The sequence below is a fragment of the Ranitomeya imitator genome, chromosome 3 (genome assembly GCF_032444005.1).
Source record: "Ranitomeya imitator isolate aRanImi1 chromosome 3, aRanImi1.pri, whole genome shotgun sequence".
NCBI classification, from domain to species: domain Eukaryota; kingdom Metazoa; phylum Chordata; class Amphibia; order Anura; family Dendrobatidae; genus Ranitomeya; species Ranitomeya imitator.
This window is the reverse complement of record NC_091284.1, coordinates 705513928-705623315: the sequence shown is the minus strand read 5'-3', so window position 1 is coordinate 705623315 and position 109388 is coordinate 705513928. Positions and strand designations below refer to the sequence as shown.

At 44.5% G+C, this 109388-nt stretch overlaps 1 protein-coding gene across 4 annotated transcripts; it reads left to right on the top strand.

Annotated features, from left to right (window-relative positions):
• The first annotated feature begins 4092 nt into the window (after positions 1 to 4092).
• Positions 4093 to 107010, top strand: SMAGP (small cell adhesion glycoprotein). 4 transcript variants are annotated; one of them, XM_069758628.1, is made up of 4 exons: positions 4093 to 4135; positions 102308 to 102373; positions 102966 to 103043; positions 106485 to 107010. In XM_069758628.1, the coding sequence occupies exons 2-4, from the start codon at positions 102343 to 102345 to the stop codon at positions 106658 to 106660; spliced, it is 285 nt and encodes a 94-aa protein (XP_069614729.1). In that variant the 5' UTR covers positions 4093 to 4135; positions 102308 to 102342; the 3' UTR covers positions 106661 to 107010. The 4 variants fall into 4 exon arrangements, with proteins under 4 accessions (XP_069614729.1, XP_069614728.1, XP_069614730.1 ...); XM_069758627.1 differs by lacking the exon at positions 4093 to 4135 and adding an exon at positions 64784 to 64872; XM_069758629.1 differs by lacking the exon at positions 4093 to 4135 and adding an exon at positions 64968 to 64989.
• Positions 107011 to 109388: the final 2378 nt, after the last annotated feature.

Sequence of the window (109388 nt, the reverse complement as noted above, 5' to 3'; positions counted from 1 at the left end):
CGTATGCAAAAAAAAGGTTCATTTTGATCAATATTTTTGATCAGATTTCTATCAGTGCTTGGTCAGAGTGTCAGATTTTACCATCAGTGTTTCAACAAAACACTGATGGAGGTTTCCCAAACTTCTATCAGTCAGTAACAAATGGACAGAACACAGATGGCATCAGTGTACCGTCTGAGTTTTTACAGACTCATAAACTTGAAAGGGTGAGTTTGATATGTGACTAGCATAAAAAATGCTAAAATAGTTTTTTGGGGCGGGCCACAAAAAAAAATCACAGACATGTGAACAGCCAAATAAACTATCATGGGTTCTAGCCATGAAAATTACCACGAGAACTCGTACCTGAAAAACAGACGTCTGAATGAAGCCTTAACCTCTTAACGATGATATGCCTTTTAACGGTGGCAGTTAAGGGGCCTTTTTCCTCAGCACCCCTTTTTCATGGCGCTGAGATATATGGGTATAGCACCCCTTAGTGGCGGAAAGTCTCTGGGGACTCAGCTGCCCGGGGTAGCTGAGACCCCGGACAACATGATTCAGGTCGGTTTTACCCTCCCCAGTCACGTGATCGCCATTATTCACAGAATAAAATAAAAAAACATGTAAACGTCTGATTTCTCATTCATTTCTCTCTCCTCTAATATGATCTAGCATAACAGAGGAGAAAGATATTGGGTATTCTGAGTCCCCCTCCGGTACCTCTGTCATCCCCAGACCCTCCGGGTCGGTACCCCGGCCCTCTGCATCTTCTTCCTGGAATTAAATGGCTGGCGCATGTACAGTGCGCCCACCGAGATCTGCCGATCGGTACCCGGCAACAATAGGAGATTTTTCCTATTGGTTCATTTTGATCACTGTGATAGACTCTATCACAGTGACAAAATAAAAAAAATAGTAAATCAACCCCCCTTTATCACCCCATTAGGTAAAAATAATAAAATAAAATTACTTTTTCCATTCTTTGCAGTTAGGGCTGGGGCTAGGGGTAGGGTTGGGCTAGAGCTAGGGTTAGGGTTGGGGCTAGGGTTGTGTTGGTGATACAGTTGAGGTTAGGTTGGGGTTAAGGTGTTGGTTAGGGTTATGGTTGTGGTTATGGTTGTGGTTAGGGTTGAGATTATGGTTAGTGGTGTGTTGGTGTTAGGGTGGGGTAAGAGCTGTGTTAAGGTTAGGGTGTTTCCACTGTTTAGGTACATCAGGGGGTCTCCAAACGCGACAGGGCGCTCCCTCCCTTCTGAGCCCTGCCATGTGCCCAAACAGTGGCTTTCCCCCACATACGGGGTATCGGCGTACTCAGGAGAAATTGCACAACAAATTTTGTGGTCTATTTTCTCCTGATACCCTTGTGAAAATAAAAAAGTTTGGATCTGAAGTAATTTTTTGTGAAAAAAGTAAAATTTCATTTTTTTCCTTCCACATTGCTTTAGTTCTCGTGAAGCACCTGGAGGATTAATAAACTTCTTGAATGTTATTTTGAGCACCTTGAGGGGTGCAGTTTTTAGAATGATGTCACTTTGGTGCATTTTCTGTCATATAGGCCCCTCAAAGTCACTTAAAATGTGAAGCGGTACCTAAAAAAAGATTTTGTAAATTGTAAAATTCTAGATTTTGTAAATGAGAAATTGCTGGCCAACTTTTAACCCTTAAGACGTCCTAACAAAAAAAAATTATGCTTCCAAAATTGTGCTGATGTAAAGTTGACATGTAGGAAATTTTATTTATTAACTATCCTGTGTGATATGACTCTCTGATTTAAAGGCACAAAATGAAACGTTTGAAAATTAAATTAATATGTCACGAAAAAACATTGGGACAGTGGTATTCTTTGAAGAGTTCCAGAGCTATAACCTCATAAAGTGAAAGTGGTCAGAATTGCAAAAATTGGCTTGGTCATTAAGGTCAAAATTGGTTCGGTCACTAAGGGGTTAAAGCCAAAAAAATTTATTTTGGCAATTCAGCACCTACAGTAGCAGGCAATTAACTCTGCACTTGAATGTTTGTGATCAGTTGCCTGAAGTTTGGTAGGTACAAGTCTGGTGCTTTAGGTGTAAATTTCTGTACAAATTCTTAGTTAATGAACTTGTTTTGTGAGCTGAGCGAGAATAAACTACAGCACATCCAACAAAGGAAGCAAATAACAGGAAAGCAGATGTGCCATTATTTTCAGCCTTTTCACCATAAATCCACCTTCAGAATTTATTGGTGCGGACATAAACCTTTTAAATGTACAGGGGCGGCACAAATAATTCACAGACCATCAAGTCTGGACAAAAATGTTGGCATGTAGAATAAATAGAGGACCGGTTGGTTGGGGTATATGTTTCCTTTCTCCTGATACTGCTATCCCTTCAGTGCCCCTTATAATGTACAATATATCACCTGAATAATGTAGACTTCCCAAGGGACAGATGCATTTACACTTTCACCTAATACGTACATGTATTTGGTGCCTTTTTTGTTCAGTATACAGCTGCTACAGAGCAGAGTTTGTCATATGGCACAGCTACTACCATAGGACTGCAGGTAAAACTAAAGGCATGAAACTGCTTCACTTTAACCCCTTACCGACATACGACATACAGTCATGTCATATGCTGGCTTAATTACATTGATGTGGGCACAGGGACTGAGCTTGTATCTTTGCTGGCAAATGATGACTGTATTACTCAGCAATCATCTGCCTCTAATAGAAATGCATGGAGCAGAGCTCCACCTGCGGCTGTTATCTTGTTAAATGCCACTGACAATCTGTGGCAAGAGCATTTACAGCACACCTCATGGGAGAGGGCTTTTCTAACCACCCATCGGCACACCTCCGATGTGGCTGCGAGGCGCCGATGGATTGCCACGATACGCAGAGGTCTGCTGAAGACCCTTGTGCTTTTTAAAGGAATTAGATACGATCAAAACATCGTATCTATCCCAAAATGGTATCAATAAAACATCAGCTCAGAGAACAAAACAAACATCCCTCACACAGCCCAATCAACCGAAAACTGAAAATATTATGGCTCTCGGAATATTGTGACATGGGCAAAAAATAAAATTTCTAATTTTTTTACACAACTTAAACAAAAAATAAACAACTGTATGTTTGGTGTCACCGTAATCATACTGACCTGTAGAATCACATGGCGCTCACAGTCAGTGCGGGAAGCTGAAGGCGAGGGACGTGACCAGACACCGGAATGTGAGTATGTAGTGTTTGTTTTTTTTACATTTACAATGGTAACCAGGGTAAACATCGGGTTACTAAGCGCGGCCCTGCGCTTAGTAACCCGATATTCACCCTGGTTACCAGTGAAGACATCGCTGAGTCGGCGTCACACACGCCGATTCAGCGATGTCAGCGGGTGATCCAGCGTCGAAATAAAGTACTGGACTTTCCCCAGCGACCAACGATCTCCCAGCAGGGGCCTGATCGTTGGTCGCTGTCACACATAACGATTTCGTTAACGATATCGCTGCTACGTCACAAAAAGCAACGATATCGTTAACGATATCGTTATGTGTGACGGTACCTTAAGAATAGGGCAAGATGTGCAGCACCCGGCAGTGACCACTACATGGCTGATGGAGCTGTGCTTTTCATTTCGACATCTGCTAGTATCTGGCCACCACTGACACTGAGAATTGTTGATTGGTGGGACTGCCGGGCGTGAAATCCTCATCGATCTGATATTGCTTACCTATTTAAAGGATAGGTTATCAATATAACAGTAATGCAACCATTTAAATTTAGCAGAGTATCATCTACTTTACAGCAGTTAGTATTCTATAAATGGGATGTATACTTTGTTCAATGGTAATCCAAAAATGCACAAACCTTTTTCACATTCATTGCAAAGCAGGTGGACCTGTGTGCTCTCAAATGTCAGGGCTGATTTTCAGTTCCGGCCCAGCTCTGTTAAGTACATATGACTAATTTTTATTGCATTTTATGGATTATTATTCTAATGAATGAAATGACTAACCTCAGTCATGGAGTGCTCCAAATTGCACATGTAGTTAAACTGGAAAGTCAAGAGTAAGGAAACGCCTTAAGCTATGTAAGCGTTAACCTCGCTATTGAAAATTCTCAGAAATCCCGGAACAATTAAGGCAAGACTTATCCTGCTCTTGAACAGCTCCTAAGGTACGTATTACAGTAAGATTGCGTTCTGATTACACGATACTGCTCTTTGATGTGAACAGCAAAAAGAAATTATTGTAATTTTAGAAACAGTTATAAAAAGTTACAACAGGCAAAATAAGCAATCTAGAATTCTTACACTGAGAGGAAATAGTGAACAGATATTAAACTTGTGATGGATCAGTGACTTCACCACATAGGATTGAGAGAAGGACCCTTCCATGGAGATCCCCAGCCATACCAGATCTAAGTATCACTATCAATTGAAGTCTTCAAACAGGCTGGACAGACATCTGTCTGAGATGGTTTAGTGAATCCTGCATTGAGCAGGGGGTTGGACATGATGACCTTCGAGGTCCCTTCCAACTCTAACATTCTATGATTCTATGAACTAGTTCTTGATTACTTCAAGACTGCTGGCTCAGGATTTGTATGACACAGACTGCAATAAGACTGCCAGTACAGACAGTACATTGCTATTCTTCTTCATCAAAACTAGCCATATCAGGAGTCCATTGGGTAAAGGAGCCCATTCCAACCTCCAAAGTAGGTGGAATTGTACATGATGAACTATTGGACTCCAAAGAGCCCATATTTCGTTCCTCTCCTGTCTGTGTCCACCAGTGAGCCATATAATATAAAGCAGATGGACAGAGGGAAGTTGGACTGTGTGGCATCATCTAGCAAACTCTGCCTCCTGCCAACATTGCCAAAACAGAAAGTAAGTGGCTCCTCTGCGGCACTCCTCTCAATAGATAGTGAGTGGTATCACTGCTTTGCTCCATTTACCTGAAAAGAGCTGAAACACAGAATGGAGAGAATAAAACATTATTCTCATTTAATTAGGTCATATATTGCATCGCTTGTAAGTGGGATTTCTTAGAGGCTGTCCAGTTATGTCAATCAAATGTAACAATATGATGCCACATTATTTAACTTTTAATGCACTTTGTTTCAGTAACTTAAAACTTGTGTTTGAGGCTACAGTCCCGCGTATCGTTCAAGCAAAGTGAATGTGATTTTATGAAAACTGATACCTACTGTGCACTTATAGTAACTGCAATACGGAGCATGTTTTACCTACAGGCTTCAATGTGGAGTCTGTAACAAAACACAAGTAAAAAACATAATTGCACTTTTAAGTGTGGAATCCCTGCATTTCTTCACAAAAAAAGCCACACCAAAAACGCTTTTACAAAAAAGGGAAAAATGCAGCAAAAAAGCATTAAGTGAAGTCAGATCTGAGTTGGAAGGTAGGTGATATGAGTCTGTTTTTTTAAATTCTATCCCGTTCCTCCATATTTTATAACATCTCTCTTTACTGACTTGGGTGGAGGCTATGAGTTCCTCCATTCTACTAGGAGGGGACATTTTGGAAAAGCATCCTTCATGGGTGGGAGAATTACTACGTTTCCAGTGATGGGGAATGATGTTTTTTGCTGCCTGAATCAAGTAACTTTCAAGTGATTTTTTATATTTGGGAATGTTTAACTGAATGAAAAAGCAGTAAGGCATATTGTTGACTGCTATATAGTTATACATATTCCTGGCCAAGGCCCGTCTAGTGGGAGTGGTCTTAGTCTATACACTTGTACAAGTGTATGGAAGCGAGGCTGCGCCCACTGGCCGGGAGAATGTATAACACACAAATATCCTCCAGTCCCGAGTCAGAAACCGGCGAATCCCCCGCAGCACACAATGCATGCGCTGGGAGGATTCATAAGTCTGCAGTCACACAGAGTGACTTTAGACTTATTGATTTGGACTGGACAACCCCTTTAAGCCCTTACACTTAACCAAAGGATGACATAGATACCAATCAACAATATGCCAGAAGCCTCACTGCTATTTTTTATTGATTTGGACCGGACAACCCCTTTAAAGGGACACTGTCACCTGAATTTGGAGGGAACAATCTTCAGCCATGGAGGCGGGGTTTTTGGGTGTTTGATTCACCCTTTCCTTACCTGCTGGCTGCATGCTGGCTGCAATATTGGATTGAAGTTCATTCTCTGTCCTCCATAGTACACGCCTGCGCAAGGCAAGATTGCAGGCATGTACTACGGAGGACAGAGAATGAACTTCAATCCAATATTGCAGCCAGCATGCAGCCAGCGGGTAAGGAAAGGGTGAATCAAACACCCAAAACCCCCGCCTCCATGGCTGAAGATTGTTCCCTCCAAATTCAGGTGACAGTGTCCCTTTAAGCCCAAAATTGCTGTGCTGGTGGGCAGCACCACCGTATTTGAGTCATTTGCCCCTCTGTCCTCCTACGCTTCCAACATTGGGATACCAACGATGTAATAAAGACGTCTCTTGGGCTTTGTTCGCAATTGAGGCTTTATAGAGAAGCGTAAATCGCTTATACCATTGTGATTCGTCAAGTGATTTGTCAAGTTTTTTTCCCAGGTGAAGGGGGAGGATATCCTGTTGATGCTTGGTTGATGAGATATCCAAAAAGCAAGAGTATGGAGTGTGTGGGAGGGGAGGACAACACACATTGGCTTTCAAAATCTGAAAGGTCTCCATGTAAATGTATGTCTTTCTTAACATAGAAAAAAAAAGTGTTAAAAGTGCATATGATCAAACTAGATGGTGACCCGATTCTAACGCATCGGGTATTCTAGAATATGTGTGTAGTTTATTTATGAAGATTTTAGAATAATACATTGAATACACAGGATTCGGCGGCCGCGACCAATTAGCGAAGCGTGGTTCAAATCCCGCGCCAATTCGCGGCCGGACTGCCCCTGACGCTGATTGTTCGCGGCCGGCCACATAGTATATAGCACAGCCACGTAGTATATAACAACCCACGTAGTAAATAGCACAGCCACGTAGTATACTGCACAGCCATGTTGTTATGCCGGAGGCAACGGGTACAAGGAGTGGACCCACTGGACCGTGGAACCGAACCTCCCCTGAGCGAGCACTCCAGAGTGGGACCAACCCCTATACAGGGACTGTTAGGAGGCAAGCACAGGGACCTCAAGAACCACGGAGGCCAGGATCAGGGATCGGCTCAAAGAAAAGGCAAAAGGGAGAACTGAGGAGAAGTACAAAGAGGAAAGGAACGGAGGGAAAACCTGGGAGAGAAGGAATGGGAGCTGAGGACTAGGAGAGCCAGAAACCTGAGGGAAGATACAGAAGAGGAGATGAGAACCGGACTGAGGAATGGAGGATATATTAAGAAAAAAGGAGCGCACTCAGCTATCTTAGGTTGGTGCTGGCTGTACTTGGGAAAAACCCAACCACAAGTCCAATATAGAAAAATCAGCCGCACTCTTATGGTATATCTTTGCAAAAATGTGATGTATTTATTCACATGTGTTGAGACAAAATTTTCATATATATACACACACACAGCAGGGAGTATAAACGAAGTAGTAACGTTTCGACCCTGCCTCGGGTCTTTCTCAAACTGCGTTTTCTAGATAGTGTGAAAAATAAGAAGTGTGGTCCCTTTAAGGGCTCCTATTGTTGTGGTGTCAGGTCTTCCTGCTTCTGTGGACGCCCACAGAAGCAGGAAGACCTGACACCACAACAATAGGAGCCCTTAAAGGGACCACACTTCTTATTTTTCACACTATCTAGAAAACGCAGTTTGAGAAAGACCCGAGGCAGGGTCGAAACGTTACTACTTCGTTTATACTCCCTGCTGGGTGTGTATATATATGAAAATTTTGTCTCAACACTTGAGGAATGGAGGACACTGGAACGGAGGAACACAGGAGCAGGAACTGAAATAGAGAAAAGAAGAACAGGGGTTAAACAGCACATGTCTGGAGAAGCACAGGAAAACCATGCGACCTAACTATGGCAAAGAAACACGATAATCAGGCGCCTCCACTAAGGAAGGAGGGCCTGAAATACCTGATGCCAGACACCAATAGGCCAGGAAGTACTGCCAGGTCAGGTCACGCAGGAAGAGAAGAGAGGGGGAGATCCTACTGCGCCTGCACAACCCACAGGAGCGCGCAACTGAGTGAAGAGAGGACGAGCGCCGGGATGTCAGCACCGAGCCCCGGAGTGAAGAGGACGCAGCGGGGAGAGCAAGCGACCCGGACCCGGTGGCAGCAGGCGGAGCGTCAGGAACCGAGGTAACAGTACCCCTTCTCTTACACCCCCTCCCTCTGTTCTTAGATAAGAACTTCTTAAGAATGTGAGAAACATTAATGTTCTCCCTGGGTTCCCAAGACCTCTCCTCAGGACCGAAGCCCTTCCAATCAACCAAAAAGAATGTCTTGCCCCTGACTCTTTTGGATGCTAAGATATCCTCCACCTCAAAAACGTTATCTGCAGAGACTGGAGGAGGAGAAGAACAAGGAACGGAATGAAAACGATTAAGAATGACCAGCTTTAGGAGAGAGACGTGGAAGACATTAGGAATACGGAGCGAGACAGGCAACCTGAGCTTGTAGGCAACATTGTTGATGCGCCGGAGGACTTCAAAAGGACCAATATAACGAGGTCCAAGTTTGTAAGAAGGAATCTTCAATCTAATGTATTTTGAAGACAGCCAAACCTTTTCGCCTGGAAGAAAAGATGGAGCATCCAAGCGCTTCTTGTCAGCATGTCTCTTCATGCATTCACACGTCCTCTCCAAGGCTTCCTTAGTCTCCAGCCAGATCTTGGAGAATTCCATAGTCATGGAGTCTGCTGCAGGAACACCGGTGGTAGCTGAGATGGGCAAAGGAACCCTGAGATGCATGCCAAAGACCACAAAAAATGGAGACTTGCCTGAAGACTTGCTAGGGTGGTTATTATAGGCGAACTCAGCCCAAGGAAGAAGACTTGACCAATTATCGTGATGTGCATTAGAGAAATGGCGAAGATAGGACGCCAACACCTGATTGACACGTTCCACTTGACCGTTGGTTTGAGGGTGCTATGCGGAGGAAAAATCCAACTTGACCTCCAGAAGTCTGCACAGAGCCCTCCAGAATCGAGAAGTAAACTGCACACCTCGATCTGACACCATGTGTGAGGGGAATCCATGAAGTCGGAAAACATGCTGGACAAAGACTTTAGCCAATTCTTGAGCAGAAGGTAGTTGCGGTAACGGAACAAAGTGTGCCATCTTGGAGAAGCGGTCTACTACTACCAGGATGGTAGTGAAACCGGAAGAACAAGGCAAATCCGTGATGAAATCCAAGGCAATGTGTTGCCAAGGAGTAGAGGGAACAGGTAAAGGAGGCAAGAGTCCAGAAGGTAATCGTCTGGGAACTTTGACATTGGTGCAAGAGGGGCAGGAAGCAGAGAAGTCAACCACATCTTGGCGGAGAGAGGGCCACCAATAAAACCGAGAGATGAGTTCCAAAGTCTTTTTTACCCCTACATGACCAGAGATTTTGGAGGAGTGACCCCACCGCAACACTTGAGTCCTTTTGGTCTCAGGAACAAAGGTCTTGCCAGGCGGTGGAGTAATCAACCTCATGGGAGCCACAGAGATGACCTTGACCAGATCAATGATGTGAGAGAGATCCTCCTCAAAGTCTTGAGGTTGAAGGTTGAAGGGACCGAGATAAGGCGTCTGCTTTGACGTTCATCAGACCAGGACGAAAATGTAATTCAAAATCAAAGCGAGCAAAGAATAGAGACAACCTGACCTGTCGGGGATTGAGCCTCCGGGCTGACTGGATGTAGGCCAGATTCTTATGGTCAGTGAAAATGATAAATGGATGAACAGCTCCCTCCAGCAAATGGCGCCACTCCTCAAGGGCCATCTTGATGGCTAGCAACTCTCTATCCCCAAAAGAATAGTTGCACTCCACAGGAGAGAAGACCTTAGAAAAGAACCCGCAGGAAACCAAACGACCGGAAGAGGACATTTGAGATAACACTGCGCCAGCTCCGGTGGAAGAAGCATCCACTTCCAGGATGAACGACTTCACCAGCAAAACTGAAGGAAGGGGTATTTGTTAGTCCTCAGATCAGAGAACTTATGAGAGATGATGTGTTTGAAGGAACTCTAAATGATAAGGAATTGAGATCTTGGAAAACCTTCAAGTGGATCTGTGAAAACTTCTAAGAAAAAAAAAAATCTCCAGAATATGTTGAAGGTGTTGAGGAACTGTTAGGCCGGCGTCACACTCGGCGTAAGACAATACGGTCCGTATATTACGGCCGTAATACGCAGAAAAGTCCCCAAAATAGTGGTCCGTAGCTCCTCTGTAGGCAGGGTGTGTGTTGTGAATTCTGTTGTCGAACTCCCTCCTGTGGTCGTGAATGGTACTTCGGCGAGTTCTGTCCATGGACTCCCTCTGGTGGCTGTGAGTGAAGCTGCTGCTTCTGAGGTTCCTTACACAGGTGACGTGGTTTATCCTTTGGTTGGCTGCTCTATTTAACTCCACTCAGATCGTTACTCCATGCCAGCTGTCAATGTCCCTGCATTGGTTCAGTTCGCTCTTGGATCTTTCTGGTGACCTGTCTTCTCCAGCAGAAGCTAAGTTCCTGATAGTTATTATTTGTTCATTGTTTCCTTGTCCAGCTGGTTATCATGATTTTGTCTTGCTAGCTGGAAGCTCTGGGATGCAGAGTGGCATCTCCGCACCGTTAGTCGGTGCGGAGGTCTTTTTGCACACTCTGCGTGGTCTTTTGTAGTTTTTTGTGCTGACCGCACAGATACCTTTCCTATCCTCTGTCTGTTTAGTAAGTCTGGCCTCCCTTTGCTGAAACCTGTTTCATTTCTGCGTTTGTGACTTTCATCTTTACTGACAGTCAATATATGTGGGGGGCTGCCTTTTCCTTTGGGGAATTTCTCTGAGACAAGGTAGGCTTTATTTTCTATCTCTAGGGCTAGCTAGCTCTTAGGCTGTGAAGAGGCGTCTAGGGAGAGTCAGGTACGCTCCACGGCTATTTCTAGTTGTTGTGATAGGATTAGGGCCTGCGGTCAGCAGAGCTCCCACATCCCAGAGCTTGTCCTGTGTGAGTTTAACTATCAGGTCGTGCCGGGTGCTCCTAACCACCAGGTCATAACAGGTGTGTCAGCGTATTTTGCGCATGGCATCCTCCGTATGTAATCCGTATGGCATCCGTACTGCGTGTTTTTCTCGCAGGCTTGCAAAACCGACATACGGATATACAAGGGATCCATGTGTAAAAAAAAACATATATACTGTCTATATAAATATATATGTCAGTAGACACATATATGTATATATATTAATATTTCATACAGCGCGAGATAGCTTTAAAGCCGGTAATTCAATTGCCGGCTTTTGCTATCTCCTTCCTAAACCCGACATGATATGAGATATGGTTTACATACAGTAAACCATCTCATATCCCCATTTTTTTTTGCATATTCCACACTACTAATGTTAGTAGTGTGTATATGCAAAATTTGGCCGTTCTACCTATTAAATTAAAGGGTTAAATGGCGGAAAAAATTGGCGTGGGCTCCAGAGTAGTAAAGCCAGTGACTGAGGGCAGATATTAATAGCCTGGAGAGGGTCCATGGTTATTGCCCCCCCCCCACCTGGCTAAAAACATCTGCCCCCAGCCACCCCAGAAAAGGTACATCTGGAAGATGCGCCTATTCTGGCACTTGGCCACTCTCTTCCCATTCCCGTGTAGCGGAGGAATATGGGGTAATGAAGGGTTAATGCCACCTTGCTATTGTAAGCAATGTATCCATTATTAATCCAATAGTAGTAAAGGGTTAAAAAAACACAAACACATTATTAAAAAGTATTTTAATGAAATAAACACAAAGGTTGTTGTAATATTTTATTCTACGCTCAATCCATCTGAAGACCCTCGCTCTGTAACAAAGAAAAAATAATATACCAACAATATACATACCTTCCGTAGATCTGTAATGTCCCACGATGTAAATCCATCTGAAGGGGTTAAAATATTTTACAGCCAGGAGCTCTGCTAATGCAGCGGTGCTCATGGCTGCAAAACCCCGGGGAATGAAGGTAACGTAGGTCAATGACTTTTATTTACCTTCATTTGCGGTGAGGCGCCCTCTGCTGGTTGTCCCTCGAGGGTGGGAACTTTCCTAGAAAGCTCCCAGGCTCGAGTTCATATGAGGACACTACTAACATTAGTAGTGTGGAATATGCAAAAAAAATGGGGATATGAGATGGTTTACTGTATGTAAACCATGTCTCATATCATGTCGGGTTTAGGAAGAAGATAGCAAAAGCCGGCAATTGAATTACCGGCTTTAAAGCTATCTAGCGCTGTATGATATAATAATATATATACATATATGTGTCTCACTGACATATATATATATATATATATATATATATATATATACCTATTCTATGTGTACACATTTATTCTACCTATTCTACTGTAAGCTGTCAGTGTGATTTTAATGTACACCGCACTGAATTACTGGTTTTTCTCTCTAACACCGCTGCGTATTTCTCGCAAGTCACACTGCTGGTCCGTGTGTAATCCGTATTTTTCTGGCTTCCATAGACTTTCATTGGCGATTTTTTTTGCGCAATACGGTGACAAACGCAGCATGCTTCAATTTTCTACGGCCGTAGAAAGCCATATAACACAGATCAGTAAAATACAGCAGATAGGAGCAGGGGCATAGAGAATAATTGGGCCGTGTGTAATGCGTGTTTTACGGACGTATTTTATGCGCTCATACGTCTGTAAAACTCGCTAGTGTGACGCCGGCCTTAAACGCATACCAGTGTCTTGGATGTCGCATGTCTCTGAAAATGCACTTTTTGCATTAACATTTAGATTTTTTCCCTCAAAATCTTATGGATGTAAGCGATGAACAAGGCGAGCGGTTTCACCAGGACATTAAAGTAATAGAACACCGCTACCAGGGTTTTTGGAATGACTCAATGATAGCAGATTACTGTTGGATGTTATATAGGGACAACCATAACAACGGCAGTCTAATGTCAAGCACTTTTAATTTCTGCTCTTATTTTGATTTCTATTTTGCATGTGAAATTAATTTAGTTCAATAAAAACTGTATTGTAAGGTGAAGCATTTTTTTCTGATATGTAAAGTACTGCTTTCTTAAAGTCGCCATTTCCTATACCTTATAATAATGATGCGGCTCCATGGAAACTATACATGCTACAGAAAAACTATATACATTTTTAAAATCAAGACAAAAAGATGATTCAGAAAAGTATAAAGTCACCTGAAATCACTACAAAAAATATTATTTGTAGACCTGTGCTATTTAATGAAAGAAAGTCAGATATACTGTCACGATAGGACTGGCGACCAGGGGCACCTGTGCTGGCCCTAGGGATACTTCAGATGGCAAGGATGCCGGCGCCTCCGCCCTTGCCCTGTCTCCTAGCTGCAGCCCTGCGTCTGTCCCCTTCCCCCACCCAGGGAAGAGAGGCGCTATCGTGAACCACAGTACACCAACCCGACAGACAAGGGAACAAAGACCAGGGTGTGAAGGATGGGGGAAGAAAATAAGGCAGGTAAGGATGAGGAATTTCCAAGCATACAAACCAAGCAACTGTCGCACAATAAACTCCTCCAGCTCTCCAAACACCAATTCCTCACTCTCTAGATCTAGCAATCAGCAAGTGCTAACTCTGACAAGGACCTGGCCAGAAGGCCTAGGAGAGATAAGAGAGAGAAGTGGCTAACCGAGCATGGCTGAATGCAGGTATTTTCACATGGCCGATTAACCCCTGTCCTGCTGAAAGAAAACAAACACATTTAATTAACCAGAGAAGTGCTTCTTCTCAGCCGCAAAGCAGGAGCCATCAGACACTGCAGTCTTCTGGCACTGCTCTGTCGTGGAAACCCTGTGACAGTACCCCCTTTTACGAGGGACCTCCGGAACCTCAGGGCCTGGTTTATCTGGGTGTGCTGTTGTGAATTCTGTGGCCAAGCTCCCTCCTGTGGTCGTGAGTGGTACTGCGGCTGGTTCTGTCTATAAGCTTCCTTTGGTGGATGAGAGTGGTACTGCGGCTTTTGAGTTTCCTTCCTCAGGTGATGAGGTTAAGTCGTTAGGTGCTGCTCTATTTAACTCCACCTGGTGCTTTGATCCTGGCCTCCAGTCAATGTTCTAGTATTGGTCTTGCTTTCTCCTGGATCGTTCCTGTGGCCTCTCTATCCTGCATATGCTAAGTTCTGCTTGTGTTATTTTTGTTTGCTATTTTTTCTGTCCAGCTTGCTATATTGGTTTTTCTTGCTTGCTGGAAGCTCTGAGACGCAGAGGGAGCACCTCCGTACCGTTAGTTGGTGCGGAGGGTCTTTTTGCCCCTCTGCGTGGTTGTTTGTAGGTTTTTGTGTTGACCGCAAAGCTATCTTTCCTATCCTCGGTCTATTCAGTAAGTCGGGCCTCACTTTGCTAAATCTATTTCATCTCTGTGTTTGTATTTCATCTTAACTCACAGTCATTATATGTGGGGGGCTGCCTTTTCCTTTGGGGAATTTCTCTGAGGCAAGGTAGGCTTATTTTTCTATCTTCAGGGCTAGTTAGTTTCTCAGGCTGTGCCGAGTTGCATAGGGAGCGTTAGGCACAATCCACGGCTACCTCTAGTGTGGTGTGTTAGGATTAGGGATTGCGGTCAGCAGAGTTTCCACGTCTCAGAGCTTGTCCAATGTTTTTGGTAAATGTCAGGTCACCTTGTGTGCTCTGAACTTCAAGGTCCATTGTGGTTCTGAATTACCTGATCATAACAGTACTGGAGGCCCAAAGTACTAATGCTTCTCAATAGAGGGAAAAGAGAAGTTCTGAGACCATTTTTTTTTCTTTGCATTGTGTTCTGTCTTTCTTTTCCCCTATACATCAGGGTGGTTCAGAACACAGGTGTGGACATGGACATTCAGGGTCTGTCCTCTTTGATGGATAATCTCACTATAAGAGTACAGAACATTCAAGATTTAGTGGTTCAGAATCCTATGTTAGAACCTAAAATTCCTATTCCTGAGTTATTTTCTGGAGATAGAGCTAAATGTTTGAATTTTAAAAATAATTGTAAACTGTTTCTGGCTTTGAAACCCCGCTCCTCTGGTGACCCAGTTCAACAAGTTAAAATCATTATTTCTTTATTACGTGGCGACCCTCAAGACTGGGCATTTTCCCTTGTGCCAGGAGATCCTGCATTATGTAATATTGATGCGTTTTTTCTGGCGCTCGGATTGCTGTACGACGAACCTAATTCAGTGGATCAGGCAGAGAAAAATTTGCTGGCTCTGTGTCAGGGTCAGGATGAGATAGAGATTTATTGTCAGAAGTTTAGAAAGTGGTCCGTGCTCACTCAATGGAATGAATGTGCGCTGGCAGCTATTTTCAGAAAGGGTCTCTCTGAAGCCCTTAAGGATGTCATGGTGGGATTTCATATGCCTGCTGGTCTGAATGAGTGTATGTCTTTGGCCATTCAGATCGGTCGACGCTTGCGCGAGCGTAAATCTGTGCACCATTTGGCGGTATTATCTGAGCATAAACCTGAGCCTATGCAGTGCGATAGGACTTTGACCAGAGCTGAAAGGCAAGAACACAGACGTCAGAATGGGCTGTGTTTCTACTGTGGTGATTCCACTCATGCTATCTCTGATTGTCCTAAGCGCACTAAGCGGTTCGCTAGGTCTGCCGCCATTGGTACGGTACAGTCGAAATTTCTTTTGTCCGTTACTTTGATCTGCTCTTTGTCTTCCTATTCTGTCATGGCATTTGTGGATTCAGGTGCTGCCCTGAATTTGATGGACTTGGAGTATGCTAGGCGCTGTGGGTTTGTCTTGGAGCCCTTGCAGTGTCCTATTCCATTGAGAGGAATTGATGCTACGCCTTTGGCCAAGAATAAGCCTCAGTATTGGACCCAGCTGACCATGTGCATGGCTCCTGCGCACCAGGAGGATATTCGCTTTCTGGTGTTGCATAATCTGCATGATGTGGTCGTGTTGGGGTTGCCATGGCTACAAGTCCATAACCCAGTATTAGATTGGAAATCAATGTCTGTATCCAGCTGGGGTTGTCAGGGGGTACATGGTGATGTTCCATTTCTGTCTATCTCATCATCCACACCTTCTGAGGTCCCAGAGTTCTTGTCTGATTACCGGGATGTATTCGATGAGCCCAAGTCCGATGCCCTACCTCCGCATAAGGATTGTGATTGTGCTATCGATTTGATTCCTGGTAGTAAATTTCCTAAGGGTCGACTGTTTAATTTATCTGTACCTGAGCACGCCACTATGCGGAGTTACGTGAAGGAGTCTTTGGAGAAGGGTCATATTCGCCCGTCATCGTCGCCATTGGGAGCGGGTTTCTTTTTTGTGGCCAAGAAGGATGGTTCGCTGAGACCTTGTATTGATTACCGCCTTCTAAATAAAATTACGGTCAAATTTCAGTACCCCTTGCCGCTGCTGTCTGATTTGTTTGCTCGGATTAAGGGGGCTAGTTGGTTCACCAAGATAGATCTTCGTGGTGCGTATAATCTTGTGCGTATCAAACGGGGCGATGAATGGAAAACAGCATTTAATACGCCCGAAGGCCATTTTGAGTACCTGGTTATGCCATTTGGACTTTCTAATGCCCCATCAGTGTTTCAGTACTCTATGCATCACATCTTCCGAGAGTACCTGGATAAATTCCTGATTGTATACTTGGATGATATTTTGGTCTTCTCGGATGATTGGGAGTCTCATGTGAAGCAGGTCAGAATGGTGTTCCAGGTCCTGCGTGCTAATTCCTTGTTTGTGAAGGGGTCAAAGTGTCTCTTTGGTGTTCAGAAGATTTCATTTTTGGGGTTCATTTTTTCTCCTTCTACTATCGAGATGGACCCTGTTAAAGTTCAGGCCATTTATGATTGGACTCAGCCAACATCTCTGAAGAGTCTGCAGAAGTTCCTGGGCTTTGCTAATTTTTATCGTCGCTTCATCGCTAATTTTTCTAGCATTGCTAAACCGTTGACTGATTTAACCAAGAAGGGTGCTGATGTGGTCAATTGGTCTTCTGCTGCTGTGGAAGCTTTTCAGGAGTTGAAGCGTCGTTTTTCTTCTGCCCCTGTGTTGTGCCAACCAGATGTTTCGCTTCCGTTCCAGGTCGAGGTTGATGCTTCCGAAATTGGAGCAGGGGCTGTTTTGTCGCAGAGAAGTTCTGATTGCTCGGTGATGAAACCATGCGCCTTCTTTTCCAGGATATTTTCGCCTGCTGAGCGAAATTATGATGTTGGCAATCGAGAGTTGCTAGCCATGAAGTGGGCATTCGAGGAGTGGCGTCATTGGCTTGAAGGAGCTAAGCATCGCGTGGTGGTCTTGACTGATCAAAAAAACTTGACTTATCTCGAGTCTGCCAAACGGTTGAATCCTAGACAGGCTCGTTGGTCGCTGTTTTTCTCCCGTTTTGACTTTGTGGTTTCGTACCTTCCGGGCTCTAAAAATGTGAAGGCGGATGCCCTGTCTAGGAGTTTTGTGCCCGATTCTCCGGGTTTGTCTGAGCCGGCGGGTATTCTCAAAGAGGGGGTAATTTTGTCTGCCATCTCCCCTGATTTGCGGCGGGTGCTGCAAAAATTTCAGGCTAATAAACCTGACCGTTGCCCAGCGGAGAAACTGTTTGTCCCTGATAGGTGGACGAATAAAGTTATCTCTGAGGTTCATTGTTCGGTGTTGGCTGGTCATCCTGGAATCTTTGGTACCAGAGATTTGGTGGCTAGATCCTTTTGGTGGCCGTCTCTGTCGCGGGATGTGCGTTCTTTTGTGCAGTCCTGTGGGATTTGTGCTCGGGCTAAGTCCTGCTGTTCTCGTGCTAGTGGGTTGCTTTTGCCCTTGCCGGTCCCGAAGAGGCCTTGGACGCATATCTCTATGGATTTTATTTCGGATCTCCCCGTCTCTCAAAGAATGTCGGTCATTTGGGTGGTTTGTGATCGCTTCTCTAAGATGGTCCATTTGGTGCCCTTGTCTAAATTGCCTTCCTCCTCTGATTTGGTGCCATTGTTTTTTCAGCATGTGGTTCGTTTACATGGCATTCCAGAGAACATCGTTTCTGACAGAGGTTCCCAGTTTGTTTCGAGGTTTTGGCGAGCCTTTTGTGCTAGGATGGACATTGATTTGTCTTTTTCCTCGGCTTTCCATCCTTAGACTAATGGCCAGACTGAACGAACCAATCAGACCTTGAAAACATATCTGAGATGTTTTGTTTCTGCTGATCAGGATGATTGGGTGTCCTTTTTGCCTTTGGCTGAGTTCGCCCTTAATAATCGGGCCAGCTCGGCTACTTTGGTTTCGCCGTTTTTCTGCAATTCTGGGTTCCACCCTCGTTTCTCTTCAGGGCAGGTTGAGTCTTCGGACTGTCCTGGTGTGGATACTGTGGTGGATAGGTTGCAGCAGATTTGGACTCATGTAGTGGACAATCTGACTTTGTCCCAGGAGAAGGCTCAACGTTTTGCTAACCGCAGGCGCTGTGTGGGTCCCCGACTTCGTGTTGGGGATTTGGTTTGGTTGTCATCTCGTTATATTCCTATGAAGGTTTCCTCTCCTAAATTTAAGCCTCGTTTCATTGGTCCATATAGGATTTCTGAGGTTCTTAATCCTGTTTCTTTTCGTTTGACTCTTCCGGCTTCTTTTTCCATCCATAACGTGTTCCATAGGTCATTGTTGCGGAGATACGTGGCACCTGTGGTTCCATCTATTGATCCTCCTGCTCCGGTTTTGGTTGAAGGGGAATTGAAGTATATTGTGGAGAAGATTTTGGATTCTCGTGTTTCAAGACGGAAACTCCAGTATCTGGTTAAGTGGAAAGTTTATGGTCAGGAAGATAATTCCTGGGTCTTTGCCTCTGATGTCCATGCTGCCGATCTGGTTCGTGCCTTTCATGTGGCTCATCCTGGTCGGCCTGGGGGCTCTGGTGAGGGTTCGGTGACCCCTCCTCAAGGGGGGGTACTGTTGTGAATTCTGTGGCCAAGCTCCCTCCTGTGGTCGTGAGTGGTACTGCGGCTGGTTCTGTCTATGAGCTTCCTTTGGTGGATGAGAGTGGTACTGCGGCTTCTGAGTTTCCTTCCTCAGGTGATGAGGTTAAGTCGTTAGGTGCTGCTCTATTTAACTCCACCTGGTGCTTTGATCCTGGCCTCCAGTCAATGTTCTAGTATTGGTCTTGCTTCCTCCTGGATCGTTCCTGTGGCCTCTCTATCCTGCATAAGCTAAGTTCTGCTTGTGCTATTTTTGTTTGCTATTTTTTCTGTCCAGCTTGCTATATTGGTTTTTCTTGCTTGCTGGAAGCTCTGAGACGCAGAGGGAGCACCTCCGTACCGTTAGTCGGTGCGGAGGGTCTTTTTGCCCCTCTGCGTGGTTGTTTGTAGGTTTTTGTGTTGACCGCAAAGCTATCTTTCCTATCCTCGGTCTATTCAGTAAGTCGGGCCTCACTTTGCTAAATCTATTTCATCTCTGTGTTTGTATTTCATCTTAACTCACAGTCATTATATGTGGGGGGCTGACTTTTCCTTTGGGGAATTTCTCTGAGGCAAGGTAGGCTTATTTTTCTATCTTCAGGGCTAGTTAGTTTCTCAGGCTGTGCCGAGTTGCATAGGGAGCGTTAGGCGCAATCCACGGCTACCTCTAGTGTGGTGTGTTAGGATTAGGGATTGCGGTCAGCAGAGTTTCCACGTCTCAGAGCTCGTCCTATGTTTTTGGTAAATGCCAGGTCACCTTGTGTGCTCTGAACTTCAAGGTCCATTGTGGTTCTGAATTACCTGTTCATAACAGTGTGCCACATGAAAGGCCCTAACCAGTCTGGCCACATGGACGTCAGGAGCAGGAACCCACATCATCTCCTCAGGACCGTTCCCCTTCCAATGTACGATGTATTGAATTGACTGACGAACAAGACGAGAGTCTAAGACCTTTGCTATCTGAAACTCCAGATTACCATCTATAACGACAGGAGAAGGTGGCAGATGTGAAGGTCCTGCAGATGCCACGTACTTCTTGAGAAGTGAATGATGAAAAACATTATGGATTTTAAAATTAGGTGGCAGGGCAAGGCGGAATGCTACCGGATTGACGATGGCTAAGATCTTATAAGGACCAGCAAACCTGGGACCCAATTTCCAAGACGGAACCTTCATCTTAATGTTCCTTGAGGACAGCCATACCAAGTCACCAACACACAGGTCCGGACCCACCAAACGTCTCCGATCAGCCACACTCTTAAGTTTGGAACCCATCTTTCGCAAATTATTAATCACCCCCTGCCATATAGGAGAAACAGAAGAAGAAAACCGTTCCGTAAACCAGAAGGGCGATCAGCATTGAACAAACTAAACTGCAGGTGGAACCCATATGCCCCGAAAAATGGGGACTTACCGCTTGATTCCTGACTGCAATTATTAACTGCAAATTCAGCCAACGGTAAGTAGGTCACTCAGTCCTCCTGATTCTCAGACACAAAACATCTAAGATATGTTTCTAAATTCTGATTAACCCGTTCAGTCTGCCCGTTAGATTGTGGGTGAAAAGCTGAAGAAAAAGACAAATGGATCCCCAGACAGGTGCAAAACGCCCTCCAGAATTTGGAGATAAACTGCACCCCCGATCCGAAACATTATCGGTAGGAATCCCATGCAGTCTGATTATTTCCCTGATGAAGATTTGCGCCAGAGTTTTGGCATTAGGCAAAGCTGGCAAAGCAATAAAATAAGACATTTTACTGAACCTGTCCACCACCAGCAGGATTACAGTGTTCCCTGCAGACACAGGTAGATCCGTAATAAAATTGATCTACAAATGAGTCCAAGATCTGCTGGGATTCTCCAATGGTTGGAGAGCCCCTGATGGATGAGTATGTGAGGTCTTAGATTGCGCACAGATATTGCAGGAGGCCACATACTCCCGAACATCCTTATAAGGAACTGGCCACCAAAAACACAGAGTAAGTAGATCCGCAGTGGCCTTATTCCCCGGATGTCCAACCAGCACCGTATCATGATGTTCACTGAGGATTCTAAGATGGAGATTGACCGGTACAAACAGTTTACCAAGTGGACAGGTAGTAGGGGCGTCCCCCTGAGAGTCAGCAACCTCTCTTTCAAGATTGGAGCATATAGACGCCCGCCATCACTACCTCTTTTTGTAAAATAGGTAACAGGCAACAGTGGCACAATAAACTTCTCCAGCTCTCCAAACACCAGCTCCTCACTCTCCAGATCTATGTAGCAAGTGCTAACTCAGACAAGGACCTGGCCAGAAGGCCTAGCTTTTATAGGAGAGAGGAGTAGCTAACCAAGCACAGCTGAATGCAGGGATTTCCACATGGCCGATTAACCCCTCTCCTCCTTAAAGAAAACAAACACATTTAAAACCCCGGAGAAGTGCTTCTTCTCAGTGGTGAAGCAGGAGCCATCAGACGCTGCGGTCTTCTGGCATTGTTCTGTCGCGGAAACTCAGTGACATATACAGTACATAATGTACATCCCACTCAATATATAATGTCATGTCCATAGAAAGTTACAGAAATACAGACCGTACATATGTTGATAATATCACAGCGAAATGGGGAGATTATTAATCCCAAAAGCGTAAATAGGAAAAATTCTTCTAAAACACCATACAATCTGGCATGATCTCTAGGATCACTCTTTTTTTTGCCATTGTGACATACAGTGAGGGAAATAAGTATTTGATACCTTGCTCCGAGTTGCCAAGCGACAGCCTCAAAATTTTAATGATTTAGAGATGATCTGCAAAGAGGAGTGAACCAAAATTCCTCCTGACGTGCGCAAACCTCATCATCAAGTACAAAAAAAGTCTCACTGCTGTGCTTGCCAACAAGGGTTTTGCCACCAAGTATTAACTCTTGTTTGCCCGAGGGATCAAATAGTTATTTCTCACTGAAAAATGCAAATAAATGTATAGAATTTATACAATGTGATTTTCTGGATTTTATTTTTGATGTTCTATCTCTCAATGTTAAAATTAACCTGCCCTTAAAATTATAGACTGTTTATGTCTTTGTCAGTGGGCGAACTTACAAAATCAGCAAGGGGTCAAATACTTATTACCCCCACTGTAGGTTAACATGTGTTGGTATGTCCCGTTTATTTGCACACTGTGTGACATTACTATTTTTACCTGCATATTTGCAGATTAGTTACTATAGTAGTTTACACATTATTATTTGTCATTTCATACTGTTGTCTGAACATTATTTGCTTAGTATTGGTATTACCACTGTGTATTGTCCTGTTATTCACATATTGTTTAGCCCTATTATTTGTGTACATTTGTGGTACTAGTCTCTGTCAGTAATTTTTGGAGTCTGGGAAGAATTATTATTTATTCTGATATTTACTATCAGAATACTGTAAGAAAAGTGATGCAAAAATGTAACAAAGATGGAAATGCAACCATCTCACAGCGAAATCCAGGCCGTCCACCAAAGTTAACATCGGGGTGGAGCATACTGGATATTTCCTGATCCTAACCCAATCAAACTCATATAGGGAATTCAGAAGGGAAAAGTTGAGCATCGCACTTCATCCAGCCTCAAAAAGAATTCATAAAGAATGGAAAAGATAGATTTTGCAATATGTCGCAACTTGCTCATTACATGCCTAGAAGACTTGATGCTGTAATTAAAACCCATGGGGTGAATAATACAAAATATTAGATTAAGTAGTTTTTAATGTGGTTTGTATTCATTTTTGTTTTCATTTGAGTAAAACAGAAGATTTTTAATGAAAGTTTTATCATTAACCATACTTTTATGATATTGGTGGAAAAATTTATAAGAAACTCTTGCCTTCTCAAAATTTTGGAAATTGTTCTTGTGTTCAGTGAGATATTGATTTAAATCTTACTTTTCAAAGGTGGTGTGCTCATTTATGCTGAAAACTGTAATAAAGTAATTTAAAAGGTGTGGCCAGTGTTGGACTGGGGTCCCGAGGGCCCACCGGTAACATTAACTTCAGCTACATGCAAATATGATAGTATCCTTATTCACAAACTTCTATAGCAATAAACTAGGTTGATTGTTACATTAATAAGATTCTTCCTTTGGTCTGTATATAGTGAATTAAGTTTATTTTGGCAAGTACTGCTCATATAAGTGGGTGGTGGTCCACTCCTGCACTGGTGCCCACCAGGGGATTTTCCTGTTCTCCTGCGGGCCAGTCCGAGTCTGGGTGTGGCCATATATAGGATTGTTGCTATGTTGTCTTGCCTCATTCCCTTCATATACTTTTCTGGATGCGGCACTAAATGCTGACATATGTTATCATGGCTTGATGATTTGTTGTATTTATAGCCTGGGTTATTAGCATGCATATTTAACAATGACTATCCAAATAATGTTATTAATAATGTTAATAAATCTAAGCTTTTCTAACCCCTTAGTGACAGCGCTATTTTTGACTTTAACCCCTTTATGACTTATGATGTATAGGTACGTCATAGGTCGCCTCCCACTGTTTGTTGTGGGCTCCAGCGATAAAGGGGATAATGATCAGGCCAATTCAAATCAGACCACTGTCAGGTTATGTGGTAATAACTCTGGAACACTTCAACAGATCCCATTGATTCCAGTTGTTTTTTCGTGACATACCGTACTTCATGTTAGTGGTAAATTTTGGTAGATATGATTTGGGTATATTTATGAAAATATCGAAAATGATGCAAAAAAAAGTTAACATTTCGCAATTTTCTTTACATTTTTATGCCTTTAAATCAGACTGTCTACATCTGCATCACTTTTGAAACATAATTGTGTTTTCTAGAAAGTTAGAAGGGTTTTAAGTTGAAAAACATTTTTTTAGGGACCACATCCCTTTTGAAGTGATTTTGGGGAGCCTATATGACAGAAAATACCTATGGAGACACAGGGGGTCAGCGGGCACCCCGGTCCACTAACTGAAACCACATGGACAAGGGATCATCCTGCCGAACGCCCGCTCTCTTTTTAACGTGTGTGTAACTCAACTCAGACAACACAGGGTAAATCAATGTAACAATACTTTATTGAACCACAAAACAGGCAGATAACACGTAGAACAGTCCCAGTAAAATACCTAAGATAGTGCACATTACAGAATCTCATCCTTCCGCTGACTTGTCGGGATAAGAGCAGCTGTTACTTCAGAGTTTCCAAGGACGACTACCCGACCTGGAAACAGATCGGAGGTAACAACAAGCTTAGAAAGATGACAGTCCACTCAGTTTCAAATACAGTTGACCAGAGGGTCAGAACCTGGCTTCTCCAAACATCTCCATGGAGTCAGGCGATCGGCGGTCGCAAACCTGGCTTTCTCCAAATGTACCCATGGATTTGCGATGGTCAATAGAGCATATCTGTATTCTTCCAGCAGGGGCTGTGGTCCACTAAACTGGCATCCAGAAGAATGACAAATATGTGTCCCACGTGATGGAGCCATGATGTCTTGACTGCTGTCCTGTAGAAAGTCTCTGAATTTTTGTATGTCTGGAAGTCTTGGCTGAATCTCTGGCGCTGTCTTACAGAGGGATATAACCACTTTTTATAGTTATCAAGTGTCCTTAATCCAGCATTCTCAGATAAAGGGGGTGAATGGTGACAAGATAAAGTCGCATTATTTGATTATGTAATCTATTTGCATAGTTTTTCCTCTATTTTAAAAGTCAACAAACTGGCTGTCCTGGAGAATGTGTAATCAACACGTCAACAAACATCATGGTTCCATGAGCCTGAATCACTAGTCATACAGGATAAGAGCAGAATATGTTACAATAAATTGTCAATGAAGACAAAAAGAGAAATGATCCAGCTGGAGGTGGAGGCAGTTCAGACTTTGTGAGACTTTATTAGACAACTAAAGCGATAAAAAGTTCTTCAACAAGAAAAATCTTTACATAGCAAACACCTGGCACACCAGTGAGGAGGATCAACGCGTTTCAACTATAAAGTCTTACTCATGATCTCAATGAGTAAGACTTCATAGTTGAAACGCATTGATCCTCCTCACTGGTGTGCCAGGTGTTTGCTATGTAAAGATTTTTCTTGTTGAAGAACTTTTTATCGCTTTAGTTGTCTAATAAAGTCTCACAAAGTCTGAACTGCCTCCACCTCCAGCTGGATCATTTCTCTTTTTGTCTTCATTTGCTGTGGGCGCTCACCCCGAACCGTGCTGGGCGTTGGTAGGTCTGGGGATTTCGTCTAAGACCGGTAAGCTGACTACATTCCTTTTTTCTTTAATAAATTGTCAAGGTACAAGTCAATATTACAGGCTTACAACATTGGAGGTCAAGATAAGGTCTGGAAAACCAAGCAAAATTTCAGTGAAAGCTGCTCGCAGGATTGCTAGAGACGCAAATCAGAACCCCACTTGACTGCAAAAGACCTTTTTAAGGATTTAGCAAACTCTGGAGTTCTGGTGCATTGTTCTACTGTTCAGAGACACCTGCAAAGTATGGCCTTCATGGAAAAGTCATCAGAAGAAAACCTCTCCTGCATCCTGACCATAAAATTCAGCATCAGAAGTATTCAGTAGACCATCTAAACAAGCCTGATGCATTTTGCAAACAAGTCCTGTGGACTGATGAGGTTAAAATAGAACTCTTTGGCCACAAGAGTCAAAGGTATGCGTGGAGAAGAAAAGGGCACAGAATATCAGGAAAAGAACATCTCTCCAACCATTAAACATGGGGGTTCGGTGAATCATGCTTTGGGGCTATATTACAGCCAATGGCACAAAGAACATTTTATGCGTAGAGGGAAGAAAGGATTCAATAAAATTTCAACAAATTCTTAATGCAAAACATAATACCATCTGTAAAAAAAAAACTGAAGTTGAAAAGAGGATGGCTTGTACAAATGGATAATGATCCTAAACACGCCAAAATCCACAATAGACTACCTCAAAAGGCACAAGCTGAAAGTTTTACAATAGCCCTCATAGTCCTCAGGTCTGAACATCATTGAAAATCTGTGGCTAGAACCTCAAAATAGCAGTGCATGCAAGATGACTTGGGAATCTCACAGAATTGGAAGAATTTTCCTATGAAGAATGAATGAAAATCCCTCAGACAAGAATTGAAAGAAACATGTCTAACTACAAAAAGTGTTTACAAGCTGTAATATTTTCCATTGGGGGGCTACTAGGTACTAATCATGAAGGGTGCACAATTGCATTGGGCCATTTTATTTTTTGTAATATTGAAAATGTGAAAGATAACAATATACAGTGCCTTGCGAAAGTATTCGGCCCCCTGGAACTTTTCAACCTTTTCCCACATATCATGATTCAAACATAAAGATACCAAATGTAAATTTTTGGTGAAGAATCAACAACAATTCGGCCCCTTTATTTTCAGTGCAGCAAACTCACTCCAGAAGTTCATTGTGGGTCTCTGAATGATCCAATGTTGTTCTAAATGCCTAATAATGATAAATAAAATCCACCTGTGTGTAATCAAGTCTAAAGAATGTAAGTCCGCAAAGACAGGGTCCTCTCCCCTCTGTACCAGTCTGTCACTGTAAACTTGTTTACTGTAAACGATATCTATAACTCTGTATGTAACCCCTTTCTCATGTACAGCACCATGGAATTAATGGTGCTATATAAATAAATAATAATAAATGCACCTCTGGTGACCTCCGAGTATTTGTTAGTGTTCGGAGATTTAGTTTTCATCACGGCAGCTGAATGATTTAAAGCTATCAGCCAGGCTGAGTACATGTGGGGGTTGCCTGGTTGCTAGGTAATCCCCACATGTAATCAAGCTGGCTAATAGCTGTAAATCATGCTGCTGAGGCGATGAAAACTTAATCTCCGAGCAGTCATAAATACTTGGAGACCACCCGAGCGTGCTCTGGAAAACCCGAGCAACGAGTACACTCGCTCATCACTAGTTACAACAGAATTTCTGCAGTACTCAAGGTTCCTAAGAGCACAGTGGCCTCCATAATCCTTAAATGGAAGGTGTGGGACCACCAGAAGTCCTCCTAGACTTGGCCGTCCAGCCAAATTGAGGAATCATGGGAGAAGCTGAGCTCCAGAGATGAAGAAGGGAGATGGGAGAATGTTCCACAAAGTCATCTATCACTGCAGCCCTCCACCAGTTGGGCCTTTATGGCAGAGTGGCCCAACGGAAGCCTTTCCTCAGTGCAAGACATATGAAAGCCCGCATAGAGTTGGCTAAAAACACATAAATGACTCCCAGACTATGATAAATAAGATTCTCTGGTCTGATGAGATGAAGATAGACCTTTTTGGTGATAATTCTAAGCGGTATGTGTGGAGAAAAGCAGGCACTGCTCATCATATGCCCAATACAATGCCAATAGTGAAACATGGTGGTGGCAGCATCATGCCATGGGAGTGTTTTTCAGCTGCAGGGACAGGACGACTGGTTGTCATTGAAGGAAACATGAATGCGGCCAAGTACAGAAATATCCTGGATGAAAACCTCTTCCAGAGTGCTCTGGACCTCAGACATGGCCAAAGGTTCACCTTCCAAAAAGACAATGACCCTAAAGGCCCCTTCACATTAAGCGATGCTGCAGCGATACCGACAACGATCCGGATCGCTGCAGCGTCGCTGTTTGGTCCCTGGAGAGCTGTTACACAGACAGCTCTCCAGCGACCAACGATCCCGAAGTCCCCGGGTAACCAGGGTAAACATCAGGTTACTAAGCGCAGGGCCGCACTTAGTAACCCGATGTTTACCCTGGTTACCAGCGTAAAAGTAAAAAAAAAAAACACTACATACTTACCTATCACTGTCTGTCCCCGGCGCTCTGCTTCTCTGCACTCCTCCTGTACTGGCTGTGAGCACAGCGGCCGGAAAGCAGAGCGGTGACGTCACCGCTCTGCTGTCCGGCTGACCGACGCTCACAGCCAGTGCAGGAGGAGTGCAGAGCACAGCGCCGGGGACAGACAGCGGTAGGTAAGTATGTAGTGTTTGTTTTTTTTACTTTTACGCTGGTAACCAGGGTAAACATCGGGTTACTAAGCGCGGCCCTGCGCTTAGTTACCCGATGTTTACCCTGGTTACCAGTGAAGACATCGCTGGATCGGTGTCACACACGCCGATCCAGCGATGTCCACGGGAGATCCAGCGACGAAATAAAGTTCTGGACTTTGTTCAGCGACCAACGATCTCCCAGCAGGGGCCTGATCGTTGGTCGCTGTCACACATAACGATTTCCTTAACGATATCGTTGCTACGTCACAAAAAGCAACGATATCGTTAACGATATCGTTATGTGTGAAGGTACCTTAAGCACACAGCTAAAATAACAAAGGAGTGGCTTCAGAACAAGTCTGTGACCATTCTTGACTGGACCAGCCACAGCCCTGACCTAAACCCAATTGAGCATCTCTGGAGAAACCTGAAAATGGCTGTCCGCCAACGTTCACCATCCAACCTGACGGAACTGGAGAGGATCTGCAAGGAAGAATGGCAGAGGATCCCCAAATCCAGGTGTGAAAAACTTGTTGCATCATTCCCAAGAAGACTCATTGCTGTACTAGTTCAAAAGGGTGCTTCTACTCAATACTGAGCAAAGGGTCTGAATACTTATGACCAACTGATATTTCAGTTTTTCTTTTATATTAAATTTTCAAAAATTACTACATTTCTGGTTTTTTTCAGTCAAGATGGGGTAGAGAGTGTACATTAATGAGAAAAAAATGAACTTTTTTGAATTTACCGCATTTTTCCGACCATAAGACGCACTTTTTTTCCTCCAAATTTGGGAGGAAAGTGTGGGTGCGTCTTATGGTACGGATGTAGCATGTGGGGAGGGGGGCAGCAGTGAGTGGGATCGCACTGTTATCCCACTTCAGGATGTCCCCGCTGCCCAGAATCAGCGCTGGAGAAACCATGTGCTCCCGACGATTAAGTGCAGTGAATATTCATTAGCGGCTCCCCGCCCACCTATCAGCTGAGCGGTGAGCTGGGAGCAGCAAATGCTTAAGCAGGGACACACATGGCTTCTCCAGCGCTGATTCCTGCAGCAGCTGGGCAGGTCTGTGTGTCCGGGGGAGAGGAGGCAGCAGCAGGGGCCAAGGGAGAGAGGAGATGGCTGCATACCTGCCTGCCATGCCTGGGCTGGACGCTGAGTTCTGTGCAGGAGACGTGCAGGAGGACCTGTGATGATGTCAGGAGTGGGCGGGCTGGAGCATCACATGGCAGCTCAGAGCCCTCTCTCTTCTTGACATCATCACAGGTCCTTCAGGCTTTCCAGTCTCCACTGCAGCTTCCTCATAACCTGTGCTATGGAAATGAAAGAGGGACTGCTCTGTGTACAGTAATGGGATGCTCCAGCTTTAACCTCACCAAAGTGTGGCTGGCTGCCACATTTAAGAGGTTAGTCTTTACAAAACACAATAAAGCACTCTGCCACTCCTTTGGTGAACTATAACTCCCAGCATGTCATAGGATCTGCAGGACATGCTGGGAGTTATAGTTCTCCCATGGGATTTTAAAGCAGCACTCCAATGTTATTTTGCAGTGCTGGAGTGGTGCTTTAAATATAAGCCCTGTGCCCCCATTCTTATACTCACCCTCCAGCATCTTCATATAGTACTGTACAGACACCACACTTGTCCCGCAGCTTCCAACATAATAACATACTATTATATATAATAACACCACATATAATAGTATGTCATTTATGTTATTAAATATTTTACCACATTTTTTAGCTTCAAATATTTTTTTTTCCCTATTTTCCACCTCTAAAACCTGGGTGCGCCTTATAGCCCGGTGCGTCTTATAGTCCGAAAAATACGGTACCAAATGGCTGCAATGAAAGAAAGAGTGAAAAATGTAAAGGGGTCTGAATACTTTCCGCACCCACTGTATGTCTTTCGAAGTGTTTATGTGTCAAAAACAGTGTAATAAACTACAGCATAAAGTGGTTGTAAAACAATAAGCATCGTGTCCCATATGAAACTAAAACCTAAAACACAAGAAACCAAAATATACTGTAAAATGCAGTCACACTACATAGTTTGATAATCCAACCCATCATGCATGGGCCCTTGCATTTTATTTTATGCGTTTTTCATATTTATATTGTGATAAGATGCTCAAGTGATCTCTAAAATGTATGTTACATTAACAACTGTAATGTTTACAGTCACTAATTTTCTATTAAATCAAATGTGGTATTACAGACCTACAAGAAATAAAACATTTTGCTGCCTGGAAACTTTGGTGTTATAGATGCCTATAGCCAGACTAAGGCCCAGCTCAGATGAGCGTTTGAAAAATCGTTGGCTTTTCATCCGTATTGTCATCAGTAAATTAGGTTAAGAATTGCAATTATCAGTAAAAAGCAAAAGCTATGCTGATGATCAGTATAGGATCCAATTTTATTTGTGCACCCATAGACTGGAATGGGCAAGTCTCATCCAAAATACAGAACAGAATATTGTATGCTGTGATTTTTTTCACAAGAAGAAAAATGTCCAGCTCCACCGAATCCGTGAAGATAACATTTCTTTCTTCACAAACTTGTAACATAGAGGGAACAAACTTCATCACAAACCATGAGGGTGTGAATCTCAACGCATTTCTGGAGACTAAGCTCCCTTAATCTTTTTTCTTCTTTTGGACTTTACACATTTGGACACAGCGGGTCCGTGCTCCCAAAGCTCAACTGTTATGATTAGGCAATTCAGTACCACAGTGAACATAGAGGTCAGAGCACATACAGTGATCTGACAATAATCCAAAAACATAGAACGAGCTCTGAGACGTGGGAACTCTGTTGACCGCAATCCCTAATCCTATCCAACAACACTAGAGGCAGCCGTGGATTGCGCCTAACGCTACCTATGCAACTCGGCACAGCCTGAGAAACTAGCTAGCCTGAAGATAGAAAATAAGCCTACCTTGCCTCAGAGAAATACCCCAAAGGAAAAGGCAGCCCCCCACATATAATGACTGTGAGTAAGATGAAAAGACAAACGTAGAGATGAAATAGATTTAGCAAAGTGAGGCCCGACTTTCTGAACAGAGCGAGGATAGGAAAGGTAACTTTGCGGTCAACACAAAACCCTAAAAACCACGCAAAGGGGGCAAAAAGACCCTCCGTACCGAACTAACGGCACGGAGGTACACCCTCTGCGTCCCAGAGCTTCCAGCAAACAAATAGATAAGCTGGACAGAAGAAAAGCAAACAAAATAGCAAAGGAAAACTTAGCTATGCAGAGCAGCAGGCCACAGGAACGATCCAGGAGGAAAACAAGTCCAAAACTGGAACATTGACAGGAAGCCAGGATCAAAGCACTAGGTGGAGTTAAGTAGAGCAGCACCTTACGACCTCACCACATCACCTGAGGGAGGAAACTCAGAAGCCGCAGTACCACTTCCCTCCACCAACGGAAGCTTACAGAGAGAATCAGCCGAAGTACCACTTGTGACCACAGGAGGGAGCTCTGCCACAGAATTCACAACAGTACCCCCCCCTTGAGGAGGGGTCACCGAACCCTCACCAGAGCCCCCAGGCCGACCAGGATGAGCCACATGAAAGGCACGAATAAGATCGGGAGCATGGACATCAGAGGCAAAGACCCAGGAATTATCTTCCTGACCATAACCCTTCCACTTAACCAGATACTGGAGTTTCCGTCTTGAAACACGAGAATCCAAAATCTTCTCCACAATATTCTCCAACTCCCCCTCCACCAAAACCGGGGCAGGAGGGTCAACAGAAGGAACCATAGGTACCACGTATCTCCGCAACAATGACCTATGGAATACGTTATGTATGGAAAAAGAATCTGGAAGGGTCAGACGAAAAGACACAGGATTAAGGACCTCAGAAATCCTATACGGACCAATGAAACGAGGTTTAAACTTAGGAGAGGAAACCTTCATAGGAATATGACGAGAAGATAACCAAACCAGATCCCCAACACGAAGTCGGGGACCCACACAGCGTCTGCGATTAGCAAAACGTTGAGCCTTCTCCTGGGACAAGGTCAAATTGTCCACTACCTGAGTCCAAATCTGCTGCAACCTGTCCACCACCGTATCCACACCAGGACAGTCCGAAGACTCAACCTGTCCTGACGAGAAACGAGGATGGAACCCAGAGTTGCAGAAAAATGGCGAAACCAAGGTAGCCGAGCTGGCCCGATTATTAAGGGCGAACTCAGCCAAAGGCAAAAAGGACACCCAGTCATCCTGATCAGCAGAAACAAAACATCTCAGATATGTTTCCAAGGTCTGATTGGTTCGTTCGGTCTGGCCATTAGTCTGAGGATGGAAAGCCGAGGAAAAAGACAAGTCAATGCCCATCCTACCACAAAAGGCTCGCCAAAACCTCGAAACAAACTGGGAACCTCTGTCAGAAACGATATTCTCTGGAATGCCATGTAAACGAACCACATGCTGGAAGAACAATGGCACCAAATCAGAGGAGGAAGGCAATTTAGACAAGGGTACCAAATGGACCATCTTAGAAAAGCGATCACAGACCACCCAAATGACTGACATCTTTTGAGAAACGGGAAGATCTGAAATAAAATCCATAGAGATATGTGTCCAAGGCCTCTTCGGGACTGGCAAGGGCAAAAGCAACCCACTGGCACGAGAACAGCAGGGTTTAGCCTGAGCACAAATCCCACAGGACTGCACAAAAGTACGCACATCCCGCGACAGAGATGGCCACCAAAAGGATCTAGCCACTAACTCTCTGGTACCAAAGATTCCAGGATGACCAGCCAAGACCGAACAATGAACCTCAGAGATAACTTTATTCGTCCACCTATCAGGGACAAACAGTTTCTCCGCTGGACAACGATCAGGTTTATTAGCCTGAAATTTTTGCAGCACTCGCCGCAAATCAGGGGAGATGGGAGACACAATTACTCCCTCTTTGAGGATACCCGCCGGCTCAGATACAACCGGAGAGTCGGGCACAAAACTCCTAGACAGAGCATCCGCCTTCACATTTTTAGAGCCCGGAAGGTATGAAATCACAAAGTCAAAACGGGCAAAAAACAACGACCAACGAGCTTGTCTAGGATTCAACCGCTTGGCGGACACGAGATAAGTCAAGTTCTTATGATCATTCAAGACCACCACGCGATGCTTAGCTCCTTCAAGCCAATGACACCACTCCTCGAATGCCCACTTCATGGCCAGCAACTCTCGGTTGCCCACATCATAATTTCGCTCAGCAGGCGAAAACTTCCTGGAAAAGAAGGCGCACGGTTTCATCACTGAGCAATCAGAACCTCTCTGCGACAAAACAGCCCCTGCTCCAATCTCAGAAGCATCAACCTCGACCTGGAACGGAAGCGAAACATCTGGTTGACACAACACAGGGGCAGAAGAAAAACGACGCTTCAACTCTTGAAAAGCTTCCACAGCAGCAGAAGACCAATTGACCATATCAGCACCCTTCTTGGTCAAATCGGTCAATGGTTTAGCAATACTAGAAAAATTGCAGATGAAGCGACGATAAAAATTAGCAAAGCCCAGGAATTTTTGCAGACTTTTCAGAGATGTCGGCTGAGTCCAATCATGGATGGCTTGGACCTTAACAGGATCCATCTCGATAGTAGAAGGGGAAAAGATGAACCCCAAAACTGAAACCTTCTGCACACCAAAGAGACACTTTGGTCCCTTCACAAACAAAGAATTAGCACGCAGGACCTGAAAAACCGTTCTGACCTGCTTCACATGAGACTCCCAATCATCCGAGAAGATCAAAATGTCATCCAAGTACACAATCAGGAATTTATCCAGGTACTCTCGGAAGATGTCATGCATAAAGGAATGAAACACTGATGGAGCATTGGCAAGTCCGAATGGCATTACTAGATACTCAAAATGACCCTCGGGCGTATTAAATGCAGTTTTCCATTCATCGCCTTGCTTAATTCGCACAAGATTATACGCACCACGAAGATCTATCTTGGTGAACCAACTAGCCCCCTTAAACCAAGCAAACAAATCAGATAACAACGGCAAGGGGTACTGAAATTTAACCATGATCTTATTTAGAAGACAGTAATCTATACAAGGTCTCAGCGAACCATCCTTCTTGGCTACAAAAAAGAACTCTGCTCCTAATGGCGACGATGAGGGGCGAATATGCCCCTTCTCCAGGGACTCCTTCACATAGCTGTGCATAGCGGCGTGCTCAGGCACAGATAAATTAAACAATCGGCCTTTTGGGAACTTACTACCAGGAATCAAATTGATAGCACAATCACAATCCCTATGCGGAGGTAGGGCATCGGACTTGGGCTCATCAAATACATCCCGGTAATCAGACAAGAACTCTGGAACCTCAGAAGGGATGGATGACGAAATTGACAGAAATGGAACATCACCATGTACCCCCTGACAACCCCAGCTGGACACCGACATGGATTTCCAATCTAATACTGGATTGCGGTCAACACAAAACCCTAAAAACCACGCAAAGGGGGCAAAAAGACCCTCCGTACCGAACTAACGGCACGGAGGTACACCCTCTGCGTCCCAGAGCTTCCAGCAAACAAATAGATAAGCTGGACAGAAGAAAAGCAAACAAAATAGCAAAGGAAAACTTAGCTATGCAGAGCAGCAGGCCACAGGAACGATCCAGGAGGAAAACAAGTCCAAAACTGGAACATTGACAGGAAGCCAGGATCAAAGTACTAGGTGGAGTTAAGTAGAGCAGCACCTAAAGACCTCACCACATCACCTGAGGGAGGAAACTCAGAAGCCGCAGTACCACTTCCCTCCACCAACGGAAGCTTACAGAGAGAATCAGCCGAAGTACCACTTGTGACCACAGGAGGGAGCTCTGCCACAGAATTCACAACACTCAACTAAGGCTACTTTCACACTAACGTCGGGCACTGCACGTCGCAATGCGTCGTTGTGGAGAAAAAACGCATCCTGCAAAGTTGCCCGCAGGATGCGTTTTTTCTCCATAGACTTTTATTAGCGACTCATTGCGATGCAGTGCCACACGTCGCAACTGTCGTGCGACGGTTGCGTCGTGTATTGGCGCACCGCCGGCACAAAAAAAGTTACATGTAACGATTTTTTGTGCGTCGAGTCCGCCATTTTCGACCACGCATGCGCGGCCGAAACTCCGCCCCCTCCTAACCGGACCTTGCAATGGGGCAGCGGAAGCGTCGTAAGACTGCTTCTGCTGCCTACGTCGGGCATTTTTGTCCAGTATGCGTCGGTACGTCGGGCCGACGCAGCGCGACAGCCCCGTACCGACGCTAATGTGAAAGCAGCCTAATGCATCACGGGTGAGCTGGTTTATTTGCCTTTTCTTTAAAGATTTTTTTTCACACAAACACTCGGTGCTTGTGAACAGCTGTCACTTGAACAACCCTATTAAATAACGTTGGTCCGTGTGCTATGTGATTTAACACAGAACTCACACATACGTATAATACGCTCGTTGAAATGAGCCCTATAGATCCACCACAATCTACAGTATAAACGTTATGCATTTGAATTGCACTCTATGTATTATTCTTTAACCCCTGCAAACAAACCACTTTAGTTGTTGTTTCATCTACTGACAACTGAAACTTATTTCAAAACATGAACTTTAACGAGTTTGAACCAAATCGTTAAAGTATTACCAATCCATAGATGTAGTGATAAATTACTAGGAGTTCACCTTCTGGGATCTCCACAATCCTGAGAATGGGTGGGGTTTTACAGAGCTTTATCTAGGAAGAGAATAGGTTGAGCATGTGCATCACTACTCTATTCATTGTCTGAGCCAATGGGACTTCTGCAGATAGTAGAAACTCATCATGTTTTAAGACCAGAGGAATTGAAAAGTTTCTTTATTATCTGCCATTGCGCTATTCCCCTTGTTCCCAGTCTCATACCGCAGCTGTATATTTAGCCTTTATTGGCTATTAAAATAGGGGGACCCCCCAAAAAAAATGACGTGGGGTCCCCCTAATAGCCAGAAAGGCTGATATTCATAGCCTAGAAAGGGGCCATGGATATTGCCCCCCCCCCCCTTGGGCTAAAAATACCAGCCAATTCTGGCACTTAGCCTCAGCGTATATGTGCACAGAGATTGAAGCTTCAGAGACTGGGTGTTCTGTGGAAGCTGTTTGGGTAAGAATACAAGGAGAGAACAATGGAAAGGACACAATTGTAGGCATTTACTACAGGCCGCCTGTGCAAGCTGAAGATATGAATTAACTCTTTATGCATCAAATAGCCGAGTTCTCTAAAAATATGACATAGGTGTATTGGGAGATTTCAACTATCCAGACATTTGTTGGGTATCTCTCTCAGGCAAAACTAACAGGTCAAACAAATTCTCATCCTCTCTTGCTGATAATTTTATCTTCCAAAGGGTAGGAGAGAAAACAAGGGGATCTACTACCTCGGATCTAATCCTTATAAACAGGGAGGAAATGGTTGAGGAGGTAAGAGTGGCTGAGACCCTAGGAGGTAGCGACCATGCTATTTTAGAATTTTGGAAAACTAGAGGAGGAAGACCTGTGAAGACTCAGACATCAAGGTTAGACTTAAGAAAGGCAGATTTTAAGGGATTCCGAAAGAGAATCGGAGGGATCAAATGGCTGGATATTGTTAAGGACAAAAACGTCCAGAAAGGATGGGAAATCTTGAAAAATGAGATTCTCAAAGCACAATTGTTAACAATTCTGAAAAGAGGGAAGAATAGGAAGCATTTAAGGAAACCAGGATGGATGAACACAGAACTTAAACACATGCTAAAAAGGAAGAAAGAAATGATTATCAAAAGGAAAGAGGGAGGCATATCTAAAGAAGAACATAATGCTGTTTGCAGAACCAGCAGGGCACGAATCAGATTATATAAAGCTGATAATGAATCAAGGCTTGCAAGAGACGTCAAACACAATAAAAAAGGATTTTGGGGATATGTCAAAAGCAAAAGAAAAGTCAAAGATGTTTTTGGATTTTTACAGGATGGAAATGATGAAATAGTAAAAAAAGAATGTTGAGAAGGCCGAACTTTTAAATTCCTATTTTGCATCTGTTTTCTCTCAGAAAGGAAATGTAACATCAACTGATTTTTACTGTCCTATTAAGGGAATAGAAGTATCCAGGATATCTATAAACAGAAAGATAGTGAGGAAACACTTAGCTAAGATACAGTACAGACTGTTATGACCTGGTGGTCAGGACAATAATGGACCTGGTGGTTGAGAGCACACGGAATGACCTGATAGTTACTGATAATAAAGGACGAGCTCTGGGACGTGGGAACTCTGCTGACCGCAATCCCTAAACCTATCAACCACACTAGAAATAGCTGTGGATTGCGCCTAACGCTCCATATGCAACTCGGCACAGCCTAAGAAACTAGCTAGCCCTGAAGATAGAAAAATAAAGCCTACCTTGCCTCAGAGAAATTCCCCAAAGGAAAAGGCAGCCCCCCACATATAATGACTGTGAGTAAAGATGAAAATACAAACACAGAGAATAGATTTAGCAAAGTGAGGCCCGACTTACTGAACAGACCGAGGATAGGAAAGGTAACTTTGCGGTCAGCACAAAAACCTACAAAAAGACCACGCAGAGGGCGCAAAAAGACCCTCAACACCGACTCACGGTGCGGAGGCGCTCCCTCTGCGTCCCAGAGCTTCCAGCAAGCAAGACAACAAATTAAATAGCAAGCTGGACAGAAAAATAGCAAACCAAAGAAATACAAGCTGGAACTTAGCTTCTGATGGGAAGACAGGTCACAAGAACGATCCAGGAGTGAACTAGACCAATACTGGAACATTGACAGGTGGCATGGAGCAAAGATCTAAGTGGAGTTAAATAGAGCAGCAGCTAACGAATTAACCTCGTCACCTGTGAAAGGAAACTCAGAAACACCCACCAGAGGAAGTCCATGGACAGAACCAGCCGAAGTACCATTCATGACCACAGGAGGGAGCCCGACAACAGAATTCACAACAGTACCCCCCCTTGAGGAGGGGGTCACCGAACCCTCACCAGAGCCCCCAGGCCGACCAGGATGAGCCAAATGAAAGGCACGAACCAGATCGGCAGCATGAACATCAGAGGCAAAAACCCAGGAATTATCTTCCTGACCATAACCCTTCCACTTGACCAGGTACTGGAGTTTCCGTCTCGAAACACGAGAATCCAAAATCTTCTACACCACATACTCCAACTCCCCCTCAACTACCACCGGGGCAGGAGGATCAACGGATGGAACCACAGGCGCCACGTATCACCGCAACAACGACCCATGGAACACATTATGGATGGCAAAAGAAGCAGGAAGGGCCAAACGAAATGACACAGGATTGATAACCTCAGAAATCTTATACGGACCAATGAAACGAGGCTTAAACTTAGGAGAGGAAACCTTCATAGGAACATAACGAGACAACAACCAAACCAAATCCCCAACACGAAGTCAGGGACCCACACAGCGCCGGCGGTTAGCGAAACGTTGAGCCTTCACCTGGGACAATGTCAAATTGTCCACCACATGTGTCCAAATCTGCTGCAACCTATCCACCACAGTATCTACACCAGGACAGTCTGAAGACTCAACCTGCCCTGAAGAGAAACGAGGATGGAAACCAGAATTGCAGAAAAACGGCGAAACCAAAGTAGCCGAACTGGCCCGATTATTAAGGGCGAACTCAGCCAACGGCAAAAAGGACACCCAATCATCCTGATCAGCAGAAACAAAGCATCTCAGATATGTTTCCAAAGTTTGATTAGTTCGTTCGGTTTGGCCATTTGTCTGAGGATGGAAAGCCGAGGAAAAAGACAAATCAATGCCCATCCTAGCACAAAAGGATCGCCAAAACCTTGAAACAAACTGGGAACCTCTGTCAGAAACGATGTTCTCCGGGATACCATGTAAACGAACCACATGCTGGAAAAATAATGGCACCAAATCAGAGAAGGAAGGCAATTTAGACAAAGGTACCAAATGGACCATCTTAGAAAAGCGATCACAAACCACCCAAATGACCGACATCTATTGAGAGACGGGGAGATCCGAAATAAAATCCATAGAAATATGTGTCCAGGGCCTCTTCGGGACCGGCAAGGGCAAAAGCAACCCACTGGCACGAGAACAGCAGGGCTTAGCCCGAGCACAAGTCCCACAGGACTACACAAAAGAACGCACATCCCGCGACAAAGACGGCCACCAGAAGGATCTAGCCACCAAATCTCTGGTACCAAAGATTCCAGGATGCCCAGCCAACACTGAACAATGAATCTCAGAGATAACTCTACTAGTCCATCTATCAGGGACAAACAGTTTCTCCGCTGGGCAACGGTCAGGTCTATCAGCCTGAAATTTTTGCAGCACCCACCGCAAATCAGGGGAGATGGCAGACAAAATTACCCCCTCTTTGAGAATACCCGCCGGCTCAGGAACACCCGGAGAGTCAGGCACAAAACTCCTTGACAGGGCATCAGCCTTCACATTCTTAGAGCCCGGAAGGTACGAAACCACAAAATCAAAACGGGAGAAAAATAACGACCATCGAGCCTGTCTCGGATTCAACCGTTTGGCAGACTCAAGATAAGTCAAATTCTTGTGATCTGTCAAGACCACCACGCGATGCTTGGCTCCTTCCAGCCAATGATGCCACTCCTCGAATGCCCACTTCATGGCCAACAATTCACGATTACCAACATCATAGTTACACTCATCAGGCGAAAACTTTCTAGAAAAGAAAGCACATGGCTTCATCACCGAGCCATCAGAACTTCTTTGCGACAAAACAGCCCCTGCTCCAATCTCAGAAGCATCAACCTCAACCTGAAACGGAAGCGAAACATCTCGCTAGCACAACACAGGGGCAGAAGAAAAACGACGCTTCAACTCCTGAAAAGCCTCTACAGCCGCAGAAGACCAATTGACCACATCAGCACCCTTCTTGGTCAAATCAGTCAACGGTTTAGCAACACTAGAAAAATTAGCGATGAAGCGCCGATAAAAATTAGCAAAGCCCAGGAACTTCTGCAGGCTCTTCACAGATGTCGGTTGAGTCCAATCGTAAATGGCCTGGACTTTAACAGGGTCCATCTCGATAGTAGAAGGGGAAAAAATGAACCCCAAAAATGAAACCTTCTGAACTCCAAAGAGACACTTTGACCCCTTCACAAACAAGGAATTCGCACGAAGGACCTGGAACACCATTCTGACCTGCTTCACATGAGACTCCTAATCAGCCGAAAAGACCAAAATATCATCCAAATACACAATCAGGAATTTATCCAGGTACTCTCGGAAGATGTCATGCATAAAGGACTGAAATACTGATGGAGCATTGGAAAGCCCGAATGGCATAACCAGGTACTCAAAATGGCCCTCGGGCGTATTAAATGCTGTTTTCCATTCATCGCCTTGTTTAATACGCACAAGATTATACGCCCATCGAAGATCTATCTTGGTGAACCAACTAGCCCCTTTAATACGAGCAAACAAATCAGACAGCAACGGCAAAGGATACTGAAATTTGACTGTAATTTTATTAAGAAGGCGGTAATCAATACAAGGTCTCAAAGAACCATCCTTCTTGGCCACAAAAAAGAACCCTGCTCCTAACGGTGATGACGACGGGCGAATATGGCCTTTCTCCAAGGATTCCTTTATATAACTCCGCATAGCGGCGTGTTCTGGCACAGATAAATTGAACAATCGGCCCTTAGGAAACTTACTACCAAGAATCAAATTAATTGCACAATCGCAATCCCTATGAGGAGGTAGGGCACTGGTTTTTTTGGGCTCATCAAATACATCCCGATAATCCGACAAAAACTCTGGAACTTCAGAAGGAGTGGAAGACGAAATAGACAAAAATGGAACATCACCATGTACCCCCTGGCAACCCCAGCTGGACACAGACATAGATTTCCAGTCCAATACTGGATTATGAACCTGTAGCCATGGCAACCCCAAAACGACCACATCATGCAGATTATGCAACACCAGAAAGCGGATATCCTCCTGATGTGCAGGAGCCATGCACATGGTCAATTTGGTCCAATACTGAGGCTTATTCTTGGCCAAAGGCGTAGCATCAATTCCTCTCAATGGAATAGGATACTGCAAGGGCTCCAAGAAAAAACCACAGCGCCTAGCATACTCCAAGTCCATCAAATTCAGGGCAGCGCCTGAATCCACAAATGCCGTAACAGAATAGGATGACAAAGAGCAAATCAGAGTAACAGACAATAGAAATTTAGACTGTACCGTACCAATGGTGGCAGACCTAGCGAACCGCTTAGTGCGCTTATGACAATCGGAGATAGCATGAGTGGAATCACCACAGTAAAAACATAGCCCATTCCGACGTCTGTGTTCTTTCCGTTCAGCTCTGGTCAAAGTCCTATCACATTGCATAGGCTCAGGCCCATGCTCAGATAGTACCGCCAAATGGTGCGCAGCTTTACGCTCACGCAAGCGTCGATCGATCTGAATGGCCAAGGACATAGACTCATTCAGACCAGCAGGCATGGGAAACCCCACCATGACATCCTTAAGGGCTTCAGAGAGACCCTTTCTGAAGATTGCTGCCAGGGCACATTCATTCCACTGAGTGAGCACAGACCACTTTCTAAACTTCTGACAATATATCTCCGCTTCATCCTGACCCTGACACAGAGCCAGCAAGATTTTCTCTGCCTGATCCACTGAATTAGGTTCGTCATAAAGCAATCCAAGCGCCAGGAAAAACGCATCAACATCACGCAATGCCGGATCTCCTGGCGCAAGGGAAAATGTCCAGTCTTGAGGGTCACCACGTAACAAAGAAATAATGATCTTTACTTGTTGAACAGGGTCACCTGAGGAGCGAGGTTTCAAGGCAAGAAACAATTTACAATTAGTTTTGAAATTCAAGAACTTAGATCTATCACCAAAAAACAAATCAGGAATAGGAATCCTAGGCTCTGACATCGGATTCTGAACCACAAAATCTTGAATGTTTTGTATCCTTGTAGTGAAATTATCCATCCAAGAGGACAGACCTTGAATGTCCATGTTTACACCAGTGTCCTGAACCACCCAGAGGTAAAGGGGAAAATTGAGACAAAACATACTGCAAAGAAAAAAAAATGGTCTCAGAACTTCTCTTATCCCTCTATTGAGATGCATTAGTACTTTGGGCCACCTGTACTGTTATGACCTGGTGGTTAAGAGCACACGGAATGACCTGATAGTTACTGATAATAAAGGACGAGCTCTGGGACGTGGGAACTCTGCTGACCGCAATCCCTAAACCTATCAACCACACTAGAAATAGCCGTGGATTGCGCCTAACGCTCCCTATGCAACTCGGCACAGCCTAAGAAACTAGCTAGCCCTGAAGATAGAAAAATAAAGCCTACCTTGCCTCAGAGAAATTCCCCAAAGGAAAAGGCAGCCCCCCACATATAATGACTGTGAGTAAAGATGAAAATACAAACACAGAGATGAAATAGATTTAGCAAAGTGAGGCCCGACTTACTGAACAGACCGAGGATAGGAAAGGTAACTTTGCGGTCAGCACAAAAACCTACAAAAAGACCACGCAGAGGGCGCAAAAAGACCCTCCGCACCGACTCACGGTGCGGAGGCGCTCCCTCTGCGTCCCAGAGCTTCCAGCAAGCAAGACAACAAATTAAATAGCAAGCTGGACAGAAAAATAGCAAACCAAAGAAATACAAGCTGGAACTTAGCTTCTGATGGGAAGACAGGTCACAAGAACGATCCAGGAGTGAACTAGACCAATACTGGAACATTGACAGGTGGCATGGAGCAAAGATCTAAGTGGAGTTAAATAGAGCAGCAGCTAACGAATTAACCTCGTCACCTGTGAAAGGAAACTCAGAAACACCCACCAGAGGAAGTCCAGTGACAGAACCAGCCGAAGTACCATTCATGACCACAGGACGGAGCCCGACAACAGAATTCACAACAACAGACCAAACGTTTGAACACACTTTCTCATTTAAAGATTTTTCTGTATTTTCATGACTATGAAAATTGTACATTCACACTGCAGGCATCAAAACTATGAATTAACACATGTGGAATTATATACTTATCAAAAAAGTGTGAAACAACTGAAAATATGTATTATATTCTTGGTTCTTCAAAGTAGCCACCTTTTGCTTTGATGACTTCTTTGCACACTCTTGGCATTCTCTTGATGAGCTTCAAGAGGTAGTCACTGGGAATGGTTTTCACTTCACAGGTGTGCCCTGTCAGGTTTAATAAGTGGGATTTCTTGCCTTATAAATGGGGTTGGGACCACCAGTTGTGTTGTGCAGAAGTCTGGTGGATACACAGCTGATAGTCCTACTGAATAGACTGTTCGAATTTGTATTATGGCAAGAATAAAGCAGCTAAGTGAAGAAAAATGAGTAACCATCATTACTTTAAGAAATGAAGGTCAGTCAGTCTGAAAAATTGGGCAAACTTTGAAAGTGTCCCCAAATGCAGTGGCAAAAACCATCAAGCGCTACAAAGAAACTGGCTCACATGAGGACCGCCCCAGGAAAGGAACACCAAGAGTCACCTGTGCTTCTGAGGATAAGTTTATCCGAGTCACCAGCCTCAGAAATCGCAGGTTAACAGCAGCTCAGATTAGAGACCAGGTCAATGCCACACAGAGTTCTAGCAGCAGACACATCTCTACAACAACTGTTAAGGGGAGACTTTGTGCAGCAGGCTTTCATGGTAAAATAGCTGCTAGGAAACCACTGCTAAGGGCAGAAAATAAGCAGAAGAGACATGTTTGGGCTAAAGAACACAAGGAATGGACATTAGACCAGTGGAAATCTGTGCTTTGGTCTGATGAGTCCAAATTTGAGATCTTTGGTTCCAACCACCGTGTCTTTGTGCATTGCAGAAAAGGTGAACGGATGGACTCTACATACCTGGATCCCACCGTGAAGCATGGGGGAGGAGGTGTGATGGTGTGGGGGTGCTTTGCTGGTGACACTGTTGGGGATTTATTCAAAATTGAAGGCATACCGAACCAGCATGGCTACCACAGCATCTTGCAGTGGCATGCTATTCCATCCGGTTTACGTTTAGTTGGACCATCATTTATTTTTCAACAGGACAAAGACCCCAAACACACCTCCAGGCTGTGTAAGGGCTATTTGACCAAGAAGGAGAGTGATGGGGTGTTACGCCAGATGACCAGGCCTCCAGTCACCAGACCTGAACCCAATCGAGATGGTTTGGGGTAAGCTGGACCGCAGAGTGAAGGCAAAAGGGCCAACAAGTGCTAAGCATCTCTGGGAACTCCTTCAAGATTGTTGGAAGACCATTTCCGGTGACTATCTCTTGAAGCTCACCAAGAGAATGCCAAGAGTATGCAAAGAAGTCATCAAAGCAAAAGGTGGCTACTTTGAAGAACCTAGAACATAACACATATTTTCAGTTGTTTCACACTTTTTTGTTAAGTATATAATTCCACATATGTTAATTCATAGTTTTGATGGCTTCAGTGTGAATGCACAATTTTCATAGTCATGAAAATACAGAAAAATCTTTAAATGAGAAGGTGTGACCAAACTTTTGGTCTGTACTGTAAATGAATTCAAGTCTCCAGGTCCAGATGAATTACATCCCAGAGTTCTGAAGGAGATATAAGATATTTTTTAACCACTCTCCATAATCTTTGAAAATTCTTGGAAAACAGAAGTCCCAGAAGACTGGAGAAGAGCAAATGTTGTTCCTATCTTCAAAAGGGGGAAGAAGGTGGACCCAGGGAACTATAGGCTGGTGAGTCTGACGTCTACACCAGGAAAGATCTTTGAACAAATTATTAAACAACATGTATGTAAGTACCTGGATAAGAATGAAGTGATTAAACAGAGTCAGCATGGGTTTGTAACTAATATGTCATGTCAGACTAACTTAATTTCCTTCTATGACAGAATCACTGACTGAGTGGATCAGGGAAATGCTGTAGATATAGTATATCTTGACTTCGGCAAAGCATTTGACAAAGTATCTCACACCATCCTTATTGAAAAAATGACTAAGTATGGATATGGAATGGACAAGTCAACTGTGGATTCATAATTGGCTTAGTGATCGGAGCCAAAGAGTGGTTGTAAATGGCTGCACATCAAGTTGGAAGAATGTCTCAAGTGGGGTACCACAGGGTTCTGTCCAGGGCCCTGTATTGTTCAACATCATTATCAATGATTTAGATGAAGGAATTGAGGGTAAACTGATTAAATTTGCTGAGGTCACAAAGCTAGGAGGGATAGCTAATGCTAAAGAGAGAGAGGATTCAAAAAGATATAAATAAACTGGAGCAGTGGGCGGCAACTAACAGAATGATTTTTAACAGGGAGAAATGCAAAGTACTACATCTGGGCAATAAAAATGAATAAAGCATATACAGAATGGGAGGAACAGGACTAAGCAACAGCACATGTGAAAAAGACGGGTATACTAATAGATCACAGACTGGACATGAGTCAACAGTGTGATGCATCAGCAAAAAAGGCAAATACAATTCTGGGATGTATTAACAGAAGCACTCTAGATCACGTGAAGTCATTATTGCTCTCTACTCCTCTTTGGTCAGACCTCATCTGGAATACTGTGTCCAGTTTTGGGCACCACATTTTAAAAAAGACATCAACAAACTCGAGCAAGTTCAGAGAAGAGCGACCAGAATGGTGACCGGTCTGCAAACCATGTCCTATGAGGAACAGTTACAGGATTTGGGAATGTTTAGCTTGCAAAAAAGAAGACTGAGAGGAGAGTTAATAGCTGTCTACAAATATCTCAAGGGCTGTCACATTGTAGAAGGATCATCTTTTTTCTCATTTGCACAAGGAAAGACTAGAAGCAATGGGATGAAAATGAATGTGAGAAGATACAGATATTAGAAAAAACTTTATGACAGTTAGGATGATCAATGAGTGAAACAGGCTGCCACAAGAGGTGGTGAGATCTCATTCAATGGAAGTCTTCAAACAGAGTCTGGACAGACATGTCTGGGATGATTTAGTGAATCCTGCTTTGAGCAGGAAGTCCCTTCCAACTCTACCATACTATGATTCTTCCCACTGCCCTGTAGTGGCGGCATATGGGGTAATAAGGGGTTAATGTCACCTTTGTAAGGTGACATTAAGCCGGCTTAGTAATGCAGAGGCGTCAATAAGTCTCCTACTATTACTAATCCTATAGTTAGTAAAGGGTTAATAAAACACACACACATGCAGAATAAAGAATTTTAACCCCTTTCTACCATTTGACGTACTATTCCGTCCATGTGGGGTGGGCCTTACTTCCCAAGGACGGAATAGTACGTCCAGCAACATCGCCGCGCTCACGGGGGGAGCGCGGCCGGGAGTCAGCTGACTATCGCAGCTGACATCCGGCACTATGTGCCAGGAGCGGTCACGGACCGCTCCCGGCACATTAACCCCTGGCACACCGCGATCAAACATGATCGCAGTGTGTCGGCGGTACAGGGAAGCATCGCGCAGGGAGGGGGTTCCCTGCGGGCTTCCCTGAGACGATCGGTACAAGGCGATGTGCTCACCTTGCACCAAGCGTCTCCTCCCTGCAGGCCCCGGATCCAAAATGGCCACGGGGCTACTTCCGGGTCCTGAAGTGACTACTTCCGGGTCCAGAGCAGGCTCTGATAACTAAGCAGCAGGGCATGCCAGATCGCTGATCTGACACAGTGCTCTGCAAAGTGTCAGATCAGCGATCTGTCACTATACAGTGATGTCCCCCCTGGGACAAAGTAAAAAAAAAATTTTTAGATGTGTAAAAAAAAAAATAAAAAAATAATTCCTAAATAAAGAAAAATAAAAAAAATATATTATTCCCATAAATACATTTCTTTATCTAAAAAAAAAACAAAAAAACAATAAAAGTACACATATTTAGTATCGCCACGTCCGTAACGACCTGATTTATAGAACTGTCCCACTAGTTAACCCCTTCAGTAAACACCGTAAAAAAAAACCCAAAAAACGAGGCAAAAAACGCTTTATTATCATACCGCCGAACAAAAAGTGGAATAACACGCAATCAAAAAGACGGATATAAATAACCATGGTACCGCTGAATGCGTCATCTTGTCCCGCAATAAGCGAGCCGTCATACAGCATCATCAGCAAAAAAATAAAAAGTTACAGTCCTCAGAATAAAGCGATGCAAAAATAATTATTTTTTCAATAAAACATAAAAAAATTATATAAATGAGGTATTGCTGTAAACTTACTGACCCGAAGAATAAAACTGCTTTATCCATTTTACCAAACGCGGAACGGTATAAACGCCCCATCCCTCCCCCCCCCCCAAAAAAGAAATTCATGAATAGCTGGTTTTTGGTCATTCTGCCTCACAAAAATCAGAATAAAAAGCGATCAAAAAATGTCACGTGCCCGAAAATGTTACCAGTAAAAACGTCAACTTGTCCCGCAAAAAACAAGACCTCACATGACTCTGTGGACCAAAATATGGAAAAATTATAGGTCTCAAAATGTGGTAACGCAAAAAATATTTTTTGCAATAAAAAGCGTCTTTTACTGTGTGACGGCTGCCAATCATAAAAATCAGCTAGAAAACCCGCTAAAAAAGTAAATCAAACCCCCCTTCATCACAACCTTAGCTAGGGAAACATAAAAAAAAAATTTAAAAATGTATTTATTTCCATTTTCCCATTAGGGTTAGGGCTAGGGTTAGGGTTGGGGCTAGGGTTGGGGTTAGGGTTGGGGCTAGGGTTAGGGTTGGGGCTAAAGTTAGGTTTGGGGCTAAAGTTAGAGTTAGGGTTGGGGCTAAAGTTAGGGTTGGGGCTAAAGTTAGGGTTGGGGCTAAAGTTAGGGTTAGGGTTACATTTACGGTTGGGATTAGGGTTAGGGGTGTGTCAGGGTTAGGGGTGTGGTTAGGGTTATGGTTGGGATTAGGGTTAGGGGTGTGTTGGGGTTAGGGTTTCAGTTAGAATTGGGGGTTTCCACTGTTTAGGCACATCAGGGCTCTCCAAACGCGACATGGCGTCCGATTTCAATTCCAGCCAATTCTGCATTGAAAAAGTAAAACAGTGGTCCTTCCCTTCCGAGCTCTCCCGTGCGCCCAAACAGGGGTTTACCCCAACATATCGGGTATCAGCATACTCAGAACAAATTGGACAACAACTATTTGGGTCCAATTTCTCTTGTTACCCTTGGGAAAATGAAAATTTGGGGGTCAAAAAAACATTTTTGTGGGAAAAAAATTAATTTTTATTTTCACGACTCTGCGTTATAAACTGTAGTGAAACACTTGGGTGTTCAAAGCTGTCAAAACACATCTATATAAGTTCCTTAGGGGGTCTACTTTCCAAAATGGTGTCACTTCTGGGGGGTTTCTACTGTTTAGGTGCATCAGGGGCTCTGCAAATGCAACGTGACGCCTGCAGACCAATCCATCTAAGTCTGCATTCCAAATAGCGCTCCTTCCCTTCCGAGCTCTGCCATGCGCCCAAACGGTGGTTCTTCCCCACATATGGGGTATCAGCATACTCAGGACAAATTGAACAACAACTATTGGGGTCCAATTTCTCTTGTTACCCTTGGGAAAATACAAATTTGGGGGTCTAAAAAAACATTTTTGTGGGAAAAAAATTAATTTATATTTTCACGACTCTGCGTTATAAACTGTAGTGAAACACTTGGGGGTTCAAAGCTGTCAAAACAACTCTAGATAAGTTCCTTAGGGGGTCTACTTTCCAAAATGGTGTCACTTCTGGGGGGTTTCTACTGTTTAGCTGCATCAGGGGCTCTGCAAATGCAACGTGACGCCTGCAGACCAATCCATCTAAGTCTGCATTCCAAATGGCGCTCCTTCCCTTCCGAGCTCTGCCATGCGCCCAAACGGTGGTTCTTCCCCACATATGGGGTATCAGCGTACTCAGAACAAATTGGACACCAACTATTGTGGTCCATTTTCTCTTGTTACCCTTGGGAAAATAAAAAATTGGGGTGCTAAAAAAACATTTTGTGGGAAAAAAAATAATTTTTATTTGCACTGCTCTGCGATAAAAACTGTAGTGAAACACTTGGGGGTTTAAAGTTCTCACAACATATCTAGATAAGTTCTTTGGGGGGTCTAGTTTCCAAAATGGTGTCACTTCTGGGGGGTATCTACTGTTTAGGTGCATCAGGGGCTTTGCAAATGCAACGTGACACCTCCAAACCAATCCATCTAAGTATGCATTCCAAATGGTGCTCCTTCCCTTCTGAGCTCTGCCATGCGCACAAACGGTCATTCCCCCCCCCACATATGGGGTATCAGCGTACTCAGAACAAATTGGATAACAACTTTTGGGGTCAAATGTCTCCTGTTACCCTTGGGAAAATACAAAGCTGGGGGCTAAAAAATAATTTTTGTGAAAATTTTTTTTTTTTATTTTCACAGCTCTGCATTATAAACTGTAGTGAAACACTTGGGGGTTCAAAGCTGTCAAAACACAGCTATATAAGTTCCTTAGGGGGTCTACTTTCCAAAATGGTGTCACTTCTGGGGGGTATCTACTGTTTAGGGGCATCAGGGGCTTTGCAAATGCAACGTGACACCTGCAGACAATCCATCTAAGTCTGCATTCCAAATGGCGCTCCATCACTTCCGAGCTCTGCCATGCGCACAAACGGTGGTTCTCCCCCACATATTGGGTATCAGCGTACTCAGGACAAATTGGATAACAACTTATGGGGTCGAATGTTTCCTGTTAACCTTGGGAAAATACAAAACTTGGGGCTAAAAAATAATTTTTGTGAAAAAAATAATTTTTATTTTCACGGCTCTGCATTATAAACTGTAGTGAAACACTTGGGGGTTCAAAGCTGTCAAAACACAGCTAGATAAGTTCCTTAGGGGGTCTACTTTCCAAGATGGTGTCACTTCTGGGGGTATCTACTGTTTAGGTGCATCAGGGGCTTTGCAAATGCAACGTGACGCCTGCAGACCAATCCATCTAAGTCGGCATTCCAAATGGCGCTCCATCACTTCCGAGCTCTGCCATGTGCAAAAACGGTGGTTCCCCCCACATATGGGGTATCAGCATACTCAGGACAAATTGGATAACAACTTTTGGGGTCGAATTTTTCCTGTTACCCTTGGGAAAATAAAAAACTGGGGGCTAAAAAATAATTTTTGTGAAAAAAAAATAATTTTTATTTTCACAGCTCTGCATTATAAACTGTAGTGAAACACTTGGGGGTTCAAAGCTGTCAAAACACAGCTAGATAAGTTCCTTAGGGGGTCTACTTTCCAAAATGGTGTCACTTGTGGGGGGTTTCAATGTTTAGGCCCATCAGGGGCTCTCCAAACGTGACATGGTGTCCCATCTCAATTCCAGTCAATTTTGCATTGAAAAGATAAATGGCACTCCTTCCCTTCCGAGCTCTGCCATGCGCCCAAACAGTGGTTTACCCCCACATGTGGGGTATCGGTATAGCCAGAACAAATGGCACAACAACTTTTGGGGTCCAATTTCTTCTCTTATCCTTGGGAAAATAAAAAATTGGGGGCGAAAAGATCATATTTGTGAAAAAATATGATTTTTTATTTTTATGGCTCTGCATTATAAACTTCTGTGAAGCACTTGGTGGGTTAAAGTGCTCACCACACATCTAGATAAGTTCCTAAGGGGGTCTACTTTCCAAAATGGTGTCACTTGTGGGGGGTTTCAATGTTTAGGCACATCAGGGGCTCTCCAAACGCAACATGGCGTCCCATCTCAATTCCAGTCAATTTTGCATTGAAAAGTCAAACGGCGCTCCTTCCCTTCCGAGCTCTGCCATGCGCCCAAACAGTGGTTTACCCCCACATGTGGGGTATCGGGGTACTCAGAACAAATGGCACAACTTTTGAGGTCCATTTTCTTCTCTTACCCTTGGGAAAATAAAACAAATTGGAGCTGAAGTAAATTTTTTGCGAAAAAAAGTTAAATGTTAATTTTTTTAAAAACATTCCAAAAATTCCTGTAAAACACCTGAAGGGTTAATAAACTTCTTGAATGTGGTTTTGAGCACCTTGAGGGGTGCAGTTTTTAGAATGGTGTCACACTTGGTTATTTTCTATCATATAGACCCCTCAAAATGACTTCAAATGTGATGTGGTCCCTAAAAAATATTGGTGTTGTAAAAATGAGAAATTGCTGGTTAACTTTTAACCCTTATAATTCCCTAACAAAAAACATTTTTGGTTCCATGTGGGAAATGTTACTTATTAATTATTTTACATGACATATCTCTGTGATTTAAGAGCATAAAAATTCAAAGTTGGAAAATTGCAAAATTTTCGCCAAATTTCTGTTTTTTCACAAATAAACGCAAGTTATATCAAATAAATTTTACCACTATCATGAAGTACAATATGTCACGAGAAAACAATGTCAGAATCGCCAAGATCCGTTGAAGCGTTCCAGAGTTATCTAATATATAAAGCTGAATGTGTGTATGTATGTGTGTGTGTGTGTGCGTGTGCGTGTGCGTGTGCGTGTGTGTGTGTGTGTGTGTCCGGGATTGGCATCTGCACTGCCGCAGCTACAGCCACAAAATTTTGCCCAGTCACACGTCTGGACCCCGAGAGCGTCATAGGCTATGTTGTGAGGTGAAATTTTAACCCCGTGCTTTCCAATTCACCAAACAATTTTGACCCTATCAACATAATGGGGAAAAAGTGAAAGGAAAAGTGTTCGAGGCAAATTGACAGCTGCCAGATGTGAACAAGGGGGACTTAAAGAATGAGAGCGATGGCGCCAAAGAGTATATACCGTACAGTTGCTAAGGTGGGGCCCCGACATGGGATACTCACTACACACGGGGATATGAACACACACACAAAATGCGCCACACACTACCACGTGCTTGAACACATATACCACCCTCAGCACACATTTCACCACACATACACCAACCTCGCCCCATAAGTCAAAACACAAAAGTCGCCGCTCAAAAGTCGCCATGCGCAAAACTCGCCACATGCAAAACTAGGCTCACGCAAAACTCGCCACACGTGCAAAACTCACCTCATGGAAAACTCGCCACACGCAAAACTTGCACACGCGGAAAAATTGCCACATGCACAAAAGTTGCAACACATGCAAAAGTTGCCTCACACAAAACTTGCACATGCTCAAAAGGCACCACACATAAAACTCGCCACGCGCAAAACTCGCGCTGCGCAAAAGTTGCAACACATGCAAAACTTGCTGCACACAACTGGCTACACTAACCGGTCACATGCAACTCGACACACAAAAAGTTGCTACACGCATGTTGCCATACAAAACTCATCTCACAAAAGTCGCCACATGCAACTCAACACACACAACTTGACACACGAAACTCGCCCTAAAACACACACAAGTCTGGTATTATCCTTCAAAAATAAAAATCTGATTAATAAGCAGACAAACTACAAGAGCAACAAATGTACCATATAGGAAATGCGGCAGCTGTCAGTCACATGACCTGTCTATTTTTTGTATGTGTGAGCTAATATATACTTCCAGGGGGGAGTGCTTCCTGTTGGCTGAGGATTTATCAGGCTGCCAATTTAGCTTACAAATACTGAGGTGAAAATACTGACCAAATAACGTGTGAACGCGGTCTAATACAGGAGGAAATGACATACAGATATATACTATATAAAGGGGGAGATGACACACAGATATATACTATATTCAGGAGGAGATGACACACAGGTATATACTATATACAGGAGAGATGACACACAGATGTATACTATATACAGGAGATGACACACAGGTATATACTATATACAGGAAAGATGACACACAGGTATATACTATATACAGGAGAGAGGACACACAGGTATATTCTATGTACAGGAGGAGATGACCTACAGGTATATACTATATACAGGAGATGACATACAGGTATATGCTATATATAGGAGATGACATACAGGTATATACTATATACAGGAGGAGATGACACACAGATATATACTATATACAGGGGAGATGACACACAGGTATATACTATATACAGGAGGAGATGACATACAGGTATATACTATATACAGGGGAGATGACACACAGGTATATACTATATACAGGAGGAGATGACATACAGATATATACTATATACAAGGGAGATTGTTGTGAATTCTGTGGCAGAGCTCCCTCCTGTGGTCACAAGTGGTACTTCGGCTGATTCTCTCTGTGAGCTTCCGTTGGTGGAGGAAAGTGGTACTGCGGCTTCTGAGTTTCCTTCCTCAGGTGATGTGGTGAAGTCGTTAGGTGCTGCTCTATTTAACTCCACCTGGTGCTTTGATCCTGGCCTCCAGTCAATGTTCTAGTATTGGACCTGTTTCCTCCTGGATCGTTCCTGTGGCCTGCTGCTCTGCATAGCTAAGTTCTGCTTTGCTATTTTGTTTTGCTGTATTTTTCTGTCCAGCTTGTCTATTTGTTTTTTCCTGCTTGCTGGAAGCTCTGGGACGCAGAGGGTGTACCTCCGTGCCGTTAGTTCGGTACGGAGGGTCTTTTTGCCCCCTTTGCGTGGTTTTTGTAGGGTTTTGTGTTGACCGCAAAGTTACCTTTCCTATCCTCGCTCTGTTCAGAAAGTCGGGCCTCACTTTGCTAAATCTATTTCATCTCTACGTTTGTCTTTTCATCTTAACTCACAGTCATTATATGTGGGGGCTGCCTTTTCCTTTGGGGTATTTCTCTGAGGCAAGGTAGGCTTATTTTCTATCTTCAGGCTAGCTAGTTTCTCAGGCTGTGCCGAGTTGCATAGGGAGCATTAGGCGCAATCCACGGCTGCCTCTAGTGTGGTTTGAGAGGATTAGGGATTGCGGTCAACAGAGTTCCCACGTCTCAGAGCTCATTCTATGTTTTTGGGTTATTGTCAGGTCACTGTATGTGCTCTGACCTCTATGTCCATTGTGGTACTGAATTACCTTTCATAACAAGAGATGACACACAGGTATATACTATATATAGGGGGAGATGGCATACAGGTATATACAGGAGATGACACACAGGTATATACTATATACAGGAGAGATGACATACCGGTATATACTATATACAGGAGATGACATACAGGTATATACTATATATAGGAGGAGATGACATACAGGTACAGTATATAGTATATACAGAAGAGATGACATGCAGGTATATGCTATATATAGGAGATGACATACAGGTATATACTATATACAAGGGAGATGACACACAGGTATATACTATATACAGGAGATGACATACTGGTATATACTATATACAGGAGGAGATGACATACAGATATATACTATATACAGGGGAGATGACACACAGGTATATACTATATATAGGAGGAGATGGCATACAGGTATATACAGGAGGAGATGACACACAGGTATATACTATATACAGGAGAGATGGCATACCGGTATATACTATATACAGGAGATGACATACAGGTATATACTATATATAGGAGATGACATACAGGTACAGTATATAGTATATACAGAAGAGATGACATGCAGGTATATACTATATATAGATGACATACAGGTATATACTATATACAGGGGAGATGACACACAGCAGGTATATACTATATACAGGGGAGATGACATACAGGTATATACTATATACAGGAAATGACATACAGGTGTATACTATATATAAGGGAGATGACAAACATGTATATACTGAGATGAAAATGAGAGGTGTGAGGTGAAAATGAAAAGGTGTGAGTGCAAATGAGAGGAGTGAGGGAAATAGTGGAGTGATCGGAAAATGACAGATGTGAGGTCTCGAAATGACAAGTGTTAGGGGGGAATGACAGGAGTGAGGGGGAAAATAAGAGGAGTGAGGGGGAAAATGAGAGGTGTGAGGGAGAAAATAAGAGATGTGAGGGGGAAAATGAAAGATGTGATGGGGAAAATGAGAGGCGTGATGGGAAAATAAGAGAAGTGAGGTGCTATAACTAACCACAGATATTTACTATGCCCAGGCAACGCTGGGCTCTTCAGCTAGTAACATCATAAAGGGACAGTGGTCAGAATTGTAAAAATTGGCCCGGTCATTAACGTGCAAACCAACCTTGGGGGTAAAGGTGTTAATGAAATAAAAAACACACAGTTTTGCCATCTTTATTACACTGGTAATTCAAGAGAAGCCATCGATCTTCAGAAAAAATAAAAAAATAAACCAACAGTATACTCTCTGGTCCAACGCAGTCCTTAACCCCTTCCCGACCCATGACGCCACGTAGGCGTCATGAAAGTCGGTGCCAATCCGACCCATGACGCCTATGCGGCGTCATGGAAAGATCGCGTCCCTGCAGGCCGGGTGAAAGGGTTAACTCCCATTTCACCCGATCTGCAGGGACAGGGGGAGTGGTAGTTTAGCCCAGGGGGGGTGGCTTCACCCCCTCGTGGCTACGATCGCTCTGATTGGCTGTTGAAAGTGAAACTGCCAATCAGAGCGATTTGTAATATTTCACCTATTATAACGGGTGAAATATTACAATCCAGCCATGGCCGATGCTGAAATATCATCGGCCATGGCTGGAAATACTAATGTGCCCCCACCCCACCCCACCGATCGCCCCTCCAGCCCCCCAATCTGGCCGGTACACTGCTCCGGCTCCCCTCCGTCCAGTGCTCCGCTCCCCCCCGTGCTCTTGTCCGCTCCCCCCGTGCTCCAATCACCCCCCCGTGCTCCAATCACCCCCCCTGCACTCCGATCCACCCCCCCCGATGCTCCGTTCCACCCCCCCGTGCTCCATTCCAGCCCCCCCGTGCTCCGTTCCAGCCCCCCCGTGCTCCGTTCCACCCCTCCCGCGCTCCGATTCCCCCCCCGTGCTCCGATCCCCCCCCCGTGCTCCGATCCCCCCCCCCCCCCCCCCGTGGTCTCCCCCACCCCATCATACTTACCGATCCAGCCGGGGTCCCGTCCGTCTTCTCCCTGGGCGCCGCCATCTTCCAAAATGGCGGGCGCATGTGCAGTGCGCCCGCCGAATCTGCCTGCCGGCAGATTCGTTCCAAAGTGCATTTTGATCACTGAGATATAATCTATCTCAGTGATCAAAATAAAAAAAATAATAAATGACCCCCCCCCCTTTGTCACCCCCATAGGTAGGGACAATAAAAAAATAAAGAAATTTTTTTTTTCCACTAATGTTAGAATAGGGTTAGGGTTAGGGGTAGGGTTAGGGTTAGGGGTAGGGTTAGGGGTAAGGGTAGGGTTAGGGCTAGGGTTAGGGCTAGGGTTAGGGGTAGGGTTAGGGCTAGGGTTAGGGTTAGGGTTAGGGCTAGGGTTAGGGTTTCGGTATGTGCACACGTATTCTGGTCCTCTGCGGATTTTTCCGCTGCGGATTTGATAAATCCGCAGTGCTAAACCGCTGCGGATTTACGGCGGATTTACCGCGTTTTTTTCTGCGCATTTCACTGCGGTTTTACAACTGCGATTTTCTATTGGAGCAGTTGTAAAACCGCTGCGGAATCCGCAGAAAGAAGTGACATGCTGCGGAATGTAAACCGCTGCGTTTCCGTGCAGTTTTTCCGCAGCATGTGTACAGCGATTTTTGTTTCCCATAGGTTTACATTGAACTGTAAACTCATGGGAAACTGCTGCGGATCCGCAGCGTTTTCCGCAGCGTGTGCACATACCTTTAGAATTAGGCTATGTGCACACGGTGCGGATTTGGCTGCGGATTCGCAGCAGTGTTCCATCAGGTTTACAGTACCATGTAAACATATGAAAAACCAAATCCGCTGTGCCCATGGTGCGGAAAATACCGCGCGGAAACGCAGCGTTGTATTTTCCGCAGCATGTCAATTCTTTGTGCAGATTCCGCAGCGTTTTACACCTGTTCCTCAATAGGAATCCGCAGGTGAAATCCGCACAAAAAACACTGGAAATCCGCGGAAAATCCGCAGGTAAAACGCAGTGCCTTTTACCCGCGGATTTTTCAAAAATGGTGCGGAAATATCTCACACGAATCCGCAACGTGGGCACATAGCCTTAGGGTTAGGGTTGGAATTAGGGTTGTGGTTAGGGTTAGGGGTGTGTTGGGGTTACGGTTGTGGTTAGGGGTGTGTTGCGGTTAGGGTTGTGATTAGGGTTATGGCTACAGTTGGGATTAGAGTTAGGGGTGTGTTGGGGTTAGTGTTGGAGGTAGAATTGAGGGGTTACCACTGTTTAGGCACATCAGGGGTCTCCAAACGCAACATGGCGCCACCATTGATTCCAGCCAATCTCGTATTCAAAAAGTCAAATGGTGCTCCCTCACTTCCGAGCCCTGAAGTGTGCCCAAACAGTGGTTTACCCCCACATATGGGGTACCAGCATACTCAGGACAAACTGCGCAACAATTACTGGGGTCCAATTTCTCCTGTTACCCTTGTGAATCTAAAAAAATGCTTGCTAAAACATAATTTTTGAGGAAAGAAAAATGATTTTTTATTTTCACGGCTCTGCGTTGTAAACGTCTGTGAAGCACTTGGGGGTTCAAAGTGCTCACCACATATCTAGATAAGTTCCTTGGGGGGTCTAGTTTCTAAAATGGGGTCACTTGTGGGGGTTTCTACTGTTTAGGCACACCAGGGGCTCTGCAAACGCAACGTGACACCCGTAGACCATTCCATCAAAGTCTGCATTTCAAAAGTCACTACTTCCCTTCTGAGCCCCGACGTGTGCCCAAACAGTGGTTTACCCCCACTCATGGGGTATCAGCGTATTCAGGAGAAACTGGACAACAACTTTTGGGGTCCAATTTCTCCTGTAACCCTTGGGAAAATAAAAAATTCTGGGCTAAATAATTATTTTTGAGGAAAGAAAACATATTTATTATTTTCACGGCTCTGCATTATAAACTTCTATGAAGCGCTTGGGGGTTCAAAGTGCTCACCACACATCTAGATAAGTTCCTTTCGGGGTCTAGTTTCCAAAATGGGGTCACTTGTGGGGGGTTTCTACTGTTAAGCCACATCAGGGGCTCTGCAAACGCAACGTGACGCCCACAGAGCATTCCATCAAAGTCTGCATTTCAAAACGTCACTACTTCACTTCCGAGCCTCGGCATGTGCCCAAACAGTGGTTTACCCCCACATATGGGGTATCAGCGTACTCAGGAGAAACTGGACAACAACTTTTGGGGTCCAATTTCTTCTGTAACCCTTGGGAAAATAAAAAATTCTGGGCTAAATAATTATTTTTGAGGAAAGAAAACGTATTTATTATTTTCACGGCTCTGCATTATAAACTTCTATGAAGCACTTGGGGGTTCAAAGTGCTCACCACACATCTAGATAAGTTCCTTTGGGGGTCTAGTTTCCAAAATGGGGTCACTTGTGGGGGGTTTCTACTGTTAAGCCACATCAGGGGCTCTGCAAACGCAACGTGACGCCCACAGAGCATTCCATCAAAGTCTGCATTTCAAAACGTCACTACTTCACTTCCGAGCCCCGGCATGTGCCCAAACAGTGATTTACCCCCACATATGGGGTATCAGCGTACTCAGGAGAAACTGGACAACAACTTTTGGGGTCAAATTTCTCCTGTTACCCTTGGGAAAATAAAAAATTGCAGGCTAAAAGATCATTTTTGAGAAAATAATTTTTTTTTTTTATTTTCATGGCTCTGCGTTATAAACTTCTGAGAAGCACTTGGGGGTTCAAAGTCCTCACCACACATCTAGATTAGTTCCCTTGGGGGTCTAGTTTCCAAATTGGTGTCATTTCTGGGGGATCTCCAATGTTTAGGCACACAGGGGCTCTCCAAACGTGACATGGTGTCCGCTAATGATTGGAGCTAATTTTCCATTTAAAAAGCCAAATGGCGTGCCATCCCTTCCGAGCCCTGCCGTGCGCCCAAACAGTGGTTTACCCCCACATATGGGGTATCAGCATACTCAGGACAAACTGGACAACAATATTTGGGGTCCAATTTCTCCTATTATCCTTGGCAAAATAGGAAATTCCAGGCTAAAAAATCATTTTTGAGGAAAGAAAAATTATTTTTTATTTTCATGGCTCTGCGTTATAAACTTCTGTGAAGCACCTGGGGGTTTAAAGTGCTCAATATGCATCTAGATAAGTTCCTTGGGGGGTCTAGTTTCCAAAATGGGGTCACTTGTGGGGGAGCTCCAATGTTTAGGCACACAGGGGCTCTCCAAACGCGACATGGTGTCCGCTAACAATTGGAGCTAATTTTCCATTCAAAAAGTCAAATCATGTGCCCAAACAGTGGTTTACCCCCACATGTGAGGTATTGGTGTACTCAGGAGAAATTGCCCAACACATTTTAGGATCCATTTTATCCTGTTGCCCATGTGAAAATGAAAAAATTGAGGCTAAAAGAATTTTTTTGTGAAAAAAAAGTACTTTTTCATTTTTACGGATCAATTTGTGAAGCACCTGGGGGCTCAAAGTGCTCACTATGCATCTAGATAAGTTCCTTGGGGCGTCTAGTTTCCAAAATGGGGTCACTTGTGGGGGAGCTCCAATTTTTAGGCACATGGGGGCTTTCCAAACGTGACATGGTGTCCGCTAAAGAGTGGAGCCAATTTTTGATTCAAAAAGTCAAATGGCGCTCCTTCCCTTCCAAGCCCTGCCGTGCGCCCAAACAGTGGTTTACCCCCACATATGAGGTATCAGCGTACTCAGGACAAATTGGACAACAACTTTCGTGGTTCAGTTTCTCCTTTTACCATTGGGAAAATAAAAAAATTGTTGCTAAAAGATAATTTTTGTGACTAAAATGTTAAATGTTCATTTTTTCCTTCCATGTTGCTTCTGCTGCTGTGAAGCACCTGAAGGGTTAATAAACTTCTTGAATGTGGTTTTGAGTACCTTGAGGGGTGCAGTTTTTAGAATGGTGTCACTTTTGGGTATTTTCAGCCATATAGACCCCTCAAACTGACTTCAAATGTGAGGTGGTCCCTAAAAAAAATGGTTTTGTAAATTTCGTTGTAAAAATGACAAATCGCTGGTCAAATTTTAACCCTTATAACTTCCTAACAAAAAAAAATTTTGTTTCCAAAATTGTGCTGATGTAAAGTAAACATGTGGGAAATGTTATTTATTAACTATTTTGTGTCACATATCTCTCTGGTTTAACAGAATAAAAATTCAAAATGTGAAAATTGCAAAATTTTCAAAATTTTCGCCAAATTTCCGTTTTTATCACAAATAAACGCAGAATTTATTGACCTAAATTTACCACTAACATGAAGCCCAATATGTCACGAAAAAACAATCTCAGAACCGCTAGGATCCGTTGAAGCGTTCCTGAGTTATTACCTCATAAAGGGACACTGGTCAGAATTGCAAAAAACGGCAAGGTCTTTAAGGTCAAAATAGGCTGGGTCATGAAGGGGTTAATAAAGAGTGTCCCACGACGAGTCCAGCTCTGCTACATCTGGATGCCTGACATCGAGACATAGCAGAGCTTGTAGATGACCACCGGAGATAACTCTCTGGCGATCACCTACTCTAGCTCTCGCGGTCAGCTGACCGTGAGAACCAGCCTAGGGTGACCGGAGATAACCCCCGGTCATGTGCACGGCAGTTCTCGCGGTAAGCTAAGTTATCGCGAGAACTGCAGTGGATGCGGACTTCCAGCGGTGACAGGTAAGACCTTAAATTAGTAGACATGCGAAGTAAGCGGCGTTTACACAGTTACTACGCATATGACTAATCATTACATATGGTTTTACCACATCTAATGATTATCTATGGGAAATTTACGGTACGGCGACGGAGCCTATCCCCTCCACTATGCTGTAACATCTGGACACTGTGGCTGTTAGCACCGTCAAACACGCAGCGTTTCCTGACCGTGAAAACATGTCAGTTTTTAGCATCAGTGATTTTCATGTATGAAAAAAGAAATTGTAAAGCTCTTCTTAGCCATTACCATGCTAATCACGGACTGCACCCTGATGCCATTTCATTGTGCTGCCCATAATTTTTACAGATCCACAGATTCGATTGCTTCTTGCTGATAAAACACTGTTAACTGACATATTAATACATCTACGCCACAGACTGGCGTAAAAACTCTGCAAGCTGCGGCACGCGCCACACGTATGCCATAATGTACAGGCCTTCATCCAGTGGGCATGGCACGGGTGACATGTATGCCATAATGTACAGACCTTTGTCCAGTGGGCATGGGACGGGTGACACGTATGCCATAATGTACAGGCCTTCGTCCAGTGGGCATGCCACAGGTGACACGTATGCCATAATGTACAGGCCTTCATCCAGTGTCCAGTGGGCATGTGTTAAAAATCGTTATTGCGCAAAAATATCTAATCAAGACTTAACCAGGTGCGTTATTCTTAAAAGAAAAATGTCATGATATTCTGACGAAAGTATAGTGGTTTATTGAGTTATCCACCATCGCAGCAAAAACATAAAAGGTAGATGAAACAATTACAAACAGAGTGTTCATGTGTAGATATCAGCGCTTCTCCTGTTACTCATCTTTCCAGGGTCCTGAATGGTAGAAGTCATCTGTCTGTGTGAAAGTCTGAAGTCATCATGGCATGGAGTAGCTAACAGCTGTTGTTCCTCGTGTCTTGTCTCATGTCCATGGAGAATGATGGTGAAGGAAGGGAGGTGACCGTCCCACGTGACAAAAAGCCCCCCACCCTCCTTAGAGACGTTATTTATATGGTTTCTACAGATCACGTGTCTTCTGTATATGGAGTTAACTTATACTCTGAGCTACATACACAGAAATAGCTTTTGATAGTGTCAGCAAGAAGCAACGTGCTCAGTACAGAATAAGAATAATTAATATTTAACAGCATGGCACGGGTGACAAGTATGCCATAATGTACAGGCCTTCGTCCAGTGTCCAGTGGGCATGGCACGGGTGACAAGTATGCCATAATGTACAGGCCTTCGTCCAGTGGGCATGGCACGGGTGACACATATGCCATAATGTACAGACCTTCGTCCAGTGGGCATGGGACGGATGACACGTATGCCATAATGTACAGGCCTTCGTCCAGTGGGCATGGCACGGGTGACACATATGCCATAATGTACAGACCTTCGTCCAGTGGGCATGGGACGGATGACACATATGCCATAATGTACAGACCTTCGTCCAGTGGGCATGGGACGGATGACACGTATGCCATAATGTACAGGCCTTCGTCCAGTGGGCGTGGCACGGGTGATACGCATGCCATAATGTACAGGCCTTCGTCCAGTGGGCATGGCACGGGTGACATGTATGCCATAATGTACAGGCTTTCGTCCAGTGGGCATGGGACGGATGACACGTATGCCATAATGTACAGGCCTTCGTCCAGTGGGCATGCCACGGGTGACACGTATGCCATAATGTACAGGTTTTAATCCAGTGGGCATGGCACGGGTGACACGTATGCCATAATGTACAGGTTTTTGTCCAGTGGGCATGGCACGGGTGACACATATGCCATAATGTACAGGCCTTCATCCAGTGGGCATGGCACGGGTGACACGTATGCCATAATGTACAAACCTTCGTCCAGTGGGCATGGCACGGGTGACATGTATGCCATAATGTACAGACCTTCGTCCAGTGGGCATGGCACGGGTGACATGTATGCCATAATGTACAGGCCTTCGTCCAGTGGGCATGGCACGGGTGACACGTATGCCATAATGTACAGGCCTTCGTCCAGTGGGCATGGCACGGGTGACACGTATGCCATAATGTACAGGCTTCCGTCCAGTGGGCATGGCACGGGTGACACGTATGCCATAATGTACAGGCTTTAATCCAGTGGGCATGGCACGGGTGACACGTATGCCATAATGTACAGGCTTCCGTCCAGTGGGCATGGCACGGGTGACACGTATGCCATAATGTACAGGCCTTCGTCCAGTGGGCATGGCACGGGTGACACGTATGCCATATTGTACAAGCTCTCGCCCAGTGGGCGTGGCACGGGTGACATGTATGCCATAATGTATAGGCCTTCGTCCAGTAGGCATGGCACGGGTGACACGTATGCCATAATGTACAGGCCTTCATCCAGTGGGCATGGCACGGGTGACACGTATGCCATAATGTACAGGCTTTAATCCAGTGGGCATGGCACGGGTGACACGTATGCCATAATGTACAGGCTTCCGTCCAGTGGGCATGGCACGGGTGACACGTATGCCATAATGTACAGGCCTTCGTCCAGTGGGCATGGCACGGGTGACACGTATGCCATATTGTACAAGCTCTCGCCCAGTGGGCGTGGCACGGGTGACATGTATGCCATAATGTACAGGCCTTCGTCCAGTGGGCATGGCACGGGTGACACGTATGCCATAATGTACAGGCCTTCATCCAGTGGGCATGGCACGGGTGACATGTATGCCATAATGTACAGGCCTTCGTCCAGTGGGCGTGGCACGGGTGACATGTATGCCATAATGTACAGGCCTTCGTCCAGTGGGCATGGCACGGGTGACACGTATGCCATAATGTACAGGCCTTCATCCAGTGGGCATGGCACGGGTGACACGTATGTCATAATGTACAGGCCTTCGTCCAGTGGGCATTGCATGGGTGACATGTATGCCATAATGTACAGGCCTTCATCCAGTGGGCATGGCACGGGTGACACGTATGCCATAATGTACAGGCCTTCGTCCAGTGGGCATTGCATGGATGACATGTATGCCATAATGTACAGGCCTTCGTCCAGTGGGCATGGCACGGGTGACACGTATGCCATAATGTACAAGCTCTCGCCCAGTGGGCGTGGCACGGGTGACATGTATGCCATAATGTACAGGCCTTCGTCCAGTGGGCATGGCACGGGTGACACGTATGCCATAATGTACAGGCCTTCATCCAGTGGGCATGGCACGGGTGACATGTATGCCATAATGTACAGGCCTTCGTCCAGTGGGCGTGGCACGGGTGACATGTATGCCATAATGTACAGGCCTTCGTCCAGTGGGCATGGCACGGGTGACACGTATGCCATAATGTACAGGCCTTTGTCCAGTGGGCATTGCATGGGTGACATGTATGCCATAATGTACAGGCCTTCATCCAGTGGGCATGGCACGGGTGACACGTATGCCATAATGTACAAGCTTTCGCCCAGTGGGCGTGGCACGGGTGACATGTATGCCATAATGTACAGACCTTCATCCAGTGGGCATGGCACGGGTGACATGTATGCCATAATGTACAGGCCTTCGTCCAGTGGGCATGGCACGGGTGACACGTATGCCATAATGTACAGGCCTTCATCCAGTGGGCATGGCACGGGTGACACGTATGCCATAATGTACAGGCCTTCATCCAGTGGGCATGGCACGGGTGACACGTATGCCATAATGTACAGGCCTTTGTCCAGTGGGCGTGGCACGGGTGACACGTATGCCATAATGTACAGGCTTTCGTCCAGTGGGCATGGCACGGGTGACATGTATGCCATAATGTACAGGCCTTCGTCCAGTGGGCATGGCACGTGCGACCCCAAACATTTCCTATAAAGTGGTGGAAATTAGACTGAAAAGCACACGTTCTTGGTGCACGTACAGGAAAGATGTCGCCTCTTAACACCAGCGAGCGTTTTATTAAGACCTGTGTAAAGTATGGTGGTCCTAAAAAAAATGGTCCTTATTGTATTACAAAAATAAAAAAGGGCAGAAAAAGTGGCGCCTCCTGTCTGAAAGCGCAGCAAAAAAAGCAACATGTGAACACAGCCGAGCTCCGTGCGTATCTGTAGGTTTCTTATCTGTATACACGGGCTCAGTGCACTCCCTGCGGGACACTAGGGTGAGGTAATGGACCGGCAGGCGCAGACAATGAAGGGTTACTGGGCGGCGCTGGGTGTGGCGGGCTATAGCGCAGCTCTGCACCTGTCCTCATTATTAGCAGCTGCTCGGTGCCGGGAGCGGACATTACAGGTGAGTAGTGGCGGGAGGCTTCCGCATCGCTTCCTCCTGCTCCTGACTAGGTGGGCGGCGGGACGGCTGCTCGGACGTGACAGACGCTCGTAGAGTCCTGAGTGAACGTGGCGCAGTGTATGTACATATCTCCGGGACTGCAGGACCTTGGACAAGAGCCACCAAGCGAGCGCTACATAGGCCTGCGTGGGTCAAAATACTACGGGGCGCTTTCTGGAGCCAATCATAGTGCTACTTTCATAGTCGGTTTTCCTTGATTTCTATGATCTGATTGGTCGCTTAAGCACTTCCTCTGTAGTGGTCTTGGGTGGGATGTGCGCCTGCAGGGTCACATGACTTGTGCTTATAACTAGACTCCGCTCCCCAGAGCCTATTCCCATAGTGCTGTGCGCTCATTTACTGGGAAGAGTTATACAATCCTGCATTCTAGAAAGTTGCATAGAAAACTGCTGCATTATAGTAGTGCTAAATCGGTAGGTGTAGCTTAACATAGAGATCTACTTACCTTGTAATGTCTTCACATCCTGTTCCGTCCGAATCCCAGAATTCCAAGTGGTGGAAGTTCACCGACCACCATATTGGGGCACCCAAGTGATGGGTGTCTCAATATGGGAACTGCTGGTGGTACCAGCCTCTTGTGCGGGACCACCAGTGGAACACTGTTGCACCACACACTGTATACACCGTACGCAGCTTCTTGTGCGGTACCACCAGCGTAACACTGTGGTGAACGCTGCCACCGGGAGCAGCCTAATGATTCACTGATTACTGCCATCTTTGTACAGGAGGAGCGCATGCGCAGTTAATGTGACCGCCACTATCTGTCTGCAAAGATGGCTGTTGTCTGATTTACTGCGCCTGCGTGAATTCCGTGCAGTGAATCATTCGGCTGATCCTGGCGGCAGATGTGTGACGTGTCTACAGGCAGAGGAAGCCGGTCACATTAAAGGGCCACTGTCACCCCCCTCCAGCCGTTATAAACTAAAAGAGCCACCTTGTGCAGCAGTAATGCCGCATTCTAACAAGGTGGCTCTTTTAGTTTTGTGTTCATGTATTACTAAAATAAAGCGCTTTGAAACTTTTCAAAAATACCTGTCTTTGTACCTGGAGGCGGGTCTGAAGCCTCCTCTGTGAAGCGCCCAACTGCCGTCACTCATCTCTTCTGGGGCGATGGTCGCCGCCCCCTGCGCGCTGTTCTTAAATCTGGGGCAGACGCATTGAGGATTGGCCGTCATAGCTCTCAGATGCCGGGTTCCTGCCTGTGCGGGCACCCTGTTACTGAATCCCCGCCCCGCACTGTGTTATGCATTATGCACAGTGCGGGGCTGGGATTCCTGGGCATGCGCACTGCGCTTGTCAGACGCTCCCCCAGGTTCCCCGCCTTCCAGCGTCGGTCTGTACAGGAATCTGCCCAGGAATCCCAGCCCCGCACTGTGCATAATGTATAACAGTGTGGGGCAGGGATTCAGTAACAGGGTGGCCGCGCAGGCGGGAACCCGGCATCTGAGAGCTATGACGGCCAATGAACACTGCGCCTGCCCCAGGCAGGCACGCACAGCGCAGGCGCCGGATTTGAAAAGAAAACAGCGCGCAGGGGGTGGCGACCATCGCCCCAGAAGAGATGAGTGACTGCAGTTGGGTGCTTCACAGAGGAGGCTTCAGACCCGCCTCCATGGACAAAGACAGGTATTTTTGAAAAGTTTCAAAGTGCTTTTTTTTTTAAGTAATACATGAACACAAAACTAAAAGAGCCACCTTGTTAGAATGCAGCATTACTGCTGCACAAGGTGGCTCTTTTAGTTTATAACGGCTGGAGGGGGGTGACAGTGGCCCTTTAACCCCTTCAAGTCGCGGCCCTTTTTCATTTTTGCGTTTTCGTTTTTCACTTCCCTCCTTCCCTGAGCCATAACTTTTTTTTTATTTTTCCGTCAATATGGTCATGTGAGGGCTTATTTTTTGCGGGACAAGTTGTACTTTTGAACGACACCATTGGTTTTACCATGTATTTTACTAGAAAACGGGAAAAAAATTCCAAGTGCGGTGAAATTGCAAAAAAAGTGCAATCCCACACTTGTTTTTTGTTTGGCTTTTTTGCTAGGTTCACTAAATGCTAAAACTAACCTGCCATTTTGATTCTCTAGGTCATTACGAGTTCATAGACACCAAACATGTCTAGGTTATTTTTTATCTAAGTGGTGAAAAAAAAATGCCAAACTTTGCTAAAAAAAAAAAGTGCCATTTTCCGATACCCGTAGCGTCTCCATTTGTCGTGATCTGGGGTCGGGTGAGGGCTTATTTTTTGCGTGCCGAGCTGATGGTTTTTAATGATACCATTTTTGCGCAGATACGTTCTTTTGATCGCCCGTTATTGCATTTTAATGCAATGTCGCGGCGACCAAAAAAAGTAATTCTGGCGTTTCGGATTTTTTTCTCGCTACGCCGTTTAGCGATCAGGTTAATGCTTTTTTTTAATTGTTAGATCGGGCGATTCTGAACACGGCGATACCAAATATGTGTATGTTTGATTTTTTTTTTTTTGTTTTTTATTTAGGATGGGGCGAAAGGGGGGTGATTTAAACTTTTATATTTTTTATATTTTTTTTCATATTTTTAAACATTTTTTTTTTTTTTTTACTTGTGCCATGCTTCAATAGCCTCCATGGGAGGCTAGAAGCTGGCACCACTTGATCGGCTCTGCTACATAGCAGCGATCATCAGATCGCTGCTATGTAGCTGAAATGCAGGTGTGCTGTGAGCGCCGACCACAGGGGGGCGCTCACAGCAGGCCTGCATCAGTAACCATAGAGGTCTCAAGGACCTCTATGGTTACCTTCCTGATGCATCGCCGACCCCCGATCATGTGACGGGGTCGGCGATGACAACATTTCCGGCCGCCCGGCCGGATGCGGTGGTTAAATGCCGCTGTCTGTGTTTGACAGCGGCATTTAACAGGTTAACCCCTTTACCCCCAAGGGTGGTTTGCACGTCAATGACCAGGCCAATTTTTACAATTCTGACCACTGTCCCTTTATGAGGTTATAACTCCGAAACGCTTCAACGGATCCTGGTGATTCTGACATTGTTTTCTCGTGACATATTGTACTTCATGATAGTGGTAAAATTTCTTTGATAGTACCTGCGTTTATTTGTGAAAAAAAACGGAAATTTGGCGAAAATTTTGAAAATTTCGCAATTTTCAAACTTTGAATTTTTATGCAATTAAATCACAGAGATATGTCACACAAAATACTTAATAAGTAACATTTCCCACATGTCTCCTTTACATCAGCATAATTTTGGAACCAAATTTTTTTTTTTGTTAGGGAGTTATAAGGGTTAAAAGTTGACCAGCAATTTCTCATTTTTACAACACAATTTTTTTTTTTAGGGACCACGTCTCATTTGAAGTCATTTTGAGGGGTCTATATGATAGAAAATGCCCAAGTGTGACACCATTCTAAAAACTGCACCCCTCAAGGTGCTCAAAACCACATTCAAGAAGTTTATTAACCCTTCAGGTGTTTCATAGGAATTTTTGGAATGTTTAAATAAGAATGAACATTTAACTTTTTTACACAAAAAATTTACTTCAGCTCCAATTTGTTTTATTTTACCAAGGGTAACAGGAGAAAATGGCCCCCAAAAGTTGTTGTACAATTTGTCCTGAGTACGCCGATACCCCATATGTGGGGGTAAACCACTGTTTGGGCGCATGGGAGAGCTCGGAAGGGAAGGAGCGCCGTTTGACTTTTCAATGCAAAATTGACAGGAATTGAGATGGGACGCCATGTTGCGTTTGGAGAGCCACTGATGTGCCTAAACATTGAAACCCCCCACAAGTGACACCATTTTGGAAAGTAGACCCCCTAAGGAACTTATCTAGAGGTGTGGTGAGCACTTCGACCCACCAAGGGCTTCACAGAAGTTTATAATGCAGAGCCATAAAAATAAAACAATTTTTCTCCCACAAAAATTATTTTTTAGCCCCCAGTTTTGTATTTTCCCTAGGGTAGCAGGAGAAATTGGACCTCAAAAGTTGTTGTCCAATTTGTCCTGAGTACGCTGATACCCCATATGTGAGGGGGAACCACCGTTTGGGCGCATGGGAGGGCTCGGAAGGGAAGGAGCGCCATTTGGAATGCAGACTTAGATGGAATGGTCTGCAGGCGTCACATTGCGTTTGCAGAGCCCCTAATGTACCTAAACAGTAGAAACCCCCCACAAGTGACACCATTTTGGAAAGTAGACCCCCTAAGGATCTCATCTTGATGTGTTGTGAGAGCTTTGAACCCCCAAGTATTTCACTACAGTTTATAACGCAGAGCCGTGCAAATAAAAAATATTTTTTTTCCCACAAAAATTATATTTTAGCCCCCAGTTTTGTATTTTTCCAAGGTTAGCAGGAGAAATTAGACCCTAAATGTTGTTGTCCAATTTGTCCTGAGTACGCTGATACCTGATATGTGGGGGGGAACCACCGTTTGGGCGCATGGGAGGGCTCGGAAGGGAAGGAGCATCATTTGGAATGCAGACTTAGATTGATTGGTCTGCAGGCGTCACATTGTGTTTGCAGAGCCCCTAATGTACCTAAACAGTAGAAACCGCCCACAAGTGACCCCATATTGGAAACTAGACCCCTCAATGAACTTATCTAGATGTGTTGTGAGAACTTTGAACCCCCAAGTGTTTCACTACAGTTTATAACGCAGAGCCGTGAAAATAAAAAATCTTTTTGTTTTCCCACAAAAATTATTTTTAGCCCCCAGTTTTGTATTTTCCCAAGGGTAACAGGAGAAATTGGTCCACAAAAGTTGTTGTCCAATTTGTCCTGAGTACGCTGATACCCCATATGTGAGGGTAAACCCCTGTTTGGGCACACGGGAGAGCTCGGAAGGGAAGGAGCACTGTTTTACTTTTTCAACGCAGAATTGGCTGGAATTCAGATCGGACGCCATGTCGTGTTTGGAGAGCCCCTGATGTGCCGAAACAGTGGAAACCCCCCAATTATAACTGAAACCCTAATCTAAACACACCCCTAACCCTAATTCCAACGGTAACCCTAACCACACCTCTAACCCTGACACACCCCTAACCCTAATCCCAACCCTATTCCCAACTGTAAATGTAATCTTAACCCTAACTTTAGCCCCAACCCTAACTGTAGCCCCAACCCTAATCCTAGCCCTAACCCTTGCCCTAACCCTAGCCCTAGCCCTAACCCTAGCCCTAATGGGAAAATGGAAATAAATACATTTTTTTTTATTTTTCCCTAACTAAGGGGGTGATGAAGGGGGGTTTGATTTACTTTTATAGCGAGTTTTTTAGCGGATTTTTATGATTGGCAGCCGTCACACACTGAAAGACGCTTTTTATTGCAAAAAATATATTTTTTGCAATACCACATTTTGAGAGCTATAATTTTTCCATATTTTGGTCCACAGAGTCATGTGAGGTCTTGTTTTTTGCGGGACGAGTTGACGTTTTTACTGAAAACATTTTCGGGCACGTGACATTTTTTGATCGCTTTTTATTCCGATTTTTGTGAGGAAGAATGACCAAAAACCAGCTATTCATGAATTTCTATTGGGGGAGGCGTTTATACCGTTCCGCGTTTGGTAAAATTGATTATTCTTCGGGTCAGTACGATTACAGCGATACCTCATTTATATCATTTTTTTTTATGGTTTGGCGCTTTTATACGATAAAAACTATTTTACAGAAAAAATAATTATTTTCTATTCGCCACGACAGCACCCACTAGAGAGAGGGGATCCGCCCCTAGGAACAGGAAACCTACAGAGAGATAAAAGGGGCGGCCCCCCCCCTCGCTCCTCAGTTGGTTTCCTGTTCCTAGAAGGGAACCCACAGAGAAGAACTCTATGGCTAAGAAGAGGAAGACCTGCCTGGGCTACCGCCTGTATCGACTCTGCTGAGCGACAGGGGTCCCAGAGCAGGTAGACAGTGTCGGGGGAATGTTCCTGCGGGCTCCCCCCTCATCTGGTGCGGCTGACAGGGAAGCCTGAAGGTACCAACGGTCTCCCTGCTGGGACACCGTTGGGTAAGTGCTAATGAAAGGCACGGCGCAGTGTGGATACCTGTGGTAATGCCCTCCTGAGTGGAGCTGAGCAGCGGTGTGGTATCCCTGGGCGGAATCTTCCCTCCGTTCCCTCCAGAGGTAAGAGGCGACATGGTGGGAAGCAGCGCTGAGAGCGCTTCCGGTTTGCAGAGACGCGGGCGCATGCGCAGTAGCGTCGGCGTCCCATGGAAGGAAGCTTGAACTTCCGGGGTCGCGGTGTCAGAGTACCATTTCCGGGGGAACCGCCATATTGGATTCCCCCATGCGATCCCAGCGTCTGGATGCCGGACTTGTGAGTGTAAAAAAAAAAAAAAAACAGGATGGGGATGTATGCAGGAGTGGCTACACTATAAAAGTCAGGATGAGAAGTGCAGTCAGTGTGCATTATGTCATCCCAAGAGGAGGTCCGTGTGCACTCCATGGAAGAGCCACTAGTACCTAGTAGCGAAACCAGGAAAAACAGCAGTGGACACTTTAAGTTAAGTGACTCCACTGATAAATCGGGAAGAAAATCATCCCGTTCCACATCCCAAACTAAGACAACCCCGCAGCCGGTAAAATTAATACGCTGGGTGAGTGTACGCATACTTCACTGAAGTATATATTGTTTCCTTTGCTTGTATTATTTTAGGCAAAAAGGACGGGAAAGAGTAAGCACAAACAATGTGCTATATGTACCGAACCCCTGCCTGACTCCTATACTAAGAGTCTATGTCAGGCATGTATAGATAACACCTTACGGCAGGAGGAATCGGTGAAAATGAACGAGATACGGCTCATAATTAGGGAAGAACTTCAGTCGTTAGGAGGCGGTTCTTCCTCGATTAATACCGAGAAAAAGAAAAGAAGAGTATCCTCACCTAGAGCCGACACGTCAGCAGAGAGTGGGGAGGTCGACTCTGAGGTCTCTCAACTGTCTGATTCTTCAGGGGAAGAAGACTTTGTTTGCTTTCCAACTGAAGGCATAAACAACTTGGTTAAATCGGTGAGAAATACGATGGGGGTATCGGAGTCAAAAGAACCCCAAACACCACAGGAAATCATGTTTGCTGGTCTTTCCCAACGGAAAGGCCACGTGTTTCCAATAAACCAGGCCATAAAGGACCTCGTTAAGAAGGAATGGGGTAAAGGTCAAAAAGGTTTTGTACCAATACCCTGTAAAAGGCGCTACCCATTTGATGACGAAGATTTAAGTACATGGACCAAAATACCAAAGGTCGATGCTGCAGTTGCATCTACATCTCGCCGGTTCTCCTTGCCCGTGGAAGATGCAGGTTCCTTAACAGATCCCATGGACCGAAAATCAGATGCGCTCCTTAAAAAATCGTGGGAGGCCTGTGTCACGGCATTCAAACCGGCAATTGCAGCCACATGTACTGGCAGATCAATGTTAGTCTGGCTGGATCAGCTGGAGCAAAATATTAAAAATGGTGTATCCAGGGAGAAGTTACGAGCGTCTATCCCTTTGATCAAGGGTGCGGCTGCCTTTATATCGGATGCCTCTATTGACTCCCTACGTCTGGCGGCCAGAACAGCTAATATCTCCGACACGGCTAGGCGGGCTTTATGGCTAAAAAACTGGAAAGGAGATGCCCAATCTAGATCAAAATTATGTGCCATACCCTGTCAGGGTGAGTACCTGTTTGGAACAGTCCTTGACGATATACTCAAGAAGGCAGGGGAAAGGAAAAAAGGATTCCCTAATCCCTTTGTTCCATCTTACAGAAGGGCCTTCAGGAAGCCACCATTCGGAAAGAAGGGAGGCTTCAGAGACAGATGGAACAATAAGGATTTTAAACAAAAAGGAAACCTGTTTAATAAACGTCCATTCAAGCCAGCCGACAAATTCCAGTAATTATATTCCTCCAGTGGATGGAAGATTAAAACAGTTTAGGCAACAATGGGAAGAGATAACAATAAATACTTGGGCCATTAAATTAATATCTTCAGGCCTCACATTAGACTTTATTAGAACTCCACCGGACTCCTTCCTCCTTACCACCTTAAGATCCAGGCCTCAGCAAGAGGCACTTGAAACAGAGGTTAAAACCCTCCTACGCAAACAAGTCCTAGTGGAAGTCCCATCTTCCCAGAGGGGGAGGGGATTTTATTCTCCCTTGTTTCTGATTAATAAGCCGGATGGCTCTTTCAGAACCATAATTAATTTAAGAAAGCTGAACTCCTTTATAAGGCCTAAAACATTCAAAATGGAATCCATTCGTTCAGCCATAAAGAATTTATTTCCAAACTGTTACATGGTAGTATTGGATCTTAAGGATGCTTACTATTGGGGTACCGCAGGGGTCAGTATTGGGGTACCGCAGGGGTCAGTATTGGGACCTGTTCTCTTCAACATATTCATTAATGATCTGGTAGAAGGTTTACACAGTAAAATATCGATATTTGCAGATGATACAAAACTATGTAAAGCAGTTAATACAAGAGAAGATAGTATTCTGCTACAGATGGATCTGGATAAGTTGGAAACTTGGGCTGAAAGGTGGCAGATGAGGTTTAACAATGATAAATGTAAGGTTATACACATGGGAAGAGGGAATCAATATCACCATTACACACTGAACGGGAAACCACTGGGTAAATCTGACAGGGAGAAGGACTTGGGGATCCTAGTTAATGATAAACTTACCTGGAGCAGCCAGTGCCAGGCAGCAGCTGCCAAGGCAAACAGGATCATGGGGTGCATTAAAAGAGGTCTGGATACACATGATGAGAGCATTATACTGCCTCTGTACAAATCCCTAGTTAGACCGCACATGGAGTACTGTGTCCAGTTTTGGGCACCGGTGCTCAGGAAGGATATAATGGAACTAGAGAGAGTACAAAGGAGGGCAACAAAATTAATAAAGGGGATGGGAGAACTACAATACCCAGATAGATTAGCGAAATTAGGATTATTTAGTCTAGAAAAAAGACGACTGAGGGGCGATCTAATAACCATGTATAAGTATATAAGGGGACAATACAAATATCTCGCTGAGGATCTGTTTATACCAAGGAAGGTGACGGGCACAAGGGGGCATTCTTTGCGTCTGGAGGAGAGAAGGTTTTTCCACCAACATAGAAGAGGATTCTTTACTGTTAGGGCAGTGAGAATCTGGAATTGCTTGCCTGAGGAGGTGGTGATGGCGAACTCAGTCGAGGGGTTCAAGAGAGGCCTGGATGTCTTCCTGGAGCAGAACAATATTGTATCATACAATTATTAGGTTCTGTAGAAGGACGTAGATCTGGGTATTTATTATGATGGAATATAGGCTGAACTGGATGGACAAATGTCTTTTTTCGGCCTTACTAACTATGTTACTATGTTACTATGTTACTATCATATTCCTATACATCATTTATTCCAGCAGTTCCTTCGGGTAGCAGTCTGTATAGAGGGACAAATTTGTCATCTACAATATAAGGCGATGCCCTTCGGATTATCCATGGCCCCAAGGGTTTTCACAAAATTGCTATTGGAAGTTATGTCTTTCCTAAGAGTAAAAGATACTTTAGTCATTCCATATCTAGATGACCTATTGATTGTGGGTAAAGACCCCCTACAGTGTGAGCAGAGGTTACGGGAAGTAGTGGTTTCCTTACAATCCCTGAGGTGGCTGGTTAATTGGGAAAAATCTAGACTTCAGCCGGTTAAGTGTCAGAAATTCCTAGGGCTCCTTCTAGATTCAGCTGACCAGATTTGTAAGCTGCCTGAGGATAAGAAAATCTCCAAAGTTGATAAGGTATCTTTAGCAATAGAAAATCGTAGTATGTCACTCAGACAGAGCATGTCATTACTAGGTTCTCTGACATCGTGTATCCCTGCGGTCCAGTGGGCACAGGCTCATACTAGGCCTCTACAAAAATTTATATTAGAGGAGGACATTAAGAATAGAGGCTGTCTGGATAGAACAGTTTATCTAACAACGGAAGTATTACACTCCCTTAGGTGGTGGTTAAATCAGAAAAACCTTTCAAAAGGGGTTCTCTGGATAATTTCCCCCTCTAGTATAGTGACCACAGATGCTGGTCCTAAAGGCTGGGGGGCACATTTTAAGGATCAGTGGGTTCAGGATCTTTGGTCTAGTTCGGAACTAGATAGTTCTTCAAATGTCAAAGAGTTGAGGGCAATATATTATTCCCTACTTCACTTTCTTCCTCAGCTCAGCGGCTCTCACACAAGAGTGTTCTCCGACAACACCACGGCAGTAGCTTACTTAAACCATCAAGGAGGTACGCGGTCGGACAGACTCAGGCAGCTGGCATCAGACATCATGGAATTAGCCGAAGGTCATCTGCTATCACTATCAGCAGTTCACATCAGGGGCACAGACAACTTTCGTGCCGATTTTCTGAGCCGTCACACCCTTCATCAAGGGGAATGGATGCTAAACAGAAAAATTTTCAAAATGATAACAGCGCAATGGGGTATTCCTCAAATAGACTTGTTTGCCACAAGAGCCAACCGACAGGTCAGGATGTTTGCCTCTCTAAACAGAGAGGACAAGCCGGACATACTCGATGCCCTCCAAGTGCCCTGGACTTTCGACCTGGCATATGCTTTTCCTCCATTGAATCTACTACCTTTGGTAATAAGAAAAATAAGAGAAGAAGGAGCAAGAATTCTATTAATAGCCCCATTCTGGCCCAAAAGGCCATGGTTCTCATGGCTGAGGGCGATGTCAGTGTCGGACCCGTGGATTCTGCCTCAATCCAAGGACCTGCTCTCTCAGGGTCCGTTCCTTCATCCTCAGGCAAAGGGCATGAATTTAACTGCATGGAGTTTGAAAGGCAGTTACTAAATCTCAGGGGGTTTTCTAGTGGGTTAATAGATACTCTGATGAAAAGTAGAAAACCCTCAACTACCAGGATTTATGTCAGAATTTGGAGGAAATTCCTTCAATTCCATACTACACAACTTTCCGCTGATATTCCTATATTTCCAATATTGGAATTTCTACAAAAAGGTCTGGAATTAGGACTCTCTGTAAGCACTCTGAAAGTGCAGGTGTCAGCCTTAGGAGCTCTTTTTAATTTTGATGTAGCAGGTAATAAATGGATATCTCAGTTTATATCTGCCTGTGAGAGATCGAGACCAATTAGCATACCTCGGGTCCCTCAGTGGGATCTATCAATAGTCCTAAATGCATTGACTCAATCACCTTTTGAGCCTCTCCATGCAGCCTCACTAAAAAATATTTCTTTAAAAACGGTATTATTAGTGGCATTAGTTTCTGCCAGAAGAGTAAGTGATCTTCATGCTTTATCTATAGATCCTCCCTTTTTTGTGGTAACATCAGATAGGATACTTTTAAAAACAGATCCTTGTTATCTCCCTAAGGTGGCTTCTACCTTTCATAGATCCCAGGAGATCCAGTTACCTACCTTTTATGAGAACCACTCAACTCCAGAAGAAGAAAGACTTCACACCCTAGACGTAAAAAGGACTGTCTTAGCCTATTTAGAGAGAACTAGGGACTGGAGGAAGAGTAGGGCTCTCTTTGTGTCTTTTCAGGGTAAAACCAAGGGTGCCGGAGTCACAAAGAACACATTATCTCGCTGGATCAGAGAGGCAATAATCTTGGCGTATAAGGCTGGAGGGAAAGATCCTCCAATGCATGTGGGAGCACACTCTACAAGAGCCTTGTCGACTTCCTGGGCAGAAAGGGCGAATGTGCCAATAGACCTTATATGTAAGGCTGCAACTTGGTCTTCACCGAATACCTTCTATAAGCATTATAGATTAGATCTATCCTCTACTTCTGATCTCACCTTTGGTGTATCGGTCCTTGACTCAGTAAACCCACCCAGTCTATAGTCTCTGCAATTCTCTCTAGTGGGTGCTGTCGTGGCGAATAGAAAATACCGGATTACGTACCGGTAATGCTCTTTTATAGAGCCCACGACAGCACCCGTTCACATCCCTCCCTTTTCTGTATATAGTTGCACATGGTGCTTGTTTGGTGAGGTGTAAATATTAGAAAATATAGTATGAGGTTGTAAATATGTATATATATATGGATATACCCGAACCTGTTAACTAAAACCTGGCGGCGGTTCCTCCTATTCTCTGTAAAACAACTGAGGAGCGAGGGGGGGCCGCCCCTTTTATCTCTCTGTAGGTTTCCTGTTCCTAGGGGCGGATCCCCTCTCTCTAGTGGGTGCTGTCGTGGGCTCTATAAAAGAGCATTACCGGTACGTAATCCGGTATTTTTGCATCGCTTTATTCTCAGGACTATAACTTTTTTATTTTTTTGCTGATGATGCTGTATGGCGGCTCGTTTTTTGCAGGACAATATGACGCTTTCAGCGGTACCATGGTTATTTATATCTGTCCTTTTGATCGCGTGTTATTCCACTTTTTGTTCGGCGGTATGATAATAAAGCGTTTGTTTTTTGCCTCGTTTTTTTTTTTTTTTTTTTTTCTTACGGTGTTTACTGAAGGGGTTAACTAGTGGGACAGTTTTATAGGTCGGGTCGTTACGGACGCGGCGATACTAAATATGTGTACTTTTATTGGGTTTTTTTTTTTATTTAGATGAAGAAATGTATTTATGGGAATAAGATATATTTTTTTTTTTTATTATTATTTTGGAATATTTTTTTATTTTTTTTTACACATTTGGAAAATTTTTTTTTTTTACTTTGTCCCAGGGGGGGACATCACAGATCAGTGATCTGACAGTTTGCACAGCACTCTGTCAGATCAGTGATCTGACATGCAGCGCTGCAGCCTTCACAGTGCCTGCTCTGAGCAGGCTCTGTGAAGCCACCTCCCTCCCTGCAGGACCCGGATCCGCGGCCATCTTGGATCCGGGGCTGGAGGGAGCAGGGAGGGAGGTGAGACCCTCGCAGCAACGCGATCACACCGGGATGTTTGATCGCGGTGTGCCAGGGATTAATGTGTCGGGGGCGGTCCCGCAGTAGCGTCGGCGTCCCATGGAAGGAAGCTTGAACTTCCGGGGTCGCGGTGTCAGAGTACCATTTCCGGGGGAACCGCCATATTGGATTCCCCCATGCGATCCCAGCGTCTGGATGCCGGACTTGTGAGTGTAAAAAAAAAAAAAAAACAGGATGGGGATGTATGCAGGAGTGGCTACACTATAAAAGTCAGGATGAGAAGTGCAGTCAGTGTGCATTATGTCATCCCAAGAGGAGGTCCGTGTGCACTCCATGGAAGAGCCACTAGTACCTAGTAGCGAAACCAGGAAAAACAGCAGTGGACACTTTAAGTTAAGTGACTCCACTGATAAATCGGGAAGAAAATCATCCCGTTCCACATCCCAAACTAAGACAACCCCGCAGCCGGTAAAATTAATACGCTGGGTGAGTGTACGCATACTTCACTGAAGTATATATTGTTTCCTTTGCTTGTATTATTTTAGGCAAAAAGGACGGGAAAGAGTAAGCACAAACAATGTGCTATATGTACCGAACCCCTGCCTGACTCCTATACTAAGAGTCTATGTCAGGCATGTATAGATAACACCTTACGGCAGGAGGAATCGGTGAAAATGAACGAGATACGGCTCATAATTAGGGAAGAACTTCAGTCGTTAGGAGGCGGTTCTTCCTCGATTAATACCGAGAAAAAGAAAAGAAGAGTATCCTCACCTAGAGCCGACACGTCAGCAGAGAGTGGGGAGGTCGACTCTGAGGTCTCTCAACTGTCTGATTCTTCAGGGGAAGAAGACTTTGTTTGCTTTCCAACTGAAGGCATAAACAACTTGGTTAAATCGGTGAGAAATACGATGGGGGTATCGGAGTCAAAAGAACCCCAAACACCACAGGAAATCATGTTTGCTGGTCTTTCCCAACGGAAAGGCCACGTGTTTCCAATAAACCAGGCCATAAAGGACCTCGTTAAGAAGGAATGGGGTAAAGGTCAAAAAGGTTTTGTACCAATACCCTGTAAAAGGCGCTACCCATTTGATGACGAAGATTTAAGTACATGGACCAAAATACCAAAGGTCGATGCTGCAGTTGCATCTACATCTCGCCGGTTCTCCTTGCCCGTGGAAGATGCAGGTTCCTTAACAGATCCCATGGACCGAAAATCAGATGCGCTCCTTAAAAAATCGTGGGAGGCCTGTGTCACGGCATTCAAACCGGCAATTGCAGCCACATGTACTGGCAGATCAATGTTAGTCTGGCTGGATCAGCTGGAGCAAAATATTAAAAATGGTGTATCCAGGGAGAAGTTACGAGCGTCTATCCCTTTGATCAAGGGTGCGGCTGCCTTTATATCGGATGCCTCTATTGACTCCCTACGTCTGGCGGCCAGAACAGCTAATATCTCCGACACGGCTAGGCGGGCTTTATGGCTAAAAAACTGGAAAGGAGATGCCCAATCTAGATCAAAATTATGTGCCATACCCTGTCAGGGTGAGTACCTGTTTGGAACAGTCCTTGACGATATACTCAAGAAGGCAGGGGAAAGGAAAAAAGGATTCCCTAATCCCTTTGTTCCATCTTACAGAAGGGCCTTCAGGAAGCCACCATTCGGAAAGAAGGGAGGCTTCAGAGACAGATGGAACAATAAGGATTTTAAACAAAAAGGAAACCTGTTTAATAAACGTCCATTCAAGCCAGCCGACAAATTCCAGTAATTATATTCCTCCAGTGGATGGAAGATTAAAACAGTTTAGGCAACAATGGGAAGAGATAACAATAAATACTTGGGCCATTAAATTAATATCTTCAGGCCTCACATTAGACTTTATTAGAACTCCACCGGACTCCTTCCTCCTTACCACCTTAAGATCCAGGCCTCAGCAAGAGGCACTTGAAACAGAGGTTAAAACCCTCCTACGCAAACAAGTCCTAGTGGAAGTCCCATCTTCCCAGAGGGGGAGGGGATTTTATTCTCCCTTGTTTCTGATTAATAAGCCGGATGGCTCTTTCAGAACCATAATTAATTTAAGAAAGCTGAACTCCTTTATAAGGCCTAAAACATTCAAAATGGAATCCATTCGTTCAGCCATAAAGAATTTATTTCCAAACTGTTACATGGTAGTATTGGATCTTAAGGATGCTTACTATTGGGGTACCGCAGGGGTCAGTATTGGGGTACCGCAGGGGTCAGTATTGGGACCTGTTCTCCAACATATTCATTAATGATCTGGTAGAAGGTTTACACAGTAAAATATCGATATTTGCAGATGATACAAAACTATGTAAAGCAGTTAATACAAGAGAAGATAGTATTCTGCTACAGATGGATCTGGATAAGTTGGAAACTTGGGCTGAAAGGTGGCAGATGAGGTTTAACAATGATAAATGTAAGGTTATACACATGGGAAGAGGGAATCAATATCACCATTACACACTGAACGGGAAACCACTGGGTAAATCTGACAGGGAGAAGGACTTGGGGATCCTAGTTAATGATAAACTTACCTGGAGCAGCCAGTGCCAGGCAGCAGCTGCCAAGGCAAACAGGATCATGGGGTGCATTAAAAGAGGTCTGGATACACATGATGAGAGCATTATACTGCCTCTGTACAAATCCCTAGTTAGACCGCACATGGAGTACTGTGTCCAGTTTTGGGCACCGGTGCTCAGGAAGGATATAATGGAACTAGAGAGAGTACAAAGGAGGGCAACAAAATTAATAAAGGGGATGGGAGAACTACAATACCCAGATAGATTAGCGAAATTAGGATTATTTAGTCTAGAAAAAAGACGACTGAGGGGCGATCTAATAACCATGTATAAGTATATAAGGGGACAATACAAATATCTCGCTGAGGATCTGTTTATACCAAGGAAGGTGACGGGCACAAGGGGGCATTCTTTGCGTCTGGAGGAGAGAAGGTTTTTCCACCAACATAGAAGAGGATTCTTTACTGTTAGGGCAGTGAGAATCTGGAATTGCTTGCCTGAGGAGGTGGTGATGGCGAACTCAGTCGAGGGGTTCAAGAGAGGCCTGGATGTCTTCCTGGAGCAGAACAATATTGTATCATACAATTATTAGGTTCTGTAGAAGGACGTAGATCTGGGTATTTATTATGATGGAATATAGGCTGAACTGGATGGACAAATGTCTTTTTTCGGCCTTACTAACTATGTTACTATGTTACTATGTTACTATCATATTCCTATACATCATTTATTCCAGCAGTTCCTTCGGGTAGCAGTCTGTATAGAGGGACAAATTTGTCATCTACAATATAAGGCGATGCCCTTCGGATTATCCATGGCCCCAAGGGTTTTCACAAAATTGCTATTGGAAGTTATGTCTTTCCTAAGAGTAAAAGATACTTTAGTCATTCCATATCTAGATGACCTATTGATTGTGGGTAAAGACCCCCTACAGTGTGAGCAGAGGTTACGGGAAGTAGTGGTTTCCTTACAATCCCTGAGGTGGCTGGTTAATTGGGAAAAATCTAGACTTCAGCCGGTTAAGTGTCAGAAATTCCTAGGGCTCCTTCTAGATTCAGCTGACCAGATTTGTAAGCTGCCTGAGGATAAGAAAATCTCCAAAGTTGATAAGGTATCTTTAGCAATAGAAAATCGTAGTATGTCACTCAGACAGAGCATGTCATTACTAGGTTCTCTGACATCGTGTATCCCTGCGGTCCAGTGGGCACAGGCTCATACTAGGCCTCTACAAAAATTTATATTAGAGGAGGACATTAAGAATAGAGGCTGTCTGGATAGAACAGTTTATCTAACAACGGAAGTATTACACTCCCTTAGGTGGTGGTTAAATCAGAAAAACCTTTCAAAAGGGGTTCTCTGGATAATTTCCCCCTCTAGTATAGTGACCACAGATGCTGGTCCTAAAGGCTGGGGGGCACATTTTAAGGATCAGTGGGTTCAGGATCTTTGGTCTAGTTCGGAACTAGATAGTTCTTCAAATGTCAAAGAGTTGAGGGCAATATATTATTCCCTACTTCACTTTCTTCCTCAGCTCAGCGGCTCTCACACAAGAGTGTTCTCCGACAACACCACGGCAGTAGCTTACTTAAACCATCAAGGAGGTACGCGGTCGGACAGACTCAGGCAGCTGGCATCAGACATCATGGAATTAGCCGAAGGTCATCTGCTATCACTATCAGCAGTTCACATCAGGGGCACAGACAACTTTCGTGCCGATTTTCTGAGCCGTCACACCCTTCATCAAGGGGAATGGATGCTAAACAGAAAAATTTTCAAAATGATAACAGCGCAATGGGGTATTCCTCAAATAGACTTGTTTGCCACAAGAGCCAACCGACAGGTCAGGATGTTTGCCTCTCTAAACAGAGAGGACAAGCCGGACATACTCGATGCCCTCCAAGTGCCCTGGACTTTCGACCTGGCATATGCTTTTCCTCCATTGAATCTACTACCTTTGGTAATAAGAAAAATAAGAGAAGAAGGAGCAAGAATTCTATTAATAGCCCCATTCTGGCCCAAAAGGCCATGGTTCTCATGGCTGAGGGCGATGTCAGTGTCGGACCCGTGGATTCTGCCTCAATCCAAGGACCTGCTCTCTCAGGGTCCGTTCCTTCATCCTCAGGCAAAGGGCATGAATTTAACTGCATGGAGTTTGAAAGGCAGTTACTAAATCTCAGGGGGTTTTCTAGTGGGTTAATAGATACTCTGATGAAAAGTAGAAAACCCTCAACTACCAGGATTTATGTCAGAATTTGGAGGAAATTCCTTCAATTCCATACTACACAACTTTCCGCTGATATTCCTATATTTCCAATATTGGAATTTCTACAAAAAGGTCTGGAATTAGGACTCTCTGTAAGCACTCTGAAAGTGCAGGTGTCAGCCTTAGGAGCTCTTTTTAATTTTGATGTAGCAGGTAATAAATGGATATCTCAGTTTATATCTGCCTGTGAGAGATCGAGACCAATTAGCATACCTCGGGTCCCTCAGTGGGATCTATCAATAGTCCTAAATGCATTGACTCAATCACCTTTTGAGCCTCTCCATGCAGCCTCACTAAAAAATATTTCTTTAAAAACGGTATTATTAGTGGCATTAGTTTCTGCCAGAAGAGTAAGTGATCTTCATGCTTTATCTATAGATCCTCCCTTTTTTGTGGTAACATCAGATAGGATACTTTTAAAAACAGATCCTTGTTATCTCCCTAAGGTGGCTTCTACCTTTCATAGATCCCAGGAGATCCAGTTACCTACCTTTTATGAGAACCACTCAACTCCAGAAGAAGAAAGACTTCACACCCTAGACGTAAAAAGGACTGTCTTAGCCTATTTAGAGAGAACTAGGGACTGGAGGAAGAGTAGGGCTCTCTTTGTGTCTTTTCAGGGTAAAACCAAGGGTGCCGGAGTCACAAAGAACACATTATCTCGCTGGATCAGAGAGGCAATAATCTTGGCGTATAAGGCTGGAGGGAAAGATCCTCCAATGCATGTGGGAGCACACTCTACAAGAGCCTTGTCGACTTCCTGGGCAGAAAGGGCGAATGTGCCAATAGACCTTATATGTAAGGCTGCAACTTGGTCTTCACCGAATACCTTCTATAAGCATTATAGATTAGATCTATCCTCTACTTCTGATCTCACCTTTGGTGTATCGGTCCTTGACTCAGTAAACCCACCCAGTCTATAGTCTCTGCAATTCTCTCTAGTGGGTGCTGTCGTGGCGAATAGAAAATACCGGATTACGTACCGGTAATGCTCTTTTATAGAGCCCACGACAGCACCCGTTCACATCCCTCCCTTTTCTGTATATAGTTGCACATGGTGCTTGTTTGGTGAGGTGTAAATATTAGAAAATATAGTATGAGGTTGTAAATATGTATATATATATGGATATACCCGAACCTGTTAACTAAAACCTGGCGGCGGTTCCTCCTATTCTCTGTAAAACAACTGAGGAGCGAGGGGGGGCCGCCCCTTTTATCTCTCTGTAGGTTTCCTGTTCCTAGGGGCGGATCCCCTCTCTCTAGTGGGTGCTGTCGTGGGCTCTATAAAAGAGCATTACCGGTACGTAATCCGGTATTTTTGCATCGCTTTATTCTCAGGACTATAACTTTTTTATTTTTTTGCTGATGATGCTGTATGGCGGCTCGTTTTTTGCAGGACAATATGACGCTTTCAGCGGTACCATGGTTATTTATATCTGTCCTTTTGATCGCGTGTTATTCCACTTTTTGTTCGGCGGTATGATAATAAAGCGTTTGTTTTTTGCCTCGTTTTTTTTTTTTTTTTTTTTTCTTACGGTGTTTACTGAAGGGGTTAACTAGTGGGACAGTTTTATAGGTCGGGTCGTTACGGACGCGGCGATACTAAATATGTGTACTTTTATTGGGTTTTTTTTTTTATTTAGATGAAGAAATGTATTTATGGGAATAAGATATATTTTTTTTTTTTATTATTATTTTGGAATATTTTTTTATTTTTTTTTACACATTTGGAAAATTTTTTTTTTTTACTTTGTCCCAGGGGGGGACATCACAGATCAGTGATCTGACAGTTTGCACAGCACTCTGTCAGATCAGTGATCTGACATGCAGCGCTGCAGCCTTCACAGTGCCTGCTCTGAGCAGGCTCTGTGAAGCCACCTCCCTCCCTGCAGGACCCGGATCCGCGGCCATCTTGGATCCGGGGCTGGAGGGAGCAGGGAGGGAGGTGAGACCCTCGCAGCAACGCGATCACACCGGGATGTTTGATCGCGGTGTGCCAGGGATTAATGTGTCGGGGGCGGTCCGTGACCGCTCCTGGCACATAGTGCCGGATGTCAGCTGCGATAAGCAGCTGACACTCGGCCGCGCTCCCCCCGTGAGCGCGGCCGATTGGCTATGACGTACTATCCCGTCCAGGGTCAGATAAGCCCAGGGCACCTCGACGGGATAGTACGTCTAAGGTCACAGAGGGGTTAATAGCGGCGGGTGAATAGCGATTTCACCCGCCGCTATTGCGCGCACATGTCAGCTGTACAAAACATCTGACATGTCGTGACTTTGATGTGGGTTCACCGCCGGAGCCCACATCAAAGGGGGTGACACGGCATATGCAGTACTAGTACGGCGCATGTCGTGAAGGGGTTAAAGGGGTTTTCCCACAAACGAAAGTTCATTTTAAAAATTGTCTGGAGCATACCACATCTCCTGGGCAGTTACCTGCTCCATTACAGGGGGATGAGGTAATGGTGCATCCTTCAGAGACAATGATAAAGTACAGTTGCCATGTTGCAGCCCCCTGCTGTTACAAACAAAGCCTGATATCCCACATGTATGAGCTGGGATACAGTTCCAGTATGACATCGCTACATGGTTTTTATAACCTGGTGGTAAAAATATAGTAATACAATGGCCCTCCACATGGAAATAATGCCACTGCTGAATAAACATGGCAGTAGCTGAAAAGGGAGCACAGGCAGAGATCCTCGCCAATCAGACCACAAAGTAATCGGGGTCTTACAAGATGGGGTTTTCAGCCATAAAAGCTTTAATGAATCGTGACCACACTCTGATCTTCAGCTTTTCAACAGATTTTTTTTTTTTTTTTTTTTTCCATAACCGATTCTTAATGTGTGCACGTACATTACAGTTATCTGCAGAAATTTCTGCACCATCTCTGAATCGCTTGGCAGAAAGATGCAGCAGCAAAAATGTGTTTGTTTGGGTTTGTTTTTTTTTTGTTTTTTTTTCCAGTAAAGCAACTAGGATGAAACCTGAGAAACATCAGTATTTTTCTCAGGTGGTAATGATCAGATGTCTAGATGATGTCTTTTTCTGAAACTTCAATATGAAAGGGATTGGAAATCCAGCGAGGCATATATGGTAAAATTCAGAAAAGGCTTTATAAGAAATTTATAAAATTAAACAACAAAGATGTAGTCACCAGCGGCACACTGACCAACACATTTCAACTAAGGAGCCTTTTTCATGTTACTGACTCCATCTTTGTTTTCAAATTTTATTTATTTTTGATAGTTTTCTGAATTTTACCGTATGCCTCACTGGATTTCCAATCCCTTTCATATTGAAGATTTTGCCTTGCTCCAGGCCATCCGTACAGGACCTCTAATCTATGTTCCTACAATGTAGTGAACTGACTTTTCTTTATTTTTTTTCACTTTATCTGAAACGTAGATCAAGACTCTCTTGATTTAGATAGAAGTCATTCGAATGGAAGGACCTGTAAATTAGATCTTTATATAACTTGGTAGCTACCATGTTTTTCGGACTACAAGGGTACCTGCGGATTGAACGCTGCATACAGCCGCAGCGTTCAACCCGCAGCGTCCAGATGTTACAGCATAGTGGAGAGGATTTTATGAAATCCCATCTCCACTATGCGTGCGAACATGCATCCGGCAGCCCTGCGTTTACAGACATGCGGCGCAAGGTAAATCAGAGCCGTCGCCACAAGGTAAATCACAGGGCCCTATGTATGGGGTGCGGAGATTCCGGATGTGTGCAATAATAATAATCTTTATTTTTATATAGCGCTAACATATTCTGCAGCGCTTTACAGTTTGGCACACATTATCATCACTGTCCCTGATGGGGCTCACAATCTAGAATCCCTATCAGTATGTCTTTGGACATGTGTGCAATGCACACATCCGGAATCGCCGTGCATACAGAAGGGGGCGGCGCTTTGGGTGGAGCTGATTTTTCCGCTCCGTCCAAAGCGCCGTCATTACAGACCGTGGACACGCACCCTTAGACACACTGGACCATAAGATGCAAATGGGGGTCCGTTTTACAGTCTGAATTCAGCTTACCAGTGAAGGGATCGGCACAGGTGGAGGAGTAGTCACCGGGGTCTTTCGGTGGTCCAGGCTGCTGCGGTGGCCTCTGGGGAAATCCCAGGCTGGTGCAGTGCTGGGGCAGGGTGGCTCTGTGCTCCTTGGGGAGAAGGGGGGGCGCTGAAGCTCCATCGGCATTTCATCAAAGCCTGTAGGTCCCCGCTCATCTGTTAATGCCATGTTGCGGTGGCCTCCGGGAACATGGCCGCTGGGCCGGGGGCAGCACATGCTCAGGCTCAGATCTCGGCAACAGGATCTCATTGCCGAGATTTGAATCTGAGCATCTGGTGGCTATGTTCCCAGAGGCCACCGCAACATGGCATTAACGGATGATCGGGGGTCTCTGGGCTTTGACGAAATGCCAGCGGAGCCCCCCATGGAGCACAGAGCCACTGCCCCGGAGCACAGCCCGCCACCACCACACCAGAGCCCTGCCACAGCTGCACCATCCTGTGAAGGGAGGCTGCATCGGGACTGCCACCACCACAGGATTTGTAAGAATATTGTGACCATAAGACGCCCACCCATTTTGCCCAAAATTTTTTTTGGGGGAAAAATGCGCCTTATAGTCCGAAAAATTCTCTAGTTATAAAAAAAAAAAAAAATTCCTTTTGTCTAAACAATATACAGTACTAACAATGCCGTAAAACTGGTATCTGCTTCAAAACAATCATGTTTCATTTGATAAGAAGTGTTGGCATAATATTGAATACTTGTCATACAAGTGATTTGTTCTTGCTCTCTTGTGAAGTCTGGTTAAGATCCACCCATAATTGGAAACACCTCGGATTTCTCATATTAAAGGGACTCTGTCACCTGTATTTGGAGGGAACAATCTTCAGCCATAGGGGCGGGGTTTTCGGGTGTTTGATTCACCCTTTCCTTACCCGCTGGCTGCAATATTGGATTGAAGTTCATTCTCTGTCCTCCATAGTACACGCCTGCGCATGGCAAGATTGCACCTTGCGCAGGCGTGTACTATGGAGGACAGAGAATGAACTTCAATCCAATATTGCAGCCAGCATGCAGCCAGCGGGTAAGGAAAGGGTGAATCAAACAACCGAAAACCCCGCCCCTATGGCTGAAGATTGTTCCCTCCAAATTCAGGTGACAGTGTCCCTTTAAGAATGTGCTATATACAGTGGGGCAAAAAAGTATTTAGTCAGTCAGCAATAGTGCAAGTTCCACCACTTAAAAAGATGAGAGGCGTCTGTAATTTACATCATAGGTAGACCTCACCTATGGGAGACAAACTGAGAAAAAAAAATCCAGAAAATCACATTGTCTGTTTTTTTAACATTTTATTTGCATATTATGGTGGAAAATAAGTATTTGGTCAGAAACAAACAATCAAGATTTCAGGCTCTCACAGACCTGTAACTTCTTCTTTAAGAGTCTCCTCTTTCCTCCACTCATTACCTGTAGTAATGGCACCTGTTTAAACTTGTTATCAGTATAAAAAGACACCTGTGCACACCCTCAAACAGTCTGACTCCAAACTCCACTATGGTGAAGACCAAAGAGGTGTCAAAGGACACCAGAAGCAAAATTGTAGCCCTGCACCAGGCTGGGAAGACTGAATCTGCAATAGCCAACCAGCTTGGAGTGAAGAAATCAACAGTGGGAGCAATAATTAGAAAATGGAAGACATACAAGACCACTGATAATCTCCCTCGATCTGGGGCTCCACGCAAATTCCCACCCCGTGGGGTCAGAATGATCACAAGAACGGTGAGCAAAAATCCCAGAACCACGCGGGGGGACCTAGTGAATGAACTGCAGAGAGCTGGGACCAATGTAACAAGGCCTACCATAAGTAACACACTACGCCACCATGGACTCAGATCCTGCAGTGCCAGACGTGTCCCACTGCTTAAGCCAGTACATGTCCGGGCCCGTCTGAAGTTTGCTAGAGAGCATTTGGATGATCCAGAGGAGTTTTGGGAGAATGTCCTATAGTCTGATGAAACCAAACTGGAACTGTTTGGTAGAAACACAACTTGTCGTGTTTGGAGGAAAAAGAATTCTGAGTTGCATCCATCAAACACCATACCTACTGTAAAGCATGGTGGTGGAAACGTCATGCTTTGGGGCTGTTTCTCTGCAAAGGGGCCAGGACGACTGATCCGGGTACATGAAAGAATGAATGGGGCCATGTATCGTGAGATTTTTGAGTGCAAACCTCCTTCCATCAGCAAGGGCATTGAAGATGAAACGTGGCTGGGTCTTTCAACATGACAATGATCCAAAGCACACCGCCAGGGCAACGAAGGAGTGGCTTCGTAAGAAGCATTTCAAGGTCCTGGAGTGGCCTAGCCAGTCTCCAGATCTCAACCCTATAGAAAACCTTTGGAGGAAGTTGAAAGTCCGTGTTGCCAAGCGAAAAGCCAAAAACATCACTGCTCTAGAGGAGATCTGCATGGAGGAATGGGCCAACATACCACCAACAGTGTGGCAACCTTGTGAAGACTTACAGAAAACGTTTGACCTCTGTCATTGCCAACAAAGGATATATTACAAAGTATTGAGATGAAATTTTGTTTCTGACCAAATACTTATTTTCCACCATAATATGCAAATAAAATGTTAAAAAAAACAGACAATGTGATTATCTGGATTTTTTTTTCTCAGTTTGTCTCCCATAGTTGAGGTCTACCTATAATGTAAATTACAGACGCCTCTCATCTTTTTAAGTGGTGGAACTTGCACTATTGCTGACTGACTAAATACTTTTTTGCCCCACTGTACATAGTGGTGAAATGCTTTGGATATTATGGATATACTTTGGTTTGTATTATCTACTGAATATACAGGAAAGATGTATATTTTGGTGCCGTGTTAGCCAGTAGATAGAAAAATATTTAAAATTGAGAGTCCTCAGTGGTTGATACCTTTTTAATGGCTAACTGAAAAGATGGTAACAAATTGCAAGCTTTCGAGACTACACAGGTGTCTTCATCAGGCAAAGACTAAAACAAATTCTGAAGAATCACATATTTATGCACAACATAGCACAGAGGAAAAAAAAGGGAAAAACCATGGATAAGCCAGGTGACATGAAGCAGAATTACCATGTCTCTATTTTATTGTTCTGCAGCTTAATGATGGTGTCCAAAAAAGTTAATTTCACACCATTATTAACCCCTTCCCGACCTGTGACACAGCGTATGCGTCATGAAAGTCGGTGCCAATCCGACCTGTGACGCATATGCTGTGTCACAGAAAGATCGCGTCCCTGCAGGCCGGGTGAAAGGGTTAACTCCCATTTCACCCGATCTGCAGGGACAGGGGGAGTGGTAGTTTAGCCCAGGGGGGGTGGCTTCACCCCCTCGTGGCTACGATCGCTCTGATTGGCTGTTGAAAGTGAAACTGCCAATCAGAGCGATTTGTAATATTTCACCTAAAAAAATGGTGAAATATTACAATCCAGCCATGGCCGATGCTGCAATATCATCGGCCATGGCTGGAAATACTAATGTGCCCCCACCCCACCCCACCGATCGCCCCCCCAGCCCCCCGATCTGTGGCCCGCTCCCCTCCGTCCTGTGCTCCGCTCCCCCGTCCTCCTGCCCGCTCCCCCCCGTGCTCCAATCACACCCCCCCGTGCTCCAATCAAACCCCCCCGCACTCCGATCCCCCCCCGTGCTCCGAACCACCCCCCCTGCACACCGATCCACCCCCCCTGCACACCGATCCACCCGCCCGCACACCGATCACTCTCCCCCATGCTCCGATCCCTCCCCCCCCCGTGCTCCGACGCCCCCCCGTGCCCTGATCTCCCCCCCCCCCCCCTGTGCCCTGATCTCCCCCCCTTATACTTACCGATCCTGGCGGGGTCCCGTCCGTCTTCTTCCCCGAGCGCCGCCATGTTCCAAAATGGCGGGCGCATGCGCAGTGCGCCCGCCGAATCTGCCGGCCGGCAGATTCGTTCCAATGTGAATTTTGATCACTGTGATAGATTATATCACAGTGGTCAAAATAAAAAAACAGTAAATGACCCCCCCCATTTGTCCCCCATAGATAGGGACAATAATAAAATAAAGAATTTTTTTTTTTTTTTTTCACTAAGGTTGGAGTTAGAACTAGGGTTAGGGTTAGGGGTAGGGTTAGGGGTAGGGTTAGGGGTAGGGTTAGGGGTAGGGTTAGGGTTTCGGTATGTGCACACGTATTCTGGTCCTCTGCGGATTTTTCCGCAGCGGATTTGATAAATCCGCAGTGCTAAACCGCTGCGGATTTATGGCAGATTTACCGCGGTTTTTCTGCGCATTTCACTGTGGTTTTACAACTGCGATTTTCTATTGGAGCAGTTGTAAAACCGCTGTGGAATCCGCAGAAAGAAGTGACATGCTGCGGAATGTAAACCGCTGCGTTTCCGTGCAGTTTTTCCGCAGCATGTGTACAGCGATTTTTGTTTCCCATAGGTTTACATTGAAATGTAAACTCATGGGAAACTGCTGCGGATCCGCAGCGTTTTCCGAAGCGTGTGCACATACCTTTAGAATTAGGCTATGTGCACACGGTGCGGATTTGGCTGCGGATCCGTAGCGGATTGGGCGCTGCGGATCCGCAGCAGTGTTCCATCAGGTTTACAGTACCATGTAAACCTATGGAAAACCAAATCCGCTGTGCCCATGGTGCGGAAAATACCGCACGGAAACGCTGCGTTGTATTTTCCGCAGCATGTCAATTCTTTGTGCGGATTCCGCAGCGTTTTACACCTATTCCTCAATAGGAATCCGCAGGTGAAATCCGCAGTAAATCCGCAGGTAAAACGCAGTGCCTTTTACCCGCGGATTTTTCAAAAATGGTGCGGAAAAATCTCACACGAATCCGCAACGTGGGTACATAGCCTTAGGGTTAGGGTTGGGTTGGAATTAGGGTTGTGGTTAGGGTTAGGGGTGTGTTGGGGTTAGGGTTGTGGTTAGGGGTGTGTTGCGGTTAGGGTTGTGGTTAGGGTTACGGCTACAGTTGGGATAAGGGTTAGGGGTGTGTTGGCGTTAGAATTGAGGGGTTTCCACTGTTTAGGCACATCAGGGGGTCTCCAAACGCAACATGGCGCCACCATTGATTCCAGCCAATCTTTTATTCAAAAAGTCAAATGGTGCTCCTTCCCTTCCGAGCCCCGACGTGTGCCCAAACAGTGGTTTACCCCCACATATGGGGTATCAGTGTACTCAGGACAAACTGGGCAACAATTACTGGGGTCCAATTTCTCCTGTTACCCTTGAGAAAATAAAAAATTGCTTGCTAAAACATCATTTTTGAGGAAAGAAAAATGATTTTTTATTTTCACGGCTCTGCGTTGTAAACGTCTGTGAAGCACTTGGGGGTTCAAAGTGCTCACCACATATCTAGATAAGTTCCTTGGGGGGTCTAGTTTCCAAAATGGGGTCACTTGTGGGGGGTTTCTACTGTTTAGGCACACCAGGGGCTCTGCAAACGCAACGTGACGCCCGCAGACCATTCCATCAAAGTCTGCATTTCAAAACGTCACTACTTGACTTCCGAGCCCCGACATGTGCCCAAACAGTGGTTTACCCCCACATATGGGGTATCAGCGTACTCAGGACAAACTGGGCAACAATTACTGGGGTCCAATTTCTCCTGTTACCCTTGAGAAAATAAAAAATTGCTTGCTAAAACATCATTTTTGAGGAAAGAAAAATGATTTTTTATTTTCACGGCTCTGCGTTGTAAACGTCTGTGAAGCACTTGGGGGTTCAAAGTGCTCACCACATATCTAGATAAGTTCCTTGGGGGGTCTAGTTTCCAAAATGGGGTCACTTGTGGGGGGTTTCTACTGTTTAGGCACACCAGGGGCTCTGCAAACGCAACGTGACGCCCGCAGACCATTCCATCAAAGTCTGCATTTCAAAAGTCACTACTTCCCTTCTGAGCCCCGACGTGTGCCCAAACAGTGGTTTACCCCCACATATGGGGTATCAGCGTACTCAGGAGAAACTGGACAACAACTTTTGGGGTCCAATTTCTCCTGTAACCCTTGGGAAAATAAAAAATTCTGGGCTAAAAAATTATTTTTGAGGAAAGAAAACGTATTATTTTCACTGCTCTGTTATAAACTTCTGTGAAGCACTTGGGGGTTCAAAGTGCTCACCTCACATCTAGATAAGTTCCTTTCGGGGTCTAGTTTCTAAAATGGGGTCACTTGTGGGGGGTTTCTACTGTTTAGCCACATCAGGGGCTCTGCAAACGCAACGTAACGCCCGCAGAGCATTCCATCAAAGTCTGCATTTCAAAATGTCACTACTTGACTTCCGAGCCCCGACATGTGCCCAAACTGTGGTTTACCCCCACATATGGGGTATCAGCGTACTCAGGAGAAACTGTACAACAACTTTTGGGGTCAAATTTCTCCTTTTACCCTTGGGAAAATAATAAATTGCAGGCTAAAAAATCATTTTAGAGAAAATAAAATTTTTATTTTATTTTCATGGCTCTGCGTTATAAACTTCTGTGAAGCACTTGGAAGTTCAAAGTCCTCACCACACATCTAGATTAGTTCCTTTAGGGGTCTAGTTTCCAAAATGGGGTCATATGTGGGGGATCTCCAATGTTTAGGCACACAGGGGCTCTCCAAACGTGACATGGTGTCCGCTAATGATTGGAGCTAATTTTCCATTTAAAAAGCCAATTGGCGTGCCTTCCCTTCCGAGCCCTGCCGTGCGCCCAAACAGTGGTTTACCCCCACATATGGGGTATCAGCGTACTCAGGACAAACTGGACAACAACATTTGCGGTCCAATTTCTCCTATTACCCTTGGCAAAATAGGAAATTCCAGGCTAAAAATCATTTTTGAGGAAAGAAAAATTATTTTTTATTTTCATGGCTCTGCATTATAAACTTCTGTGAAGCACCTGGGGGTTTAAAGTGCTCAATATGCATCTAGATAAGTTCCTTGGGGGGTCTAGTTTCCAAAATGGGGTCACTTGTGGGGGAGCTCCAATGCATAGGCACACAGGGGCTCTCTAAACGCGACATGGTGTCCGCTAACAATTGGAGCTAATTTTCCATTCAAAAAGTCAAATGGCGCGCCTTCCCTTCCGAGCCCTGCCGTGTGCCCAAACAGTGGTTTACCCCCACATGTGAGGTATCGGCGTACTCATGAGAAATTGCCCAACAAATTTTAGGATCCATTTTATCCTGTTACCCATGTGAAAATGAAAAAAATTGAGGCTAAAAGAATTTTTTTGTGAAAAAAAAGTACTTTTTCATTTTTACGGATCAATTTGTGAAGCCCCCGGGGGTTCAAAGTTCTCACTATGCATCTAGATAAGTTCCTTGGGGCGTCTAGTTTCCAAAATGGGGTCACGTGTGGGGGAGCTCCAATTTTTAGGCACACGGGGGCTCTCCAAACGTGACATGGTGTCCGCTAAAGAGTGGAGCCAATTTTTCATTCAAAAAGTCAAATGGCGCTCCTTCCCTTCCAAGCCCTGCCGTGCGCCCAAACAGTGGTTTACCACCACATATGAGGTATCAGCGTACTCAGGACAAATTGGACAACAACTTTCGTGGTTCAGTTTCTCCTTGTACCATTGGGAAAATAAAAAAAATGTTGCTAAAAGATAATTTTTGTGACTAAAAAGTTAAATGTTCATTTTTTCCTTCCATGTTGCTTCTGCTGCTGTGAAGCACCTGAAGGGTTAAAAAACTTCTTGAATGTGGTTTTGAGCACCTTGAGGGGTGCATTTTTTAGAATGGTGTCACTTTTGGGTATTTTCAGCCATATAGACCCCTCAAACTGACTTCAAATGTGAGGTGGTCCCTAAAAAAAATGGTTTTGTAAATTTCGTTGTAAAAATGAGAAATCGCTGGTCAAATTTTAACTCTTATAACTTCCTAGCAAAAAAAAATTTTGTTTCCAAAATTGTGCTGGTGTAAAGTAGACATGTGGGAAATGTTATTTATTAACTATTTTGTGTCACATAACTCTCTGGTTTAACAGAATAAAAATTCAAAATGTGAAAATTGCGAAATTTTCAAAATTTTCGCCAAATTTCCGTTTTTATCACAAATAAACGCAGAATTTATTGACCTAAATTTACCACTAACATGAAGCCCAATATGTCACGAAAAAACAATCTCAGAACCGCTAGGATCCGTTGAAGCGTTCCTGAGTTATTACCTCATAAAGGGACACTGGTCAGAATTGCAAAAAACGGCCAGGTCATTAAGGTCAAAATAGGCTGGGTCATGAAGGGGTTAAGCTGCAGAACAATAAAATAGAGACATCCCTGTATCAGAAGCCAATCGACCGTCCAACATGCCTTAAATGGGACAGTTTCCATCCAAAACACATAAGAAAAACTCTATTGTCTACAGCCAAGCCATCAGATACAATCGTATATGTTCCAACCCAATGGATAGGGATGAACAACTTGGTCGCCTCAGAAAGACCTTTTTGAATCAGGGCTACCATCCAAGAACAATTGAAAATCAGATCACAAGAGCCACCGGAATATCAAGGAATCAACTGCTACATTACAAAGCTAAAGAAGAAAATAACCGGGTACCTCTAGTAGTTACCTACAATCCAAATCTGGAGATGCTAAGGGAAGCTACATGGAAATTACAACCTTTAGGCCGGCTTCACACTTGCGAGTTTTACGGACGTAAGAGCGCAGAAACTACGTCCGTAAAACTCGCAAAAAATATGGCACAATTATTCTCTATGCCCCTGCTCCTATCTGCCGTATTTTACTGATCAGTATTATACGGCTTTCTACGGCCGTACAAAATCGCAGCATGCTGCGTTTGTCACCGTACTGCGCAAGAAATACGCCAATGAAAGTCTATGGAAGCGTGAAAAATACGGATTGCACACGGACAAGCAGTGTGACTTGCGAGAAATACGCAGCGCTGTTAGAGAGAAAAGCCGGTAATTCAGTGCGGTGTACAGTAAAATCACACTGACAGCTTACAGTAGAATAGGTAGAATAAATGTGTACACATAGAATAGGTGTGTATATATATATATATATATATATATATATATATATGTATATATATATATATATATATATATATATAGTCAGTGAGACACATATATGTATATATATTAATATTTTTTCCAGCGCTATACAGCTTGAAAGCCGGTAATTCAATTACCGGCTTTTTCTTTCTCCTTCCTAAAACCCGACATGATTTGAGACATGGTTTACATACAGTAAACCATGTCTTCTCTCCATTTTTTTTTTTTTTGCAGATTCCACACTACTAATGTCAGTAGTGTGTATCTGCAAAATTTGGCCGTTCTAGCTCTTAAAATAAAGGGTTAAATGGCGGAAAAAATTGGCGTGGGCTCCCGCGCAATTTTCTCCGCCAGAGTAGTAAAGCCAGTGACTGAGGGCAGATATTAATAGCCTGGAGAGGGTCCATGGTTATTGGGCCCCCCCCTGGCTAAAAATATCTGCCCCCAGCCACCCCAGAAAAGGCACATCTGGAAGATGCGCCTATTCTGGCACTTGGCCACTCTCTTCCCATTCCCGTGTAGCGGTGGGATATGGGGTAATGAAGGGTTAATGTCACCTTGCTATTGTAAGGTGACATTAAGCCTAATTAATAATGGAGAGGCGTCAATTATGACACCTATCCATTATTAATCCAATTGTAGTAAAGGGTTAAATAAAACACAAACACATTATTTAAAATTATTTTAATGAAATAAAAACAATGGTTGTTGGAGTATTTTATTCTACGCCCAATCCAGTCACTGAAGACCCTCGTTCTGTGAAAGAAAAAACATAATAAACCAACAATATACTTACCCTCCGCAGATCTGTAACGTCCAACGATGTAAATCCTTCTGAAGGGGTTAAAACATTTTGCAGCAAGGAGCTTTGCTAATGCAATGCTACTCCTCGCTGCAAAACCCCGGGGAATGAGTCTAAATATAGATCAATGAGCTATATTTAGCTTCATTTGCGGTGAGGCGCCCTCTGCTGGATGTTCATAGATCATGGGAACTTTCCTAGAAAGCCTGGGAGCGTATTTTTATACGCTGAGTGTGAAGCCGGCCTTACTGCAAAAAGATGCCCGCTTACAATCCATTTTTCCAGATCCCCCCCCCCCACTACTGTGTTCTAGGCAGCCCCCAAATCTAAGAAGCATCATTGTCAGAAGCTCCCTGTCTTCTCCAACAGCTGCAAGAACCTTTCCTTGCAACCAGAAAAAAAGTAAAACCTGTCCATTTATAATGACCACGGACAAGATAAAGATCCCCAATTCACATCAGGACTACAAGATACCAGGTACCTTCAGCTGCATCACATCTAATGTGGTGTACTTAATTATTTATACTAAATGTCCAACTGGGGGTCTGTATGTTGGGGAGACAGGGCAGAAACTGAGAACAAGGATGAACTCTCATCGCCATACAATAAGAGAAAAAAGAATGGATCTACCAGTGGCAATACATTTGTCTCCCAAATCATAACATTATGGACATGAAATTACTTGTGCTAAAAGGTAGCTTCAAATCGCAGAGAGACAGAAGAGTCTGGGAATATAAACTGATGACGACCTTTGACACTCACACTGCAGGAATGAATGTGTCGCATGGATTTATGTCTTTTTACATCAACTAAGGAACTTGCCCCTCAGACCATGTGGGGTCATCATAAGAGACCCTAATCACAGGACAATAAAACAATCCTTATCTAAGAATTGCCCCAATATTTATGGACGTAACCGTTTATCACCCATGGTAATTCTGCTTCATGTCACCTGGCTTATCCATGGGTTTTCCCTTTTTTTTTTTTTTCTATGTTGTGCATAAATATGTGATTCTTCAGAATTTGTTTCTTTGCCTGATGAAGAGACCTATGTAGTCTCGAAAGCTTGCAATTTGTTACCATCTTTTCAGCTAGCCATTAAAAGGTATCAACCACTGAGGACTCTCAATTTTTTAATATTTTTCTACTGAATATAAACATTCAATGAAGTAATAAGAAATTTGAAGTCTTTTACTAAGGCCGGAGTCATACATGCGAGAAACACGTCCGTATCTCGCATGTGAAAAGCAAGCTCTGGCGCCGGCACTCCAGAGCGGAGCGTGTGGCCGCATAGCAACACATGGAGCCGCATGCTCATCTCCGGAGTGGCGGCGCCAGAGCTTGCTTTTCACATGCGAGATACGGACGTGTTTCTCGCATGTGTGACTCCGGCCTTGCACTGAAGATGAGTGCAAGCTTTTTACTATGGTTTGGCTTGAATACTACACCTGCTTACTGACTCTGGGTATCTGCACTGTCTGAGTGTCCTACAATGAGCCACTAGGTTGTATGAAAGTGAGCAGAGGAGACTCTCCACTACTTCCCCCACTATATACCTCTACAGTATGCCACTGTGTAGGTATACAATTGTTCAAGTCATACTGCAAGTTCAGTGCCAAGTGACTTGCATTTGAACATTCCATCTAATATGGGACATGCATCATTCACACATAGATTAAAGGGAACCTGTCACCCCAAAAATGGAAGGTGAGCTAAGCCCACCAGCATCAGGGGCTTATCTACAGCATTCTGTAATGTTGTAGATAAGCCCCCGATGTATCCTAAAAGATGAGAAAAAGAGGTTGGATTATACTCACCCAGAGGCTGTCCTGCTTCGGTCCGATCCGATGGGCGTCACGATCCTGGTCCAGCACCTTCTATCTTCATCAGATGACGTCGTCTTCTTGTCTTCACTCTCCGGCGCAGGTGTACTTTGTCTGCCCTGTTGAGGGCAGAGCAAAGTACTGTAGTGCGCAGGTGCTGGGCCTCTCTGACCTTTCCTGGCGCCTGCGCAATGCAGTACTTTGCTCTGCCCTCAACAGGGCAGAGAAAGTACGCCGGAGCTGCAGCGTGAAGACAAGAGGATGTCATCGTAAGAAGATGGGAGGCCCTGGACCGCGACGCCCATTGTACCTGGACCGCTCCCGGGTAAGTATACAGGTCCTTCTCAAAAAATTAGCATATAGTGTTAAATTTCATTATTTACCATAATGTAATGATTACAATTAAACTTTCATATATTATAGATTCATTATCCAACTGAAATTTGTCAGGTCTTTTATTGTTTTAATACTGATGATTTTGGCATACAACTCCTGATAACCCAAAAAACCTGTCTCAATAAATTAGCATATTTCACCCATCCAATCAAATAAGTGTTTTTTAATAACAAACAAAAAAACCATCAAATAATAATGTTCAGTTATGCACTCAATACTTGGTCGGGAATCCTTTGGCAGAAATGACTGCTTCCATGCGGCGTGGCATGGAGGCAATCAGCCTGTGACACTGCTGAGATGTTATGGAGGCCCAGGATGCTTCAATAGCGGCCTTAAGCTCATCCAGAGTGTTGGGTCTTGCGTCTCTCAACTTTCTCTTCACAATATCCCACAGATTCTCTATGGGGTTCAGGTCAGGAGAGTTGGCAGGCCAATTGAGCACAGTAATACCATGGTCAGTAAACCATTTACCAGTGGTTTTGGCACTGTGAGCAGGTGCCAGGTCGTGCTGAAAAATGAAATCTTCATCTCCATAAAGCATTTCAGCCGATGGAAGCATGAAGTGCTCCAAAATCTCCTGATAGTTAGCTGCATTGACCCTGCCCTTGATGAAACACAGTGGACCAACACCAGCAGCTGACATGGTACCCCACACCATCACTGACTGTGGGTACTTGACACTGGACTTCAGGCATTTTGGCATTTCCTTCTCCCCAGTCTTCCTCCAGACTCTGGCACCTTGATTTCCGAATGACATGCAAAATTTGCTTTCATCAGAAAAAAGTACTTGGGACCACTTAGCAACAGTCCAGTGCTGCTTCTCTGTAGCCCAGGTCAGGCGCCTCTGCCGCTGTTTATGGTTCAAAAGTGGCTTTACCTGGGGAATGCGGCACCTGTAGCCCATTTCCTGCACACGCCTGTGCACGGTGGCTCTGGATGTTTCCACACCAGACTCAGTCCACTGCTTCCTCAGGTTCCCCAAGGTCTGGAATCGGTCGTTCTCCACAATCTTCCTCAGGGTCCGGTCTCCTCTTCTCGTTGTACAGCGTTTTCTGCCACATTGTTTCCTTCCAACAGACTTACCATTGAGGTGCCTTGATACAGCACTCTGGGAACAGCCTATTTGTTGAGAAATTTCTTTCTGGGTCTTACCCTCTTGCTTGAGGGTGTCAATGATGGCCTTCTTGACATCTGTCAGGTCGCTAGTCTTACCCATGATGGGGGTTTTGAGTAATGAACCAGGCAGGGAGTTTATAAAAGCCTCAGGTATCTTTTGCATGTGTTTAGAGTTAATTAGTTGATTCAGAAGATTAGGGTAATAGGTCGTTTAGAGAACCTTTTCTTGATATGCTAATTTATTGAGACAGGTTTTTTGGGTTATCAGGAGTTGTATGCCAAAATCATCAGTATTAAAACAATAAAAGACCTGACAAATTTCAGTTGGTGGATAATGAATCTATAATATATGAAAGTTTAATTGTAATCATTACATTATGGTAAATAATGAAATTTAACACTATATGCTAATTTTTTGAGAAGGACCTGTAATCTAACCTCTTTTTCTCATCTTTTAGGATACATCGGGGGCTTATCTACAACATTACAGAATGCTGTAGGTAAGCCCCTGATGCCAGTGGGCTTAGCACAACTTCCATTTTGGGGGTGACAGGTTCCCTTTTAAAGGTGGTGTCTGCCAGCATCTTGTGCCCCTTTTGCATGACATGACAATTACTGATTCATGCAACTGTAAGCAGGGCCATCAATGTAACTATCTGTTAGGCTTCGTTCCCATGATCAGGACGTAGCAGTGCTTTGGGCGTTGTCTTTTCGCTGCGTTTGAATCACACAGGTAAATCTGCGCGTGTTCCCGGAACAATGTGGATTTACCATATCCAATACTTGTATACTGTGGAAACTTCTGTTGCGGAGAGTAGCTTCTGCGCAACAGAAATTGACATGCTGCGGCTTGTAAACCCGCGCCGCAGGTGAGTTTACACGGCATCAAATAGAAGCACAGTGGTCATGGGATTTCTATAAATCCCATCCACTGTGCTTGTATTGTACAATGCAGCGCAAGTTCGAGGAATAGCAGCGCTTTGTATTGTGGGAACGTACTCCAAGGAAGTAGGGAGACACTAGAACGTGCTTATGTACGGTCCAGCCATAATTGAGGGTCTTCATATTAAGCTGCATGGTCTGATCTGACTATCTTTACTGTGAAATCTGGCAACGTCAAGTGAAAGGGAGATGTACACTTCGAACTTAAAGCTGGTGTAAATTGACAGCCCCTGTCAGTCTTGAAAGGTTACCAGCCTGATATTAAAAGAGGGTCTTATGAATGGAGTTCTTGCTAGAAGTCTCCTCGCATTGGCATGCCAGGCTTGGCTTGTCACTCTCGGCAAGGAAAAACTTTACCCCTTGGATCCTAGCTGTAGTTCTTAAGATTGAGCAACCAGTCTGGATTTGTAAATGATCAGAATATATTTAAGGGAGTCTGTCACCCATCCCTCCAAAATTCACTTTAAACAGCTTGCAAAGCCATCTAGGGAACTTGGCCCCTCTAAAAATCCTCACTGTAATGTTACTAGCTTAGTTTTTCAGGGGGAAGTGTTCTGGTATTAATGAGGGGGCTGGAGTGCACACTTGGAAAATGCCCCTGGAACAGCGGCTTGCTACACTTCTATAGGCAAGGAAGGGATGTTCTCCTCCTGCAGTCAGCGCACATGTAGAGCAAGGGGTTCAATTCGGGCACCACCTGCTCTGCAATAGTGAGGGCTGTCAATGAAGGGAAAATTTAGGGTTTTTTTTTTTTTGTTTTGTTTTTGTTTTTTTTACCTTTCTGACAAGTTTTACTGTGCAAGTAGCTTAAGTTGAGTTTTGGTGACTTCCTTCTGTAACTTATTCAGTTTGTATTGCGACATCTGACAGATCTGCTTTGAGAAATTAATAATTAGTGGAGAAAGCTTGAACTTCATGGACCAAGTTAAACAAACAAACCCGTGTAACAAACTGGTGGGTTTCGCCAGTGATGTCATGTTTAACCACCTTGTAAACCGTTATACCCCCTACTACATACTGCTACATTCTCACTCATTCTGTCTTCATAAACAAGTTTGTTGACAAATGATGAGCAGCTACCTGGCGGAATGCTTTTTGCGATGGATGTCCGACTGACCGTCAGCCAAACATGACTATATGGGCACTAATTTGACTGTCATCAACTCACAAGTCATTAATGTTTTCTTGACTAGTGAGTTATGCCAATAACTAATGTCTGAGCAAACTCCTAACTGTAAATCGACAAATATGGCCCAGATTTTTTTTTTTTTTTTGTAAACCCCACCCATTACCTTAATGAGATGAGGTTGGAAAGTTCTACGTAAGCGTCAGGATTGGTCCTGATTACCTTGGATGTAGAGGATTGGTGCGCATTGCGTCTTCTAAGTGCCAGGAGACAGGAAATCTGTAAGATGACTGTAAACTCTGCCTCCGGTCCTGAATCTTCTCCATGGACTCCATTCACCTCCTGTGACTTCAGCACTTGCACATTGTTTCACTCTGGATTTTTACAACACAATCTTGAATTTTGCAGTTGATGATAAATGTATTTTTTCTTCCCTCATTTTAGGATTAACTATTGGAGGAAGGCTAGTACATCTAATTATGGGGCTTCTAACCACAGTGACTTCTGAAAGTAAGTTACAGTAAATTCATTTTTTGAAAAATATAAATCTGTAAGATATCCTCAGTACAAACTGCACCTTTGACTGGAGGAGGTATGACTACAGACCAGATTGTCCTTGAATGTATTGTGATGGTTTTTGCAGCATTTATCAAAATTACACCATGCAGACTAGTGAAACAACCCTGGGATTATTGTGGGGTGGGGGGACTATATGCATTTATGCAAATCACCAAAGGTGGAGAATTGGAGACCTTTTACACATGCAGATTGCCCACAAGTGTTTGATGTTGGCAGGTCCATAGGTACCTTGGTGCTAAATATTGTACATTTTGGGAGGCTCGAACAAATGATTCATTACATACAACTTATGTTTTTGTTTGCCTTGAGTATTGACCAATACAAACCCACAAGAAAGTTTCTGATTGAAATATGTCCTTGTTCATGTGTTTTCTGTATAACGCCAGAAATCACGCATATTGTTAGTTCTTTCTTCCCTGGAGGACTGATCTTTGTACTGTAGCTGATCTGCTTCTTATGTGTAACCTAGTTTTCTAACTTAACTTTTAGTTATGTTTTTTTTTTGTGTATTTTTTCTATTTAGCACAAACTTTTCCATTTATAAATGATACCACAAGCTCTCCGGCTGACACAGACAAGGCTGATAAAGCTGTGATTGCAGGTAATGTCATACTTTGACCAGTACAGATTGAAGCTGCGCATAAGGGATAGAGTGAGATGCCTAAATACCAACTAAGAAGACATCTGGTAAGAAACAACAACCCTCGGGAGCCGTGGATGCCTACAATCAATATATACCTTAGACAGAAAAAAATCGCAACACAAAATCCAATAGAACAGGTACTACTAATGTATACTGGTATAAGAGCAGTGCTATAAAAATGGTCCCGTCAGGATGGCTGACAAAGGACTAAGCGTGTGACGTCACAGCTGGGGAACTACGGAGCGGCACTGGGACAAAGTTGTACCAACAAGTTTCGAAGGAACAGCGTCCTTCGTCAGGGTTACCCGCCCCATTAACTCCGAAGAATATAAGCTTATAATCTTCGGAGTTAATGGGGCGGGTAACCCTGACGAAGAAGGACGCTGTTCCTTCTAAACTTGTTTGTCAGCCATCTTTTCTTTTGCGCTCGTATCCAGAGACGCCACCGGCCGGGGCTTTCCCTGGCTCTGCGTAGCCTTCTGCTGCACTCTGTGCGGCGCACCTCCACGCTTGCTGACCAACTGCTCCATCTACTCATCCGACGCCGGACACTCCATCGGACAGCTCTATATTCCACTTTGCATCTGGCACCGTAGTGTCCGGACCCCGGCTGCGTACCTGCACACCTACGCAGTACATCTGCGGCTTCTTGTGCATATAAGCACGGACTACAGGTACGTTTACCACCCATCCTGACGGGACCATTTTTATAGCACTGCTCTTATACCAGTATACATTAGCAGTACCTGTTCTATTGGATTTTGTGTTGCGATTTTTTTCTGTCTAAGGTATATATTGATTGTAGGCATCAACGGCTCCCGAGGGTTGTTGTTTCTTACCAGATGTCTTCTTAGTTGGTATTTAGGCATCTCACTCTATCCCTTATGCGCGGCTTCAATCTGTACTGGTCATTTTTTCTTTGATTCAGGTCTGACGTCCACCTGTCTTTGATTCCAGCAGCTAAGGGCATTGTCTTTGTGATTTAGCGCTGGTGTGTTTATTATACAAATGTCATACTTTGTTTTCCACTACTAGAATAAGACGGACTTAGTTACATTTGTATTTTCCCACAAACAAAATTCATCTTAAACAATAGCTTTTGAAAGAAAAGGAAATTCCACATTAAATGTGTCCAAAAATCAAAATTCTTGTGCTGAGAATCTTATAAATGTGTGCTGTCTGATCCTGCCACAGCTCCTGGGAGGGAGGACATGAGGATGGGATTGCAGCTGATCCTTTGTGAGGTCAAGCTGGTTTCCAATTTGTGTGGGAAATGTCTTTGCCTCCGTCACCTGTGATTCCATGCTGGCCTGTTTGTAAGCCCATATGCTTCCTCCACTGGACAGGAGATGCCAATGTAGGGTTTTTAAAAAAAACTTCCTCCCTTGATCCTGTGAAGAGAACTAAAGGGACTGTATCTCTGTATACCTTCATTATCAGGATCAATGGATGTCTTAGAGCAGGGGTCCCCAACTCCAGTCCTCAAGGCCTAACAACAGGTCATGTTTTCAGGATTTCCTTTGCATTGCACAGGTGATGCAATTATTACCTGGGCAAGACTAAGGAAATCCTGAAAACATGACCTGTTGGTAGGCCTTGAGGACTGGAGTTGGGGACCCCTGTCTTAGAGAACCTAATTATATGCCAGCACGCTGAGATGGGTCGCTCAATCTCCAAAAGGGTGGTTACTAGGGATGAGCGAATAGCTTTGGATAACTCCTTATCCGAATAGTTGCATCAGAAACCCAGATACGTGGAGTGCTCCTGATCAGCAGTTCAGCGTCTCCATGTGTCGCAGCTGTGACAGTCATAACACTTGCATGGAGAACCCAACACACAGGCTGTCCATGCATGTGTTGTGACTGTCACATGCAGCTGTGGAGCCGAACAGCTGATTATCAGAAGTGTTCCAGGCATCTGGGTTCCCGAGGCAGCTATTCGGATAAGGAGTTATCCGAAGCTATTCGCTCATCCCTAGTGGTTATTCAACCCATGGCCAGATCTTTACTCAGTCATTATGATGTAGCTGTGCACAGCCCTTAAAGAGACTGTCAGCAAGTTGTGGTTTTTTTTTTTTTTTTTTCTGATTCCCTTTAAGGGTATGTGCAGACGTTGTGGATTCCATTGCGGATTCTGCAGAATCCACAGGTAAAACACCCTGCATTTTTACACCTGCAGATTCCTATAATAGAATAGGTGAAAACACTGAGGAATCCGCACAAAGAATTGACATGCTGCAGAAAATCAAACCGTTGTTTGTGTGGAATTTTCCACATGTGCACTGCGGATTTGGTTTTCCATAGGTTTACATGGTACTGTACACCTCATGGAAATCCGCTGCGGATGCACAGGGCCAAATCCGCTGCGGATGCACAGGGCCAAATCCGCTGCGGATGCACAGGGCCAAATCCGCTGCGGATGCACAGGGCCAAATCCGCTGCGGATGCACAGGGCCAAATCCGCTGCGGATGCACAGGGCCAAATCCGCTGCGGATGCACAGGGCCAAATCCGCTGCGGATGCACAGGGCCAAATCCGCTGCGGATGCACAGGGCCAAATCCGCTGCGGATGCACAGGGCCAAATCCGCTGCGGATGCACAGGGCCAAATCCGCTGCGGATGCACAGGGCCAAATCCGCTGCGGATGCACAGGGCCAAATCCGCTGCGGATGCACAGGGCCAAATCCGCTGCGGATGCACAGGGCCAAATCCGCTGCGGATGCACAGGGCCAAATCCGCTGCGGATGCACAGGGCCAAATCCGCTGCGGATGCACAGGGCCAAATCCGCTGCGGATGCACAGGGCCAAATCCGCTACATGTGCACATAGCCTTAAGTTTTTGCTATTTAATCTGAGGGCAGCATGATGTAGAGGCTGACTCCAGAAAGGTGTCACTAGATGTCTTGTGCCATATAGTCCTCCCCCTTTGTAGAACACTGATGGCTTTCTGCCTATGCAGTGCAGACAGCTGCCAATCGGTTTTGGAGTTACATAGGGCACAGCATTCAAAACACTGCTAGATCTGCAGCAGAAAAGTAATGGTCAAAATGACAGTTTACAGAATAGTACGAGACCCTGACAATGGCAATCTATCACTACATCATGCTGCTCTTGGATAACGCAGCTAAAATCTAACAGATTCCCCTTAAGAAACCCTAAATTATATAGGATCAAAAATGTGCATGTATTATGGCCCTCACCTAATGCAAGTGGAACTTGGAAGCTTGCTGTCCTATTTGTAAAGTACTAAATTTACACAAGTCCTATGTAGCCTGACAAGCTAAAAATGAAATGAGAACGATGGTATTTGCTCTTTCTTCCCCACTCTGTTGTAATGAACACCTAGCCATTAACAAGCGGGGCCCTCTAAATTCACTGCTGCACTCGGTTTTCCTTCTAGGAGTAATTTGCGCAGTGGTCCTGACACTGCTGATCGTGCTGGCGCTGGTTGCACTCTACCTGTACAAACACAAGGGCAGCTACCAGACCAATGAGCGAGCCGAGGAAGAGGAGGCAGACAAGCCCTTACAAACGAACAATGACCCGGAGGAAGAAAAGCAGGAGTACTTAATGTGATCTGCCTCCAGTGTTCACCAGAAGTAATGGACTCAATGAATTCCCTATTTATATGGTATAACTTCTTTCCGCACTACATTCCCCCCGCCCCCCCTCCGAAAGGACTAAAATGGAGTTTTGTATTTTATTTATATTTTTGGGGTGCTTTAACACATCATCATACCACGCTTATCCTCATTAGGTTTTGGTCTTATTTTTTTGCACCGTACAGTTACAGATGTGAATATCACAGCTTGTTTTGTATTTTTTTTTTTTTCTTAATGTATTTAATTTGTTACAGAAGTTTATATCCTAGTTTATATAGAGCCTAAACTTTTCTAATGTTTTCTGCCTGCTTTTTTTTTTTTTTTTTTTAAATAAAACTAACTTTTTGCCTATTTTGTGCTCACGTTACACTGCAGTAACACATGACAGATCTGTAATGTGGCGTGCTACAGGTCCATGGTGAAAAATTGACTCCGTGTACAGCTTGCAGCAGTATGAATGAGCTCTTATCTTAACCCCTCCTGTTCACTGCAGTTTTTCCCTGGAACATGTGTAGTAAAGGGTTAGTCCTGATCATTAAGGTGAGTGGGACAGGTGACATGAGCAGTGGTAAGCAAGCATGCTCCTTTTTGATTGAGGATCATGGGTGCTGAAGCGCCATGCTAGAATCCCTACCCTGCGTGCTTGGGATGTTAGACCGCCAATGAACATGTTGTGATTACCGGCCGTACACAGTAATGGTGTAGCCATGTTGGCTACAAGCACTACTGTGACTGGACGGCCACATTGCGTTATATCAGGTCTTATACTCTATAAAGTAACATGCACCCCCTGCTTGATTGAGTGGTGGGCACGTGTGCTCATCACTAGACCTGAGGTCTCCCTGTCTACACACCCTTGCTCACCATGGTCATGGGAACATAGTTTTTGTGGGGGGGGAGCCTTTTTCACATCTAATGCAATTTGTAAGAAGTCAACACACTTTGGTGTACCTGCAAGAGAAACTGACATATTCTGGATTTCAAACACACCACAGGTCACTTTACACTGTTTATATTGAAAAGTTGGTATTAGTTCCTGCAAAGTGGATGGGATTTATAGAAATTTTTAACTTCTTGACACGGCAAAAAATACACTTATAAAAAAATTCATCAGGTAACAACCTTTTAGGGTATGTGTCCACGTTCAGGATTTGGTCAGGATTTTATGCAGGTAAAATCCTGACCAAATCTGCAGCTGAGGTCACTGGCAGGTCACCTGCGCTGTCCTTGCGTCTTTTCTGCAATGTGTACCCGCATGTGCGTTTTTGCGGGTATGCCGCATGCGTCTTTTAATGCAGAGGTCCCCATCTCCAGTCCTCAAGGCCCACCAACATGTCATGTTTTCAGGATTTCCTTAGTCTTGCCCAGGTAATAATTGCATCACCTGTGCAATGCAAAGGAAATACTGAAAACATGACCTGTTGGTGGGCCTTGAGCACTGGAGTTGGGGACCTCTGCTTTAATGCATAGTGAAGATGGGATTTCATGAAATCCCATCTCCACTATGCTGTAACATCTGGACGCTGCGTTCTTGATGCTGCGGCTCAACGCAGCGTAAAAAACGCAGCGTTTCCTGAACGTGGAAACATACCCTTAAAGTGGAGTTGCATAATGATCATTTTGTTGCTGAAGTTCCCAGGCAAATGTGAAACATAGGACTCGGATGTCATACCAGTGCGGCCCAATAATTTGGCATACAGGCAATGGAGAAATTACATTGTCTCCTCGGCACCTGTGCTGCGATAGGATCAGAGCTGGAGCCAAGTCTCGCTACCATATCCCGGTGGATGCCATATGCTACTGTGATTCCATCTGCCCCATTATGATGGGTGGTTCTGTTGGGAGGGATGGTGTCTGAATCGTATTTACATGGAAACCCTGACTTGCATAAGTGCTCAGCATAGAACACTGTGATCATGGCCTTATTCAGGAAGCGATCAAAAAAAAAAAACGTACCCCAACTGTTGCCAATAAAAACGAACTTATCTTGCACAAAACATCCCCCACTCACATCTGTCAATGGAAATACAGGCGTTACTGGTAGAACAAAGACTCTGGAAAAGCAACATGTCTCCTACACCCTCAAGTGCAATCTGCACTCACAAATCCAAATGCCCCACTGTGCCTAAACTGCAGTAAGCAGCTGCGTTTGGCATTACTGTAGTGGGGAGAGCCCAATTAACAATTTACAGGTTGTATGTCGCCAGAAGCACAATACATGGGGCACTGAACTTGCATATTTGCCCTTCTCCAGAAAAAAAGCCTTGTGTGTATGTATTGCTCTGCAAACGTAGCAGCATAGTATCTGTAATCTATTCCAGACAAACTTGCGCTCAAAAAAAAAAAAAAAAAAAAAATCAGCTGGTGCTCTTGCCTTTCTGATCCCTGTCATGTGCCAAAACAGCAGTTTTTGACCACATATGGGGAAAAGTATATTGTTCGGGAGAAATATAGTTACCGATTTACAGGGTACCTGTTCTCCCACTGCAAAAATTACAACTTTGGCGTAAATGGAACATTTTAGCAGAAATGTAACTTTCTCAGTCGCCCATGACAGCACTACCAGAAAGAGAGGGGATCCGCCCTTCAGGGACAGGAAACCTACAGGATAAAAGGGCGGTACCTCTCCCCTGCATCAGTTTGGTTTCCAGTCCCTGATGGGGAACCTTCTCGGACGGTACCTGTCATGAACGACCGGAACG

Bases quoted from the DNA above. Each gene is read 5' to 3' on its own strand.
- SMAGP (XM_069758628.1), top strand. From the start codon at position 102,343: ATGGGGCTTCTAACCACAGTGACTTCTGAAA. The intron at 102,374-102,965 runs GTAAGTTACAGT...TTTTCTATTTAG, and splicing joins AACCACAGTGACTTCTGAAA to CACAAACTTTTCCATTTATA. The intron at 103,044-106,484 runs GTAATGTCATAC...TTTTCCTTCTAG, and splicing joins TGATAAAGCTGTGATTGCAG to GAGTAATTTGCGCAGTGGTC.